Source organism: Gymnogyps californianus, chromosome 5, assembly GCF_018139145.2.
Source record: "Gymnogyps californianus isolate 813 chromosome 5, ASM1813914v2, whole genome shotgun sequence".
In the NCBI taxonomy this organism is placed as follows: domain Eukaryota; kingdom Metazoa; phylum Chordata; class Aves; order Accipitriformes; family Cathartidae; genus Gymnogyps; species Gymnogyps californianus.
The window spans coordinates 13,885,631-14,029,809 of record NC_059475.1 but is presented as its reverse complement, the minus strand read 5'-3'; the positions used below and the strand labels follow the sequence as shown (position 1 = coordinate 14,029,809).

At 40.5% G+C, this 144,179-nt stretch overlaps 1 protein-coding gene across 2 annotated transcripts; it reads left to right on the top strand.

Annotated features, from left to right (window-relative positions):
* The first annotated feature begins 64,824 nt into the window (after positions 1–64,824).
* On the top strand, positions 64,825–138,593 carry TUB (TUB bipartite transcription factor). Of its 2 annotated transcripts, XM_050897254.1 has the most exons (12): positions 64,825–64,908; positions 96,734–96,785; positions 98,210–98,372; positions 121,972–122,139; positions 125,757–125,828; positions 126,748–126,869; positions 127,764–127,955; positions 128,524–128,636; positions 129,742–129,856; positions 135,060–135,158; positions 135,569–135,740; positions 137,122–138,593. In XM_050897254.1, the coding sequence occupies exons 1-12, from the start codon at positions 64,871–64,873 to the stop codon at positions 137,253–137,255; spliced, it is 1,440 nt and encodes a 479-aa protein (XP_050753211.1). In that variant the 5' UTR covers positions 64,825–64,870; the 3' UTR covers positions 137,256–138,593. The 2 variants fall into 2 exon arrangements, with proteins under 2 accessions (XP_050753211.1, XP_050753212.1); XM_050897255.1 differs by lacking the exon at positions 125,757–125,828.
* The last annotated feature ends 5,586 nt before the right edge of the window (positions 138,594–144,179 follow it).

Sequence of the window (144,179 nt, the reverse complement as noted above, 5' to 3'; positions counted from 1 at the left end):
GTTGCTCATTCAGAATTACATGAAATTAACTCTGATTGGGAGCCTCATTGTGCACGCATTTGAGTGCACAGCTAGGCAGCTGCTAAATAGCGTGAACCAGGAGTACTGAACCTGGAAAATTTACAGGGAGTGCATGTGTGTATATATTGATCTTTGATAATTCTGGTTGGCTTTAAGCTATATACCAATGTGCTGAATTGACAAAGTAATTACTTCAGGAATTTATGTAAGTGATGAAAAACATTACTTCCCTCTCCTGAATCTATGGCTGTGGTGAGGGTGTCTTTTTCTAGACCTGTGCTTTACCTGTGAGGATGCAACTGTGGGGACTGCAGGTGGTCTGTACTGGGGAATTTAGGAGATGATGGTGTAAAACAGAGGTGCTGGGGCAGAGAAGATGGATGAAGCCAGCAGGCTAAGGAGTGAAATACAGGAGGACAGGTAAGTGAGAGCCAAAAAAACATATCCAGCATCCTCTGGTAATGGTTTAAAAACAGCTTCCTCCCTGGGTGAGCTCTGTGTATAGCCCATCTCCAGGGACTCAGCTGTTCACTTCTGCCCCTTGCGAGCATGGCTGGAAATAAAGGAAGTGCCATGTTTTAAGAAGCTGAGCTAGCTATTGAGTGAAACTTATAAGCTTCCATTATGTTTTTTCCCAGGAAGTATGAAGTATCTCTCTGTATTTATGAGAGCTGCCAAATGTCTGTCTTCTACATTTGTGTTGAAAATCTGTGTGGCCAGACAGACACTGTAGTATGAGCCTGAAAAGACAGTAATAAAAATTTAGAAAAGGGCAGTCTTTGGGAATAGAATATAATCAAAATGGTTTTGGTTTTGGTTTCTAGTAGAGCGAAGACCATTGCTTCTGTATAGTTTTCCTTGGAAGTCTGTGAAGTCTGCATATATGAGGGCTGCAGATGTTAATGTAACTACAAAAATTGTCTGAAGCTTCTTCCCTTACAATGGTGAATTTTACGAGCTGGTATATATAATATAAAATCTATCCACAGCTAACCACAGTAACAAATTACGTGTGTCAATACAGACAGATGAAGCACATTTTGTATAAACACGTAGAAACAGTCACCTGAGACCTCTCAGACAGAATAGCTTTTTGTTGCAGTGCTTCTACCAGAGCCATCAACAATCTTGACAGTTCTAGTTTTCTGCTGAAATTGAAATGTTTCGTGGGAATAGATTAATTATCGCTAATAATCTTGACAGAATGCCGTCAAAACATCTTGTTTTGATTTATATGGAATATAGAATGCAAGTCAAAACAAATCACTGGTGCTTGAAACAACATACTTCGGAGTTTTAAATTTAATGTTCTCAATTCTTCATTAAAATGAGTTCTTAGCAAAAAACTTGGAATTTCTGACATGGAAAATTGTTCCAAATCGATTCCAGCTCACAGTTTTCTTTCTTCTTTAGCTTATATTTTAACCAAATATATCCAAGGCCTATAAAAGAAAACTTATTCTTAAAATGGTGATTATTGATGTTTGTAAAATCTCCATATGAATGTACTATTGGCTCTAGATTTAAAGCCTTAAAATATATTTGGTATATTTTAATTGATGCTGAGGATCAATATAATATGTTTATCACATTTGGGGGAAAAAAAAAATCATCCTTTTGTTGATCACATCTACTGAAACTTTTGGAGGCCCTACCTAGGAAAGTGCTATGCCTGAGATGCTGAGAAAGACTTTCATTCTGCTTACCAGATACATCAAATTCTAACCGCATCATTTTTCTCTAGGAAAAGATGCTATGACAGACCTTCTTAAATGTGTTGCTGACTACTTTATCAGGAAAATATGTAACCTGTTGTGGCACAGGATCCCAGCAGAGATGTAGCTCCCTGCTGTATTGCAAGAGGATTCATGGGATCTGAAAGCAAAACAAATGGGGTCTCCTTTTTCATACAGCGTCATGTTTATTACATAATAAAATAGGTGCAGAGGAGTGGTGCAACTAATATTGGAAGAGGAGAGGAAGAATGGTAGAATCTAATAATGGATGGGAATGTGCGTGTAACGTGCTATAAAATAGCTCAGGACCTACATCCACAGTCACACTGTGTCTAGGTCTTTTCAGGCAAATACTGACAGTAAGATGCAGAGGTGTGTCTGGGCAGCACTGGCTTGCAAATCCAGCTTTTAAAAGTTTGGTTGACATGAAATGCTAATGAATGCTGGTTCAGGCTCCCTTTGCTGTTTTAGAAATTTCCTCTCCTGTTGGACTTGTGTGATAAATACTCCCCTGGCTTAAGCAGCCACGTTCAGTGCCAAATTTCAGTAAAGACCTGGAAGTGTAATACGGGGGTCTGTCTGTCAGAATCTCCTGTGTTTAACAAAAGATATTTCACATTTTGCAACAGTGCATGTGCTATACAGGCATGAACAATACTGGATTTTTAAAAAGAGAAAGTGAAAAAGCGAATGGTTTGGCTCATTCAATTGAGCCAATGTCCATGGAAGAATATTGTTTATTCCCCTGGGCTGAGGATGAGCCTTAGGTTTTTGTGATGATTTGCCTTAGGCGTCTGAACAAAAACCGCAGAAACACCTGGTTATTACTTTTTTTTTTTAAATCTCCATGAGAAATTATTATTATTATTATTATGAGAAAGACTTATTTATGGCAGCATTTAATTGTAACTATAAACAATATTTATTCAGCAGCTTTACAGCCATTTGCCTTTTTTAGACTTGCTTTATATGATACCTTTGCATCTGTAAATATCAGTCTGTTTCTGTGAACTGTGAAGCTCACATAGAGCTTCAAGAGTTCTCATCAGGGCAGCTAAAGAAGTCAAGCTAATAGCTGCACAGATATATTTAAAATATCACTGTGGCTCATACAGTAGATCTGCAAGCATGACAGGGCAGGCATTTTATCAACATGTTGCCTGATACTTAGCATGTAGGCGAATGCATGCAAAATCGCTTTCCTGCTGGCATTAAATGGATGAGGGAGCTATTTTGGACCACTTTTACACTCTGAAGCTGCACGTTGTACTAGGGATTACTGAAGCTAGTTGTTGTAATCATAGAAGCCATTATTATTTACATTCAGTAATTGATTTTCCCAGTTTCACTTCATTGCTTTACAGCTTTTTTTACTTTCTGCTTTTCTGTGTTGTTTTCTATAGATGTAATGAGCATTGTGGTTTTCTTAGTTAGTGTCAGTTCAAATTATTCTAGCAGAAAACTTTGTATGTAAAGAAAAGTTAGGTGTAGAAGCATAATTTGTTGGATGTAGTAGCCTATCAACTAAGTCAAGTTACAAGGTGAGATGTAAGGAATTTGCTGTATGTAAAATGGAAGGAGGAAATATTCTAAAATCCAGTCTACACTTCAAGGAAACTATCATTTGTGTTTTCTGCACATACGTAATGCAAGACAGTGTTTTAGCAACTAATGTAACATGGAATGTAATCTGCATTCCCTGCAAAATTAAGATGTTAACACCTCTGTTAACAGGGGAGAAAATGTGGTGCCAATTTTCTGTTTGAGGACTAGAGGTGCCATATTGAAATATATCGAATAATTAATATCCATATTTTGAATCTCCTGATGTCTTCAAGTCATCCCATAGTGCTCCAACTTAAAGCAGAAAAACTCATTTATTTTTCTAATTGAAATAAATAACACTTGTCATTATAGACAGAATGTGCTGCCAGAAAGTTTTTAGCTGGAGCATTTGCCACTCTTTCTAGCAAACTTTGGTTTCATGATGCAGTCAAGAGGTAGTTGAAGGTGCCAGTAAGTAAACAATCAGGCAGCTTAGTGCTTACAAATTTATGGCAGACCTATCTGTAAAGCCCATTGAACTGAAACCCACGCTTCTGGTGGGGGGGGAGGAGGAGGGAAGGAAAGGAAGGAAAGAAAAGCAAAGCTGCTGTGGGGTCAAGAAATGGCACTCTTCTTGTCAGCTGCAGTGAATCCATATCCTGGCATTTGGAAGGGGGTGTAAGGGGCTATTTGTTTTGTTTGGGATTCTGGGCAATTATTCTGAATATAAAAAAAACTCTCTCTGTCTGAGGCTGTTAAAAGCAACATTTTGTCCAAACTTCAGCTCAAGTAATTGAAGGGAGATTTCCCCCTCATTCTTCTCCCTTGGTATTTTAAGAAAGCATAATATTTGTATATAAATACTTGCTCTCAAAGGATTTGGGGAGTTTGCCAAGGTCTGTTTTCCTCTCTTATTTGGTAAAAGAAGAGAACACTACATATTATGAGCTTTTCTCTTTCCTCCCATTTTTAGTGTATCCTAAAGCATCAAACTATTTTCTAGTACAAGAACTAGGAGTCAGCAAATGAAGCTAGTGGGAGACACGATCAAAAAAAGGAAAAGGAAGTAGTTTTTTGCACAGCAGGCGACAGACATGTAGCTGCTTGCCAAAGAAAGCTGTGGATGCAAAAATTTTTTATACGGATTCAGGAGGAGATTTGACTCAGGAAATGCCCTGAACTGAAAATACTTGAAGGCTGGAAAAGGAAGTATCCTTTTTTTTTAAGGCATGTACTTGCCTTACTCTCTCTTTTCTCTGGGTGTCCACGTACTGCTTCTGCTGCAGACAGGATACTGAGCTAGGCAGCCCCTTGGTCTGAGCCTGCACAACTCTTCTGCTGTTCTCACTGGATTTCACACTTCGCACTGTCAGTGTTTCCATGGCTTTTATGGAAACAGAATAACACCCCAGAGGTAGCTGCATGTCAGCATTTCCTGATGTAATCTCTTTGAGATGAAAGGAGCTCTGTAAGTAAATATAAAGTCATGTTCAAACCTAGTACTTTGGATGAGACAGTGAAATGATTTAGAGACCAATAAATGTGAGTAACTCTCAGCAGTTTTCTTGCAGCTATCCACACTTCAAACAAACAAGTGCTGTTCTCTATAGCTCATAAAATTCCCACTGAAATAATAATTGAAACTGATAAGACTCTTACCTGCAAATCTCTGTGTAGACAATAAAAGGTGCCTATTCTCCAGACACAAACAAAGAGACATTGAACCTGTCAGAGTTGGGGAAGAAACACAAATGGTATGGACAGAGAGGGAATCTGCAGTGCTGGGTAATGCATCTCCTTTCTAGCTCCTTGCGTGTTTTTTAAGTGCCTCCATGCGCTCCTTCACTCCCAGTTGATTATTCCAGTGTCAGCAAGTAATGGTCATGAGGTGGAGGCAGAACTTGCTGTCCCAGAAAAGGAAAGATGGCTTTCCTTCTCTGCCTCTTTGGCAGCCTGGCTTCAGACCAGGAAGGCACTCACTTTATTGTTCAGGGCAATTCCAGAGGAATTTGATAGCCATGTATTTGGAGGGAAAGGAATTACAGCACTGCTCATAGCCCAGCAGGACCAAGTCTGCAAGACTATGCTCCCATCCATGGTTATTTCCCACTCACCCAAACAGGTGTCAAAGAAGTATTTTTGTCTTAAATCTCTTTGATTAATTGCATGTGCTTTATATAGATAAAACAAGTTAATGATTACATGTAGCCTGACCTTGCTTTCCTGTCTCTTGCATATAAATAGGGATGAATGTAAGCAGTCAAAAAATAAGAGTTGTTCCATCATCTTGATGGTACATTGTGGCCAAAAAGTACCCAGGCTCCCCTTTGAACACCATCTGCTCTTGACTTGAGTTCTTAGTGATATTTAATCAATAAGCGTGTTTGCCTGTCAAAGAACTAGCAAACTTTCTGCATAAACTGCTTTTCCATTAAGCAGCACATGCACTATTTTGCCCCTGCCAGTGGAAACCACACAGAGCATAACAGAAAAAAATAGGGGAATAAATCATGGTGTGGGTGGGTAGGCAGGAGGGTTGCTTGTTTTTGTCAGATGTAACTCTTAAAGGACTGGTCATGGAGGAGGACCAAATCCTGCCCTCTTCAAAGGAGCAGGTGGGATTTATGGCCTGTCACTGTTGCTTCCCTGGCATGGAAGGATGCACCCTGAGGAGATATTGGGATCTCCAATGTTAATCACTAGCTAAAAGGCTGAATACTGTGCATTAAAATAGAAAGCAGAATAGAGATATGTTTAAAACAGTGCACAGAAAGTGTATGAGTGCTGGAAGAGAAGCAGCTCAAAAAGGAAATAATACTTGGCAACTCTTCTGGAGACTGATGCATGGGGGACATCTCACTTACTTAATCCATCACAGGAGAGTTCTAACAACAGGCAGAGGGGTGGGAACCAAGCCCCAAAACAGCAAAAAGGTGAATTGTCTTGCTCTGTGTTTAAACGCCAAGAGGAAATTAGTATAATGTTTCCCCATCTCTTGCACTGGGATTGGAGTTCTTCAAAATGCTTCTCTTGCTTAGTAGGCAGGAAAATGCCAGGAAACATCTAATATTAACAAGTCTGCTATACCAAACTGTTCCTAGCCTAGACTTAGATGCATTAGTTTTAACAGTGCTCTTATCTATGCTTTCGTTATTTAACACTTTAATTCTTGTAGGGGCAAGAAACCTCAGCTGTGGGATTGGATTCTGTTGCCCTCCACACTGTAAGAGCAGCCACGCAAAAAGATTTCTGTAACAGATCCATGCTCTGGAGAGACGGACAGAAAATAAGAATTGCAAAGTCATGTGAGCACAGACTGCCTGTTTGCATGTTCTGATGGCCTTATGGGAATACAAGAAAAATATCTGCATTTACTTCTTTTGTTAGGGTCATGGCACAGCCCTTTTATCAGAGACCAGCAAATTAATGAACTGCTGAATCTCATCCCATATGTCTTTCATTTCTTGTCTCTGATACAAGGTGGCAGAAAGCTTGATCCAAAAATGTGAATACGCTCTTTGGTGCTTGCTACAGCTGTTGCAGGAGAGGTTCCTTCCTACAGGTGGGCAGTGGTGTGTCGGTGTGTTGTTGCAGAGTCTCTGGCAGCAATTACCTCATATGCTTCTCAGGAATAATAAGTAACGAAAAGCTGTGGGGTCAGTAGGATTGTGGGTCAAAAAATCTTGCCTTCTTTAGTACATGAGGGCATTTTGCTACTTGCTGTTAGGCTGACTAAATGAAAAAGTCTTATTTTTGGAAGGCCACCCAGTCACGTAAAGTTGCCTGATTTTGCTTTTATATTTCAACACAAATTTTTCTTTGGTAAGGGTTCATTTGCCGTTTTCAAACAGTACCTATACTTCAAATGCATCAGTGATTTGAGTAACTTACTTGAGAAATACCATAACATTTATCAAATTCATGATATATTAGTGTTGTAATTTGGTGCATTCAGTTATGGCTGGGAAGAAATTGAATACCTCCTATGTTATTAGTTGTAATAGTCTAGTCTTTCAGCATTAAAAAAAATTTAATTTCCGAACTGTCTTTACATGCTTTACCAGCCAGTCCTCCTTTAATGCTGTTATTGATTTTGTTCCTAGAGACTTGATTGTTTTTTCCTTAAGACTGGGGGAGGGGGATTTGTTATCCAAAACTGCTTTTGAAACTAAAATGTTGGACAGACGTCATTACATCAGCAGAGAGAGCTGAGAGTTATTTTAAAAGATACACTGAAAATTATGCTTTTTTAATTGAGTGATGTAGATATGTATGTATGTTCTCACGGAAGTAATCTTCCACTGTCTTGGTGCCATCCAATGAATCTTGATGTGAAATTTAGGCTCAGTTCTCAGCCACCTTAGAGCGAAGCTCTGATTCTCATGTGTTTTGAATCCTGGCTAGGCCTGGCAGCTGGGAGCACTGCACTCAGTGAGCAGGCAGGGGAGACTGGGAAGGCTCTTCCATCTGACGGGGAACCAGTGAAGTATGTGGATCCTGACAAAAAGATGTAATAAAATGCAATGTTTCCACAATGGCAAAGTGGGGAGGTACCCAGGACCAGCGTGTCCAACGAACACCTGTGGGTATGGACATAGTTGTGAGCAAAGAGGACTGGTTCCTAAACAGCCATCCCCGCTTCTTGTCTGATGGTAGTATGCCTTTGTGTCTCACAGTGTTTAGCTCAAATAACTACCCATATAAGCATGAACATTCATATGCTTGCATTCTCCTATCAGCTCTGCAAGCTTAAATAAACACTTAAACACGTTCAGGGTTAAAGCAATACTCTGCTGTGTTCTGTTAGTGACAGAGCAGTGTTTTTGTTTACCAGTGGATTGTTGGTTACTGTCTATCATCAGTGAAATTTAACTCATTTTCTCCATACAGCAACTTGTGTGTGCTACTTCATTTGCATTAAGCATTGCAGACAACCACGGAAATTACCTTTTTTAATTGAAAAGGAACCATTTGCTAGTCAGGTTCAATAAACCTTAGCTGGCAAAAACATCTGCTCTGATTTGATAGTAATGAGAATTTTACAAATTCAACAGTAAAGTTATCCCAGTGCTTTTTTTCCTTGGTTATAAACCACATGTATTTAGGCATTTGCTAGTAGAGAGAAGCATGAGGAACTGAAGCATATCTGTTCATGCTTGGTCTTGTTCATCAACTAGGGCATCAAAACAGAGACAACAATTTCTGAAATACAGCTGGCGTCACCAGGCAGGTGATTGAAATAGGCTTCAGTGTCATAGCAAGTAAAGAGCCTAGCTCACCACAGCAATCAAATGTGTTTCTGACCTGGTAGACGTTAAAGCATGTGATTTAGGGTGTTCCTAAATTGGGATCAAAAAACATAAAATGCCCAAATGTTATTGATCTTGATTAAGCAAACAACAATTAGATTTCCAGTATGTTGCAGCCCTGATTTCAACGTTTGCTAGACAAATGGCAATATATAGCAGCTGAGTATCTGCCTCTTCATATCGTTCTGCAGTAACACAGATGTTTATTGCAGGGCTATTCTCCAATCAAATGCTCTTAGAGCTGACCATGCTTTATCATGCTCCTTAAATTAATCACAGATGAACTGATCAAGGCCAATACTATTTCTTGGGAAGTAGCTGACTGATTGAGTCTTCCTTTAGATGAAGAGGAAGAAGAAAATACAAATCTGCTCTGCAAGTAAACGTTTATTTGAGCTTGAATTTTGGGATATAACTGTTCTGTTTGGGTTATGGCATGAACACAGTCACTTTGTATCACTGATCAGATAGACATGGGTGCTTAACAAGTAAAATTTCTGTAGGTGAGAAATGTTCATGAGAAATTATGGAAAGGAAACCTTTACAAGAAAATAGAGCTAGGTAACCCTTTTTTCCTGTGTCCTGTGAGGATATCATGAGAGGGGGATCGGCTGTAGGGATGAATGGCTTGTATATAAAAGCTCAGACTTTCAGAACAGCTGGACTGTTTGGCTGTATCCTACTTCAGAAATTGTAGGCAGTCTCTTGTGGAACACAACTCAAGAAACATTGTCCTATACCATACTATTCTTTGGAAAAATATTTTAGCAGTAAAAATTGTTGGAGAAAACAGATGATTTTGCCAGACCAGGTATTTCTGTACTTAGATGTTCTAGGTTTTCATGGACTTATTGCTTATGCCTTTTAGGAATTTATTTATCTAAAGAAGCTCTCCCCCCTCTATCTTGACTTAATTATGTGATATAAACTCAGTGAAGAGAAGCTATCTTTGTTTTACTGTGAAATAAACTTACTTGGTTCAGTACTGTATTTTTATCAAAGACTGGAGTTGGTAAACAAATGCAGGCAGCTTCAAAGCATTTTCTATTTCTGGTTATCTAACAGGTATTAATTAACTGAGGTGGAAAAACACTGCTAAGAGTGAGGTACTTCAGGCCGTGAAGATATGTCCTTATAACATGTGGTGTTAGCACAGATGTAAAAGAGTGTTTGGAGCTTATATCAGAGATTTGGTCATTTCTGCTGTCTGTGTTTCAGTACTTTCTATTTGTTGAAGCTGTACAAACTATAGAAAAATACTCTAGCTGTTGATTATTGCAATGTTGATGCTTATGAATCAGCAGTATATTTTTGTGCTGTGAGCTCATGAGGCAAAACCACTGCCTGTAGTGAGGTCTGCAAGAGCTGAATTTGTGCTTAATGGCTTTTGCAACTTGATCAGGAATGTGGATGAAATTACAAAAGCGTGGTAATACTGCACACAGATGCTTTAGTGTGGAGATCTGGTGTTAGAAGCCAGCATAACAAACAGCATTTTCTTGTTTAATATTGGCTGGAAGCACTGGAAAAGCAGCCCTTACCAGGAGGGTGGAAGGATGTGAATACATCCTGTGGTGTGGTGCTTTGCATCCCTGAGGCAGGAGAGAATTTTCAGGAAAAGTTGGCATGCCTTGATTTTTTGAAAAATGTACTTTCTTAAATTTTGTGACTTGCATATATTCATAATTGGAGTTTTCCAACACTTCAGTGTGTTTTTATAATTGCTCATCAGAGAAACATCTGTCTTTTAAGACATCCTCATTTTCTAGCTGTGGACCTTATTAAGTGGCACCTTACAGAGTCTGATGGTGACTCTGGAAGTTTCCTTGGAAGCTGTCACAGTCAGGGCTCTTGCAGGTTTCAGCCTTCTGTTACCTGCCCAACAGTGTGACTGCAGGAGGATCAAGCAGAATTCGTCCCCACTGTACCTGGTGGTGCAGTAAGACTGGAGGTGGCTGCTGCCTTGTGCAGGTTGCTAGTTGAATAGAGAGGATAGATGCAGGACAAGAAGACGCAGGAGAATGTATAGCCAACTGATGAGAAAATGAGAATGGGTATTTTGTATCTGTTTGAGTTTTTCTGGCATTAGACTTACAGTGGGTTACACAGAAGTACGGGGCAGGAATGGGAGTAAAGAGAACAGGAAGAAGAGGATGATAAATAGCTGAAGACAGGCAAGAAGGTTGACCTGAGGGAGACTGAAACAGATTTGGAGAGGCTGGAACAAACAGGGAGAGTTTCAGTCAAAACTACTTTCTTACAGGTATTCTCTGATATCTTTCTGGCCATGTTTTTTTCTGCAGAAGCTGAGTTGGCTTTGCTGCCTGTCTGGTCGATGGTGTCTCATGCACACATGCATCCCCAGGTGCAGACCCTGGCCTGCCCCTTCTCCAGTGTAGCAGCACTTGTTTAACTGCCTGTTATAGTGACACAACTGGTTATGCTTTCTGGCTGCAAAATTGTAACTGGGAATTAGGGTCCCATTTTAAAAAAAGGCATACGGGAGTCTGTCACTTTAATACATTTAAATGTTACTTAAAATTCTCATAACGAAGTAATCCATTGCAGGAGATGTTCAAAACAGCCTTCAGCTCTGTATATCTTCTGTAGGTTGATTTATTTATTTATTTTTTTAATAGTCAGTCTACAGTGAAAACCTGCCTAATCCAGGTAGATAGCCATTCTTTGGCTATCTTCTTAGAAATAGACCCTTATAAACATTATATTTTTGCTGAAGTTTTCTGATTTCTTGTCTTAAAAATCCAAATTCACTAATTATTTCCTCAGCTATCAGAGCCAAATTTCAGCATTAGAGGTTGACTCTGTTGGAGCTTAACCCGATATTATTAGCTCAATAAAGAATTTGTTCTTTTTATCTTTGCCATTTCATTTGGGATATAAATGTAACATAGGTTGTCAGGTTTTATTCAGATTATAGAATCTTTGGCTCTGATGAACCAAAAATACACTTTTGTAATATTGTACCTGTCTCAAAGGATTTGAGATTATACACTGAGGTCAGATTTCAGTACTTAGTGAAACTTCCATTTCATATTCTGTAAACATCAGTGGTGTTTTTCTTTGACTAGAGCTGCAACTTACATGTACTTACAGTAATTCACCTTCTAGTCCTTTTATGCCAAATAGGGTAATTGAAATTCTTCCTTCCTTCTTAAGTCTGAAATTTTTTTCATTAAAACAAATGTCTGCTCTGCTGAGATTTTTGTCATCACAAATGTGTTCAGAGGTACTGATTTGATCAGGATAAGCATCGCCAATTACAATCTTAATCTTACAATCTAGTGTCCTTAATAAACATAAGTAGTGTTATCTGTGTTGCTGTTTAGGAGACTTTATTTTCTCCCTGTGAGAGGAGAAATTTTTTTTCAAATTCAGATGTAGTTGGAGTGAGAATGTGAGCATGGAGTTACGTGGGGCACTACAAGTTGTTTTGATACATAGCATCCTTGCCCCTGGACTTACTTCCCTTTTCTTTTTGGTCTAGTTGCCTTACACTTTGTGTAACTAAATGCCATTTAGATTCTGACCCGTTTCTCAGGGTCTTCACAATGGTCTAAGTCATTGCAGAAGGTAAGAAACCATACAAATAACATCTTATGGTTCACAGTCATTTTCTGCATAAAGTTTCTGTGTGAACTACTCAGTCAACAGAAACGAGAATGCTCTACCAAACACATGGGGAAGCCACTTTATCCAAAATACATGTGCACATGCACAAAGGAAGCCAAGCATACTTGTGGGAGGAAAACAAACTTTATCCCTGGTGGAAACAACAAATGAAATGTTCTTGTAGGCAAATGGGACTTAGGGTGGCTGTGTACTTTTTAACTACCTCTGAAGGACCTTGGGAGCTTTAATGTCTGGAAAGAAACTGAAAGGTGTAATACAAAAAATGTTAATGATGAAAGGGGAGCAGGTGTTTTTTCTCTCTTGGTAATTCATAATTAATGTTTTCAAGGCTGGAGAAGGTAGGGGGTTTTGTTTGGTTTTTTTTCTCTCTTTATAACTTGGAATTTTAGAGCACGGTAAACAACGGGTTTTCCATTCCAGTGAACAAGCTGTTCTGGGCTCTCAAGCTGTAGCTTTTAGCCCATTAGATTGAATCCTGCTGGAGTGACGGATGCTGCAGCCACCATTCAATGTTGGCAGTCTAGTGTGTCTCCATGCTTAATTAGTCAGTGAAATCAGCTTGAAAGGCAGCAGTTGCCTTGACAGAAGCACTGGGAGAGGTTAGTTGTCATGTGTTGGGTTTTTTATGCAGTAAATGTTTGGCTCCCAGGGGATGACAGTTGGCTGGAGCCTGAAGCAAAGGAGGTGGAAGAAAGAGTGAGCATTTAGCCAAGAGGTGTGGGAAATGCCTCACAGTAAAGAGCAAACAGGATTTGGTCCTGTTGGCACAAGCCTACTACCTTCAATTTGGCAAATTGAACTCTGGCCTTGCTTTCTGAGCAGCTAAGTGCCTGCCTTTCCTCAGCATACAAAGTAGCTATTAGATAGCACTGTAATTACATAAGACGACGACGATTATAAATATTCTCAGTACAGCTCCTGGGCCAGACACCAACTGGTGCTGATGGCTGGGCTATGTGGGGAATGGATTCAAATGATGCATCATTTAGAGTAGGCCATATCCCATGCCCACCTACTCCTTGGCTGTTTTTCAGGAAAGACTGGTCTGTCCCAGTCTCTGTATGCTGAGTATCAGCTCTGATGACAAGAAGCTATGGTAACAGTTTGCTCTCATTGCAGCTAAGGCAAACTGTGTTCTGGGCTGCATTAGAAGGAGCTACCCAATCAGACCAGGGGAGTGTTTATCCCCACCTACTTGGCACTGGTGAGACAGCACCCAGAGTGCTGGATCCAGTTCTAAAGGAGGCAATTCCTCACCAGCTGCCTTTGGCTGTGACTGCAGGCTCTCTGCTTTTACATGCTTTGAAGTGGGCATTGTTGCTTGCACTGGGCTGGAGAAGCATGAGATTGTTTTACAGGTTATGTGAAGGGCTCTGTTTCCTGGCTAGCTGTTGTTTTTTGATCTTCATTCCTTACCTGTCTCCATTTCAAATGTTCCATAGAGACTTCCAGGTAGCCCCTCAGGGTTCAAGTTCAGATGATGCAAACTGTTGCACCTTTGTTTTGTTTTTAAAAAAAAAAAAAAAGACTCCCTGGGTCCAGTCCCTGTGTGGAGTCCTTGCTGTTAGATACTACGTGGCAGAAGGCACATCTGCAGTATAAGCATGGCAACAGATATAACAAACACACTAATTAAAGCAACTCTTCCAGTGATGTCTCTCTAAACTGCACTCTTGGGTAATTGACTCTTTATTGTTATTATACTTTTTCCATAGCATCTCTTCAAATAGAGGACTTCCTTCTGCCTACATTTTTCAAGAAGAATGGTTCTTTTGTGGATTAGCAGGCATTAAATTAGAAGCAGGTTTTGGTCCATGTTCTAATAGAAAGTCACCTATTACTAATAAAGTCCACTAAGGTGCCTGGTGTTTATAAGCCCACCAGACAGGGAGAAACATTTGGGAAGCAGCAAATGGGAGGGAAGGCAGTTACAGTTTCTTAAATGAAAGGACTTAAGAGATGCCTACAAGGAGAGTGAGAGAAACACTGCGTGATGCAAGGAGATGAGCATTACTAACCAGACATCCTCTACCCAGGAGAAATGCCTGCTACCCGTGTCTGAACAACATCGCTTCTTTTCTGTCATTCCCCATTGTCCTAGATGTGCGTTCTGTTCTGTTGAATATGAAAACACCGTATCCAATGGGGTTTTTGTTGTCTTGGGTCTTTTTGTGGTTTGGTTTTTTGTTTTTTTTTTTTTAGCTTAATGACATCTAAAGACGTTTAAACTTCATTAGAGTCTAAATTGGTAGCGGTAAGAATCAAACCAAGAGTATAAAGCTAAGGAACCAGGAAACTCAGGAGTTATTCTTATTTTGGTAAAGTTCAGGTCTAATTGTAGTGATTCAGGTGATATAATTATCTCCAGTGCCATGACCAGATCCATAGTGGAACATGTCAGAAGTAGTACTGAGTGCCTATGGGCTAAATGACTGCTCAGCACTGGGATGTTTTCCTTCTCACAAAGACTTTTGTCTCTTATTTTCAATGGGCTTATGCAGGTGAGGTGAGGAGCATCCTCAGTCTTCATCAATCTCACTAGGAGTCTGGAATGTTTGGCAGCTGTTGGACTTGTCTCCAACTGTAATACAGGATCTTTATACACCAGAGCATGACTACTTTGTACAGTAGTTTTGGAGCAGTCAGTAACTTGCACTGCAGTTAGGCTTGAGAAGCTTTGGAAACTGAGAAATACATATGATCAAGTCCAGGTCTGTCTTTATCCAAGTAAGAAAAGTAGTTCCCTTCAGCTTCATGTGTAGTTATGAGAGACATATAGCTCAAGGGCCAATTCAGTCCACCTAAGAACTGTCCCTCAACTCAGATCCCTTGAGCCACATAAACATAGGTGGGATGAATCCAGGTTGTAGCAAATAATCCTGAAGCAGCCCTTGATCCTTACCTTGCTTGATTTTTCTGAATCAACCTGTTGTGTTTATTGACCTACCTTTTGTATCTTCCTACTGCTATTATAAAAATATCGACTGTGTGAAGTTGGGATTACTGCCTTTCCCTCTGTTTTGCCCATAGCCCAACACAGTGGCAACATCACCTGAGTGAAGCTTGGCTGTGTGCTGTTGTGAGCGGCTCTGAAGAGACAAGTGGGTTATGATTGAACTAACAAAACTTCTGTCTTTTGTGTTCATCTTGATCCTGCTAAGTATTTTATAAGGTCCTTAAACAAGCTAAGTATTCCTCACATGGTGGTAGTCCCAAGTGTCCTTTTCCAACAGGGTTTTGCTACATTGCAAGCATACTTCAGCTGCTTGCTTTCTTCAAACAGTTCACAGACATGTTATTAAGAGCAACGTGCTGAAACCTTAAGCAAAAACCTCTTTAGCTAAGGCAAGCTCCTAAATCTCTTCAGGACTTGAAGGCAATATCACTAATTTGTACTAGAAACACTCAAGTAAAGGCAGAGAGCCTAATGCCTTACGCCAGAAAGCATTTGAATAACACCACATACATGAAAGCGCCTGAAAGCCTATATAATATAGCATACTGTTTTAAAACAAAGAAGATGGCCTGTGGCAATGCTAGCCTTGAGCTAAGAAAAGCTGTGAAACAGTCACAGGCAACAAAAGATGAGCAGGCAATACACTGCCTTGAATGTGTGCCTCGTAAGGCCAACTGGAAATGACAGCTATAAAGCCATACTGTTCAGTGGCAGCTTGAGTAAATTTTGTTTGCTTCTAACGCACAAGATGGCCTTCTCACGGTTATAAAGGTTAACACAGGCGGTTCACAGTGCATCAACAAGACAACTGCTAACAGAGGAACAGCAAAAATATCCAGAGAAGCGGGGCGGGGACAATTCTTTTAGAGGATATTTGATAGGGTGAGCCCTTGTACAGGGAACAGGAACAACCTGCAGACAGACACCAGGTTTACAAAGAGACCTTGGAAACTCCAAAATTATAAGTTTCCAGCAGTTGAGTTCTAGCTCAATCAGCTCCTGAAGAAAACTAGCTGTGTAACATTCATTGCTCACAGTAGGAGCTGCCTGAAAGTAAGGCTTTGAACTAAAACTAGCTCTTTCATATCTCTTTTGCACAAATTTGACTCATAATCTTATGGCTTATACATGGATGTTACAGGCCACAGCCTGTCAGTGTTGTCACCCCTTGTCAGTACAAACCTTTTGAGCACAAATAAAAACCCTCACTGTAAAGAACTCATCTTCCCTGCAAAACTCTTCAGGCCTGGCTTGCCTGTATCTTGGAGGGGTTTGCAGGAACAGTTCTCCTCCCCCAGATCTAATAATAATCTTTTTTCCGCAGTATCCAATAAATTTTGCAGCCCTGTGTGTTATAGAAATACTGAACTCCCACAAAGACTGCTTTCCTACAGAATCGGAGAAGTGCTTTGTTGCTCGCTAGTAATGTAGCCAAAGGTCATTGAGGGCTACCACCCTTCAGGGCAGTACAAAGGGCCAAAGGTTATAGAAGAAGCTGTGCAAAAGCTGTAGACACATCATATTATATTTTAGAGCATTCATTAATCTGTTTCCCTTTGCTATTATTTAATGAAAATTCAGGAATGGGACAGTATTTGTTTGACAGGTGTGTTTCTATTTGTGCTGTGCTCCTAAAGCATGGTAACAGGCAAAGACTTTCCAGCTTTCGTCTCTAGCTTTGGCAGAAAGTAATTTGAAGAGTGTGTTTTGATAGACGTGATGCCTAATGCTAGATGGAATTATAAAATCCAAGAAAAGTCTTGGACAGCATGATGGAGTGAGGAAAAGGAGATTTTGGTAAAAGTGTACATTTTGTTCATATGTGCCTTACGGGGGGCACAGAAGCCACCAAACACCTTTGATGCAGTGTTTATTCAAAAGCAAATCTGAAATGAACATTGGTAGTAGTTGTCCCATGGTTTGAAACGGTCACTTAGTATTCAGATATATATTAAGTTTTGGGATTTGTTTTGTTTTGTTTGGGCTTTTTTTTGTTTGTTTTTTAAATTTGAACAGAATGTCTATTTGCAGATTTTTGGGGTTTTACTCTAGATACTTGTCCTTACTTAGAAATATATCTGACTTGTTTTTTACTTTTGTTCTGTGAATCATTTTCAGTATGATAAACAAAGGCCTATGGATGAAATTGCAAAAAAAATAGATCGGCTTTTGGACTTCAGATTATGAAGAGAAAGCTCTCAATAATTGGAAATAATATGACTTTCTAGTTGAAGTTCACTTTTCTTCTACTGTAAGGTGCAAGACTTGATAATGGCAGTTAAGAACCTTTATCAGAGGGGTATGCAGAACTTTCTGGGGGGCAGCTACACAATAATGTGCTCAAAGATAAAGAAATTCCACTTTATTGCCTTCAGAATGAAGGACAATGCTTCAGTAATACCAGCTGTCAGCCCAGCCTCTAAAAAGGGAGAAATATCGCCATCTTGAGGTTACTATTCTGTATGGTGACTAAGATAAGGTAATGCGAGAAGTATTCAGCTACAACTAATTAAAAATAAAATATCTTAAGTTCTGCTTGAAAGGCTCTGATGGAATGCAAAAATAAAGTTACTGCAACAGGGAAAACTTGATTTTTCTTTAGCTGTACCATTTTCTTCTAAAGAAAAACATTGATGAATAGCATTTGTCAGGCTGTCAGAATCCTATTAAAATAGTAAGAGTTCTTTTGTTAAAAGGAAAAAAGTCCAAGTGATATTTAAACATATTTCTTAATTTTAAGACAGCCTAACTACCGCTTGTGCCTTCATATAAAAATTCGGCATTCATTTTTACAGGTATAACACCACAGTAGATTCAGGTTCTTAGTAATTGTTAAAATGTCATTTTGTGTGTTTTGACTGTACAAGTTGGTTCTTTTTTGAGAACTGTAACTGTGTGTAAATTCTACTATGCCAAGAGTCAAACACAAAAAAACTTGTTACAATTCTACTTTTTATCACCCTGACACTGATCTATGATATAAATAGGGATTGTTTTCTGAAGGTCTAAGCTGAGGGGACAGAGGAATGTAATCTGAAATATATGTCTATTCCTAATTCTTAAGGTTATTGAATTAAATGATCCAAGATTTACATGGACAAATTGAAAACAGATGTTGAATTTTACCCTTAAAATGCTTATAATTTCAGTACAATGTATGTGGGGTTGAAGTCCAACAGAATTTCACAATACTTCAAAGGCAAGCTTTTAGTGCTTGCTTCCAGACAAAACTAAAAGATCATCTGGGAGCAATTTTATAACTCTTTCTTACATTCTTGACCTGGTCACTGGCTTTCTGATTAACTTTGAACCTGTTGCTGAGTGCCTGTGTTCTGGGTTCTTTGCCCATAAAAGAGATGATTGGCTACCTGAAATGCATAAATGAGATGAGCACCATGGTTAATGCCAAATACTCTCAGAAAATGGTTTTGCTGTGTAGATACTAATAATGGTAATTGGCAGGCTGTTCAGAACAGCTGGGGAAGGCAAGGTGTATTAGCGTTGCTCTGCTGGTTCTCTGAGAGACTTCACTGCAAGTCTCTGAATGTTGAATACGTGCTGACTGCACACCTCTCAAAACCACCTCTGCTGTGCTAGTGAGCACCGCTTATGTTAGTTACAGCATGGTATCCTCTTACTTTTAGAGGAATTCTGTATTTCTGCAGTTATGGTTGTGTGCATACTTTGTACTATGTTTACAGTTTTGTATGGGCTAAACTACAAAAATAGTATCTCGGCTTTGAGACAGAGTCTACGGGAAAGAATTTGTGGAAATATAGGAACAGTAGTGGATTTTACAATGGCACAGCTTTTTCTCCGTCCCTCTGTTCTGCATCCCTCACACTTGTATATGTTAACTACAGTGATTTCATTTATTTTTTAATGGGAAATGAATTTCTTCAATATCCCATTTAGGACCTCCATTTCTGTTTAAAAAAAAAAAAAAACATAGGGCAAAGATAGTGCTCAAAATAGAAGCTTCAGGAGTCCTGATTTCTAAAGGTTTAGGGTTGTTTCAGGTCAGAGTAGAGATCTGACTAGTTCAGTAATTTTTCTGACAGCAGCTAGTAGAAGATGCAAAGGGAACAGTGTAAGAAGCAGCCAAGAATATTTCACCACCCATTTTTCCACTCAGATTATCAAGCCTAATATTAAAAGAGCAATTCAGACATATTCATGTATTTATCTAGATTCACATACACAAGACTTTGTTGTTGGGTTAAAGAAATAACTCAGCCATGCCAAGAATCAACCTCCTGGCAAGTAATTCAAAGAAAAACAGTTTTTACTGGATCGAGGCATTTGTGCAAAAAGCTACTATCAGATACGCTTGTGAAGGGTAGAAAACACACGTCCTCATTACCGGAACCATTACAGACCAAGGAGAGGAGGTTGTAACCCTTTCAAATGGGATCAAACTTAACATGAGAAAGAGGCAAACCATTTGTCTGATACCTTTCCTCTGCCATTGTTGGTCATGTGCTAGTCCTGGCCCCTGGAATGTACTGAATGGCAGGTGACTGTAAACATGAATATCCATCGTCCAAAAGAGCAGTGCTGGCTGGGCTGTAGCACTGAGTGGTTCTGGGGTGCACTGGAAATTGCCCATGGTCCATGGTGGAGCTCTCGTTATTTCAAAATACATGATGTGAGTGCCTGGAAACAGAATGGAGCAGCTTCTGAGTGACAGCTATGTCTTTTGAGCTTGTCACCCCAGATATGATGAAGACTCTGTGACTATTTGTCTTAGGGGATACACAGCTAAGACTAGAGTCACGCCTGTGCAGATGGGACTCAATTTTCCCTTCTAGTCCCCCCTTTTGCTCCTAGAAATCAGAGTGAAGCAGAACTGGCTCGTGGGAATGAAATAACAGAAATCTCTTGTCATTTGTAAGAAAATAAACTAAATGGATCTAGCCCTTTTGTTACTCCCATGTTCTTGCTTTCTTTCCTGTCGGGGAAATTGTGAGCCCATAACTGTTCTTGGACTGTGCCCTGTTGATGGCAAATATTGTGATTTAGTGCTGAACTGCAGTATTGGCAGGTCTGAGAATTTACACATCGACAGTAAGGATTTTTTTAAAAAAAACAAGTTTAAAAATTAGTTTAGATACTTTATTTTGTTCCAAGACTTTTGAACATTTCAGAGGTCGTGTTTTTCAAGCTTTCCTCCATAAACCTGGCAGCAGAATGCCTTTATAGGAAAGTGGATCTTCTTAACCAGAAGCCCTTCTTTAAGAAAAAAGGCTAAGTATCCTGAGAATCTGGATAAATGTCGTTGTCCATGCTTGTGACTTTTATGAGCTTCCCCTTTACTCTTTAAAGGAAATGACACATACTCCTCATGTATCAGACCAACTCTGCTCTAGTTAAAGCCGACTCTGCTCTTAGATGTGGAAACCCATGTTCTTGGTTCCCCTGGTCAGCAGGAAGACTGTGGGACCTTAAGGGGCTACACTGAGGATCAGAAGTTTGGCTTAAGCCTGTGGTCTGTTTCAGACTTCCCTGCTGCCTTGGTCAAGTCCTTTAAACACTTTGTCTGGGCTCAGTCGGGGACAACGATGATGCCCTAATGGTGCCCTGAGCAAAACTTCATTAGTGGGTAATGAGGTTTTTCTATACTATGGTAGCAGAAGGCATTTTGGTACCTCAGCTGCTTGTGCCTTGGTCTGAGACTCCTGTTCCTGACTTCTGGTAAACCAGGTAGTGCTAAGCTCTGCCTTTGTATTTGAAAAGATCTCTAGTGTGGCAGTGTTTTCCTCCTGATGAAAGATAGATGGAAATACAGCTTGTTTACAAAAGCGAGAAACTGGCCTCATGAGAGCATCGGCTGTGCAACAAAGGTAGGAGGGGAGGAAGAGAGCCAAGTGTGCAGTGCTATTGATACTCATTCCGGGCCACTGGTTTTACATTTTTCCTTTTTCTTGCCAAATTATAGATCAAAGTACAGGCCTGAATGTGTGCATGTTAGGAAAAAGCACTCAGATAACTTCTACTTAATTGTGTTACAGTCCGTTATTGCATTAAGACATAATTGTCAATTTCATTAGAGTTAATTGTTGCAATTTTAATGTCACTATCAAAGTGAAGTAAGAAGCAGCACATCATCTTCTATTGTATAATGGCCCACGTGTTACTACATGCCTGAGATCAAGACTTGGCTGTCTTTTTGAGAAAGACAGATTTGATTTTAACAACAACGATTGGGTTTGGCGCAGCAATTACTGGGTGATACTCCGAATCTCTTTAGGCAGGAGGTCAGAATGGCTCTCCAGGGCTAACGTGTCTGGTAAAGCTTAGATACCTGTGGTTCTTTTTTTATTGCATTTTTTTAAGGGAAGCTGCTCAGCTGTACTAACGTGGTATTAAGCAGTTAGGCAAGCAGCTCCCAAATCTTTTCATGGATATTGAATTGCCTTGGTTTTGTGTTCCCAGAGGATGCGTTGGGGCCGCTTTGCTTTTGGATAGTACCTCATGTGAGCAGGAGGTAGATTCTCTGAAGTAAGTGTCTTACACCAAAAGCTGCCTCTGGCTCATCATGTGGAATATGCAGTGGTTTGCTGCTTTGGATCAGCGTGGATTTTTGAATGGTTAAAAAAACCAAACATGGCAGAAATCAATGCATGTGTAATTTAGGCAGGTCAGTTTATTATATTATATAATCTTAATAATTATTTTTAGCATTGTTGACTCTCCACAAAAGACAGAATAACCTAGATGCTATCTTTGTTAAAGTATAGTGTACTACTACTACAGCGTCTTTACTGGGAGGGGAAAAGATGCTAAATATGATTTAGGAGGTACTTAAAATTGTATAGCAAAGCTGCTTTTAGGGAAAGCTGTGATAAGACAGTCACTTAAGGTTAAAATTAACTGTTTTATCTCAATAAAGGCCAGGATTTGCTCTTCTAATGGCTTTTAGTGTCCATTTCCTTCTCAACTAGGCATAGAGGCAATAGAGAGCAACTGGAAAATCCTTTTCTGAATTGAAAGAATTAGCAGATGTTCCTAGGAAGATGTAATTCGTTTTGTGACTGGTGTTTTGTTTTGTGTTTTTTTTTTTTTTCTTGTTAACTGCTTTGGGCACTCACTGCTAAGGTGTTTGCACTTCAGTGGGGTCCCTGTAAGGATGCCAGTGGGCAGAGCTTGTGTGAGAGGGAAGGGAGCACACCGCATGTTTGCATCCCATAATGGAGGGTCTCATAGGCTTTAACGGGCACCAAGCCAGTGAGTTCTCCTGCAATGCAATTTGTTTCTCTAGGAATTACAGTTTTTACTTACAGGCTTTAATAGAGCGTCCATTTAAAGGGCCCGCGGGTGGCACTGAACCAGTGCTCGCTGCTATGGAGAACGTCTGCGCTGACACCTCAGTGAAGCGGCGGCCGCTGAGGGTGGGCTCCGGGGCTGTCCCGGCTGGAAGGCACCGCCGCGGTGCTCGGCTCCAGCGCTAGCCGCGGCTCGTACCCCGCGGCCCTGGCAGGATTACGGCGGGTACCTGCCGCCTCTGGCAGCCGGCAGTAGCGCCTCGCCCGCCCTGCCGGCCCCGCCTCGCCGCCCAGCGGCCGTTAGCCGGTAACGGCCGACCGCGCGCTGCGTTGCCACGGGAACGCTGCGCCGTTGCCATGGGAACGGGAGCTGCGGCACGGCCCGGCCTCGTCGTGCGGGCCCGGGGTCCCCCCTGTGGGCCGGCCAGCAGCCGAGGCGAGGGGGCTCCCGCGGGAGCGGGACCGGGCCGGCGGAGGCCGGGCGGTGGCGGGGCTGCTCGGCCGGGCACTGCCCGCCTCCCCGCGGGTTTGTGGCAGACCCGGCCGCCCTCCTGCTGCCTCTCCGATTGCCGCGCGGTGCCCCGCTGGCAGCTCCCTCCTTCACCGCAGGGGAAAAGCAGCTGCTAAAATATTAAGTGAACTCTGGCTTGCTTCCTCCACCTGGCTTAGCCAGGAGGGAGAAGGAAGAACAGGCACCATGTAACTAGTCGGCTTTGAAGGGGGGTGGGCACCAGCTGTGCCATAGTATCACCCCCTCATAACGCTTTAGACGCACCGTGAGCATGAGGGGTTTGTGTTCAAAGGAAGCAGCAACACAGCGAGTCACGCCTCACACTGAGCCGCCGCTGGTGCTGAGGCCGGTTCAAGTAACGCCGTGAACAGATCCCGAGAACCGAGGCTTGGTTCATAAGATGCTCCTAAGTTCACAGTGTTTCCGGGTGTAATTCAATCAAAGGTCAATCGACTGTCTCTGTTAAGTGCCAGCTCTACTTGCTGTTTGCGAGTGGCATTTACGGCCACACGGAGATGCAGTTTCCTACAGCCTTGGCTAACAGGTCTGTGTTGTAAAAGCCATGCAGTGGCCAACAGCGGATGCTTAGGGAAGGATGCGAGAGCAAGGCAGCATCACTTAACCTGGGCAGTGAAGGCTTGTGTTTTGCAGTCCAGAAGTCTTAGGTTACCTGGGCTGTTAGTGACTGATTGTTTTGTTTTATTATTGCTTACAGTGGTGGACAATTGGGAGTAAAACCTTGTTATACTAGGCACAGTCTTTCCTTGAAATAACTAGTCTAAAGACAAGAGCTAAAAATAGGGAAAGAAATATAATATTGCCAACAAAATGCAGCTCCTGTGGGGCGGGATACCACTGGCTAACTAGCGAGCCTTGCAGATTCTTCCTGCAGGCCTGGGTGCTTGCTGCATTGCTTGCTTCAAATGAAACCAAGCACCAGACCAAGGGGTTTTTTATGTAATTCCTTTGTCAAAAGGCTGAATTAAGACAGTACAGTTTGGCAGAGGCAGGGAGGTGGCCTTTCAAATGGTGTCCTGGCTTGTAGCCAGCCAAACTCCTGATGTCTGTGTACAGCCCCAAGCTTCAGCAAGGCAGAGCAGAGAGAGGTGGTGCGTTGAGCCCTGGTGGGTTATCTCAGCAGGTCAGTGCTAGTTACAGGGAGGCAAAGTCGCCTCCTCTTGGGAAGCAGGGAAGTCTGTAAGTGCCTTCCAGGTCAGGAAGCAGCAGTGGAGTAACAAATCACCTCTGTAATTGGTAGCAATTGTTGTCATCCCAATCAGCCCTGACTTAACCTTCTGTACATTTTGCAGCACCTATTTGCATTCTGCAGTTTCCTTCAGTCGGGGTGTCACTCATTCCCGAGACTACTCTGCCAGCAGCTACGCGACGCCCGGGGATGCCAGTGCAAGAACGAAAATGACATTTTGAGAAGGATGTCATTTCTTTTTCAACACTACAAAACATCCACCCATCTGTCACAAATGCATGTCTTCTTTCCCGGCACTCCAGCATCTCCGTATCAGTCACACACCGAGTACAGCTCAGCACAGGGGAATTCATCAAGTTAATGTTATCAATCATATGCCAGTTCACATTACTTACAAGTGCCAGAACCACCTTCTTTTCACCACTTACTGCGAGGTTTGGGCTTTTATTTTAAGCTTATCCTAGAGAAAAGAGCTGGAGAAAACACTAGTGGGGAGATAGCACTGAAGTGTCTCTGGAAGACCAAGCTGGCTTGCAGACAAACTAAATGTCTGTATCCTGAAGGAAATCTGCTGTCAGATCGCAGAATCAGAGGCGGAACGCTTAAAGTTGCACATAGGCGATTGCTCCCCAGATCCTCCTGCTGCTCCCTTCTGTGTGAAACTCAGACCAGTACCTTGTGTCTGTATTAGAAGATGCTGACCCCTTACAGGGGAAGAGGCCATGTGACTTGCCTGACGAGCTGTTGTGCTAAGAGCAAACCAAATAATCTTCATGCTGTTGATTCTGGAAATCATGTTCAGCCTAGTAAAACACTAGTTGCAGTGTTACTTAACATCTTGGGATCTGATCTATGTTTTTCAGTGTCACTCTGTGCCATTTAGAAATGGTACTTTGAAAAGCATTCAGTTAACCATTGGTGAAATATGCTCTGCGACTGTAATGAAATGTCAGTTGCATGGTAATTAATTACATGCTGCAAAGTTCTTGCTGCGTGAATACAGTATCAGCTGTGCCTATATTACCAGAAATACTTTCAGTTCAGATTGACTTGAAACTTTGGTTCATTAAGCTGTCAGCAACTATAAGGAGAAAACATTGATTAGTAGCCTCAGAAACTGCAGGCATGTTTATAAGAAACTCTGATTTGGCTCTATGAACAGGAGCTGGCTGTAAATTTTAGGTTTGTTTTTAAATGTTTGTTTACTCATTACTGCCATATTGATCTTTTATAAAACTCAAAGACGTCCAGGTCACACTATTGCATCAAGCCATGTTAGAAGATGAAAATTAGAGCATCATTAAATACATGCGAGTCTGAAACAGCAAAGTCCAGAGAAAAGCCGATCTAATTGAACGTAGAATATTACACATTTTGTGTATAAATTGGTATTTGTAAAGTTACCTGGAGCAATTCCATTGTTATGCTATTTAAGAATAACTTTATTTAAAAAGGTATAAAGAATACATGGTGCACACACACCCTTACTGTAAAGATGATCAGACAATTTGCTGTTTTGTCTGTGAATTATTTAGTTTGCTCAGATGTTTCTACCGATGTCTTCCATCCAACCTCTTATTGACACCTTCAGAAATATCTCATTCTTTGAGAGAAGAATTTTATTTCCTTTATCGGACATTTATATATGTGTCTTGGGTATCCGCTGAGTTAGAAATCAGCCATAACAATACTGGAGAAAATGAATTCTCCTTGTGTCTCACTCAGTCACCTTGAATGCCAGCTTCTAGAAGTGAGATAGCATTTGTCATTCTGAGAGTGCTGCTATTTTGTCAGTGAGATAAGATGAAAACTGGGATTAGTAAAGCACGCACACGGCTTATCAGGCAGTTCGGTGGATGCATTTTAGGTTTGGAGGACTATGAAAGATGGGACCAAATCAGGAACTTTTATGCTTAAGCTTTTGCAAACTTGCAATTTTTTTGAAGCATCTGTATTTTCCTGTAAAAAAGGCACCTGGACTTTATCTGATCACTCTCTGAGAAGAGACAAAACCCAAACACCACCCCTCAACGGAGAAGTGGTTGACATAGGGAACACTTTTCCAGTTACTGGTGGCAAAAATGCTTTAAATGTAATAATTTTAAATGAAACTATTTATTTGACTACAGAAGATGGAGGCCCTTGCTGTAGGCTGCTGGCCAGAAGGTATGCTTGTGGGAAGGAGTGCAGAACACGAAAGGTATAGCAGCAAATACTGAATGGAGAAGTCAACCTGCATGTATTGCTCCATGTACCAGCGGTTGTCTAAGGGTGATGTGTGCTTACTAAGCAGGCCTATAAGGTGGCTCCAAAGGCCCTAAGAAATCACTTTTTTTTAAATCAGATTTTTGTCTCCTCCTCACATGGAGGGACCCAGTTCCTGCTACTACAAGCCCTGAGACTGAAGGCTCCCTTCCACAAGGCAAGGAAGAGGCAATGCTACCCCGAGGGTATGTCCATATGATATACTGTTGAGGCTCTTGTGGAGCACCGAAAGAACTAACTTAGATATGAGCATACAAGCTAGTAGTATTCATGGCTTTGCTGCCTGGACTCATTTGTCCTGATGAGCAACAGAGTGTTTAAGTCTGGAGGACCCTGTGGTACAGGACCGATACTGTTTTGGCAGCTCGTGTGCCTAAGTACCCTGGAATCATACTGAGCTTGCCTGTGATTTGTGACTAAGGAAGTTTTGCAGATGAATAAAGAAAAAACAGAGATGGGTCTAAATTTGTTTCATTCCCAGTTTGTTGATATGAAAACTTTGAAAAGGGGAAGTGTTCTTGCCTTTCTCCGTAATCAGTACTGCAACTGCCAAGGAATTCTGCAACTCTTGCTCCTTTCCATGGGGCATCACGATCAGCTGCCACCACCACCACCACCATCTCTCATATGACTCTTAGGAGACAACAGGCTTACTTCTGCTTTCCTTTTTGCAGCCTGCTAGTTCAGTGACCCATGTGTATGACTATGTCTGATTGCTTCTAATGGGAAAGGTTCTCTAGCTACCACAGAGCTGTAAGCTTTGCTTCTCCTTCAGGGCTGTTGGGGTTTAACCCCAGCCAGCAACTAAGCACCACGCAGCTGCTCGCTCACTCCTCCCCCTCTCCCAATGGGATGGGGAGAAGAATTGGGGGGAAAAAAAAAAAGTAAAACTTGTGGGTTGAGATAAGAACAGTTTAATAATTACAATAAAATATAATACTAATAATTGTAATGAAAAGGAATATAACAAAAAGAGAGACATAAAACCCAAGAAAAGACAAGTGATGCACAATGCAATTGCTCACCACCCGCTGACCGATGCCCCAGCAGTGATCTGCCCCTCCTGGCCAACTCCCCCCTGTTTATATACTGGGCATGACATTCTATGGTATGGAATATCCCTTTGGCTAGTTCAGGTCAGCTGCCCCGGCTATGCTCCCTCCCAGCTTCTTGCACACCTGCTTGCTGGCAGAGCATGGGAAACTGAAAAATCCTTGACTTAGGATAAGCGCTACTGAGCAACAGCTAAAACATCAGCGTGTTATCAATCAACATTATTCTCTCACTAAATCCAAAACACAGCACTGTACCAGCTACTAGGAAGAAAATTAACTCTATCCCAGATGAAACCACGACAAGGGCTCTGCCTTTCTTCTAGTCACCCATGAGGCCTTCACATTGGAAGAGGGATTAAAAAGAGATTCAGTCCTATTCCTCTGAGAAGAGGGGATTTTCCCCATGCTCCACAGATGTGAAGGACATGCATAAACAGAAGACAGAGATTTTTCTTGCTCCTGTAGAATAAATTCTGCTGGCTGAAAAAATAATTGCTTTTATCTCTGAAAATCTCTTCCAGCCAGACCAGCAGGGGACACGGAGACTGGCCAGAAAATTCAGACTGGATTGCCTAGAGCTTTATTCCCGGGATGATGGTCCAGCTGGACTGAAGAGATGGGCAGGCTGGGTTGAAGCTAACCAATATGTGGGGTCGGTGGGAGTGCTCTGCAGTTCATGCAGTGCTACCTCCAAATGTGTGGTTAGCTCGCAGTGTGATGAGTGTTGAACTATTTCAACCCATAAGCCCAGCCTCTTCTTAGTCATAACTGCAGATTTAAAACTAAGGGTGAATTATCAGACTATGTTGCAGCCAGAGAGCAATTATCAGCTGTTTGTAATTCAAAGACTGTCTGTGCCTTAAATTGTCTTCTCAGAGAAAAAAAAACACAAACAAACCACCCCAAAACCCCGTGATCATTTTATCTCCAGTATTGTAATTGGCATACCTGAGTTATGGCCAGAATGTGAAAATAGCATACTCAGGATTTGCTGCTTCTTCTGTGGTAACAGGTCTGTTAGCAAACTGTCAATCAAATACTATTTGTTTCAAAGAAAAGTGTGATGACAGCTTTTCTGCAATGGAAACTCCATTATCCATCACCTGAATATGCTACTTAAACAATGCAACATCCTTCAAATGTCCTGAATCCTTTTATATGTCTTATCTGGTTTTAGCTGCTTTGAAAATATTTTACTTTTGACTAAATCATTACAAAAAATTTCTAGTAATCTCTGCTAGCAAAGCATACTTAGTTTTAACTTGGAGAATAGGATGCAGCACTCGTACTGCCTGAGAATACCTTTAAAGATACAGCAAATGCTTTATGTCAGGTTATTGAGTGCACCTTTTAATGAACTGTCTGAGTGAGAAACAGAAAGATTGATTGTGGGGGTTGATGTTAGGTAAGTAAATACCTGTCAGGTGGAAAGCTGATGGGTTGGAGGGGGTGGTGGTTAGTTGTCTAGAACTGTTACAGGGTTCTGGAGTGGAAATATGTAGAAAATGCTGGTTGTTATAAAAACCAACAGCAAAGGAGGGAGGAGGCTGGTGCAGGGAAAGGACGTAACGCTAGGTGAGTTCCCATGCCCTCATCTCTAAGCCTGCACTCCAGGCAGGAGCAGACGTGTAGCCAGGCAGCGGGGACACCAGACCATCTGGCCTTTCTTGGCCATTAACCCACTTTATTTTTGGCACTGGACTGGTGGTAGTGGCTTTCCTACCCTCTCTTAGGCTAGATGAAGATGGACTATCATGGCTGCCGCAGTGGCAAGGTTCAGGAATTTGGTTTTGAACCTTTTTATAGCATCCTCAGAAAGGAGCTGGTGCTGTGCTGCGTGCTGAGAGAGGGCATGTGTTAGCAGGCAGGATCCCTGCAACAGGGTGTGCAAGGGCCATCCCGAAATGTTCCACTAGCAAACTTTTAGACCTCAAACCAGGGCCAAACGACAGTCCACAGAAGAATGTACTGGGTTATACAGTGGTGGGTCTTCTTGGGAAGGCAAGTGGAGAAGTCAGTCTCTCATCTCGTTGTCCTGCACAGTGTCCAAATGGACCAAGCCATTTTGGTATGCTGAAACCGCGATATAGGAGGAAATGGCCCTCTATTCATCACCCAGACACAATTAATGCATAGCTATGGATAAATAGTTGTTACAAATAAACCTGAAGCCTGATGTCTGGTCCTGTTTGATAAAATAAGCTTGCAGTTCTAGGATTTAAATACTTCTGAAAGCTGGTCACGCAGACTTCTTCTGATTTCCCCTTCCAGTTGGTCTGGACGTAAAATGCAAATCAGCTTTTGAACAAGCTGTGTGTTTTAGTTCCCTCATGTTTATCTAGAAGCAGGTAAAGAATGTTTTTGAATAGAAATAAGTTTTTAATTTGGATTTTGGAGGAAGGATGGACTTCTTTTGAGGACTTTAATTTACTCTTGCTTAAGAACTTGCCGGCTACTCCAAATGCTAAATGTACAACTTAATTCAATAATGACATCTCTCAGCTGAGTACTGAAGGAATCTTTTAAAAGTCCTAATTTGCTTTTCTAATTTAACAATGAACAATCTATGATTAAGGATTAAAAGAAATTCATCTGAAGCTTCAAATGGGATGGAGCTAGTGAGGGTACGTGAGACAGGAAGGCTGTCACAGACAGAAGGATCCCTATCAGTAGAAGAGGAGTGTGTGAAAAGAGATTCAGCCAGGCTAGAAAAAGGGAAGGTGTATCATGGGAATAAAGAGCTTTACGTGTTGATTCAGAAAGCAGTATGTGAGAAGGAAGACAGAAGATCTCTACAGACAGTCTGGAACTGGAAGAACTATGCCAGAGAGATAAGCAAGTCGCCAGGATCAAGTTGAGCTTGGTTATTAAGAAGTATCAGTAAAGAAGATGATTTGGCTAATGTCAGTTCAAATGTGGTGATTAAAGTTAATGGGAAGAATAATATGACCAGGAAAGAGAAAGGAGGAGAAGGAGATGAAATTTAGAGAGCCCTATTTCTGTTCAAGTTCAAATCGTGTCACTGAATCTGTTACTCGTTTTGCATAAACTGGAAAACAGTGGAAATTAATGATTCTCTTGGGTATTTATTTTTGTTACCACTGGCTTGAAAAGACTTTAAAAGTCAGAGAATACAGATAAAACTATTTATTCAATCTTATCTGAACTCAAAAGATCTATTCCCATTCAGTTTCTGTGCACCTCTCCAAAGTCGTCTCTATCTTTTCAAGCATATTAAAAATTGTTTTCTATAAACACTTTTCATTGGTTCTGGTGACAGCTCTTAGCATTTTCTCAAACACAACCTTAACTAAGTAATCCCAAAGCAATCTTAAATATGAATACACCAGGTGGGAATGTTTTTATTCAAAGAAATGAGGTAAATGCATTAGCTTCCTATGAAATACCATACCGCAGGTTCTTCTTTTAAATCTTCTACTGGAAATGCCTCTTTTAAATTTCCGCTCCTGCTGCCTGTATTTTTGTTTAACCTAATTATTTGATATTTAGCATAGCAAGCAGCTGTGCTGGTGCCAAGGGAATGGTGCCAAGAAGGCAGAACTGAGTGGCCCAGGGGTGCGAACGTGTGACTGCTCGCGTTGAGCCTCGGCGTCCAGCCTCCACCTCTGCCCCGCTCCCGCCGCGTGCCCCGGGCAGCGCTGCTGCTGCGCTCCCCCCGCCAGCCCAGCTCTCGGCACAGGCCAGGGCAGCCAGCGTGCGCGGCGCTGAGGGAGCCTCTCGGGTCTAGCCACCTCCGGGGTGTTTTGGGCCACATCCTTTGCCCTCGCCCATCAGGCTCGGTGGCCAGAGGTGGTGGAGAAGGCAAAGCTGTCCTCTGATGGGGTCAGGCTGTCTCCACAGCATCTGAGGTTTCAGATGGCACCAAGGCCACCAGAGCTTTTAGTGTACTGCTAAGATATTTTCTCACTTCTTACTGTACACCTAATATACAACTTGTAGTTCTGTCAATGCCAGTTAACTCATTGCAAATTAACTTGTTTTACCTAAGACAGTGGCAAATTCTGTGTCTGGACACCCCGCAGAGTTTTGCCCCAAGACAAGTTATTACATATGTGAGTAGAAACCAGCTGTAAATGCTAGTCTAGGCGTAGATGCTACAGTGATGGATAACATGATGGATAGGTGATGAAAATCTAAACATGTTTAAACACCGTAACTTAGGTTAAAACACTGTAGTCCATTTGAGTAGGGCTATGTTAACAGTTCCTTTAGTTCATTCTAACAGTGAAGAAAATTTGGAGAGATTTGATTGAGCTGATTTAGAAATGCAATGTGGTTAAAAGCAGTTAGTGAAATAGCTGAATTTTTGTATGCCAGGTTGCAAACTGCGTAGGCTACCAGCACTGAAATACTGGGAGGGAAAATCCTTATCTGGGACATTCTAATACTGTGTACTTGAGAAAAACAAGCTGTGTAGTTTCTATAGTTTTCTTCATCTAAGAATGTAACATAAAATGGTGCTGCATTGCAGATCAGAAAAAAATGTAATTTTTTTACTTCATTGATACAACTTCTTCAAGCAACATCTGATAATGTAGCCTCTAGATGTTTGGAAGGTAGGACAACAATAGGAATTTAGAGTGGAAGTTATTTTTTCTGATTTGATGGGTTTTTTCCTATAGATTACAGAAAAAGAAATGTGAAATACATACTAATTGGCTCTTCTTAGCTTTTATTTTTGAGTTTCATTCTTGCATGTAATTGTTTGAACAGACAAACTATAATCCTCCTGCTGAAAATTGTAACTGTGCAGAGAATTATACCACTTAGTTTATCTTAAAGAATATCCAAAATTACAGATCAATATCAACTGATTTATAACCAAAGGATGTAGACACTTATTTTCACTGTTGTCAATTGGGAAAATTAGCATCCTGAAAAAAAAATTTAATTACTTAATCTATGGAGAAATGTTTAAAAGAAAATATGTGAGGAAAACCCCAGAAGGTTTCTTATGAGACACAAATCAGAAATAGTCATTGTTATAAACCAGTAATAGCCAGTAGCACTACGTAGGAATGAAAGCAAAAATCACTTACGAAAGCCCGTGTCTGGTTTTTCAAGATGCCTCATGTTGTTTTCTTTCTTTTAGCATGCTATTTCCAAAATCATTTAAGCCTTTGGAGTTAAAAGCCATACTTTGGTTGATAACCAGGTTTTTCAAAATATTGTATGTTTATGAAAAAATTCAGTATTATCTGTGGCCAGTGACACTTCCTGTAAGATTGTCCGGATGAGGATCTTGCCACTTTAAATTGAAAGAGCATGAGAACAGCTTGGCAAAGTGATTCCTGATTTATGTATGCATGTCAGCATTTCACAAGTACTAAAATATAGCATTTGCTTATTTGCATGATGACGCCCGAGTTGAAAGATGTCAATTTAACTGGTACTGGTTTATTGGCTGTTGGATCATGCTTCTAGATATATTTTATAAATGTGCAATAGTTTTATCTGTCTGGTGCTTTTTTTTATTCACAGACACCAGCATATGGAAACTAATATGATTGTTTTCTTCAGTATAGTATATTATTGTGTGCATGAACATTGCCTGAAATACCATACATCTGAATTTTGCAGTTGTCCTTGGCAAATGGAGAACACCACGGCTCATGTTTGTGTCTGAATCTGTGCCCTTAACTAGCAGCCCTGCTGTTCACAGTCATGACTGCAAAGGCCACTAGAGCCAGCTGTGTAGATACATTGTCACAGACTACTCAGAAATGTAGGGTGAGGTTTTGTTGCTTGTTTGCTTGCTACAGAACCTCTGAATATTCCTGATAAGGTGGTGCTTTTGCTAAAGAAAGCAGAGCCCTGTGCAGCACTTGTGTAGCTTGAAGGTTGGGCACGTAATGCAAGGGAGTTCCTGTTTGCTGCTTTTCCAGAAGAAGCCTCAAGATTTGAAGTACTGTGTTGATTTCATTCAGGCACCAGAAATGCTTTTGTCTATTTGGCATTCAGACGGGTTTTTTTCTGATGGTGCTTCATCAGGCGAAGGGCTGAGCTGAAAGGATTGTGAAGGATGTGCAATTAAAAAATGCCACAGAAGTATTTATTCATTGGGCTTAAACCAAGACAGAGATTTAAAAAGAAACATCATCCAGGAGCTGGAGTGTTGCAAGAGCTGGTACGCCTTTCCATCTGAGGGAAAGGGCAGTATTGTGGTCACCAAAACAGTCTGAATTTCAAACTCCAGAGTTCAGTTGAGTGAATCACATGTTTAAAGGCTTTAAAAAATGTATGATAGAACAAACTATTCTGGGTGTTCCTTATTTAGAGCTAATTAGGCTACCTTGACCTGCAAAGAAATTAGACTAAGTGTTGCTGGGACCAGAGAAAGTATTTTTATTTCAGTTTTTGTCTGGAGGGACGGTTTTTGCATGGCACCCTTCTGTAACATTGATCTTGTCGCATATATTATTTTTATCATGCGTGTATCATTTTGATTTACTAATTAGATTACTATAGCTCTAGAAGGTAATCAGGCCACTTGATTATTCACTTTTTATAGCTGCAGTAGAGTTTGGGAAGAGGAAACAAAACCTGCAAGCAATCCTTAAATCTTCTGTGCAATACACTTTTTCTTTTGTTCCCATTCTTCTTTGCAGTCTGGCAGTGATAAATGGGGAGCACAGAAATTAATGAAACTGGATATTTTTGAAAGCTTGTTAGTCTCTAAACCACCCATCTGGATTGCTTAGTGTGGCAAAAATAGAAAATACTGAGCTTAAACTAGACAGATTTTAAAACTGGAATCTTTGTACAGGCCAATGAAAAACATTAGAGTGCATGCAAAGGAGAAATGTTTGCTGACCTATTTGTAAAAAAACAATTCAAACATTAATACACTACTAACAGTGTTGAAGACTTTGTAAACATACATTCGTAGTGATTCATTCCCATAATTAGTTGACCCATTTTTTAAACATGAAATCAGTAACTTTTTTTTCTGGCTTGGGGGAAGAAGTGAAAGCATTTGGGGTTTTGTTTTGGGTGGTTTTGTTTTTTTTTTTCTGTTTGTTTTTTACAAATGACAGTGAGGTAGGAGAAATTCTCCACTTTGCTTCCCTATGTCTTATTCTGAGAAGTTAAGGGCATGAATTTGCCCTTAAATATATTTATTTTTCACAGCTGTCTTTCATTATTTTCCAGGGCAAGTGAAGTCTTCATGATAAATATTAAAGTCTTTTTTCTTAATCAAATTTTCAGAGACAGAGATCAGAAACAAATTCTAGCATTTTTCAACTCAAACATTTTTCTTTTGTTGTGAGGGAGAAAACATCATCTGGTGTGGCTCTTTGGGGGGTAAGTGAGCATCTTGGAGTGATGGGCCAAAACGATCTCTTGTTACAGCACAGTGAACGTGCCGGTTGCTGAGTGTATACCTGCCTACTGCTCTCAGGGCATGTACAAGGGGGGAGATTGTATGCGCATGGGAATGAAATACTGGCTTTGCAAAGTCGGTGAGAGTTTGACTCATGGTCAATAACATGCTTTGAGGTCCTTCAGGAATTTCAAAACGCATTTCTTCACCTGAGTGACTAGTGGGAAATGGTCACAAGGAGGCTGTGCAGTGTCTGCCCGGGGATGCACTGAGTCCCCTGCTCTGTCGCCAGCAGCGCCCACAGCCGATGAGTAGGAAACGCACGCCTGCAGAAGGCGCATGCTGTACTGCTCATGTACGCTGTACTGCTCACGTAGACTGTACCGATCATGTATGCTGTACTGCTCTTCCCGCCTCCAGTAATTTGCCCCTTAGGCACTTCTGAACCAGAGGCAGCAGCTTTGTGACGCACAGTGGATTTTCCTGCCATCTCTCTAACCAGTTTTTGAACATGTGTAAGCTTTTAGCAATCATAGCATCCCAAGGCAAGCAATGCCACCAGTTAGCTGCTTCTAATGCCAGGGAGAGAAAACGCATCCTTCTCCGCTCATCTTCTCCACAGCAATCACAGTTAGTAAACCTTGTTCCTATTCCAGCCTCAGGTCTCCTTTTTCCATGCTATAGAAGCCACGGCATTTCCTTAGGAAACGTTCTATACTTTTCATAGAATCATAGAATGGTTTGGGTTGGAAGGGACATTTAAAGGTCATCTAGTCCAACCCCCCTGCTGTCAGTAGGGACATCTCCAACTAGATCAGGTTGCTCAAAGCCCTGTCCAACCTGACCTTGGATGTTTCCAGGGGTGGGGCATCTACAGCCTCTCTGGGTAAACCTGTTCCAGTGTTTCACCACCCTCATTGTAAAACATTTCTTCCTTATATCTAGTCTGAATCTACCCTCTTGCAGTTTAAAACCATTACCCCTTGTCCTATCACTACAGGCCCTACTAAAAAGCCTGTCCCCATCTTTCTTGGAAGTCCCCTTTAAGTATTGAAAGGCTGCAATAAAGTCTCCCTGGAGCCTTCTCTTCTCCAGGCTGAACAACCCCAACTCTCTCAGCCTGTCCTCAGAGGGGAGGTGTTCCAGCCCTCTGATCATTTTTGTGGCCCTCCTCTGGATCCGCTCCAACAGGTCCATGTCTTTCTTGTACTGAGGCCTCCAGAGCTGGACGCAGTACTCCAGGTGGGCTCTCACCAGAGCAGAGTAGAGGGGCAGAATCACCTCCCTCAACCTGCTGGCCACGCTTCTTTTGATGCAGCCCAGGATACGGTTGGCTTTCTGGGCTGTGAGTGCACATTGCTGGCTCATGTCCAGTTTTTCATTCACCAGTACCCCCAAGTCCTTCTCTGCAGGGCAGCTCTCAATCCCTTCATCCCCTAGCCTGTCTTGATACCAGGGGTTGCCCTGACCCAGGTGCAGGACCATGCACTTGGCCTTGTTGAACCTCATGAGGTTCACATGGGCCCACTTCTCAAGCTTGTCCAGGTCCCTCTGAATGGCATCCTGTCCCTCAGGTGTGTCAGCCACACCACTCAGCTTGGAGTCATCTGCAGATTTGCTGAGGGTGCACTTGATCCCATTGTCTGTATCACTGATGAAGATATTAAACAGTACTGGTCCCAATACAGACCCCTGAGGGACACCACTTGTCACTGATCTCCATCTGGACACTGAGCTGTTGACCACTACTCTCTGGATCTGACCATCCAGCCGAGTCCTCATCCACCGAACAGTCCATCCATCAAATCCATCTCTCTCCAATTTAGAGAGAGGGATGTTGTGGGGGACCGTGCCAAAGGCCTTACAGAAGTCCAGACAGATGACATCCATAGCTCTTCCCTTGTCCACTGATGTAGTCACTCCACCACAGAAGGCCACTAGGTTGGTCAGGCAAGACTTGCCCTTGGGGAAGCCATGCTGGCTGTCTCGAATCACCTCCCTGTCCTCCACATGCCATGGCTTCTAGGAGGATCTGTTCCAATGTCTTCCCAGGCACAGAGGCAAGGCTGACAGGTGTCTTTCACTAGATGAGGTTGCTCAAAGCCCCAGCCAACCTGACCTTGAACACTTCCAGGGATGGGGCATCCACAGCTTCGCTGGGCAACCTGCTCCGGTGTCTCACCACCCTCATGACCAGAGGCAGTTCCCTCAGCCTGCCCTTGTGTGCCGTGTGCCCCGGCCCCTCGCCATCTCGAAGGCCCTGGGCTGGGCCCACACCCCACACATCAGTGTCTTTCCTGGACTGGGGAGATGAGGAGGGGACAGAGGAGTCCAGATGCAGTCGTCAAAGTAGCAAACAAGAGAGGAGGAGAGCATTTTTACTGTTATTTTCTTGGTTTATTGGTTTTGTTTTGTTTTTTAAATAGGGAGAGGACATGGGGGATGGGAAAGAAGGGCTCACACCACCCGTGGCAATCAACACAATAACTGTTGATGCTGGGAGATGGGACGGGTGAGCCCACAGGATGGCCAGGCGTGGAGGCTGGGCCTCCCAGCTAATGGCAGGTGCGGAGGCTAGGCTGATGGCACGATGCTGGCTGGGCACTCCTGCAATGCTGTGTTTATGGCGTCATGGAAGGGAGCCCTGGCACGGTGTAGTGGTGCCAGGGGAGCCATGCTGGAGGTGGATCCACTTCCATCAGTTCGTCTTGATCTTCGGGTGGGCGCACCTCCATGGGCTCCACACCATCAGCCACATGTACCACATGGCTGATGGTGCCCCTCGTCTGACACCGCCTCCTCTTCCTCTGTGGTTCCTGCAGCCATGCATCTTCTCTCCCCCCATGCAAAGACGGGCAGCCACATGCTTTGCTCTTGGACCTCTTGTTTCCAGGCATCCTTGGAACCTGAGGGCCTCCAAGCTCAGCAAATTGTGGGCCAGCTGCTGGGGTCCCTGTATTTATAAGGCCCAGAACAAACAGCGGCAAGGTGGCTTGTGACATCAGGAGGCCACTGTGATGGGGATGCATGTGGCCAAATATGGCTCTTCTGGGAGTTGGGGGGCCTGTGGCCTGAAAGATGGCCTCATGTGGGAAGAGGAGGAACGTTCGGGGGACTGAGGGCCCCTTTCCTGGGGATCGCTCCCCTGTGCCCTTCTGCTGCCCCTTGGGCGCAGGGACTGCCCTCCACCTCCCCTTGTGTGCCTGGGCTCCAGCCCCCTCCTCATCCCGTGCCTGGGCTCCCCTGGACGAGATGGTGGCAAGGGTGTTGCACGAGGGTCAAGGGCCCTTGGTGACCCCCCACTGACCCGGCTCCCTGCAAGTGGTGCAGCCCCCCGTGCCTGACAGTGGCTGAGAGGGGGTGAAGAATCCAGACATCCCACCATCAGGAAAGGGAGGCGCAGGCGGCCTGCGCAAGGTCTCCCAGCGCTCCATAAAAGAATTGCTGATTGGTTCTGTTCCCCTTTCAGTATCTTTTCTAGTTTGCTCTGTCCTTTTGGAAATGGGAGGACTAGGACTGTGCACAGTACTTGAAATATGGGTGCAATATGTATTGAATTGTCTAGGTAAAGGTGTTTGTATTTTGTGTTCTATTTCTTTCCTTTTAGTTTCAAACCATCTATTCGCTCCCTCTTCCACAAAGTTTCTTTGAAACTTCACTAACTTACAATGATAAAAGTCTAATTGTTAGTGTAAGCAATGGAGTATTTCTCAAATATTAATTTTCATTAGGGCTCGCATTCGTGGCCTGAACAGGCTGTTCTGACACTGAAGAGACTGCTACATCTTATTTTGTGTTCACGTGAGATTTTTAATCTATGTCAAATTGATCTAAAAGTGTGGCTATGAACTTACTTATTTCTGAAAAGGTTTAGTCCATAAAACTTGTGTTCCTATGCTTGAGTTACATGAAGTGACTGTTTTTAAGCAAAAACAATTAAGTTTTTTCTAATGCTAATGCAAGCAGCAGAAACTCGTAATGAGTTTTTCACAGGAAATTAACAGACCAGGAATGAAATTCTTGGCTCTGTGAAGTAAGCAGTAATATTTCCATCAGTTTCAGGGATGTACTCCCTGTCAGCTGCTGAGTAATTTCAAAATACTGAATAGGTTTCAGAACATTGTGGCTATCTTCAAATGCAACTTTTGAACAAAGAAACAGCCAATAGCTTGACTAAATACCCAAGTTTATCTTTCTTCTTCATAGGCCTATAGTGAGCATACTGACAAAACCAAGCAAAAGGCCAGCAAGTGTAACAGATAACTTTGTCTAAGCACAATCAACAGCTTGTCACACTGCTACCTTCCTCTCTGTAAGCTCAGTATCTGGAAGCCTAATAGCTCAGCATTGTCAGACTGAGTCAAATTAACTGCAAATGACGGGGTGATATTTATTTAGGGCAACTCTTGGCATACTGTTAATTTACATGTTCTACTACTTAAGGATTTGCTCTTCAGTGGAAAGCAAACTCATTAGAACACTGAGGGAAGATTTTGTATTCTTTCTTGAAACATGTTGAGCATTTTGAATAAAAGAGTAATTATAGTTGTTATAGTCAGCAGAACAATGTGAAGTAGTTCTACTTAGAATGATATGTAAGCACTTGTCAGCTTGCCATTCACAGGAACCTTTTAAAATGCAACAGTAGTCACTTTCCCAATGCGTAAATACTAAGTCACTGGAACACAATTAAAACAATGATATTCAGGGAAAGATATTCTTGTGTTTGCATTTTGACCACACAATCCATGGCAGAAAATCTATGTGTTTCTAGAAAAGTACTAAAATAATATTCCATGCAAGTTAGATTTCTTGCTTAAATTAAATTAATATTAAAAAAAATTCCCACATGAATCACCCCCTCCAGTCTTGGTGTAATATTGTACTGTCCATAGTATTTAACAATAACCCGTTTAAAAATGTAAGTAAAGGAGAAAAGAAAATTCTTGTGGTAATGTATCAAGTACAGCCATTAGCACAATGTGTAGGAAAAGCTCTATTTTGCTCCAGTGATTTCGGGGTTCTCTATTTGCAGGAGCTTACTACCTTGCAAAGGATCTCTGCACCATACTGAATCAGCACGGGGAAGCACCAGGGTACTGAGCCATTTTGAATGCAATGTGCTAAATAGTTACCCTGGTTCTAAAATACTTAAATACCAAAATCACATATCTGGCATTGCTGAACCTCATTTTAACAAGTCAGGTATTTGTATATGACACTATCCATCTGGTCATTGCTGAAAGCATATACTATGGGAGGCCAAATTTTTAATCCCTGTTATCTCTGTGTAAATCTGGCAAAAGTTTATTGATTTCAGTAGGCTTCCTGGTGAGACCTTTTCTTGTGTAACAGGGCAGAATTTGCGTTATGTTCTCATTTCCAGGACCAGTGCTCCTGCGGACTTCTGCACTGCTCCATGCTGGCTGCAATAAAGGCACTGCACAGCTCAGATAACTGCGTCCTGAACGCAGAAGTGCTCCTTGACATTTGAGCTCCAGCTCATGGGGTTTTTGCTGCCTTTCTCCTCTCCAGCTTCTGCAGGCTGACTACGAACATTCATTAGGCTGCTGTATTATAAAAATACTAGTTACTAAGACATCAATAAGTCACTTAATTTAGAAACAATGCATGGATTTTTTTCATCGGTGATTTTGGGGGAGTGGATAAATTGCATGATGAAGACCCTGGGGCTGATTTGGTGGAGTATCAGCTGGGCTTTCAGCTCAGTCCCTTGTGAAACTGAGTATGTAAGAAAAGCTGCTGTGCTCCTTTTTCTGTCAAACATGCTCAAGGTCTTTGACTCTTAGAGGATCTTTGCCAAAACCCACTACCTTTGGATGTACCCTTGCCAAAACCACCCTGTTCTCAGCTACATGACATCATACATAGTCTTCACCTCAGTGAAAAAGGAAAATACATAGTTCAGACATCCAGACACCTTTGAGCAGACTGTCAAGGCATTGCTGTCAGCAAAGGTTAAACCAGCTCCATATCCAGAAGGAATATACCCTGAAAATAGCTTGCAACTGAACTTCTTCAGTGGCTAGCACTATTATTGTAGGTAGTACAATGTTGTTTTTATCTTGAATGGTGGTGCAAACTTACTGGTATGTATTTGTGTACAGATGTGAGAGTACTTTCTGAGGGACAGTATAGTCCGTGGGTCACTGCGGGTAGCTCGGACAGGATTGCCTGCAGGCATTAAAAGTTTTTTCTTAAATCATATAAACACCAATAAATGTTGACTGCAGGAATAAGGAGGTTCTTTGTGAAAACATGTTGGAAAACTGAAGATTGTCTTCACACTAGAGAGCCTACAGTAAATTACCCGACATTCAGGCTGTTACTTAAGAGTCTGAAGCAAGGCACTATGTTTAAAAATACTAGTCATGGTATTAGGGACCTAATCTTTTACACAAAAAGCTCAAGGAGCTTTGCTATTGACTGAATAGATGAATGAAAAACCATGCTGTTTGAGGTTTATGCTTATGGGTTTTTTGTATTAATTAGAAAGCCACTTTACACTTTTTGATAATTTTCACAAAATTGCCTGAAACCCAGCTTTAATGATTTAAAGTTAAACTAAAGCTTAGTTATAGTTTGTGCCTTTTTGGTTTCTGCAGAAATGGTGGGACTGATGGGAAAGGATATGAGAGCTCATTGACCAAAAGAAATGGAAAAATTGTCTGTGCAAGCAAGAAAATAATATATTAAAGAACAAAGCAAGGTCAGCTTATTGCAAGGTCAGAAAGGTTCTCTTTGAGGGATTTGTTTGACAATGACGTAAAGAACAAATACTTGTAAGGAATACTGAAAACTAAGTCTAGATGGTATGTACCACACAGCAATTTCTTACATCAAGACTGAAACCCGTGGTGTTTTTATCTTGGGTGAGGGTTTTTTGGTTCATTTTAATTTTTTTTTTGTTCACCGGGACATTATCTTTCCACATGGCAAAATTTGATTGTGTTACACAAAGCAGCAGGTGTGGCAGGGCACTGGGAGTAACCAACTGTACAAAAGCAAGGAAGATCTCTACTTTTAAACTGCGTTTTATAAGAGACAGCTATATGGGGGCAACAGTACAGCAAGTGTTTCTGGCTCTGAAAAGTATGTGAGACTCCATCATTTTTATTTTTTTTAAATGGAGAACGAATGGACAGTCCCACAGGTATGGTCTATGACTGCATTTAGGGACAAGAAATGTATCCTCCCACCTACTATTCACTCAGTGGTAGACTTATGCAGTGACATACTGCTGATCATAGTAATTGCTTTGAAAAATGTTGTATTTAATGCATTGCTTTCTCTGGTTCAGGGGCCAGAATATAATAAAACTCAAGACTTAAAAGGAATATGTCTTAGTATTTACCCATAGGCAACCCCTTGAGGTCTAGCTTCATCAGAAGCTTTCAGTAGCTGGAATATCAGTCAGGGCAGGAATGAATCTGCAGCAGAACATAAGTAAATGGGGAGTGTCTGAAATATTCAGGGTGTAGCTGGGAAAACAGTATCAATGCTGAATTCTGTGGCATTGTCATCTCTCCCTCCCCGCGGCCGCCCCCCCCCCCCCCCCCCCCTGCTTTTTATTACTATGTCTCCAGTTTGGGACATGGAATTTTTAAAAAAGAATTAAAAACTCGACCAAGTGTCTTAATGCTTAATTTGAATTCTTCCTTTAAACAAAATGTTGCACTTGATTTTCTTTACATTATTATTATGCATGGTAATTCTTTCTTCTCTAGCCTGTGGAAAGTTGTGCTACCCCTACGAACCTGTCTGAAAATGGTGTTAGCTCTTTAGGACCGTGACAAGTAAATTCGTAAGGCCCTGAATAAAGAGGAAATAGTCGGGTTTGAACATGACCTTCCACGCTGTATCTTTGCCACCAAGCTCCTCTTCCACTTGGTCTGAAGTGATAATACTGTAATTTGGCCAGAATACAGCTAGTGAATTGATTACCTGTCCTAGCTGTGGATGCAAGGCACAGCATCGCGGGGGGCTCTCAAACTGCTGAACTGCAGCAGCAGCTTACGAAGGAGGCACAAATTCTTCCCCCTGAGCTTGTATGGACGTTCCTCTCTGTTTGTAATGCACGTAGTATTGTTCCTCCTGCATATTTACGGCTTGTCTTAATGTGTTACATAAAGGCTGGGTTACATAAAGCGCTGGGCACCACATTAATAGCGGCAGAGACCAACCTGGTCCTGAATGAACAAAATGGACAAAATAAGGATTAGAAACTTGCTCAAGGTCAGTGTCAGCCAGTGGCCGAGCCAAGAGAAGAATCCAGGTGTCCTGATGCACAGTATGGTGCCTTTCCACTAGGCCGTGACATTGCTGTTGTGCAGATAATGCAGTAAAAAAAATGAAAAGGAAAAAAAGGATGACGTCATCTGGACTGTGAGCCACCTCCTTTTCAGCATTAAATGAATAGCAAAATCCTATAACAATGCAGTAAGACAGTTGCCCATGATGTAGGTGTTTGTGTTATGGCTGGTACTTTTAAAATACACCATAGAAAAGGCCATGCAGAATCATCTTGAAGCTTATGTTAATTTTTAATGTCAAGTGCATTTTTTGATCTGTTACAATTCAGTGTACATTTATTGATCTTGGTTTTCATACTTTCTCAAATATGTAAGACTTACCAGAATACCTGCTGTTGTTGTACAGCTTTTACCACAATTTTGCAATGGGGTCACACTACCACAACATATCTGGATAATACTCTAGAATCTGAATAAGAATGTAGTCTTTCTTCCACGTCTTTAAAGAACACAAAATTAAACAAAAGAGACTTTATAGCAGTGGCAACATTTAGTCAACACTTTCTAGGGCTATATTCCCATCAACTTGGCACTCATCGATTTGAGCGGAAATAGGACTTCTGCTTTGCTTTTCATTGAGAGGATTTGTTTGGGATTAAGCAAGACAGACAAAGGTCTCTAAAAATGATACTGTGGCAGCTGAGTCACCTGAGGATGTCTCCCTCTTTGATCATGTGCTTGCCACAAAGAGACATGTGAGGCCACGTTGTAGGTGTCCCTTATAGTTGTGAGGTTCAAAAACCTGTGTCCTGAGATAGTCTATGACTCACCTGTATCTGCAATGCTTGCCCTTGTGACCACAGGATTTTATTATTTTAATGTCCTTCTAACACAGCTGCCAGCAATTCTTCTTCAGAGCTTCTCATTTGTTCAAAATGCAGCAGTCTGCTTCCTCGCTGAAGTCAGCAACTGTGCCTGTTTTGCTATTACACTGACAGATTGCCTTTAAGTTGTCCCTTTGTTTTTCGCAGACCTTAATGGATATGCTACTTGTCTTTGTTTTTCTCTGAGCCTTGTACTTGACATTTGCATTCCAGCAATGTCAGAACAGTAAAGATCCTAAAGCTGTATTTTAGCACGGAAAAACTGTATTTTGTCTTCTGTTGCTTCTAGGAAATTAATTTCCCTTCAACAACGATCTTGGTGTATTCTCTCTACTCTCTGCCTTATGCTCTCTTTTCCATCTTTTGACATTGAGGATTGCTGCATAATGTCCTGCTGAATACCCATAAAGTTTAAATGTAAAACTTGTGTTTTGTTCACAACCTAAGCATTTGACAGGAGTTCTAAAAATACAGTCATTACATTTCATAATGGCAGTGTAAGCTGGAATAGTCCTTTAGGACAAGAGTACGGGTAACCAGTACTGTTGGTTTAGAAGATGGGGCCATGAGAGTCAACTTTGACTCGAGTTTCCAAGAGGCGAAGTCCAAATGTGATAATAGATGTGGATGTTGGCCTGGGAACTTGGTGAATTCTGGAAGGGTTTTGTTCTGAGAAAGATTTGAGGTAATTTTAGAACATGTAGCTCTTCAGGAGGAACAAAGTACTTCTGTAGTATTTTGGTTGATTTATTGGGTAACAGTCCGAGGCCTGGTTTAAAGAGGAATCTGAAATTTCTTATCTTAGATTGGGCAGGAAAGAATTCTGATTCAATGAATATTATCCTTGAATGTTCAGTAGATGAGCAGATGACAGGCACAGTCATTGTAGCCTTTTAAGTTTTCACACCATGTAAAGTGAATACCAGAAGTGCCCGCTGCCTTTCATGCTTCCTTTGTTTCCTGCATTCAGTTCAGCTCCTGCAGGCTTTTACTGAAGCTTGGAAGTGCCTCAGGCTCCTTAGTACCTAGACTGTGTTAGCATGAAAAGCATATGAATGCAATAAAGCATTTGAATAGGCTTGAATTCCAAGTTTAAAACAGGAATGCTGAATGCCACATTTGGCAACCTTTGGGAATTTGGAGGTAAACCCCTGAACTGAATTGCGTTTGGGGAGGTTGGCATCATCATATGGGTTTGACTAAAACCTATATCTAATGGCTGCTAGATGCCCATGTCCTGCAGAGCAGGAGCCCAGTCCACTCCTAATTAAAATTCTGGCTTTAATCTGAGTGAAGATGGGCCAGAACAATTTTCTTATTTCCTTTCTGCCCTTTTTTAGTGTCTGTGCTGTGTTTCTGTTTCATTTACTCTCACGGGGTCTGTTCAGAGGTGGAGCAGGCGGGTGGCAATTGTGGGAGCCCAGACATGCGTTGTGTTTGTAAATGTTTCCAAGTGAGCAGAATTGTTTCTTGCTTCATAGTTCTACTGCAGGAGTCCCTCCACTCAATTTTCTCTTTAGGAAGAGGAGGAACAAACTGCTTGATGCACAACTGAAAGATACTTGCTTTGGTGGTGAAACTGTACTCATTGAGAGGACCAGGGTAGGTTGAGAGACTGACCATACTTTGAACATGTTACCTATTTCTTAGAGCTGTGAGTAAGCTCCTGAGAGGTGACATATTTACAAAAGTAGCTCTCTGTCTTTTTGCTACAAGCATAGACTTGCTGAAAATAGAATCCTCAGAGAGGAAAAGTGAGAGACAGTGATTGCAACTGCTCAGAGCCACCTCACGCCGTACATGGAAAGTATAAAACCGAAACGTATGCTCAGCTGCTGGTACCAGCTGTTACATTCATTATAGTAATTGCTACCATTAGTGTGCTATTAATATTTCTCTTACAAATTTGTAAGAGAAATCAAATGAAAATGCAAAGTCTGCTCCATCTGCAACCATTTAGGTTCTTTGTGGGTCAAGTCACACAAGCAACAATTTCTAGCAACGCTGTTGTCCTCTAAGGAAATAGTTCTTACGAGAAGCTTCGTTTCTCTGAGTTACTTGTGAAATTTCCATTTTGTGCTGGAGGAGAAAGACAGCATTTAAATTTGGGAGGGCATAGGTATAGTTGCTACAGGATCTGCTTGCCTATTGCAGCAAAAGTCTAACAGCTTGCAACAAGCAGCAGGAAGCTTTCTGGGCCTGTTCAGCCTTTGGTGTAGCTTTGTACAACTTGGAGACCCTGGAGTTGACAGTGAATGCAGCCTTTTACCAAATGGGACGCACGTGACTAGGTCTGAATAGGTGGCTTAGCCTCTGGATTGGAGGCAGCATGCTAAACCACCCTCAGATGCTGGCATTGGTGTGAATCTGAGGTAATGTCATTCTGACGATTGCAAGGTGCTCCTATATCAGCTCTTCATGACGATTGCAAGGTGCTCCTATATCAGCTCTTCATCACCAGTGTTTTCCTAGAACAGCTTTATTGTGGGCCAGGATTTGGCGCTATGATGTGGGGTTTTTTTCTTCCCTATCACCTATTTTTCTCCATTTCTTTGGGGAAATTCTCATCTATGAAAGTGCTATTGAGTCAGCATCTTTCAGCTCAAGAGTGTCAACACTGTTCACAACAAGTAGCTTGAAAAAATGTTTTAATTTCAATTTTCTTTTTCACATAAACTATTAGAATGGAGAATGTTGTTGATATAAATGACACTGTATTCCGAATGATTAATACTGTAGCTTAAAAAAGACTAGTTAATTTATCTAGTTCATCTCACAAGAAAATGCAAAGTACTGGAAAAAGTTGCTATATTGATGGTTTGTGGTCTGATCCACTTTCAACTGTTATGGAAAAAATGATTAATAAAAGTGTATTGGTGGTAAAAGTTAATTATTTAGTGATCAGTAAATGACTCAGGACCATATTAGTACTGTTGTCTGCAACAGAATTAACATGCTAATGCTGCATACATACGGCTATAATGTGTACTATTTCATGGTGACCTGTGCACATGGTCACCACTGCATACTGAATACTTTCACTGAAATCTGCTGGACTTCTTGTATGTCTGCTCAACATTACTGCTTGCTTTTGCAGCACTTTCAGACTCTCGTGAGATGCAGCCTAAAGTCTCAGCACTTGTGATTTCTTAAGCCTGTCCATTTACAGAGAAAATACTTCCAGCACTCCCTGTTGTAGAGAAAATGTGAAAACTAGAATCATAAAGCTAAAATCCAAGAGAAAGCTCAAAATAGCCTCAATTTATTTGGGAACAGTACGATTTTTTAAAGCCAGTACTGCAGCATTGGAGAAGCACGGCATGATTTCTGGATGCACGGGATCCTCAGTGCAGATGCCATTTTCACAGGGCCACCCAAGCTCCTCTGAAAAAGGTAACCACTTCTGCATGATAGTCCATTCAGCCACGTGCAGGCCCAAAGTCTTGAAAAGGCTGTGGCTAAGCACAGCAGTGAGATGGGTTGGGCTTCTGCCTCAAGAGGCTGGAAGGCAGACTAAATATTGTCTTGCTTCCCGACATGCCTTCATGTAAGTGCATGGAAAATTGCAGATCTGCCCTAAAGGACAGTTTCACCACATGCCCTCCAAATGCCTTATCTGACTTCATGGAGAGCATGGGAGAAGGAGAGAAATTCGCTGTGTCTGAGGGGATGTGCTGCAGTTCTACTTCAAAACATTAAGAAGCAGTTAGCGTAGTTTTTTTTTTTACTTCCTAAGATGGTTGGTGCCCGCTTAAACAGCGGCTCCTTGCAAAAGCAGGTGCTGTGTTTCTTCCTGCACTGATAGGTGTCCATCCTTTATTAGCAGTACTGCGGGCAGAGCTGCTGTCTTGCTGAAGCGTGTGAAAGCGCTATTCTCACACTCTCTGCACACCCTTCTCCTCGCTGCCTGGAGGGTGAAGGACAGGAAAGCTGGTTCTGGGAGTTACCTTCTTCATTATTCTGGATTTCCCCTTCATGCTTATCTAGTGTAAGCTTGTTCACCCTCTGGGCTCAGTGGGAGGGAACTTGTTTGCCCATCAGATTACCAGACTCTCACACAAATTTCATGCATCCTCAGAAGCGGAGGAAGGCCGTACTCTCAAAGTGAACTCTAGCCCAGGACAAGCAAAGACCTGACTATAAAGTTTGTCCCAGCCAAAAATTCATCACTTCAAGGAGAGGCAAAATATAAAATTTGATGGATTTGGAATGAAAGAGCAGTTCATTCCAGAAGTGTCATATATAGCACTGATCGAAGCAGCAAGATTTGAGGGAGACCCTGGTTAAGTTTTAGCAGCTCATCATTAATACTGCATCTGTCATGTTTTATGAAGATTTATGTAGTATTACAGAAATAATGGACCAAGCTCTCAGCTGATGTAAATCTTCATCGCTCACTCCCTTTGGAATTTGGAGTTTGATTTGCAGTTTTTATTGTTACGTACAATATTTTCCCTGCTGCCACAGGGTTTGCAGTATATATTTCAAGTAACATAGACAATGTTGATAAATCCATCTGAATGCAGAGTTTTCTCTGCAGATTAATAACATGAAGTTGATCTCACAAAAGGACAAGTACCTGACCTCACATTGCTAATGCAATTAAAAACACTGAAGAGGTCTTGCTATGGTATTAGCTCTCAGCATTGCAGTTCTCCCAGCAAAAATGTAACTTGATGTTTATGCTGCCACAGCAAATTCAATTCTATTAATTCCCAAGTTGCATCCCTCGCATGTGAGAATACTCATCAATTTGTCTTTATGAGTTCTGCTTCCTACTAATATCTATGTGCAGCGTCTTATGATCTGAGAGACGTTGAACCAATCCGTTCATTTGCAAAATGATATTTGATGTGACCGCTGTTTCACTTCTGTCATTATCTTTTCATCCAACTTCTTCCTACAGTTCATTGAACTGAGCTAGGAATGTGGGACTTGATTTTTCAGGGCTCTCTGCTTCTGAAATGTGAGGGGACAGAGACACAGCCGGAGAGCCACCACTTGGTCTCCCTGGGGGGCAGGAGCCTGCCTTGGCAGAGGGCCAGGGCAGCAAACTACCTTCCTGGGAGGGTCTGGAGAAAAAAGGGCTATGGGCTGCTATGCTGGCCGGGCTATGGCAACTGAAGTTTAGGATATCATTTTGACTGGAAGTAAAAGCGGGAAAAATTCAGTAACGTTCACAAATCTGGCCTAAAGGAGAGGCCTGAACATGTAATGGTGTGACCTGCCAGCCACTCTTTCAAATAGATCACACAGGTCTTAAATCCAAACCTGTGTGCCAGCAATCTTAGACAAAGAAATTTAAAAGCTTTGGGCTTGAAATCTGATTTAAATTTAAATCATAATTGATTTTTTTTCTCATTTTGATTTTTATGAACAGATGGACTATAGCTAGCAGTTGCCCTTGAGGAGTCTTTAAAAATGTAGTTCTGTGAACTGTTTCCCTGAAGATTGATACAGCTGCTATTTCTTCAGCTATCTCTGAATCATCCTCAATTACTGTATGTCTTTATAAAATAATTATAGGTTTTATCCAGGAACTGAGCCCAGCTCTGTATTTTTCATAAAACACTTACGCAGGGTTGGTTAGCAAAAGAGATTATTTTACCCAACCAAGTTTTCAATTATTTAGCTTTGAACTTTTATTCTCTCATTCTATGTTTTGCTAGCATGCAGCAGCTATATTCCCTTGGAACTGAAATGGAAAAGATTTTGGCTGCTCTGTCCATCTCTTTACACTTACTAATTTGTCTGCCAGAGTAAATCACACACAGAACGAACTTAGGAGAGTTATTAGTTCAGACGAAGCTATTCAGACTTAAACCAATAAATAAATGATGATCTTGCCCTGGAACATCTCTGCTTGTGCAAAAGTCAGTCCGCTCTTTCTCTTTGCCTGTGTATGTATAATGGGGAAATACTTTGTAGAAAAAAAATCAGTTTTAAATGCAAGATGAAAATGGACTGAATGAAAGTACGTGGCATTAGCTCTGGATGACAGGGTGATGGAGGTTGGGTGGTAGCCACATGGAATTGTCATTCGATGATGCAAATACAATTTACAAGAGTTCTTTTAGTCCTTGCCCCTCTGTATCTCCAGATACATCTTGACAATGTCTTGGCCAATGACAGATATGTTGCAATAAGGAGGGCAATAGGTGAAACCACTGAGACAGGCAACTGTCCAGGCAAGACAGCTCCTCACACATTAAGGCTGGCAGGTCTCTTCCTTCAGGTACCCTAAGACATTTGGGGTAGGAAACATTTTGTAAAGGAAAGGTTTTGTTCCCTCTGCACCTTCCATTTTTGCTACCATTAAGGACACCTTTTACTCATGGCAGAGATTGGGCTAAAGTACAATCTTTCTTCTGGAGAAATGTGAGGAATTGGGGAGCCATATAGCTTCCATGTGCCTTTATATAATGGCACAGGAGGGGATTGTTCTTCTAAGACGAGTTAGCAAAGTTATAAATTATCAGAAGTGTTGTCAGTAAAATAGATTTTCAACTCTGTAGAAGTTATATCTCCATCTTTGTTTTCTGCATTATTTTGATGCACATAACCTGTAATTTATAAGCACTGCTATGGAGGATTGCATGCATTAATCTTTTGCCTGGAGGAATTTTCAGTATGTATGTCACTGAAATGAAGTATGGAAGGAGTCTGAACCCTAGCTTGTCTTCAGTCCAACATGCTCAGCAGCTGCTGCTGGAATTTTGCAAGGCTTCTTAACAGAAGTTGCCACTTCCAACTGGATGTGTTCCGGAATAACCTCTGAACTCTGGTGTTTTCAGTGCTGGTAAACTACGTAACAGTCAGCAGCCTGGCTGTTCTTTGGGGATATGATTAAAACCACTGCATTCCCTTTGGTTTAATGAAGTGAGTTTCATTCTTCCACCTCAGAGTGCACAGTCTGTTTTAAGTTGATTTAACTGACTCTCATTTTGGGCATAAAACTTTGGATTAGACCTCTGTGCTGTTTTCTTAAACTTCTCTGCTGAAGATGCTTATTATGAGGCAGTGAGAGAAATTCCTCATGCCCATGAGGACTGGCTGGTTAAGTGGGAAATGTTCCTGTGATGGCGAACAGTATGTTTAGTACCTCAAGACTGAGCACTCAGTAGGCACTTCATTGACCTGGCCTTCTTAAAAACCCTACAGATTTTAACTTACTTAAATTATGATGGTTTACAAGTTCAGCTTAGTGTAAACTGATTTAGATTTTTTTTCCATGTTTGCTTTTGGTTATTTTGGCAGAGCTCCTCATCCAGATAATGGCACTGCTAGGACAGACAAATACATTACTGTCCTGCATCACACTGACTGCCTTGCATGTTTACACTGTAAACATCGCATAAGGAAAGAGAGACCTAAGGGTGAAGTGACTTGTTCAAAATCAGGTAATGAGGCCCTGGACTGAGAATCTCATCCAGTTGAAATTCAATTTCATGTGCTCTTGTTAAATTGCAGTTTCCTAGTTTGCTGCCTCTTTTGATGCTTTGCTTTGATGCCCGGAGTTCTCTTGTTCTTCAGGGGCTACAGGTGTTCATAACACTACCTTTGTTCATGAATATTTTCTTTTAAATAAAGGGGTGATAGATTGCTTCAGGGATGCAGCTGATCACAAGATAGGTAACGTAACTCGAGCATCTCTGGAAATAAATTTGTGATGCTGAAAACCTGACATTTTTCAAGATAAATACATTTAATCAACTCTGCTCTTGAGATTGTAATTGGGACAGAGGTGCATCTCCCTTTGTACCTGCTTAGAATTCATTTCATGTCAGTGGGGAATTAAAATCATTTATATGCAGTGACACAAATCATTGATTGGTAGGTGTTAAAAGAGTCTCCATTTTATGTTTGGTCAATGTGTGCCTGTCATGTAAGCAGGCAGGACTACTCATACTAGTTGATATTTTTTACGACCGCTATACTGAAGGAGGAAAGTAGACTTATTTCAGGGTAGGGTCAATATGCACAGAGGCACTCTCTGTTTTACTGCCACCCTAAAGTCTCTCCGGTGGACAGTGAAGTTTTGTTAAGCAGGATGCCAACATGAAAGCCTAAAAATTTTCCAGTATTCTTTTCTGATTTACAGTTAAGTCAAAGGTTTCATTTTAAAGGAAATTATATTCACTGATTCTTGCAAATATTTGAATTAATGAACAATTTTCTCTAGATATCAGAGTTAGATTTCATTGCAAATAATTAAAAATTATATCAAGGAAAGCTGGCACTTATTGACATTAGGAGAGCATGGTATAATACATCTTGAGGCTGGCTAGTATAATTGTGTTTTACTCCTCTCAGAATCCCTACCTTGATCATATTAGGCTGACCATAGAATAAATGTGCATAAATACTTCCACCAATTCCGATGGACTTATGGAAATGTCTATCTATTGCCAATTATTTCCTTCCAGAACATAATTTGCATCTGAGCCACAGACTGCCCTACAATATCTTCTCTCAATGTAAGAATACATTTAGGTCTGTTGAAGTATCTGCACAAAGAGTGAGTAGTAAAGGAAAAAATAAGAACTCTTCAACTAGTATTTGACAGCTAGGGCAAACAGCAGGGAAACACATAATCTCCAAGAACAGCGCTCTGCGAGGCTGGGTACTTTCAGTAGAACTTACCATCACAATATATTTTTCTACAGACCGATCTGTTTTTAAAAGACGATTTGAAGTAACATCTGCCATTCAGAAAAATATGCAGTATGTTTCCTTTCAAGTGTTGCTCATTTACTGTATCGCTGGCATGTTTTGTGCAACAAAATTCATTGCCATCAAGTGGTAAGAAGTTGGGAAATAGAAAAGAAGTATCAATACCCACCATCTGCTTCTGTACCACTTCAGGTGCTGCATACCTTTGCGTATTTCATCTGTGACTCATTCTAATTGACCGACTTACTCCAATATCCTATTACAATATGCGGTATTTTTGGAGGCTTCTCATTGTTACAGGGTTGGTTGTTTTTTTTTTTTTTCCCCAGCCTGCTGATATATGGACCTTTTGTGTGTAGTTTCTCTGACTATTTAGTCTATTAAATCCAACTCTGTCTTCTAGACCTGAGTCTCCTGTTCTCTGGGTTTATTTTTAATATATTTTTTCCCCTCTGTCTTGTTCTCTCCTTTTCCACATGAATTTGCCTATTACCCCTTAGTGAACTTTTTCAATGTTTTCTGGATTGGCTGTGTTTTTTCTGTTTCTCCTTGACTTAATTTCCTTCACTGAGTCTTGGTTTTGCTTTGACATTTCTGTATAAAGGAAGGGTCCTATTGTTAACTGGGTCTGCTTGAGAGTCAAATTGGAAAACATGCTGAGAGGCACAGAACGGAATTTCTCTAGGTCTTTGAGTCAGTGTGTCTCAACACATCTCTCATACTACAGTACAATACAGCACTGGTTGTAAATGGGCTGTTACATTACCACCTTCCTAATGTAAGGGAAGACAGTGTAGAGGAGGATCAATAAATAGCAAATGTCAGAATGAGGAAACTGCTCAGCAGTTCCTGAGGAAGAGGCAGTGCTTTTTGCAGAGTGGATTCTCAAGGGCATTGTTACGGTTAGGGCTCCATGAGAGGGAGCAGAGTCACACAGCAGGTATAGCAGCAAAAAGTCTGTGCCAAATATCCAGCATGCACAATTGCTTCATTTATGGCTGCTAGAGGTACAACATGTATGTATATTATACATATATAGAACATATCTGAACATACTAGTATTCTCTGGGAAAAGGGCCATCAGTGGTTTTGGAAGACTTTTAGTAAATGCAGAAAATCTGGTATTTTTTTTTTTAATCTCCACTCCCATTTTGTAATACCCTCTTCCCCTCAGCTCTTTTCTACTTCTTCGCTGTCTCAGGTTTCCTTCTTGCTTATCTTCCAGTCAAAATGTGCTGACCCTCAGAGATTAACTGTGCTGTCCAGAGGCAGGTGGGGCAATACTGCAGAGACAGTAAAAATCCCTTCCTGAAGACCTGAACCTTGATCTTTCCTGAAGAATCTTAATAGATTCTTTAAATTCAAGAAAAGGAGACAGAGCTGTGAAAGGAAGAAAGGTAAACTGAGACACTGCCACATCATTCCTGCCCATTCATGAAGGAATGGGAATGATGGGTGGTACCAGCAGCAAGGCAGTAACAGACTCTGATGTCCTGAGTTGTCTCATGCCCTTTACTTTTTTCCTCTCCCCAGACCTCTCACTAAATCCAGGCCTGTGACTAAGCTTCCACAAAAATTTTTTTTTTTTAAGTGAATGCATCATATCTTTTACCAATTCAGATGATCTGCCTGGTTTCACATTCTCCATAGCATGCACTGTATCTGCAGATTCACTGAAGGAATGTTGCGTTGATCTCACAGTCTCCTTTTGATTTAGTCATAAATAATACATTTTGTGTGAACCTGGAATTCTCTCTGCTCTCAGTCAGTTTGTCTTTATAACTTGCTGCTCCTGAAGGGGGGTTGAAGGACGTGGTTACAATCGTATTACCAATGTTATGATCCAGACCTGAATAACTGTGTTTGGCACGTGAATGAACCAGGCATGTGAACCCAGCTGACCATGCAACTGGAAGGATAGAGGGGAAAATGTGGTATCAATACAAGGAAGGTGCAGCAGGATTTGGCTTAGAAGAACAGCATGGAACTGTCATTGATAAGGAGGTGTGAAGAAATCCCTAGGAGTCAAAGTAACAATTCCTGAGTTGGATATTAGAGAGAAGAACATCCAGATATATCTACCTACAGTAATTTATGAGAAAGTAGATGTTGTCTCAAAAGGGTCTGAGAGGCCAAAAAAGAAGATTGGTTTATGTAAAGCAAAATGAAGAAAAAGAAGATAGATTTCATACAGTCATCTCCCGTATGAAAATCTGCACAGGCTCAGAGAATTTTGTATCCATGTAATTTTTATACAATATTTACTACAGAGATGTAAACTATTTTTTTTTTCCTTTGTTTTTAATTCTTATCTCAAAATTACATAAGAAATATTGCTTTACCCTATCTTCTGCCATGCAAGAAAAGTCTCTTTGAATAATTTAATTTTTTAAAGTGGAAGTCTTATTTTAATGCATCCTTTGTGTTTTCTTTACAGTGCTCTTTGAAGGTATATGTTTTGCTTAGTAATTAATTGGTGCTTAAATACTTATCATTTTATGTCTAGAAGGGAAATTTTAAAAGCTTATCTTCCTGTCTGGCTGCCAGGAAATACATTTTGCAAACAATAGTTCCTCCAACTTTTTAAATAGAAAAATATCAAACAAAACTGCTTTGATTTGTACTTGCTGGTGAGGGGACTCTGCTCAAACCACCGATGACGTTAATGAGGAAAATGTGCTCATGGTCTGCCAGATGCAGCTGATACAGTTCTCACAGAAGAACTGTTAATAATTCAGCATTGGGTTCTCCCCCTCTGAATGAAAAGTGTTGTGCTGAGGGCTGCAGCACAGCAGGGTCTGGCCTGATGCAGGTGCCCTCCCCTCTGAGGTGGTGGGACCTCCCCTGCTTCGTGCCAGACCCTTCAGGTGTTGCTTTCAGAGGGGCTGGCAAACGCACAGTCAGATAGGACCACCTGGAGTGCCTGGGGGGCCTCTGCAAGCGAGCGCAGGAGAGCCCTGCCAAGCATGGGCGTGAAGTGTTGGTGGGAAGGTGTGCTGGAGGTGGGCACTGGGCTGCACGGTGAGCCCATGGAGACCCCCAGGCTCCGTAGGCAGGGAGTGCCCACGTGCCCACATGGGGAGCTACCTCTTCACCGGTCAAAAAGAAACTGCCCTGGCATTCTCCAGTGGAAGCTGGGAGCTGCCCAGCAAGTATCTGTTAAACTCTGACAGCCAAATCACTGAGAACCTGGTAAAGAGTAAACTAAAACATTTTATAAGAATATGCTAAAATATAACAAAAAAAAGTCTCTTTAGGCTGAACCAGGTTATTGAACATAGCGTCTCACATTTAGCTAATGTTGAAATATTTGGCCACGGCTTCAGTAATCTATCGAGGTAAAGTGAAAAAATGGTGTGGTGAAATCAATAACATTAATAGCTCTTGCAAACAGAAATTCTCAGCCAGCTGTTTAAGTTAATTTAGTGTATCTGTATATTTGAAATTATTACCAGTTGCATTAGATTGTAATTCAGGGAAACACTGAGTAAGCAATGCACTCTCATCCTGTCCTTGTACTGGCAAATACGGAGGACTCAGAAAGCGCTTGGCACATGATCCCCAGAATATAATTTGTAGGCACTGTAGATGGATGTTTCAGTGAAGATCAACTGATCAATTCCTAGCTTATCCAGAGACTTTCTATATAGCTGTAGGCAATCTAAATAATCTAGCTCTTGCCTCAGTTTATCATCTCTAATGTGAATGCGGCATTTTATTGCATTACAAGGATGATGTAAAGCAGTCATATTACAAATAGTGTCATATATTGGCCAGAAGTGCAGATGATTGCAGTAAGTCAAGCTAATAAGTTGCATAAATTCTGAAGGAAAATCAGGTGTTTCCATTGCAAGCTCAATGGGTATTTAACCCATTCTATTGGAAAGAGAGCAGAAAAACAATAATTTAAATACTTATTCCTGCTCCTTTTTAAAAGTTTTGCTAGCTAGACCATTTTAAAGCAAGCAAATGAAAATAATACCTTGATACTATTAAAACTTAAATATAATCTGAAGACTTTGAAGACTGTAGAATGTTTTCTAGTTATAAAAATTCTCAGCTATTCTAAAGCTAGTTTCCTATTTTTCTAGCTGCTTTGACTCCAAACAAAACCATTCAAATCTTTTTTCCTTGTACAGTGAACTCAACCTCATTTTAATTTGATTGCAACTCTGTGCTAAAGTGTAATGGAATGTTAATTCTTTCAAAACCTGTGGCTCCTTTTTTTTTTTTTAAATAAACTGACTTCTTTGAGTAATCATGTTAGATGGAAGAAGAAATCTAGAGGGTACAAAATGAGAAGGTCATTATCATGATGTTCCAAACGAACACCTATGGCAAAGCATTTCTGGTTCTACTCACAAGTTCTGCTGGGAGCATTTCAATTTTCTGGCTCATTGTCAGGTGACGTTAACGGCTTTTAAGGGCAGATAAGCCATGTCTGAGTTTGAAACATCCGTGAGTTGGAAACATCTCTGAGACTAGACAGGATTTTGTTTGGTTTTTTGTTTAGCTCCCCAATAGCTAAGCATGAACATTTAAAACTATATCCTTAGCTGGGGTAGGCAGTTTCAGATCTATAATTTCAATAGAATTTTTTTGATTTACATTAACTGGAAGTAATGCCTATGCATGCTTTTACAGAACAGTTATGAAGGATGTACTTAGCTTCAGACTAATCCTGAGGTTTTGCAGTATGAAGCACAGTTGCCTACTCACCATGCTGCAAAGGAAAGACTATTTAATATGAAGAAACAGTTTGGGGTTTATCCTTTCAGCAGGCTAAGACATGCTACTGTTTGCTAACAGCTTAGGAGAATTTCAGCATGGCTCTCCCAGTCTGAGTTGGAAGAGCCTGCTTTTGTCCTGAAAGAACACCTCAGGGTCCTCTGGACTTGCCATGAGGACAAAGGGAGATGCAATATGTTCCCCTCTTGCTGGTTGAGTGCAAAATGATGCATCTTAGCTCCGAGGAACAAAATGAGTAACAGGCACAAATTGAAATACAGGAAATTCCATTTAGCCATAAGACAACACCTTTTGACTGTGAGGCTGGTCAAACAGCAGCATGGGCTGCCCAGAGAAGTTGCAGAGTCTCCATTCTTTGAGATAATCAAAACTTGCCTGAACACAGCTCTGAGAAACCTGCTGTAGTTGGTGTGGCTCTAGGCAGAGGCGTTGGACAAGATGATCTCCAGAGATGCCTTCCATTGCCATCCATCCTGTGATTCCGTGAAAAAAAAGAGGAGTCAGAACTGAAGAGTACCCTTGATTTTTAGAAGGGGAAAACAAACAAAAAGTTACCTATAATTTTCATGGGCAGTAAACTGGCATTTGGTTTGCTGTGAATTTAGACCTGTCTTATAGGAGAGAGAGATGTACTTTGGGCAGGGGAGTCTTTTTGAAAATAGGTCTTTTTGATTTGGTATTCTAACTGCCTTGAGTGACATGTAAATAGTGTGAATGGTTCAGAAAAGTTGAAAAAGCATCAGTGCAAGAGATGAGAGCAAAATTACTGTGTAAAATTTGGCTTAATAATAACCTTCAAAGGGAAAAGAAACTTTTAAAAGCAAAACCTATGTGAAACAGTATGCTGAAATGGGATAGGATTATCCAATTTTGTATTTAAGCACTATCATAGGAAAATTCATCCTTCATGAACAATCATTCTAGGTATCAGGATGTTGGAATAATGTTAGAGGGCAGTAAAAAGGGGAGTCTGAAGGGAATATATAGCAGAATCCACTTCTAGCGGTCCCACTGGATTTAGATGAGTGTCCAATGGGACAGCAGCTCCAAAGATGACAGGAGCTCTAATTATGATCATACTAGTTTCTTACTCAAGTTTCAGTGACTTTATGTACAGCAGTCATGTAAATTAGTCTGTCTCTGTGCAAGAGACTGTTTTCACCTTAGTAACAGGGTTTATTACTTACAGTGGAGAATCAGAGCACTGGATATATCCAGTGCAAGATTTTGAGAGAGATGCTAAGTGTTGTTACAGGATCTGCTACCAGACTGAACTAAAAACTTATTTAGCAGGTGTTGAAAGCAGGTCACCAGTGGCAAACACCAGGACAGTGGTGTACAAGGTTTGATTTCTAGTGCTGGCAAAGTGAGCTTAAAAACCTTCACTCCTCAAAAGTTAACATTTTCTCATACTTACTTATTTTATACGAATATTTAGATGTAGGTGTCAGCTTGATATTAATTGTAAAATAACTGACATTAGACCTAGCTCTCAGTGGAGCTAGGCAAGTTCAGACTGAAGTGACTAAAGTGAAAAATCACTCTGGGTGGCAAGGGAACTCTATTCTGTTATTGCAGAATAGATTTTATTTCAGTGTGTTACTGATCAGTATTTATGCTTCACAGCCTCACAATAAAGAAACAGAAATGTACTTATTGGAATGAGAATAGATGAAGCACAGTAAGGAAAAGTGAGCTTTCATGGAGAGATGGAGAGGATCAACCATGCAAAGGCTGCAATAAATCCTTCATATACCAGTTTGTTTCCTTCCCAGAGTTTCATCTCCAAATCGTTCACCTTTACCACGAAATTTTCTTGTTATAGTTGAAATTGCGATATCAAAAATAATGCCTTTTTTTCTTACTAGGGAAACAAGATTTAACCTGGGCTTCTTTCTGTTTAAGGCACAAGGACAGTGAACTTGGTATAAGCCTCATCCAAAGCACACAATGAGCAGAATTATCTCTATCATGTCTTTGGTATTACTGAAGTGTTTACGGCTAAAATTACCATTCAGGGCTTTGATTTTATTCGCTTTTCGTGAGCATTTTCTTCTTTTTGATTTGTGAAAGTTTTAACGCCCTTACTATCATCCCTGGAGTTTATTCTGAATGTGTTTCAACACATTCCAGAACTCACTGCTTGGGAAGAAATCCACTGAACTTGCTGAATTTCAGCTCATTATACAAAACCTCAGCTTTTGCATCTGGTCCTGGTTAGTTGCACAGTTTGATTTTCAAACAAACAAACAAACAAAATATCCTAGATACGCTCACAACTGATCTGAGCTTTATACAGAAAAGTTCATGAACTTTGTTAGGAACTCTAGCTTTGTAATGAATGCAGATAAGTTTTATTTGGCATGGTTTTACTTCAAATACGATAGCTTGATTTTAGATATATTGGCATGGAAAAATCTAAACACAATCACTTCTGTAGTTATGCCAGCACAAACACATCTCTATTCCTCGTCATTTGGAGCTTAAAATTAGAAATGTCCAAGCCAATAAAGGAAAACCCAGTGTCCTGGTTTCAGCTAGGACAGAGTTAATTTTCTTCCTAGTAGCTGGTACAGTGCTATGTTTTGGATTTAGTAGGAAAAGAATGTTGATAACACACTGATGTTTTTAGTTGTTGCTAAGTAGTGTTTATACTAAGTCAAGGATTTTTCAGCTTCTCGTGCCCAGCCAGCAAGAAGGCTGGAGGGGCACAAGAAGCTGGGAGGGGACACCGCCAGGACAGCTGACCCAAACTGGCCAAAGAGCTATTCCATACCATATGACATCATGCCCAGTATATAAACTGGGGGGAGTTAACTGGGAGGGGGGATCGCGGCTCGGGAACTAACTGGGCATCGGTCAACGAGTGGTGAGCAATTGCATTGTGCACCACTTACTTTGTATAGTTTAATTCTTTTAGTATTGCTATTGTCATATTATTATTATTATCATTATCATTGTTTTTCATTCCTTTCTGTCCTATTAAACTGTCTTTATCTCAACTCACGAGTTTTTTTTCCTGATTCTCTCCCCCATCCCAGGGGTGGGGGGGCAGTGAGCGAGCGGCTGCGTGGTGTTTAGCTGCCGGCTGGGGTTAAACCACGACACCCAGAATCCTTACACGTTTATGCCAAATCTGTCCTGTTTGTGCTATTGTAAGATTTAAAATGCTGGATAGAAGTGTTTTCTGCACTATGCTTGAGCTGATCCAGAGACAACAAACTGTCAGCTTTTGCCCTTTTAAAAGACCTAAAAAGTAAAGATTGAATTAGCCTCTTGGATGTCTTATGAATGGGTTAGGAACTGTGAGTTAGGACGTGTGTTACACCACAGCATAAAACCAGGATGGGTCCACAAATAAAATCTACGGTGTTCATTACTATACTTTTTCTAAAATCAACCTTCTTTCAGGTCAGCTAAAAAGGCAAATGAGACAGGAATTTAATTTAATACATATCCCGAGCCTACTATAACAGCTCTGAGGTATAGGAAACCACCTAAGCCACACAACATGCAGACCTTTCTACCTGTAGCACACAAGCTCGGAACAGTACCGTGCTCACTAGTGCAGAAGCAACAGTGGCTCTAGAAAGAAGAACAATAGGAATATATACAGATAAAAACCTCTCTATAAAAGATACTCTGTGCACTTTTTCAAATCAGTATATACATTTACTACTTGATTTTTTTTCATGGGCTAAATTATAAGAAATTAATTCCCCCATCATGGGAAAATTAGACCTTTAAAAGTTATTAATCTGTACATTTAGGAAAGAGCTTACATCAGTTTCTTATTTTACTGCTTGCTTAGTTTCTCCCAAATCCCTTTCAACAGAGTCCTCCTGCTTTGATGTCTTGCTCTCTACCCAGATTGTCAGAAGGCTTTCAGTTGCAAATGCAGGTGTTTTCAACTGTAAGATATAGTTGTGTTGTATTATTCATCATATCAATCAAAAAATGTATTAGAAGGACACTTATTTTACATAGAGGACAAAATAGGAATAATTGGAAAGGTCGCAAGCTGTACATAGAGGAAGATGGTACTCAGTGAGACATTTGGCAGTGGAGGAGCTAGGTTTGCATCTACGTTGCTGCTTTCCATCTGTTTCATATATCCATCATTGAAGCTTTAAAGCACTGTTTTTCTAACAGACTACCTTGCCCATCAGGCTGCTACCTGAAACTAATTAAGCATGGCTTTTGAAAAGTACAATTCTCTTTACAGATAGCACCTAGAAATCATCATTGCATGTAAGGGTTATTTGTTACATGCTGGTATTTTTTTCCTAGTTTTTGTTGTAGTAGTACTTGGGGAAACTGGCACCTGCAAAAGCCAGGTCTCCCCTGAGCTGCTGAAAATTATTAGAAATGTCAGTGAATGGATCTGCACCTCAAGGCCAATCTTGAGGCTTGTTACACAGCAAAATGAACACCTTGATCATCTGCCCGGCAAGGAATTCTCTTTAACTCTTGCCCTGTCATTCAGAATTAGCTCTGTGTGCCATGCAGACAAAGCAGAGTGACATCCATAGGAGACTGGTGAGTTGGGACCTTGCTCAGAGTTAGAGATGTGCAGTGACCCTGGTCTTAACACTGCCAGCTGCAGAGGGCTGGTATTCACCTTTCTGCTCAGCTCACTTGCTTCAGAAATGGGGGCAGAGCATTGTCAGTGAGAATGAACCAAAGCTGGAGAGTGAGGCAGTATAAAAGCAAGTGACCCACGATGGTAAAGGGATGAGGGAGAATCAGGGTGGGGGAGGATGAAGAAGAGGTTGGAGGCATAAGTAAACCCTACAAAAGTAGGGAAAATATCAGAGAATTGTTTTTCCCTTCTTCCCATACAATTTTCCTGATCTTTCTTCTCCTCTGTGTCAGCTCTCCCTAGATTATGCTCTGTGCACCCCCATCTTCCAGGACACCCTGACTGTCTCCTATTTTGAACATCTAGTAACCCCGTATGCTTTCTATTTGTTAACACAAACATGGTCTTGAGCTGTTTAAATGACAGTAAAGCACTTGAATGTTTTATATCACTCAAAGGTTCAGAGGGATCTTTTTGATGTGTGTGCATTAGCTCATCTATCAGACTTTACACTTACGGCTTTTTGAAAATAGATATTCTGATCATAAGTCTTGAGAGCTTTTGAGTCTGAAGACATGAAACTCTTCTCGTTTTCATCTTTCCTTTCTTCTTTTCTACAGAAGCCTCCGTAAATGGGCATACTTAAAAAGCATGTAGCTTAGTACCGGGAGATGGGATCTCTCTCCTGCAGCCACCTCCTCACGCTAATAACACTGCCAGGTGGTGGGGAAGCCTGTTGTTTTACAGTTCCAGATTGTGCCTGACTGGAACCGAGGTCTGTCAAGTCCAGTGCCTGATGCTGGTCAAGAAAGCAGCAAATTATCTTATCCACATGGATGTGAGATAATTCTTCCTTAAAGGTAGATCTTATTTTGACTTCTGGAAAATGTTTAAATTCCGGTTTCTGGCTTTAAAACAAAATAGCCTCTCAAAAGTTTATGACAGTGAAGAATATGGTAGCATTTCTGTTATCTATTAAGCATGCCATTTTCTGTTGACTCCTGCTGGCTTCCTGAGCCCAGCCATGTTCTTTGGTAGTGAACTCTACCATACAGTCATGGTGCATGGAAAAGTATCTCCTTCAATCTGTTTTTAATTTGCTAAATTACAATATTGTCTCCTTGTTTTTTATGCTATAAAACCAGGAGAACAAAATTTCTTTTTCTACCGTTCTGCTCTACTATTTCTAAACACCTACTTTTAAACTCCCTGTCTCTATTTTCTTAGGTGAACATTTTTTTTCATTCTCTGCTCAGATATGCACCTTTCCACAGCCTTAATCATTCATCCTTCCTTCTAATTCTGCAATACCTTGCAATGGGATAAGCTGTACCGTACCCTTCTTCCGCATGAGTTCACACCACCAAGCAGAAGACCAACGTTGCAATTTGGGGATGGCTTGGCAGGTCAGAGCTTCACATCTTCATCACTTAGGTGCCCCTCTCCATCTTAGCGTTTCCAGGGTACAGTGCGTGCCACGCTTAACTCTTTGATGGTTTATTCCACAGTGCCTGTTCTGTGTGAAAAGGTGACTTCAGCTAACTCATAACAGTCTTTTCTTTAAATCTCCCCCCCCATACACAGCACAACTGTTGCCTACAACAAAACTTCTGAGATATTAGGGGCCAGACTGCCATTATTCAAAGCAAACAGACAGAGATTATACTTTTCATTAATCTCTTTCACTAATTTCTTCTCTCTTCAGATCATGTTTTTTCCATGAAGCCAGGAACTGTTTCTGTAAGCATATAGTCTGACACAGACTAAGACGAGAAGGGATTTACACGGTCAATAGTGTAAACGGGCTTCACTTCTGCTGTGGCTGCAGAGCTGGAGCGGAGCTGGTCTTGCTGGGATGAGCGCGTGGTGGCCTATAACATGCTTGTGTAGCAAAAGCTGGGCTCCTCAGGGAGCCATGACTGCGCTCTGCTCCCAGTCAGCCTTAGCCTTCCGCCATGGTTTCCCCGGGAGCGCTGCCGGTGCTCGTGGCCATGCCAGGGCCAGCAGAGGTGGGCTGCAGCCACCATGTCCCAGCAGCTCTGCGTCACCGTGAAGTGCCAGTCCAGTGCTGACAAACAGAAAACATGAATTTTCCCTTCAGGGCCGGGTTAAGCTTTTACTAACAGACCCCAGGCCTGGCTCCTCAGCCATTGTGGGTCGAGTTGCTGAAATTTATAGATTTCCCTGGTAGGGCTGGCCTGAGAAGAGCCTAAGCGCAGGCTGAGCTCTCCTCGCACCTCTCCCCCGTCTCAGCCGGCTGCGAGGGCTGCCCGGCCGTTACCCGCCGCGGGAGCAGCGCGAAGCATGCCACTCCGAACCGGGCCGAGCCGTGCCCGGCCCCCACCGGCCGCGGCGCCCCGCACATGCCCAGTGGCGGGGCGGCTGACGGGGCAGGGGCGGGCCCGGCGCGGAGGGCGGCTCGGCCCGGCGCGGCCCGCCTCGCCCGGGCGATGCCTCAGCGCGGCGGCGGCGGCGGCAGCGGGGGGGCGGGCGGGTAGCGGCAGTGGGGACGCGGCGCTGCTACCCTGCCTTTCCCTGCTCGCCGCTGGCCCTTCCTCCGCCCCCTCCCCCGCCCCGGTGCCCGACTCAGCCGCTGCTCCGGGCAGGGAGGAAGGGCTGGGAGCCGCCTCCTGCTGCCCCCGGCCGCCCCCCTCCCCATGCAGCCCGGCCCGCCGCTGGGAGCCCTCCCCGGGGGGATGTTTCTGCGGCCGCTGCCGGGATAACCGGCGCGCCGTCCGCCCCCGCCCCGGACGGAGGATGCTGCCCGCGCCGTGGCGGGTTCCGACTCGGGCAGCAGCGGCCGCGTCCTCCTCCTCGGCTCCGGGCAGCGTCGCCGGGGAGAGATGACTTCAAGGCACCAGGCGGACTGGATCCCTTACAGGTAGGGGGGACCCCCGCCGAGGGGCGGCGGGTAGAGCGGTGCGACGCGGCCGGAGGGACCGGGGCTGCTCCTGGGCTGGAGCCGCTGCCCCTCGGCGGGCTCGGAGGGTCGCCGCCGGAACCCGTGCCTCGGCAGCGGGGCCGGAGCGGCCGGACCCTGCCCGGGGCGCGGCGGGGAGGCGGTGGGTCCCGGCTGGGGTAGCGGGTCGCGGGCCGGCCCCGCGCCTGCCGGCTGGCGGGCGCTCTCGGAGGGGGGGCCCCGGTCCCGCCTCCCAACTTCGGGCCGGTCCCGCTCCGCGAAGTTCAGGGGCTGGTCTCTGGGGAGAGCTGTCAGGCCCGCGGAGAGCGGGAGCGCCGCTGGGAGAGCCGCGCTCGCTCCGTAGCGGGAGAGCTTTCCTCCCTGCCTCCGCCACAGGGCCCCCCCCGGCGGGCCGGGCGGCAGCAGTCAGAACGCTGCGCCGTCGGTGGCGGCCGTCGCCCCTCGGCCGCGGGGACCCCGGCCCCGCCGGGCGCTGGCGGGCACTCGCTGCCCCTTCCGCTGGGTGCCACCGAGAGCGGGCCGGGGGCCGGCGGGCCGGGCAGCGCGCGCGGGCGCGGCCGCCGCTTCCTCGCGGAGCGGCCGCGGCCGGTGGTGCCGCCATGGCGAGGAGCGGGATCGCCATGGCAGCGCCCGGCGGACGGCTGCCATTGGCTCCGCCGTTGCCATAAGCTACGGGAGCCGCCGCGCGGCGGCTGCTGCCCGAGAGCCCCGTGCGTCAGCGGGCGGCGGGCAGCGGCGGCTCCGCGCTGCGGGAGCCGGCCCCGGCCCCGGCCCCGGCCCCGGGGATGTGCGGAGCCCCGCTCGGCCTGCGGAGGGGGCCGCTCTGCTCGCCTTCGCCGTGCAGTGCTGGCGTCGGCTCGGCGGTGCTCTTCCCGTGCCTGCCCCGAGCGCCCGGTTTTGGAGCGGGAGCGTTTGCTGCTGGCATATGAGAATAGTTTGTTTCTGACTTGCCGGTACGAGGAGGAAGCGAGCCAAAGAAGATTTAGCTGCGGGCGGGATGGGCTGTGCCGTGGAACAATAATAAAGCCATTTCTGTATCTGCTATTCGGAGTGACATTAACGTTACGGGGTTTTTTAGTTTTACTTAAAGTCTCTTTTTCAAACTGAATTATTGCAGAAGGAAATCACGGGTATTTAAAAAGGTCTTCTGGATAAGACAGCAAAACATGTTTGTTTCATTTGTTTGGTTGTAAATAAAACAAGGTAGATACAGTAACATAAGCCTTTTTTTTGGTAGAGAATCATGAAATTAAAAATATTTACAGAGTGTATTTTAAAACAAAGACAGCTGTTTAAGCAGGTCAGTTGTATTTTGCCCCATTCTAAATGACAGTATTTGTAGCAACCATATGCCACAATGAGTGCAACATAAACACAAATAAATCACTGCTTAATACAGAGAAAAAAAAATTATAGATGCACAAGTGGAAGTCTGCTGTTTTAATCTGTGCGCATGATAGTTCTAATCAATAGAAGAATCAGAAAGAAAGAAATCTGATTACAATGAACCTGAGAATATTGCCACTCTCTCTCCAATAGCTCTTTCAGACCACGTGTTTTGAAAAGACGTAAGGAATTGGCACTAAGGCTTCAAAAATGACTAGCGGATGCATTCTGATGCAATTTGAAGCCTTGTAATGAAGGCAAAAATACCAGAAGAACAGCTGTTCATGGCTCTTCCCAGCAGCGGACGAACTGTTTCTCCGTTCTCTCACTGTACGCAAGGCTCTGCAGAGGCCAATGCCAAAAGTTTGCTGAGGGGTTTTGTAGCAGTGGCCTTGAAGAAGGAAATAAAACATCTCTTCTGTTTCTGCCCAGTGTAGTTCAGAGAAGCAAAGGGAGACAAAGCAGTAGATCTTGAGAGAAACACAGATCTGAATGTGCTCATGTCTTTTCTAATATAATATTATTCTTGAATGTTACCTGTATGTTTATGGCCAGAAACTGCTGAGGACTGCCCCAAACCAAAAGGCAAACAAACAAACCACGCTTCTGCTCTGCAGTGTCTTTGTTTAGGCTTCTAACATAGAGTTCTCTCAAGAATTTGACTTATTTTTCAGTTTTCAGAGCTAATTTCTCAGTTAGAGGTATATGATTGCAAATCTCATTGAACTTGCTCGTTTAAAGCGTCTTCCAGGATCCCCTAAACGTACTTACCCAGGAAAAAATAGTTTCTGAATGCATATGTGACTGAGATTACACATGAAAACACTGTATTTAGTAAATTAGGTCAAAGTACTCTTTTGCAGGAGTGAAATACACAAGGAGAGGGAGAGGCCTGATGTGCTCCCCTTGGAATAGTTCATCTGCTGTCTGAGAGCAAAATAACCCACACTTGTCTGCTCCATTGCTTCAGATTCTTGTTTACTGTAGTGAGTTCAATGGTTGCTGACCCTCAAAGCTTGGAGGCCTGTTCCCCACCTTCTTTATGGTCTGGGTGGCATGTGACAGCCAACAATGTCGCTGCTGCTAGCGTGGGGGACAGAGCACAGGCTGTTGGGCATGCTGAAGTCTGTAAAGAGGTATGCGACATAGCCTGAGCCTCGCTGATGTACAGTGTGCTAGAAAATGCTGCAAGCCCTTCTCTGAGCTTGGCAAAGCTGTTTCAACTTTGGCACGGTCTTTAAAATGGTAGCATGACTCCTAAACCTACATCGTTCCTCCTAGCAATCGAATGTACATGTAGCTATATACCTGAATTAATTCAAGCAGAGAAGTGGTTTTTTTCTTTAGCAAAACGTCATATTTTTCCTTACAAGTGAAATGAGCCAGAGGGAATCAGTTCTGCGTGTGTCGTGCACAACTCATTAAGCAATCCACCTGCATGTCCAAAACTCACAAAACAGATTATACTTCCACTTTTGAGACGCTGAGAACATTTTGGGTGAGTTAACAAAAAATAGTAGGCAATTCTTTCAGTGTCAGTGCTAGCTTTTTCATGCTGAGGTGGATAAAAGGTTCATATTATTTGTGAGTTTGTGATTTTGGCATTTTGCCCTTAATGTCTTTTCTTCTTTTCTTATGTATTCTGCTTTTGAAACACTAATAGTCATAGGATGAGGGGATTTGAGTTCATTAATGTTATGAAATACAGTTGAGAAATTGTTTTTTAAAAGTAAATATATTGCATTTATTTTCATGAAACCGTTTCATAGATAGAAATTCAAGCATATGATTAAACACTTATATGAAGCTACACACCAGGTACAACAAGCTAGGAATTCTTCTTTAAATTGAACCCATTTTTAACAATGTTTCTGTCCTTTATTATAAAGAATCAAAATAGTTTAGACTCAAGTAAAAAATCAGTTGCAGTTCATGTAGCTGCCCCCAGCCCCAAAGGTGGTTCCTGATGGCAGTTAAGAGTAAGATGTAGCTTCTTGAGGAATTAGCACAGTAGTGTTTTCCTTTGGTATCCTTCAGCAGTTTTCAGTAGAAAATACAAAGCAGAAGTATCTGGGAATCATTACAGATTCACAGGCGTTCAAGGTTTTTGTTCAAAAATATGTTTTGGTTTCATATCTTTTTCCTGAACTCATTTTTAATTTATAGAATTTCTGAAATTAACATATTCATTTTTATTTTATGTTGGTGTGTCTTGAATAAGCGAAGACATTCCTTGTACTACATAACTATACTTAAATGAAACTGTTGCTAGCTAAGATAAAAGTATCAATAAATTCAGTCACAGTAACGTCCCAGTCCCTATTATTATAATTATAATATTATTATTTGTTCTTATATTTTCACTTGCTTCTTTAACAATAAATCTTAATACTATAACTTAAAAAGCAGCATTGACAAAACCATCTAACCTGTTTAATGAGAGATATATAAACATTGTCAGCTGAAAAGCGCGGTCCACATAGGAATAAATTTGCCGCAAGTCCCCTGACTTCTCTGTAAAGCGTCTGTGTAATTCTACTGAGACTTGGTTTGTGCGGATGAACCTGCTGTAGCCCAAGGGGAACCCATGAACTATGCCACGGGGGGTCTGGCACTTTGCGCGGAGGGCGCTAGATGAAGCAGATTACACAGCATGCATTTGCAGTGGCATAATATGTGTTGATATGTACATGATAATGGTAATAATATACATTATTTGTGACTTTTTTATTATGCTCAATTTTTTGTAGCTTTTATGAATTTGCTCTGAAGTTTTAAGGCTGTGCTTAGATATTGCAGCTGTAAACAGTCACTAGTTATTTATTTGCAAAGTGAAGGATTACAGTTGGATGAAAATTGTGGAGCACAACTGTGTTGTAAATTCATGAATCATGGCAATTAGAGCAGATAAGAAGATTTCTGAAACTGTGATGTGTAAACAAGTCCTGGAACAGGAACGGGCTTGAAGACCAAGGGTGTCCCACACTCGTTTCTCTGCATTTATTTGAGGTATTGGGATATTATCTACACTTAAGCCTCAACATTCTAAAGGCAGCAGTGCAGGTAGAGTGCTTGCCCTGGTGCAAGGTGCAGTTTGTGACCAAGTGCATCGCAATGCAGGCGAGCTCGCTCTCAGCTACCTGCTGTGGGGAATGACATTGATCATTTGCGAGAGAGCTGCTTTTTCTAAGGAAAAGGGTACAAAGAATGTGTGTGTCCTCTGCTCTAAATCAGGCTGTCTTGTCTCAGGTTATTGCGATGTATAAAATTAGCCTAGTTGTGTGCTTTTAAAATGTTTAAGTTAGAGCTCTCCCTTAATGGGGGTCTGTGCTCTTAAACAGGGTGTTACTGCTGTAGTACATAGAGACTCCAGCTGAGATCAAAGTCCTGTTTTGCCCAGCATCAGTGTTAGGGAGCTGTACAAGCACATTGTCAGAGGCAATTGCTACCCTGAAGCTGATAGCCTAAATCAACCCGGCAGAAAAGAGAGGCGAGGAAAATAAAGTATCGCTTCAGTTTTACCAGTGAGGGAAATAGACACCTGTGGAAGTTGTGAGGAATTGGCTTAAATGGAAATGGGACAAGGCTCAAGGGAGATCAGCAGCAGAGCTGGGAGTGAAACCTAGTCGTCCTGTGCTTTGCAGTGTGCCAAAGGTGGATTTAAGCAAGGGGCTGGAGGGTCTTTGCTACCTCTTGCAGGGTGCGCTTTGGGCCTTCTGACAGATAAGCGGCTGCACCAACTGTCCTAGAGTATTGTCACCCCCGACCACCTTTGGAGTATCAACATTCTGATCGAAACTAAAACTCATTTCATAATACGCCAATGGGTTTCTGGTAGCGACAATAATTTGCAGTTTTCTGGCAGTGACAATCATCTACAAGCCATCTGTGCCAGATTTGGATCATGGCCGGAAAGTGGGTATGAAATGTTATGTCTCCTCTTGCAGTTCCCTGAGTCGGATAGTTTTGACTCTTATACCTGAGGGTTTTTGGACTTTCCTTAAAGCTGCATCCATTTAGACACGCAAGCAGCAGCTTTTCTGGAAGGTGGTGCTTTTTATCAGTAACTAAAAATTGCCATTCTAGAGAGCTGGATTCTTTTCACACTTCCTCCTCGTTCCTCTTCCCCTCATACTAATGACTTATTTTCTAATTCATGCTTTTCTGTTCTTTCTCTTTATGAACAGATTTCTTTTTGCCGTTTGTCCCTATATCTTGCTCTCCTTGCCTCTTTTTTTGCTTGCTTCTCTCTTTCCCACTTTGAGATTATTCATGAAAATAGGATTCTGTCTTGCCAGCTATATGGTGCCTGCAGAAGATACCCTTCTCTATAAATGTTTGCTCTTTAGTTTGTATTTTATTGTTTGTAACTTTTGAAAAAATCCATCCCAGCTTCTCATTGTATTACTTAAATAGTACTGTTTGCAGTTTTTTAGTTGAAATTATTTTTTTGCAGATTATTGAGAATGCATTTCAGTATTTGCGGCAGATTATTCCAAGATTATTGCTTTAAGCATGGATGTTAAAATTAGTGTTTATTTTATATCTCACTTATTGCTGAAGCTTTTGTTACTGCAGTATATGAAGGCCAGTAACTAGGATTAGGAGATGCCCTTCTCGGTGATAGTCTGTGTCACGCAAATGGGGGCTGGTGGGGAACTGAGGAACTGTTCTCTCACAGTTTTGCAATCTCTTTTATCGTAACGTGGTGGGAGGATGATACCGGCAAGTTCTGAGGACTCTCACCTGAGAATATAACACCTCTCTGGGCTCTGTTATCATTTGTATTATGCTAATAGTATGCAGGTATACAGCAAGACAGTCTTCAGCCTGAAGAATTTTCAGTTTAGAAGATAGGTACAAAAGAAGGGCACAAAATACAAGTGGAAAGATCAGGGTGATCGTTGGCATACTTCTTGTTGCTTTCATTTTTGTTACAGACATATGATCATCAGCTGCTTTTGACTATTCTGTTCTTAAGAAAATGGGAAGGAAGGGGATAGTGACTTAACTAGATAAGGAAATGTGCTCCCAGAGAAGGGTGTATAGAGCGTGCAAAGGTAACTACGGGAGAAGGTGGAAAGATTGGAGTAATTATTTTGGAACAGGGTGAGTACACGTGATAAAAGATGAAACCATTTTTTTTTTTCTGACATCATTGTTTTAGACCAGCTTGTTTTATCTAATACTTGATGGCAACGTAGCTTTTTTTGCTTTATACATGTTCAGTAACCATGGATGTATTGCAGGCCATCTACTGAATAATTTTAGTTTATGGCTACGTTGTGTGGCTTTGTGGCATTTAGGAAGGTCTTTAAATGCTCAGTTTTCTCTGTAATTAAATTATTTACTAGATGTATTTGTATTTTCTTCTTTTACATTAATAGGAAGCTAAAATATATCTTTACTTTCCCTTTCAGTGATTACAGCAGAGGTAGCTTTCATACTTTTCGATTGCTAATAAATTGGGAGATTACAGATTTATCTATTATTTATCCGTAAAGGAAAAAAGTGACCAAATTTAAAACACTTCCTTTGGGGAAATGTAGTAGGGTCTTACACAGCAGAGGATAGTAACTGCTTCTGCCAGTACAAGAACTTACCAGATCTTGGATGCTGATTCTGTGCAGTCAGACTACTATCCTTATTCCTGGAGGTAGGGATGCTGTAGTGCCTAACATCAGCCTCTGCCTTACATGTAGTTGTGTGATTGCTTGCAGGAAGCAGTCACAAAGAGGTGCCACAAGAGCCTTTCTATTGACTTAAAAGGGAATTGGATTGGTTCCACGACCTTCTCTGAGCTCATGTTTTAGCTGAGCAAATAATGGCAAGCGGTCTATAATACATTAATATGAATGTGCAAGTGCAGTTTGTTTGTGAGTGACATACTTATCTTGCTCTCTGACAACACAAGTGCCCGAGTCATTCTTTCATGAAGTTGAGTTTTAGCTTGAGTTCTCAGATGTTTACCAAAATTAAGACTTGAATTGCAGATTTCAGTGGAAACCTCACGGTTCCTGTTGAGATGCATGTTAACACAAGTCTGTGAATACCATAATTTGTAATTAATATAACTCATTTGACACAGGTAATGAAACCACAGCATGAAGTTTTTAATGGTAATTTTAATTGTAATCACAGTTCTAACTATCTGCAGGTGAGAAATTACAAGATGAAGAAATGCCTTGATTAACTTCAAATGATGACTAAGTTGGAAATTGTATCTGCAAGTGAAATACAGATACGTCAGTGTTTGATCCATGTTTAGGGAAGGGATCAAAACAGGGATCTTTCAAATTTGGTATCAGTTTGAAAGCAAAATGAATAGAGTTAAAGGCTAGGCATTTCCACTAATGGTGCCTGTGCCACAGCAAGAAACATAAGGAAAATTGGTCTCCTTTTTTTCCAGAGCAGGTTGTTGCTAACCAATACTACTACAGCAGCATTTTCAGCTGTCTACAGTAACAAAAAAACCCCACATTGCATCATGTTGCAATTCTCACTTCTGAAAATTTGAGGAAATTACTGGATGCATTGTAGAAATTCAAGAATAGATAAATTGTCTAGACAATGACTTAGACTAACTGCTCAGGTCAGGTTGAGTGGCAGCTGAAAGACTGAGACACTTACTGTACCTTGGAATGCATCCCACTATTTTTGGCAGATATAAACCCCAAGACTCGAGCCAGGAGTGTGAATTTCCATTAAACAATCTTTTGTAGACCTAGGGATTGCATGAACTCTTATATGCCTACCTAAAACTTGAGGTTAGTTATATGGGTAAATAATGCATCTTTGGGACACTGCATCTGTAGAGCAACGTTAAATAACATTAAAGATGTCTCTACACACCAGTGAGTCAGACCTTGATAATTGATTCTTCCAGGTTACTGAATTTTAAATCACTTCACTGGCTGTTGCTGCAGATTTAAAAAGTGAAGTACAAGGTTTTAGAGAAAGTTTTTGTGCTTGCCCTAGAATAACACTAGCTTTGTTTTATTGCCTGTCCTTAAGGCAGAGCTCAGGTGCCTCTGCATATTGCATATTGTTAAATCTATGCAATGATGGAGACATGGAGAACCCTGTAGCTTTGCTTGGTGTCAAATTGGTTAAATTCTTTCCTTCTGTATTTGATCTCTGTGGTATGTCCATGCTGCATACTGCAGTGCAGTAGAGAGACACTTGGGCAAGCTGCATATGAGCTAACACAGATACTGAAAGCCGTACAACAATATCAAAAATGTAGAAGTGATTTAGTCCTTTGAGGAGAAATGCCGTTCAGTCTGTGAGGAGCTAGGGACTACCATAGTTAAATTGTTTCCAGTATATGTGTTAGCTTTTTTACAGCTAGCTGGGTATCTATCATAGCACAGTTCACAATGTGAATGTAACTTTTAATTTAAAATTCATTATCTAGTCTAAACTAAGAATGTTAATTTTTGGCTGCTAAGAGGACTAGCCACCTATGAGCAACCTAATCTAGGCTCTGGCTTTTCAGAATACTAGGATAATTCTTCTTGGATATGCCAGATATATTAATTATGGAATACTATATTAATACCCAGAGAAACTGGGACATCATATCAGTGCAAAAAGATCATGACATTGCTAGAAGTTTGAGGCATCCTGGAAGATGCCTTTTAAATGTTAGCTATTTCAAATAATGATATAGTGTAGTATTCTGGCAGTATTGATGCAGCTTGAAAAATTGTTAATTACTTCCTTGGGTCTTGAGTCCCACTCACAGATTTTTAAAGATCAAGAAAAACCAGCACAGGAGAAATTTAAATGAAATGAAAGGTTCTCCCTTCCTTTCCTTCCTTCCCTCCCTCCCTTTTTCCTTCCTTCCTTCCCTCCCTCCCTTTTTCCTTCCTTCCTTCCCTCCCTCCCTTTTTCCTTCCTTCCTTCCCTCCCTCCCTTTTTCCTTCCTTCCTTCCCTCCCTCCCTTTTTCCTTCCTTCCTTCCCTCCCTCCCTTTTTCCTTCCTTCCTTCCTCCCTCCCTTCCCCTCTCCCTTCTCTCTTCCCCTCTCCCTTCCCCTCTCCATTCCCTTCCTCTCTCCCTCCCCTCCCCTCCCCATTTTCCTTCCTTCCCATTTCCCTTCCCGTTTTCCCTTCCCGTTTCCCTTCCCGTTTCCCTTCCCAGGCACCTTCTGTTATTTATTCATTTAATGCTCTATGCTTGAGTCTTTGCAAGATAGAGGTTGTTCTGAGTTGTATTGGAAGGAAAAAAAGTTTTCCAATCCTGTGCACCCTGTGTCAGAATGATTTCCAGATTATTCTATTGGAAAAAATGTGAAATTATGTTTGCATAGCCTGGAAAGTGGGATATGCAACTTCAAGCGTTCAAGTCTCTGCCCTGTGTGTTTCATTCCTTAGGAAGGTATTTCTAACACTGCAGATGAGTGCCTGGACTTTCAGGTTATTTGTTGGTGTGGGCTGGGCCTGTCCCCCCCTCTCCCCAAAATTTTCTCCTGAAACTCTGGAGGTCATTGAGTTTACAAGATTTGGATTTGATAAACTGGCATTCTCTTACAAAGGCTTCTGGCAAAAGAATCCAGTGAACTCTAGACTTGGAAGGAAAGATTTTAGGGCTTAGAAAATTAGTTTTACTTACAATACATTATAATTTCTGATAGCAATCATTTCACTGAAGTGGTAGCAGATAGTATAAGCCATAACAAAAATTGAAGGAGATGATAGTAAGGCAACTAGGAGCTCATTGGAAAGGACTATCCAGTTGCTAGACTTTCAGTTTATTGATTGTTGCATTCCATTAAAATATAAAGATTTTGAAACAGATGATTTAAGAACACGTGTAGAATAGCCGTATTTTAGCAGTAGACTGGTATAGGCCTTTCAAAGGATGGGATGTAACACTACACAGGGAGCCTTGAAGAGTCTATGGCTGGATTTTTAAGAGTGCTCAGGGTCACTCTGATTCTCTGCTCATGTTATTTCCTGATCATGAGCCTCTGAAAATCTGAAGTTTCTGTTGAAAATACTTAATGTGGTGGAGAGAGAAGGGAGGAGAATGACTATTGTGCTGCCTAGTCAAAATGACAGACAGCATATAACACATTGCAGTTTTTATGTGTTCTTTGGCAAGAACAACTCATTCTCATCTGAAAAAGCTTATTCTGAAGAAAAACGTAAGATATATTAGAGGCATAGAAGTTTTCACTGCATAGCATCATGAATGGTAAATACACCGAACTGACATTGCAAGATTGCGAGGAGTCCTCAAAGTAACTCTCTGTGCATTGGGATGAAAATTCAGCCCAAAGGGTTTTAGCTTACAGCCAGCTCTGCAATATTGCGTTTACTATGGACTTGGATTAATAATGCCAAACATGACTGCATATTGCAATAAATACTAAATAGAAAGATGGTGTTCTGTACGGTTTGCTTTTCACTTTGCACTTGATGACTTCTATCTTGTTGCTACTTTTTCATCAAAATGGCTATGATATTGTTTCTGTATTTTTTATTTTCTCTCCATTAGAATAGGTCTATAACTAACAATGATTGAGTCACTATTAATAATTCCCTAAGTTATTTACTTTGTGAAAGGAAAGACATTTCTTTTCTTTTTACATCACAAAATGCCTACCTCTGTATTCTAATGATACTCAATATTTAAGGAAACTTATTCAGCTTGTTTCTGTGGTTCTTTCCCTTTTCGTGTGAGTCCTATGTCTGGAAATTTGATCTGTAGTGCTCTGTCCAGTGCGCTGTCAAATGGCTGATGTTGGTTTTGGGGAGAAGAGTGTATGTGCTGCTGGGAGAGTGCCTGGACATAATATGAGTTGAGTTAAATTTGTCAGTAAGTCAGTGGCAGTATTTCCTTATAATCTTCCAGCTCTTCTTAAATTAAATCTTTTAATAATCATAAACCAGATAAATATTTGAGGAGGATTTCGGGTCTGTGCTTCCATCCAGGAACTGTCATGAAAGGTCTTTCTAGAGTAGATTTCAGATTCAAGCAGAGGTCCTTCTGTCAGCACATGGGAGCAGGGGAGAGCAGATGTGTGCCCGGGGGAGCAGCATGGTTTGCAAGCACACATAGCTTCAGCAATGTGGGTGAGCAGTCTCTGATCACCGCTGTGGCCACCATTGTGGGGCTGGCAGTCCAGGGAAGCACGCTGTGTGCTCCCAGTTTGCCACATATAGAGATAAGAGCATGTGCACTGGTAGCAGTACAACACTACCCCAGAGTGATAAACACTTTTGAAGGGTCACGTAGAAGAAGCTGTTGCTGTCTTATGCATTTCTAGCTTGCTTGTGCCAGCTGGCTTTCTTTCCATAATTCTTGGGCTGAACTCCTCCTCATCCTGTTCCAGTTTTGGCTAGGTCCTGAAAGAGCAAGAAAATGGAGCCCTCTGAACCTGACAGAATGAAGCTGAATGACATTCAGTGGATGATCCTGCAGGCTGAAATGGCTCACCTTGTAACCTTGTATCCTACAATAAACACAAACTCAGGGGTTGTGCATTGAAATATTAGGGCTATGAAAAATGTGCAAGTAACAGTGATCACATGCTACATCAATTAGACATTTTGTGCAGTGGGCAATTAGTGTTCCATAAAGAAACCAGAAGATACACAGTCATATGTATTTATCTGAGAGGAGTAGAAAAACATCTGCTGCTGTATGAGTGTTGATTAGACCCAAAGGGGGATCTTATTTTCACTCTTTTTTTAATGGTCCAATAGCTAAAATGATACTTTCTGCCTTACTCGAATGCATTTGGAAATAGCTTCCCACAGTGCCAGAAGTGGTTTAATTACATCTGATATGGTTAAAAGGGGTCTCCAGCTTTGTCTGATACAGCTTCCTCTATCTGAGAATATGTGTGCTCGCTTATTATTCCTACTGTTTTCTCCTTTTCCTGGCACGCAGCTGGTGATTTATGGTGTGGCCGTAGCTCGAGAGCTTAGTGTGAGAGGTCCCTCAGTGGTCTGGATGCACCTTGGCGTGGTGCTGTAGTGCACCGTCCGTCTTGTGTCTCACCCTCACATGCTGTGCTTTGTGTGCAGCTCTGGGAGATGTTGCAAAGGCAGAGGCGTATTACCCGTGTGTTACAGATGGGGACACTGCACATACAGCAGAAGCGTGGTTTTTCCAGGATAAAAACTCAGTAGTGAGATCAGGGAATGAATTATATTTGCTTTATCTTCCACTTCCACCCTTCTTGCCTCCAAAACAGATCATCTTTTTTATTTCTTTTGTATTTCTGTTTGTCTGTTTATAAGAAATCCAAATTCAGATAATAAGAACTATGCATATGTAGACAAGAAAAAATGAACCCAGTAAACTTTCTTCACAATGTGTTGGGGTTGGAAAGGATCTTCTGCATATACCTGTAAGAAGTGGTCCTAGGATCAATACAGCTTTTGATGCCAGAATTCCTATAGCTGTCATTCATAATGTTTCCCTATGTGGATTCTTATTACTTTAATAATATTATTGAGCTGAGCCTGAAACCTTCCTCTCCACAGAGAGGCTATTTAAGGTCTTTGCCTCTACCTAGCCACCACTTTCATTATGAAATCTGTTGGACTTAGAAAGATTTACCCCTCTTTAATTTTAGTTGAAATTAATCAACTGAAGAAAAAAAAATATAGACATTATGAATGCATAAATCTTTCTTCCTTAAGAAACCAGGCAAAACTGACTTGGGGGTGTTGGTTGACGGGGTGTTGGTTGACATTGCTCAACATGACCCGGCAATGTGCACTCGCAGCCCAGAATGCCAACTGTATCCTGGACCGCATCAAAAGAAGCGTGGCCAGCAGGTCGAGGGAGGTGATTCTCCCCCTCTACTCCGCTCTCGTGAGACCCCACCTGGAGTACTGCATTCAGCTCTGGGGCCCCCAGCATAAGAAGGGTATGAACCTGTTGGAGCGGGTCCAGAGGAGGGCCACAAAAATGATCAGAGGGCTGGAACACCTCCCCTCTGAGGACAGGCTGAGAGAGTTGGGGTTGTTCAGCCTGGAGAAGAGAAGGCTCCAGGGAGACCTTATTGCAGCCTTCCAGTACCTAAAGGGGGCCTACAAGAAAGCCGGAGGGACTTCTACAAGGGCATGTAGTGATAGGACAAGGGGTAACGGCTTTAAACTGAAAGAGGGTAGATTTAGATTAGATATATGGAAGAAGTTCTTTACTGTGAGGGTGGTGAGGCACTGGAACAGGTTGCCCAGAGAGGTTGTGGGTGCCCCCTCCCTGGAAGTGTTCAAGGCCAGGCTGGATGGGGCTTTGAGCAACCTGCTCTAGTGGAAGGTGTCCCTGCCCATGGCAGTGGGGTTGGAACTAGATGATCTTTAAGGTCCCTTCCAACCCAAACCATTCTATGATTATATGGATACTGAATTGTCAGTGAAGGATTTTGAAGTTTTAGTGCTCTGGTCAAATTTTATTACAGAACCCCTGTGGAAATGAGAATTCTTCCTGAAACTTCCAGAGATACACTTGTTCACTGCTTTCTGTCTTGTACTCTTATGCAAAATGTAGCATTAACATACATGTTTCATGTGCGACAGAGAACTTAAATACTTCTCTGACAAAGACCTAAATGTTTTGAATTTAATTTTACTTGCATGGTATGATTTGCTTCCTGTTCTAGAAAATCAGCAACCAGTCTGATAATCACATATTTCTATTCACATTTTACCTACATTTCAGTTGAAAATGTTTCATAGGAGGGAACTAGCAGGCTTAGAAGTGTGTCCACTGACAAGGCTGTATGTGGCGCTTCAGTCTCCAGTGCTTTTGCTATAATTGTTGCTAACAGTCATTCTAGCAGGTGAAGTGGAATAATTAAAATGGCAACCTCAGCCACATATTAAAAAAGATATGAAAAGGATGGTGAAAAGCCCTTTCCTGTAATGGTTTGCTACTGATGTCACGGCACCTGAACAGCTCTTTGTTCAATAAAAACCCTTTACATCTTATTCTTCCAGCCTTCGCTTTAAAACAAGTTGAACACAAGCTTAAGACAGCCTCCTGGCAAATAGATTTGTATATTTTACTGTCCTTTTTGTATCCACAAAAAGTGCTGATAAACTTTTCTGTACTGTTTGTCAACACAATCTTTCTTTAGCAGTTAATCTGATCTACTTCAGCTGTGATCTGTTTAGTTACACAAAACCAAAGATGGTTTATCTCTAGATTTTTTAAATGACACACTGGAGCAAATTAGATTATGCTTGTTTTCTTTGTTGAAAAATGGAAAGCACAAAATCCAAGACCTGTAGTCTCTTGAATTACCTCAGGACCTGTTTCTGTCAAACAAATCTGCTATAAAGAGCGTCGCTCTCATCAGTGATAGCTCTCTAAACCTGCACCGGTTTTGAAAATAGAAATGGAGGTGGTTTTATACAGACTTTTTAAAATTTTATTATTAAAATGTTTGGGATGGGAAACAATTTGCACTTTTTCTGAATATATGGAAAGTGACATTTACAAAAATCTAGATTCTGGTTGTTCTTTCTATCTTGAAGCTATTTTTGTCAAGTTGTAAACACATGGGAAGCAGTACTTCTCACAATATAATTGAGTATTGAAAATTTGTTTAAGCTCCACAGGTTGAATCCACAGGTTGAAATTCGATGTAGGACTATCATTCATCTTTCCTTTAAAAAACAAAGAAGGGAATAAAAAACCAAAAAACCCCAAACCCAGTGATACCCGATCTTCTGTACAACTGAATTATGTTTTAAAAAGGAGATTTTGTCTATTCTATGCAGTTAGTGTAGAGTCAGTAGATTTTTCCTATGTTATTTCTGGCCAATAAACTTATCTCTGTCTTTCTATGGGTTCATACTTGTCGTGGTTTAACCCCAGCCAGCAACTAAGCACCACGCAGCCGCTTGCTCACTCCTCCCCCCTCCCAGTGGGATGGGGAGGAGAATTGGGAAAAAAAGTAAAACTCGTGGTTTGAGATAAGAACAGTTTAATAACTAAAGTAAAATAAAATATAATACTAACAATAATAATAATAGTAATGAAAAGGAATATAACAAAAAAAAAGATGAAAAGAAAAGAAATAAAACCCAAGAAAAAAAACCGGTGATGCACAATGCAATTGCTCACCACCTGCTGACCAATGCCCCAGCAGCAATCCAGCCCTCCTGGCCAACTCCCCCCTGTTTATATACTGGGCATGACGTTCTATGGTATGGAATATCCCTTTGGCTAGTTCAGCTCAGCTGTCCTGGCTATGCTCCCTCCCAGCTTCTTGCGCACCTGCTTGCTGGCAGAGCATGGGAAACTGAAAAGTCCTTAACTTAGGATAAGCGCTACTGAGCAACAACTAAAACATCAGTGTGTTATCAACATCATTCTCTCACTAAATCCAAAACACAGCACTGTACCAGCTACTAGGAAGAAAATTAACTCTACCCCAGCTGAAACCAGGACAATATCCACCCCTTATTCTATACCGTTTACGTCATGCCCAGATCCCACACTTTCTGATACATTTCCAATTAATCACCACCACTTTTCCTGTCTTTTAATATGTACACACAGATATCATTCCTGCAGTCTATGGGCCATGCCTGAATCTTAGAGAAAAGAGAAGAAAAAGATAAGGGAAACAATTTTTGTCTTAATTGGTAAATGAACTGCAGTGTTCTCAGTATCTGTATTTAGCATGAAAACAGCCATTAGAATTGCAGATTTTGCTATCCATTTTGTTTCTAGGAACTGACAAACGTACAATTTGCAATCCTATATAATTATAATCTGATTCTAGAGAACTGTAATTTCTACCAATATCTAGAAATATATCATTTGAGCGTAAATTTTCAGTACACTCTGCAGGGATTAATGGCAGAACCTTAATGAGAATTACACTGCTTAATTCCTTGGATATCATGCTGGTATTGTATCCTTTATCTATTTTGAGAGGTCAAATTATACTGAAAATCTGTAGTAGTACATGACTGGCAAAGAATGCTTGTGGTTTGGTATGATAGCTCTTCTTTGGTTTATAAAACATGGTACCCTGTTTGCTTAGCAGTTGTCACATGGTGAAAGAGAAAAATAATGCTTAACTCAGGTAAGAACAGTTTAAAAAATAGTAGATTGGATAAATACTGAAATCTTTTTTTGATTTAATGCCTTTGGATATTTTGTTACAGTTACGGATGACAGCTGCTTGCCAATTTAAGAGAAAAAAACCCTAAAGTCGACACACCTTTTTAAATCAAATTATCTTATGCATGCTTTATTTTAAAGACAAGGTTACTTTTTTTGCATGTAAAATGTATGTGCAAATCCTAGGAGTTTTCAGAACAATCAGAAAAAGCATCTTATTCTTTTTGTTTTTTTTTTTCTTCTCCTTAGCTACTGTTTGATGGAACTGGTGAATATTTGACAAGCAGTTTAGAAAACAAAGAGAAAAATTAATGATTTGGTATCAGCCTTTTCTTTTGGTGTTCACCATTTCACACGCTATAAGCTTTTATTTTGCAAATACTGAGCCATTTGAGCAGGCTAAGATGGCAATATTTATGTCCAGCAATAACAAGTTTTATTAGTCTGTTCAGGATCAGAACCCTAAAAATGAGATGGTGTGCATGTATCAGACCCTATATTCAGTCTTCTTGAAATATAGTGAAAATGGTGTTCTAGAGTCTGAAATGTCTTGCATGGGGGACTGATGGAGGCTCTCAAACAGTACCATGCAGGCTGTACATGTGAAGATGTTTTCAAGCCTAGAACAGTAATTTGGAAAAGATAGTTGCAGTTAGACATATGAATTAGTTGGGTCATGATAATTAGTTCTTAATTTTCCACTAATTTGATAACTGTGTCAACTATAAGCTGTATACTGCAGAGGAGATTTTTAGCTGGAAATCCAAAGCTTTTTAGGGACACCAATTCCCAATTCTCTGAAACTGTGAGTCTGCATGCTAACTCCTCTGCTGCAGCCGTTCCCACAATTCCCATTTCTTGCTGGCAGCACACATTCTTGCATGTCTCATACGTGTTGTAGAGCAAAATTTTATGTCTTGAAAGGAAGGATTGCTATATCAATTAACTGCCCAATGCTGAAAGAATCCAGCATTTGAGTCATACCAGTTAATGACGATAGTTTTCCAAACTGTATTAAAAAAAAAAGTAGTAGTTTTCCAGATTTTCTGTCCCAGTTTTTTAATATATACATATATCTATGTATATATAGTTAAATATGAGGAAATAATGTCTTGCCCTGTTATCTGTTGAGAGGTCAAGCTGGACAGAGCAGATAATGTATTACTTTTATCAAGTCATCACAATTCTTAGCAATTAAACGCTTTTTTGTATTTTTCCATTTATGTATCACCACAGCAAGGCATTTCACATAGCTCTTTGTAGGTCCACACAATATATTATAAAGTGTTGAGAGAACAATCCAGGGTAATTATTAGACTAAATGGTAACTTCATTGGAGGCAGTTTGAGAGAACCAGATGAAGACAACTTGATAATCTTAATCAGTTAGAGGTCGCATTGCCAGGGTATTTTGGGTTTCTTAGTTGCTGAAATATTAATGGTATATACTATATCTGGAACAACACTGGGGAAAATCCTGAGGTGTAACCCCCTCTCTGTATTTTATATGCTCTGCCTTCTGTAGTTTCCCATAATTTTCAATTTGCGACGTACACGTGCTTTCTGGTACTGCCCTTGTGAACTAAGTGTTTTTCAAGTGGGCTGCGTTTGCCATGAGATTCTGATTGAAGATTTGATTAAAGACTTCCTGGCTTAACATATTAGCTTCATAGTTGATTTGAACTTTACACACCAGGTGGATTCGTGTGTGCTCACGATTCATATCAGGACAGATAATTCTAGCTGCTGAAATCTTTCTTACATCAAGAAAGACTGCCGCAACCCTGGAAACTAAAGCTTTGTGTGAGGAAGTATCAGAAATGGAGTCAAAAGGTCACAGGGTAGATTTCCATTAACTGTTGGAGTTTTCTGAGTGGACAGATATTGGTTTGGATTGTAGTTTTGTGGCAGAATTTTGATGATAGAAGTAGGAGACTTAAATAGCTGAAATCTTCCTGTTGTGTGGCACAAGAAAAGCCCAGGCTTCTTTGTATTTCCTAATATAATTTCCTCCCGTACACTTACTTAGGTAAAAGGTGCCTCATGATTGTCAGATGTAACGAAAATGGTCACAGAGTAGTCAAGAAGTATAGTTGGGACTCTGATGATTCATAATGAAGATGGAAATAAAAATATTTCAATAACAAATATTTGATCTGTTTTAAATTTGACTAATTTATTTGAAATACTTAAAGCTGATATGCTAAACTAGATATATAAATTCAAATTGGTGAGCACAGTTAATATTTATGAAAATCAAAGGTGATTAAAATTTATGCAATGTACATATCTTAGTATGCAACAAAAAGAGGCATGTTGCATAACAATGTTGAGAGTGTTACTTGATGTGACATTTCCAAGTACTTGTAAATGTAGTGAACACATTGTACTATTAAAAGGACTATTTTTTTCTCAATTTGAAACACAAAAATGCATGCCAGCATATTTGGGGTTAAACAAAGTATGGTCAGAATACAGAAATACGGGTTTAAGGGACAAGTTAGGTTTTTTCCTAAAATGTGTGAAAAAGTAGTATTTGTTCCTTTTCCATATATGTCCTATGACATGAGATTCTATATAGTAGTATTCCTTGTTATGCTTTTCCCTCCTCCTATTTATTTTCTCTCCACAATTTTTTTTTACTAGAGAAAGTTGGAAACTGACACAGCCTGAAATTTGCATGTGGTAGTTCAGCTTCCTTGGCTGGGAATTACACACAGATGTGGAGAAAATGACTTAATGTAAAAAAAAGAAAAAAAGCTAATATGCCTTATAATAATGCATACTTTTCTCCTCCACCCATACAGAACAATTTATAACGGAGATAATTTTACCGACTGTGTGCTAGAGCCATTGCGCTTTGCCTGACAGTAGTCTGACTTCTGTTGCCTTCATTGCAACGCTACCTTCTTCCAACACAGCGCCTGGACTTAATAGTATCTTTGAAAGGGATTTACTTGCCATGGAGAAAGGTGAAAGGTGTATCATAGAATGATAGAATGGTTTGGGTTGGAAGGGACCTTTAAAGGTCATCTAGTCCAACCCCCCTGCAGTGAGCAGGGACATCTTCAACTAGATCAGGTTGCTCAAAGCCCCGTCCAACCTGACCTTGACTGTTTCCAGGGGTGGGGCATCTACAGCCTCTCTGGGCAACCTGTTCCAGTGCCTCACCACCCTCATTGTAAAACATTTCCTCCTTATATCCAGTCTGAATCTACCCTCTTTCAGTTTAAAGCCATTACCCCTTGTCCTATCACTACATGCCCTTGCAGAAAGTCCCTCTCCGGCTTTCTTGTAGGCCCCCTTTAGGTACTGGAAGGCTTCAATAAGGTCTCCCTGGAGCCTTCTCTTCTCCAGGCTGAACAACCCCAACTCTCTCAGCCTGTCCTCAGAGGGGAGGTGTTCCAGCCCTCTGATCATTTTTGTGGCCCTCCTCTGGACCCGCTCCAACAGGTCCATGTCTTTCTTGTACTGAGGACTCCAGAGCTGGACATAGTACTCCAGGTGGGGTCTCACCAGAGCAGAGTAGAGGGGCAGAATCACCTCCCTCGGCCTGCTGGCCACGCTTCTTTTGATGCAGCCCAGGATACGGTTGGCTTTCTGAGCTGATGGCTAAAGTTGTGGAACGTGATTTCTTAATAATCTTAAACACCCAGAAAATCTAATGAGCGACAGAGACTTCGTTGTCTGTACTGTAGTTTCAACAGTTTTCAACAGTTTCCTATAATAATATGTAATAATATAGTATTAATATAATAATAATGTAATAGTATCAACTGGTTATTTTGCATACTAATATGTGCTGGGGAGGGAAGAGCTTTCCTCAGAATTTGCTGATTTATTGCTTTAAAATGATTCACGGAGAAAGCCTGATCCTGGAAAAGTTTTACTGGGCAAAATTCCTTTAGGAATTTCTTTGGTTGCTTGCCCGCCTACCCCCTCAGCAGCCTCCACGATACACGACCCATCTCTTGTGCTTCTCATTCAGTACTCTGTAGCTTCTGGGGCCTTCCATGTTGCTTATTTTGGCAGTCTGGCAGGTGGACAGGCATAGGATTAGAGATCCCAGGGCTGCCAGGGGCTCAATTCTGTAGGTGTTTTATCTGTTCTATAGAAAATTTGAATGCTTTTGGTTTTCTTTCTGATTTAGAGCAGATGTGAATTTCAGGATTTCAGATTTCTAAATCTGGAGGTGATAAATGTAATGGAATGATTTTTCTCTAACCAGCCCTGCCGTCAGCAGGAGCCTGTGGTGGTGGTCCGCCACAGCCTTGTGGGGTAGAGCCCCCTCCAGTTCTCCAAGGAGCAGAATTCTTGAGCGGAGGCCAAGAACATAGGGTCGGCTCACAGGTCTCATTTATGTCTGCTGCACTGGGAAGCCTTCGTGTATGAATGTCAGTCCTTAAGTGGTTTCCTACATACTGGATAATGTACCGTAAAGGAGTCATTCACTGTGCAACGCCATCCAGGTGGCCACCATGTTTACCTTTGCTGTAAACTCCCAGAAGAATGACTGACTTAGGTAATTAGAGGGACCAGCATTCACAGAACAGTCGTTAATACTGTTGTTGTGAGTAAAGCTCCCATGTTGGTTATCTGCCACTGCTTCTCAGTAGCTGTCTGCTTCACAGCTGCAGAAAACTCTCTGACCATGTTGAACAGTTTTCCTGCCGCTTCCTAAGTCTGGAGAGTGGATTCCACTTACCCACCTTTGGTTGCACACAGAAGCAAAGGAAAGAGATTGGCTTAGTTCTGAAATGGAGAATACTACTCTTCAGGTTGTTTACTCACAAGATCATCTTTTCAGAGGGAACTGATAAATTAGAAAAGATGAAATGTGTAAGTTCTTTTGAAATTGTCTTTGAATACTGTAGACATTACCATGTTTTAGAAAGGAGTGAATACCTCTGTCTCATTTAAAAAAAAAAAAAGGAAAAAAGTCACCATCCCAACCTTATTATTACTATGCTCTTCTAACATTGTATTAATACCTAGAAGACTCCATCAGAACCAGAGTCTCTTTTGTGCAGGCACTGTACATGCACATTGTGAAAACAATTCTCTGTCTCCAGGAGTTTATCATTAAAAATCCCAGCCTGAAAGGGTTTATACACATGCATCTTTTTATGCCATGTGAAATTAGTGGGAACATTTTCATGAGACTGAATTAACATTGTTTGGGATCAGGGCCCAAGTATGCGGATCAGACTGTATGGAATACCTCATCTGCATAGAGTGCTGTTAGTTAGAAATAATGACTTAATTTTCATTATTGGGTACAAAATCTAGGCCAAATGGTTTTTGTCACTTTTGCCAGCCATCAACATCTTACCAATCTTGAAATCGTATCATGTACTCAGGCACCAGGATCTGACAAACTCATTTTTCCACTGAAAATGTTGTCCAGGATTGTCAGAATTTGCTGCTTGTATAGAAGGTAGCTACAGAGAATGAGCTCAAACCAAAATGAAAAATCTGCTTTCTTCAGTTCCAGCAAAAGAGTACTAGATTGGATTATAATGATAGTATGTGTGGGGGGGGAAAGTGACAAAATATTTTGTTTCAGGGTTAGTATTTATCATGAAGTGACATGTCTTCCCTTAGAAACTGTATTCCGTAGAAACTCTAAAACCTCCTGTAAAAAGGAAAAAGGAGCTTGGCTGTTTCACTTCACTAATATCTCCTATCAGAGTTGTAATTCTTACTGTATTTTTCTTCAGTTTTGATTGTTAAAGCAGCTAAGGGAGACTAGGTAGTCTCTTTTGCCTTCACATTTTCAATAAATTGATAGCTTAATTTTACTATTCCTTTAAAAATCCAATAAATACAACTGTATCTTTTTCCTGTCCTGTCCTAAACACCTAGGTAGGCAGCGGGATTTGTTAATAAGTTGCTACAATAGTGAATTACCTCAGATATCATCTCTTTCAGCAGCAGCGTATTTGATCTACATATTTGTGCCTGTGTTTGCATGCCTACTGCAGGGGGAAGCCTCACTGAACACCTGAAGCATTGACTCTATCATTGGGGTCAGTGTTTTGTTTGTTAAACACTTCATAATTATACTATTATTTTAAAGGCCAGCATTGTTTTTAGGTTAGTTACTGTACCTGTAATGCTTCATTCTTTCATCATGAAGGTGTTTCCAAGAGGAGTTAATCTTTGTTTGTTAATCTCATTTTACAGGTGTCTTGGAAGGTTATACTGTTTGATGTAAAAGAGGTCCAGTATGCTGCCAAGTGGACAAAACCATGTTTCATAGAACAGGTATAAGAGAGGGAGGGAAAGGAGCCAGCAGTCATCTTATGCAGGTTTTCTCTTGATCACAGTGGTTCACAGTCTTTTCCCTATCAGAATTGCAGAGGTCTGTCCTAGGTGACATCTTTTACCAGTGCAGCAGTAGTGGAATGGGAGAGTTGTCGTGGTCCTCTGAGGTCCAGACAGAGAACTCTTATTCTGCAGTGTATGTGTAAGTGCAGTCTGCTTATCTAGACAATACTTTTCTCTAGTTTCTGCTCATTTAATTTACTGTTTGTTGTGGTTGGATGCTTTGTACATTAATGGGTTGGTTTCGTTTGTGCATATATTTTACTGTTTTAATGACTAAGATTGGTTGAATTTTGGTACTGAAAGAGAAATCAGACTGACTGTTAGGGCTGGATCTTTCCTGTGGCTGGCAGCGATGCGTTTTCAATAAACGCACTTCCTGAAAGTCATGTCATTTGTCGTCTGGATCCATCTGCATTGCAGGTAGAGTATCTCCAGGTCAGGTTTTTTTTTTTTTCCTTCCCAATGTGCTCCTATTCAGGCACTTCTCATCGATCTACTTTAAATACAATTTTAGTATAGCTCACATAATACCCAAAGGCTATTGTGTGTTTGTGCTCCATCATTCATGTTTATTAAATTCACCTCTCTCTTTTGGGATGTAGATTTTCTTTCTAACAACGCATTCAGAGTTTGTGTGTGTTGTGCGAGGGCAAGAAATAGCTCAGCCATCCACTCTTCCCTTAGGTGTTATTTTCATTACCTGCAATTTACTGCTGTGTGCTATCTTAGTCACCTCTGTGTAATTGCAGAGAATGAATCTGTACAAATATTAGTTCAACTGATCTTTCCAGGGCAATAGTGGGTTATTTAAAACATGCAGTGTGCTTTAGGGAATAGTTTTGCTTTTCCTCTCATTAGATCTTTTCCTGGCTTCTTACCATCCTCACTGAAGGCTGTCAGCCTAGACATTTCAGATCCTAAACTGTAGTTTCTTTTTCCCAGTGACTTCAGTTTTGTTCTTGGAAGGTGAGTAGCAGTTTTCTGATTGAACTGAAAGCTGCATCTCATTGATACAAACCATATCTACAGTATCTGTAGAGCTCCTGTTGTTCGCTTCAGCACTGAGAGTCTGTTGGGCTGTTTGCTCTTGGTCAGTGCTTGGTTGTATATATCCTGTAATACACCCATCTTCCAATAGATTTTTACCTGACTCTGATGATTTTTTTTTTTTAACTTATTCTGAGTGAAGCATTTAGAAGACTTGATTTCTACAATTTCTGTTGGTTTCATATACCCCTGAAGTCGTAACAATTGGAGATCTATTTTGATGAACTGTGCTAATTAAAACAGAGCAAAAATACAATTGTGTGGTCATGCTGAGGATTTGGCTGGAGTTTAGCTTAACAATTATCTACGTGGAATTAAGAAAAAATTATGAATGTGTGTTCCTGTTGCTACCTTTTCTTTCAGTTAATCTGCTTGTGTAATCTGCCATGTAGCTCAGATGGGACACTGATGTTTTAGTTCTGTGTCACATCCAAAATGAGGGCACTATTCACAGAATCTGGAAGGGACTTCTGGAGGCTGGAAGGGACCTCTGGAGTTCTCCAGTCCAATGTCCTGCTCACAGCACAGTCAGCTGTGAGGTCAGACCAGGTTGCTCAGGGCTTTATTCATTTAGGTCTTGGAAATGCCAAGGATGGAGACTGCACAACCTTTCCGGACTGCCTGGTATTAGACGGCTGTGATTAGGTCTCTCCAAAGCCATCCCTTTTCCAGGCTGAACAAGACCAGCTCCCTCAACCTCTCCTCATGGGACAAATGCTCCAGCCCAGCTCCCAGACCTCCTTGGTTACCCTCCTTTGGGCTTGCTCCAGTTCATCAACATCTTTCTTGTACCAGAGGGCTCAAAACTGGATGCAGTTTTCTATATGGGGTCTCACAAGTGCAGAGAAAAGGAAGGATGTTAATCAATTCCCTTGATCTAATGGCCATGCTCCTGTCGGTACAGCCCAGGGTGCTGTTGGCTGCCTTTGCTGCCAGGGCATACTGCTGGCTCATGTCCAGCTCACTGTCCACCAAGAACCCAAGTCCTATTTGGCCAGACGATCCCCAGCCTGTATTGTTGCCGGGGAGTCTTCCTTCCCAGGTGCAGGGTTCTGCATTGAGTTACTCGAAAAATATAAAGTGCTAAAAAGTTTTTTGCTGTTCTTAAATCCCCAAAACAGAACTGTTGGACAGACATAATGAGTGTTATAGATCTTAATGTACAATGGACATTTAGATAAACCTTGCTGAAGCAAATAGGACCAACAATGCAGGAAGGTCTCGTTCATTTACTGATTTTTAAGCTAGTTTGCCAGCCAGGATTTGAAAAGAAAATAAAGCATTTGGTTCTGTAATTATTTGTGCAACTACAAATTCAGTCTCTGCTTTCAGCCATCTGCCCTGCTGCAGGCATTACTTTTAGTGCCATTTGCATCATTGGCACAGTGTAAGATCTTCTGCATCTTCTTGTGTTTTGTGGCTGACTTGGTGCTGATAATTTTGATACAAATATCTGTGTTCATATTCCTGCCTTTTTTTCCCTATCCTTTTGCTTTATCTTTTTTAGTCTTTTTAAGGGTCTTCAGAACAGCTGCACGGGCAGGGGAAGCAATGCTGTATTCCTGGACAAGCACGCTTTTATTTACTCTGTGAGATTCGCAGTGAAACAACTCTATTCCTCTGAAGCTTCGCATAAAGAAATGCAATCTTCGTTCCTGTAGGAGTTCCTAGTATCTGTACTTTACTGGTCATTCAGTGGTAACTGATAGGTGTACCAGTAATGGTAGGCTGTTGCCCTCTCTGCTGTATGAATATGGCATGGGAGAAATCCAACAGCTTCTGCTGTTGCTGCTGTTGGCAGTAGTAGGGCAAACTAAGATTGAATGTCCTTGGGCTGCGCCTCAATGAAGAAGATGGCCAGACTTTTGCTTGCTTAGATGGCCCACGAAAGAAGTTACTCATTTTACCATAGAGATAGTAGCTGCAGGTTTTACTCAGATGACTGAGCAACTGCTTTGGGGTCAGAAAACCTTGATGATTCCTAGCATGAGGGGAGCCCTTGCAGTCTTTCAGAGTGATTTGTTTCATTTAAAAGTCTTTGGTTATGGTGTGTGTCTGATATAATAATGTTTTCCCAAGTGGCTTCTGGTGAACTCAGCATATGGCATACATGGGGGAGCAGACCTTATTTTATGTGGGGACTTGCAGGTGTGGGGCTTTGCAGGTGTTGGCACTTTATAGAGATTGCTGGCTTCACTGGTTAGGAATTCATTGAATTTCACTTGTTTGAAGAACCTAACTGTATGCTGTTCCCTCTGGAGCATGACTTCAGCCTGCAGGTCCCTGACCCTGTTAATGGGCTTTCACAGTAGCATTTCATCAGTGCTGCTGGAAAGCTTGTTCCTAAAGGCTTAACAGTAACATTATCCAGAGCAGTTGGGTTTTATGGAACTACAGAGACTTTATGGAAGTATAGAGATTATAGAGAAGTGTAATTGGGTGAATATGACAGATTGTATCCAATAAGCCAAGTGCTATCTCTTTGCAGGAATTTTATTTCATATGTTTTAAGAGACTTTGTAATGTTCAAATGGCACATCACACCCATTCTTGTCCTTTTGAGTCAGCCGTGCTCTAAAAGATCCCATAACCTGCTTCTCTTGACACAGCAACATACCAGCTTTCTTCACAGCAAGAGTGCATGGAAAAGATCTGAGTGATCTTGAAGATTAGTCTGGTATTGTGTATTTTTTCTTCTTTTCTTTCCATCTGGTTTGATCATCCATTGTTTTTGAATTGCAGTTGACAATATGGCAGAAGAAACTCGAGATGAAAATATCTCCTAATTTTCCATTGCTTCTGGTTTAGTGTTGTAAATGGGAGTAGTATTTTCTTATCCAATTCCTTATCTTTTTATAATGTGAACTGTTTGTTTCAGGAATTTTCCCTGACTGTATATTCATTTTTCTTGTGCAAAGGTCCCTCATTTCACATAGAGTTCTTGGATGCTGCTGTTAGTAATGTATTATCATGAAGCAGCAGAAAGAAAATGCAAGGGTGACCCTTTTAAACAGTGTATGAAAGTTTAGTGGTAGTATATGTCTTTACTTGTTTGACCACTGCAATTAGTGCTGGGCTGCAGAAGAGATGTGGTAGATATGATTTTGGACCTTTGTCCTGGTAAAAAAAGTTATTGTCATGGAAAATGTTCCTTTATGAAGCAGTGTCAGGAAGGAACAACAACATTGCCTCATTTGTCAGGCAGAAACAATAGAGCTGCTTTACTGTCAGACTTTTTCTTTTAAAAAAATAAATAAAATCAGTGACTACATGCATCTTGTACATTCTAATTGAAAACATTTCTTCTTAATTCTTTTTTCTTGCAATGGCTTACTGAAATGTGAGCAGTTTGCATGTTCAAAGAGTAAGGGTGAAGTACTTGCTGTAAAATGTAAGGCTTTTCTGATTTTACTTAAATTGAAATCAGCCCATGTGGAATTGCACTGAATCTAGCAAGATGTTGATTTACAGAATCTTCTGCCTTCATTTCAGAAGTAAATTGTGGAGCTTCATGTAATCATGAAGCTTCATCCTTAAAACCTGATTGGTCTTGGGTTTCTCTAAATGATTTTTAAGGAATACGGATTATGAAGGGCTTAGAATACTAAAATTCTTGCTTATATTGTTGTCTTCATTATGACATGCAGCAGTATAGAAAGCCTGGTTATTTTTGTGTAAATTGAATTTAGTGTTGAAACTGTCTCTGTAAAATAGATTTTCTGTCTTAAAAAGGTGGTATGACAAGTAATACTTTGACAAAAAGGTGTTTGTCATTAATGTATTTTCCTTTAGAAAATAGGAGGTGGGGATATTTGAATCAAATGCCATGTTTAAAATTTTAAAACAATGCTATCTAAATTTAATACTTAAGTCTCTGTGGACCTTGGTCCAGGCTGCTAATATGAATCTTTACAGTAATTAGCTATAGGCTTGACTTACTTAAGCCCAACAGCCAGTAAGCTCTAATGGGTGGGTTGTTCAAGTTGTGTGTAGATGGATGGGTCTTCCCTGGATAATTATCTGCAAGGAAATACATACAAGCTCTGATTTGTTAACTGAATTTGGACTAAACTATTGCTGCAGACCTGAAGTACTGTTTACAATATTACATATAGTGTAAAATTGCTTGTTGTTTTAAATGGGTCAAAGCCATAGACAAGATGCCAGTTGGATATGTCATACTAGATCAAATACTAAAAATGAACCTTAGTGGATCTTCAGGATGCTTCAGCATGCTCAGCAGATTGCTAATATGTATGCATTATCTTCCATAATTCAATTTTCATGAATTATAAAGTTATATTTCTCTGTTAAGACTGACTGAGTTTCATTCTGCTGCTGGGATTTTCTGGTATTACATCAAACATGTAGGCAGCATTGTTCTAACAGCCTCGCTCTGTATGAGATTATTTTCTGTAGTGGTCCTGCCAGGTTACAGCCATAGTTTTTCCACCGTACTGGGCTGTTAGTCTGTGACCATCCCAGTTATTTGGACCACTGAGCAACAAAATCATGGCCACTTCTGAAACTGGGCAGGACAGGTTGGGTCCTCACCATGTGCACAACTCCTCCAGAAGAAAGAACAATTAATTTCTGTTCTTTTCAAAGACCAGGAAGGACAAAGGCTGTGCTTCTGCTCCTAGACTTTTATGTTTTCCAAAGAAAGAAGAGGGTAGGTTCTCTGGATTTCAGCTCTTGGACCCTGGAGCATCTGTCAGAGCGCATGGACTGCCAGATGCTGTGGCAAGATCATCTGCTAAGTCTTTCTGCAAGGCTTCACTGACGTGTGAGAAAAAGGGTCAGTGGTGGTTACACACTTGCATCTCAGAGTCTGCTGCAGATGTTTTGCAAGGCAGCAAGAGTGAGGGCCTGATGGAATTGCTATGGAAACAGAGCTTATTTAATTTATTTATTTATGTATTTATTAAAACCCTGATGTCACTTAATGACAAATCTTGGGAGTCACCCAGTCTCAGGAGAGTTCTTCCATTGAAAATCAGGGAATGTGAAATATTGGCCGCTAATCGGCAACTCCAAGGTCCACTGGTCCTGTAGAAAATATTAACAAAGTACACAGTCTCAAACTGGAGTGCTCTGCTATTATAGCAGAAGAATATATGGGCTTTTTATTTGGACTTGCATAAGCATTATTTAGGCATCAAGAAAGGACAGAACTGCAGCTTTTCACTGATGCTGGCATTGAGTAACTGTTAAAATAGACAGAGGTGGTGGTAATGAGGCCTTTTTTACACCTCGGGGTTCAGAAGAGTGGTGCGGCTGTCTGGTGGGAGTAAGGCATTCTCGTACAAGTCCAGTAATCTGGAGGGGGAGAGAACAGTTGAAGTAACTGTGTTCTACTGAACCTTGGTATCAGTGAAGAAAGCTGGAGTTCAATTTTAGTTGTTGAATGTTATAGCTTAAATAATGCAAGGCTTGTAGTTAATGCATATTTACAAATGGATTGTGGAAAACTACCCAGAACTTTATAAAATATGAAGTGAGAGAATGAAGGACCTGGAAGTTCCAGACAAGTTTGTCAGCTGGTTTTCAAGGCATGCTGCTCTTGGTGTCAGCTTTGATTGCATATATTCAGAGGCTTTAAAAACAACATCTTGCAGTAGAAGGGCAATATGGAGAGGTGTTTTACTGTTACAGCATCCATAGTTTTTGGATGGAGTTTCATTTTTTTGGCAGTCCTCTGGTGTGTCTGATAGTTGCTTTGCATTCATGGAATGCTGAATCAATGCAAATCACACCCTTCCTCTGACTGGAGTTTGCTGTGGTGCTACTTAAACTGCTATGTTTACCGTGGTAAGGTTGGGCATAAAGAGACCTGAGGGAGCTGTGCTTGTTTACCTGAACCTGAGTTTAGCTTGTTGTGGCTTCCTAGGGATTCACAGGTAAGGTTTAGAACCTGACAGAGGACATTTCCCTGCTCCATTGTTCTTTGCAGTGTGTTATACCAGGATATGGTGTGATGGGAAAGCAGAGGAAACTAGAGTCATCCAGAGCGCTCAGACACCTTGTCTGTGACAGAGAATTTAGAATTATAGCCGATCTAGCATAATACTGGAAAACATTATATTCACATAAAGGTAATTACTGAAGTGGTGGTTTATGGGAATGTCTGATAAGTGTATGTATAGCTCATTTAACCTACGTGAGGGAGTCAGCATAGTCTGATTTATAAAGCAGAAGATGAGAGGAGAGAAGAGATCAGAGTTTTCTCCTTAGCTCTGCAAATGACTGGTGGAGTGGAGCAATATTAGCTCTTGACCTCTCTGAGTATTACAGCTGCGTATGCATTGCTGCCTCTGCAGTTCTTATGGTCTGTATTGGCATCATTACATGGTTTTGGCTTTTTTCAAGCATTGTCTTAAATGAGGAGGATTTGTTCAGGCCATTAATCCTGAAACTTTATACTTAGGCATCTTTTATTCAATTGTTTGCCCAAAGATAGCCATTAGGGTAGTTTTACTTTCCAGCAGTGCAGCTAATATGTATTGCACTAGTAGTGAAGCACTCTTGAAAAAAAACCTGATTGTACGCCATGGAGGAATGTGTGTCTTCTTTTTATAGCTTGTTTTGGTAATTTATCAAATGAAGAATGCTTGGTGTAAAGCAGAACATTTTTGTGAGTGTGAGGGGTTTCTTCTTTAATTTTTTTCTGGACTATGAGTAATGCATTACCTCTACAAGACACTCTGTAATTTCATACTGGAGGTACTTGTACAGCATAGTTTCATTCTGTGGAACATCAGCCTTTTGTAACATATAAACTGAGTATAAATTGTAAAAGGCTGATGCTACCAGTAATGCTTAATTATAGGTCTTTGATAATGCTGGCATTGGAAAGGTGGCATTCTGCATGCCTTTATTAGCTGTCCTATCTAACTCTACTATAATGTTACTGTCTCCTAAAGAGTATATATTAATACATGGGAAGTCACATTTTTTATGAAATTTCCATTGCAATAGAATTTGGTTGTATGTAGGTCAGAATCCAGGTTTGTTTGTCCTGGATTTTTTCTTTTTTTCTTTTTGATTGTTAAGAGTGATTATTAAAAAAGGGGCTAATCTATAATAAAAATGAATGCTACTTGTAAGAGGCTGTTTTTTTGGTTCTATAGCACTGTTTTCCTTGTAGATTATATATTACAGTTTAAAAGATTTAATTATCTATATTCAATGTTTAACCATAATGTTCTTACAATAGAGACTTTTATTCTCCAGAAAAATAAAGTGTAGTCAGTAGTTCGATAAAATACTTCACAAAAATAATTTTCTGATTTCAATGCCATTAGAACATCTAATTAATGAAAATGATTGAATGTGCAGGAGCTAATCTCCCAACTAGCAACAATTAGCAGAAAAAAATATGGCAATGTGCAATACTGTTTGTCTTGCCAGTCTCTAAAAGTTGAAGTGCATGGCAATAAGTGTGACTTTTCAGATATTCAGGAATAAATTCTGGCTTTCAGTGTGCGAAAGATTAGACAGTTAATTTTCCTAACATAATTTTAAAAACTGCTGAGTTGCTAAGCAGCTCGCTTACACTCCTCACTTTTTATATGCTTTATATGCAAATTTTCCATCAAACCCCGTTGCTGTATACATTGACATTTTGCATTAGAAGACAGTGGAGAAGAAAACAAGCTGTAGACTGTGGATTTTGCATTTCTTTGTGAACTGGCTGAATATATATTTTTGTTGAAGTTTATGTGAGCCAGAGTTTTTCAGGTTTTCATGGACTGCATTTAAATTCTCTTGAGCCAACTTTTGCAGTTTAGGGCAGGCCAACTTCCATGGAACATCGTGGGAGTTTTATATGGATAACTCCTGCAAGAGTTTGCTCCAGTGATTGCTGTTAGGTGTTGTTTTAGGTGATAAATTTTTTCCAATTACGTACTCTTTGTCTTTGCAGTGTTCTGGATGATGAGGGGAGCAGCCTGCGTCAGCAGAAGCTTGACAGGCAGGTAAGATTTTTGGAGGGGGACCTTCTTGCTCTCTGAAGTCTAGATCTTGGAGTAACAAAATCACTGACACGTGTATCTGGTAATTGATAGAAAATTGCATCCTCTGATTAGGGAATGCAAAAGAGAGGTTTGTGGAGGTTATAGCTTACTTAGAAGTCTAACTTCCATTAAAATTTTTCTTGTGACTGTGGTTTCAGTGATTCTCATTTCCACTGCCTTGGACTTGTTTTAAGCTGACTTACAAAGTATTTGTTACCCCTTTGATGGACCAGAAAGGACGCGAGGTTCTGGCAGACATGCCAGCCAACAGAGGTTTACCACGAAGTTTTTACAACTTTTTCTTTTCATTCCATGGATTTAGCCCTTGTGGCTGTAAACTAGTGGCACTATGTGCTATGTTGCCTATTTTGCTACTGTATTCATACATGACTTGTACAAGTGATTCAGAATCTCTCCCATGAAATCTCAGGGAATTTTGCAATCAAGTTTTAATGGGGTTTGAGGTTTCCACTTTTCCTTTGATTTTTCTGTGGTCCCCTTTTCACAAAACTTTGTCATGTTTATAGTTAAACCTTGTGAGTTTAATTTTATGTGTTTCTATACATTTCTTTCCCATTGTTTTATCAGCTTGCATGTCTACCAGCATCTCATTTTCAAATTCAAATACTTTCTATTTATGCCATAATCCTGTACTAGATTCTGATTGTTTTGAAGTCATGTTGAGATGTTCCGCACAACTTATGGAGCTGAAAGAGTCCACTCTCCATTCTTATTCTTCAGTTTTAGTGCATCTCCTTTCTAGAAGCAAAAAATCACTGTATAGGAGCAGGAAAATGGTAAGGTAATGGATAAGTAAAATTAACAGTTCAGTTCTCTGATGTTGTGGAAGAGGGCTCAAAGAAAGAGGTGCCTATGGTGCCATTGGATGCTGAAGGTTTTGGTTTTCAGCAGGTCTAGCTGAGAAATTAAAGTGTTTAATTAACATTCATCTTGTATAGTTGTTAAATTAGGCTCATGTCCAGCATTTTCACTTGATTCTAGTTTGCAGATTACCTGCTTTTAATTTACAGAAACTTAAATTGGCATCTCTGCCTCATGCCCTTGCTTACCCTCCCATTGCTTCACAGCCAGTACTCTCACACTGTTGTTTTCCCAAGGGTTATTTCCAAGCAAGCTCTGACAGCTGGTAGACTGCTCAGAAAGATCTATTTTAATTATTTGCTGTTTTCAGCAGAAGGTGTTTTAGCAGTGGGTTTGTTGTGGTTTTTTGGAAAGATTTCCTATAATCCGATATCCCAATATCCCACTTGTCAACTGCTGCCACTGGAAAACTGGAGAAGGTGTAAAGATATCCATTGTTTTTCATCATAGGTTGCTACTGTTTGGAGTCCAGTAACAGATGCTTTTCTGTGTGTTTTCCTCAGCGAGCACTGCTAGAACAGAAGCAGAAAAAAAAGCGCCAGGAGCCATTAATGGTTCAGTCCAATGTGGACAGTCGCACAAGAACACGCAGAATGAAACATTCGGAAGAACAAGCACCATTGGTTGAATCGTATCTTAACAGCAACAGCAGCACCATATATCATGGTATACAAATATGATCTATTGCATGTATATTTACTGCAAATCATAGTATGATGCTCTCCATGTTAAATTTATGCTAATGAGAACAAAGGTGGTTGTTTTGGATTTTTTAGTAAATAATTGATATCCTTCACTTGTGTTGGGGCATAAAAACTTCAGAACTTGCAATGCTAGCCTAACGGGAGGGAGCAAGGTAACTAGCTGCCATTTCAGTGCTGTGGGGAAGAGAGAGTGGCTTGTCCCTTCTGCCATGAATATTTAAGTGTCTTCAGCCTTGGTTCCTACTGACGTAAAGCTTATACTGTTCCACTCTATGTATCCCTCTGTACATAATTTTGCTTAAGCCTGACAGTGTTAATGATAAATTTGAAACCTGTTAGCTAATTTTAGCTAAGCTTGAATATAATAATTTCAAAGATACTGTGTTTCTGCCAGGTTCATTAAAATAGGTGAGTAGGTAGACAAGAACATTTCAAGCCTCTACAATGTGGTCTACACTTTCTTATTAAAGATTACAGAATCCAGAAGGGACAGAGGCACTTCAGGTATCACAGCCATAGGGAAAAAATTATAATGCCATTTCTGTATTGTTAGACTTCAGATTTATTTCTGATGATTAAATTCTTTGAAGGAAACCAGTCATTATTTAGTTCTGTGCTCATATGGCCCATGCTTGTTGGCCCCCTAATGAGAGTAGGTGCATACTTTTCCTCAGGATTTCCTAGACAGAAGCTTGGGTAACCCTTGTTCAGTATTGTGTCTCTTGTAGATCTCATTCCAGGTTGCGAACACCTCCAAGAGTTATAGAGGACAGTAATTTTCAAATTTTCTTGTTTTGCAGATCGTTAAGTTGAATTTGATTCATAAGGGATTCATAAGCCTCAATAGCAAAAGGCTTCCTTCCCTGAGTATTGACAGGTGTGTGGGACAGGAGCTGAAATCTACTGGTACTGGGAATGCAGTTGGCTGTTTTCAGGTTGGGAATGCTACTAGGTGGCAGACTACTTAAGTTTTAATGTCTGAAACCCAAAACCTAAGATGCCTTTGTGAATCTACCTCTGGAAAAAACCCCAAACCAACCAATATCCTACTCTTAAACAAACAAACAAAAACTTAATCTATCATTCAATTCAGATCTCTATCAAGTATACTGCACGTGCTGTACTTTTCATCTGCCCTGTCATTTCGTTTTCAGTTGGTGGTCACATCTTTCAACAAGGAGATGGCAGGTATTTACTGGACTAACTAATCGTGCTGTGAGAAGTGCAGGTTTCAGAGTCTCTACCCCTGGTTTGCAATTGGTGGAATTTTTTGGTGTGGTTACAGCTACAGAATTTATTGTTAGAAACTGGAAATTGCGTTGATTAAACGTTAAGGTTTCATTAATAATGGGCCTTTTTTATCTTGCTTCTGCAAGCAGATAGGCTACCATAAGTGATTTCAGATGGAGAATTATTTTTTCTTTTAGTATTATTTTAATTATGTTTTTCTAATAAATATTAAAAGCATTAGTAATATTTCTCTTTCTTTACTGTCTTTTTCTCAGGGTCTGGGAGGAAAATTTTTAAGACTAAACTAAATTTCTTTCCAGTCTGACCTAAGAATTTGATTTAGCACAGAATTTTAGTTTTTTTTCTTTATTTTTTAATTGGAGAAAACAGAAATTTTCTCTCTTTCCTCTTTTACTCAATAGCTTATCAAAGGTACAGAACTGTTCTAAGAAATAATATCTTATGGTACAGAGGTGCCATCATATACTAAATGTTCTGTATTGTCAGTTGAACAAGGTTTTAATTTTCACAGATCAGAGAAACAGACGTATCGTCCCATGAACGGTAGCAAATTTCATATCTGCACTAACTAAGCTAAATTTTGCAACAGTTTGCACCAGAGTGGACTTTCTGACTTAAGTGAGATTAACTGTGCTCTTAAGGTAAAAGTGACCCTTCCTGTAATATTATACCACACCATTTACTGGAATACTTACTAATTTATTCTCCTTAAATCAGTTTGTTCTAAATTTGTCTCTCAAACCCTTTCAATATTTCACAAGGTTTCAGAGAAGCAAAAAAATATAGTAATGTTTCTCATATTCAACGCGGAGTTTGTTAATCCCCAGGGACAGCTGTCCTTGTAATAAACTGTACAGTCAGCAAAAGCCAACTTAGGAGAATTTAATTACCTAGTAAAGTGTTTTATTGCCTTGTAAAATCCTTTGTTAGGAATGTTGCTTTTGAAAATATTGTATGAACTCCAGAAGTGTCCTTTTTTGGTGTGGTCTTCTCTGGGAATGTGCTTAGTGTCTTAGGGTACACTGTTTGCATGGTACGTAGTTAGGTTTTGATGGCCATTTTAACTATGGTATTCAGCTTCAGGGTTGGCACTTTTTCCCCCTTCAATGAAAACATTTGTATGTGGGAGTGTCGGATGCATGAGACAGCTGGGCTGTTTCTAAAGAACTATTCTGCTCTTTTCCGTTCATTTGTTTCTGTTATGGGCATGCTGATTTTAATGTAAGAATGACTCTTTGATGGGAGTTGACGGTCTACTGAATGAACTACATTGCTTGGATGAGCATGTTTGTGAAATCAATTCCTGTACTGCAAATGCTACAAAAAGAACACTTCTTTCCACCTATCATCCTCCTCTACTCTCTTTTTTTAGCCTGTACTAATTCTGTGTAGCACAAAAGTACTTGTTGATTTCAACAAATAATTGGATGCCTGTGTGGAGATATCTCTATGGTACTTCGAGCAAAGTAGGTCAGTGATAACATCTCAGCAATTCTGAGATGTTAGGCTTTCTGTGCTGGGAAATTTTCTTTCATACACTGCCATAGCTTATTCTGATGCAGTTATCTGTGCTGCAATGGTTCCCTGATGGGCAACTCTACTCTGGAATAAAAACTCATTTCATTCCATAATAATTATCAGAGTGTGGAGTAAAAAGTCAGTCACTTTTGTTCTGGAATAGAACATCGGCCTGGTGAGCTGTTTGTAGGCAGATATAGTGGAACAGCATATTTCGCTAGTTAAGCTGGTCATAAGTTTTTCCATATAAAGGAGCCCTTGGCTGCTTTTGAAGCTCTGCAGGGAGTTGCAGGGTGATTGCCGCCAGTCCTCTGGCTGCACATGTATTTTGCTTCATCTAGCTTGGAGCCAAAGGGAAGTGCAAATGTACCTAAGATGCAATAGGATGGAGGGATGTTAATTAAGGGCTGTGACTGAGCTCAGCTGGGGCAGCTCACAAAGGGGATAATACAGATGTAGCTTTCCTACGCTTGTGTTGCTCAAGATTGAAGATGCTGGGACCAGTTTAATTCAGTATGAAACTGAGCAGGTACAGGGCTCTTTTGAGTTTCTTTTTTGTTAGTTTCATAAATAACAAAATGGCTTTGCTGAAAGCGTGTCTCCACAGAGTAAGGAGGAGTATTGCCAGGATCACCGTAATTTTTTCTTAGATACCTTCAAAGCAGCAAGCTGCCACATTGATAGGATGAAATGGTAGCTCTGTTCCCTGCCAAGTGTTACTAGCAATTCCTCTGGGTGCCGTGAGACTTTTAAGGAGGTGGGTGCCCTTCCACTGAGGAAGCGGCTCTGCAGAATTCACCATGCACAAGTCTCCAGACAGATCATTTCTTCTCAGTTCCTGCCCATATTTCACCCACAGGTAAGAGTTTTCAGATCCTGTAGCTTGTAGGTGGCTTGCATGTAGTATATCTTTTTAAAACGTTTTGGTTGTTGGCATAGTGCCTAATTAACTAATAACAACAAAAGTATTTGAGTTATCTGCAGGAACTGACATGAATTAAGTTGAACAGGCCAACTCGAGATAAAATGAATCCTTGGCACTCCGGTCCCTGAGTGGGTAGTTTGAGCTGGGGTATTAGCCAGTGGTAACGCAGTGCTTGCCTGTAGCAGCATCTGTAGATGAGGTAGGACCAAGCGTGCAGGAAATTGCTTTTGTTACTTGGAAAGGATTATAGAGATATATTTCATGGGAACAGAACCTCTTGTTTTATAATCTCTGCATCTAGGAACATAGGCACACTAGTAGGAGAAATAGTTTCATGGCAGCATTTCTAGATAAGTCCAGGACAAAGCTGAGTATATGGAGGTAACAGAAAGTGTTAATGTAAAATGATGAATGCAGTGTTTGGTTTTTGTGGTTTTTTTTTTCCTTTTTTCCCACTGAAATGAAGGTATTAATATAGTTTTGGGACCACACTTGTAGGTTAGACCCTAAATTATCTGCCTGCCATTTCAAGCAATAGGTGTCTTTCCATTAACTTCCATGATGTTTGGCTCCAGTTGTTACTATTACAAATAATGCCTCTCTCTCTTTCAGTACCAAATACTTCATCACTATTTCATCATTGTAAATAGCGAAATAAGAATCAATAACAACATTTTGTATTGCAATTAAGTTTGCATTGTATATAAAAGACAACAAAGTCATTTATTCACTGGAATAAATTTAATCCCTCTGTGTAGGAGAGATCACTTACAAATTGCTGTTTCTTCTCTTTCTTGTGTTGTTTATTTTCGATTCAGTGTCCTTCATAAGGACATATTGCTACCTGTTGTTTAAAGTTTTTATTAAAGTTTTTATTAAATTTTACTTGCCATTCTGTAATGCCTCACAGTCACATCTGCTCATCTGTTTTCATGCATCTCTACACCACTGATTTTGTGAAGTTTGTTGAAAACCTGAACAAACATTTTAGCCTGATATGACATTGCAAAATTCTGCTATGAGTACAGTTCTTTTCAGTCTGGATTGCAAATACATACTGAGCATTCCTGGAGCCAAGTAGCATGCAGAGATACACTAGTTACTGCAACAATTTAATTACATTATTTAATTACATTTGATGCAAATGATGAAAGCCCATTTTTACAGAGAAGAGTAATTTTACTTCTGTGAAAATGCTAAATTTCCATTGGGGAGCTATTTTTCTTTTCACAGCACTGAGGAAGGCAGAGATTTGAATGAGTGCCAGAAATGCTTTCATTAATATTACCATACTTTGTTGCAGCTGTGGCTTTTTTTTGTTTTTAAAAAGACTTGAAATTAAAAATGTTTTCAATTAGATACTCTCAGAGTAATTTTCATGGCAACTTCCAATTTAGACATTTAGATTAACCATGTGTAAAAAGGCAAAATTACTTTCTTACTTTCCTTCTTTGACATTTGGCAGCATGTCTAGATGTAGTGGTTGTGTGGTGTGTTGAACAGACTTCTGATGACAAGTCATAGCTCTGGATTGTTAAATTTGATGTGTCATTCTGCTCCTTTACCATGAATGATGAGAGAGAATTTTCTGATGCGTATCAAGCTGTCAGCTTTATAAGATGACATCAGTTAACCATTCATTTAAAAAAACATATTTGCGTGTTCATCAAAACAGTATCTCGCCATCCCTGTTTTCCACTGACCTTGAAATGAGAAGTTATTAGTTTATTTTTTGAAGATAGCAAGGAAAGTTCTGTGTGCAAGACTATTAATACTGAGAGATCAAGCAGCACTCCAGGTATCATGTGGGCAAAATACTTAACTTCCAATAAGCATATATTCTGAAATCTCCCTTTCAGCTGCAGTCTCTTCACCTTCATCCTTTAAAGCATCTTTTTGATTTATCAGCAGTCCTTACTGCGCTAGTACATTTCCAAAATAAACAAACTAACCCAGCAGCAACCATCAGAGAGCAGCGGGTAGCAAGTGGTTTAGAGGTCTTTTTGTGGTTCTTGGTACTGAAAGATTTGAGAAGTTGAGAGGCAATTGCTCAAAATTGCTCGAAAAACTCCCTTCTCTTTGCTTTAAAGTTCCACTTAAAGTATATTTACTTTCAGTTACTACTTCACAACTAGCCGTTATTTTCTGTCCTTGACACTCTCAGTGTCTGGGAGCAGCGGGGGCCAGGAGGTGAGGGTGACCCCAGCACGGGCAATGCCCTCGCAGACGGAGCACCATCCCACAGGCTTCGAACACGGCGGGCAGAGCTGGCCGCCGCTAACAGGATTCTCAGCAGTCCCAGACACGACAAGGGATGAACCAGGGCCAGGGCCAGGGCCCTCCAGGGTGCCAGTCAGGGCAGAAGGGAGACAGGGCCAGGAGACAAGGCTCCAGCGTACATATGAGGGGTCCATCAAGCAGATGAGCTACCTACAGCATAGCACCAGGGTCCTCCCAGGAGACACAGCTGGGAAGCCGCACACCTACAGCATAGCCCTGGGCTGAGCTGAAGTAGAGCCCATGGCTCGTGGGCAGGGTGTGGATGGAAGCCCCCAGGGAGGCTCGTCGGGGCAATTAAAGCCTACTTGTGCCCTCGGGGCCCCAATACACAAAATAATTATGTAATTTCTTACTGTTCTTAATCTTCCTGGCATAGGTTTTTCATGGATAATTTTAGCTTTCCTTATTAGTTGTCTGCTTTCCCAAAGAGTCTAATTCATTGCTATTAACTCTCCATTTCACATGCTCCCTTTTCTTTCCCCCTCCCCAGGGTCAGATAGCAGATATGTAGGGGTTAAGAAGAATCTTTTGTTTAATTCCTTCCTTTGTTCTTTCTGAGGAAATCGCCTTATAACAATGAGCTTTTGATAATGTCCTTAAGCAGCACCAGGTTCTCATGTACACTTGTTCCTTTTTTTCAGCCCGTTCACATTCAGTTTCACGTACGAGTATTTTCACCTGTGTAAAATCAGCCTGGTCAACACATCAGTGTTAGATACATAAACTGCAAGGAGCCATAGGGAATTTATGGGCAATATAAATTTTTGGGAATCTGGAATTTGACTGTAAGTTACTAGCTGCAGGGGTAATGCCTTTGATTATAAGCATTTTGAAGCAGAAATCAAATCTTTGCCTGTGATTAAATAGTAACTAACATACCAGACTCCTTGCCCTAATTCAGGCCCTTGTATTTAACTATTTTTATTGTCTATATAAAATTAATAAAAATATTTCATTGCATTGTAAAATATAGTGGGTTTGCCCATCTTCAGAATATTTCTGATAGAATCCAGTGTCTTTTAGATGATTGTAGAAATGCTAGACCAGTTCAGAATCTAAGCTGATTAAATAAAGTAATAATGAATGACAGCCCAAATAAGGAGCAAGATTCACTAAGGCTAGAACTTCACAAAGTAAAATAGCAAGCCATTCTTACAGTGAAACGCAAGAGCATCTCAGGCAACAGTAAGAAAAGGACAACCAATTTGCATTGATTTGTTAAGGTACATCCTGACTGAGCTGTAGTTTATCTTTCTTTGCATGGTACTCATCCTGGATTTCACTTTTACTGTTGCGAGGATGTTGGTAAACAGAATGAATATTTGCCTTATACAGTTGAGCCAATGATTTGCCTCACGTACCTCATCATCTGGTTCAGCCTCTTTCTACTTAAGGTGTTTTCCAGACAGACGGCACAAATTTTTAATGTATTCATTTAATTCTTTTTTTCTTTTTGTGATTTTTCACTCACTTTGTTCTTTGCATACTGATCAAAACCACTTTTTTTTTAGCACATGGCATTTTTATGTGATAGAGATTGGTAAGTTATGATTCATAGATTTTGTTTGTTTGTTTGTTTCTTCCTCTAAGATCATAAGAGTGTGCAAACACTCATATCAAGAATAATGGTCATGCAAATGGAAAAAAAAAAATCTGCATTTTCATTGCATGCTACTTTGAAACTGATTTCCTGTGTGAACTTCTCATCGTGAAGGCCAGATGGAAAAACATGCTTTTCATTTTCATTCACTCATATAAATTTGTGTGGATAACTATCTTTCAATATTTTTTTTCAATTCTCTGTTATCTGCATCACAGATTATTCACTTACTTACAAATTGCATCCTTTTGTTTGATTGTGCATTGTAGCTTTATCCCTGTAACATGCAGTGTTGTCCAACACAGAACTGGTTTGTGGGAGAGGCTTCTTTTTCCCACTTTTAGCAGTTAGGCCATTGGTGATGCAAGGCAAAGCCAGGACACTGCCCTTCTCTGCTTTGATGCAAGCCCTTCTACACTCAGGTTGTGGTTGTTCCTCTTTTCTTTTCAGCTCAGATCCTGAATTAATATCCCAATCTGTGCTCTTTTCTGTCTCCCCAAAACTATTTTTTTCTAATACTGTATTGAGGTTAGTAGTCAGTACTTGATTTAATGAACATGGATGAATAACACTAAAATTAAAATCATGTCATTGTTTTATTTGAAAGTTTGCCATTTATCTCAAAACTATTTCTTACAATTTATGAGTCCAAATGAGAATGAAACACGAGATCTGAGGATCCAGCGTTATTTGCTGTTTGGAATTCTGTCCCACCACAACACATGCTCCTCCATTTTTGTCTTGTCTAAATGCAAATTCTAGTACAAACAAATAATTCTAATAGAAAAGGAAAACCTGTGGGTTGTTTTTTTTTTTAAGTGAAGATTTTAATAATTTGAGGTGGGGCTTGGGGAGTATCGGGCTAGATTTTCAAATGTAGTCTCCTATTGTTTAAGATAACTATCAATAGGGATTTTTAAACTTGCCTAAATTTCTTTTTGTGCTGAAATTAATGCATTTTTGAGTGACAGTCTTTGAAACTCCATCCCTGTATAGCTGCATTTAAGGTTCTTAATTTATTTATCCTGTGGTACTGCCTATCATTGTTTTTAACTTTTTAACATCCAACTAAGGACATAATCATATTGTCATATCGGTGAATATTATCTAGGGAGGCCAGTTTATCTCATTTTCCTTATTCAGGCGTTCTTGCGGGGAACTGTAGATTGTTTTATGGGGCTATCTAGAGCTTGTGGAGAATGCAGGTTAGAGTTTGCCTCAAGGTTCCCATTCTGCTGAGAAGGGAAATTCTTGTCAGACTGTTACTTAGTGATCCAAAGATGTAGTAGAGGCCAGAGGGGAAGACGTTTGATCCCCTGACAACATGGTTGGGGATAAACATTGCTTCTACGAATTGCTTCATCTCCACAAAGACAGACTAGAAGGAGTGCTGGTTCGATAAGTTCAAAGCTCCACATGCTAATGATCAGCTGCAGAGTCATTACGGAGGGTATTAGAAATGGTCATTCTTACAACTCTCCAGGGCAGGAGAAAGCACTGGAAACAGAAAACAGAATTTTTTACGTTGCTCCACATCTAAATCTGTTGGACCCACAGAGCAAGGTAGGTCCACAAACCTCTCTCTCTAGGTCGGCAGGCTTCAGAAGATAGCCCGTCACCCACTCCTCTGCAAGGATCAAAGTATTGACTGGCCCTGTTGACAGGAACTGCTGTGCTGCCTAAACTTCACTTCCTACTGCACTGCAGTGGGCAGCACTTACACGTGAGGTATTTGGGGAGGTTAGCACTTACACACAGGGGAGACCAGTGCTTACCCTGTGCTTAAATGCAAGTGTGTAGCCAAGTCCCCTGGAACTCAGTGCTGTCCTGAACTGAATTTGTACGGTCAGTAGCAAAACTGCATAATTTGTTTGATATCTGCAGTCACAAGAGAAAACAGTAGTGAGTGGATGAGCCTTAGCCGAGGTCTGTTATTTGCCGAATAGTTAATAGCTAAGAAAAAGATGGTTTTGTGGTGGAGATGGTATTTTGGGACTACATTTGGATTTATTTTAGAGGTAGTGCTTTAAATGTAATGGTAAAGCTCAGAAAAGCATCCTTTAGAAACGGAAAATTCTGTGCCAATTCCTTTCATGAACCCAGCTGCAGTATCTGCACATTTATCTTTAAATCTTATTTTGCAGCCTCCATCACTTATGTCTGAAAGTCCTGTTACCATAGACAGCAGTGATGGTATATACTCAAAATGGCTACTGGACTGATATCTTGTTCTCTGCCTTATAGAGTAAAGCAATGGAAATATTTCCTTCTCTGTCCTTTGGAGCTCCATCACTGTACTTATAATTAGATATCTCTTGCTGAAAGTTATGAGACAAAAGTAATTCAAAAAGCTTCAGGCTTTTACTTGTTAGATCAACGGATGGCTGACAAGATAGTGAAGATAAGTCTTTAACTTTTCAATTAACAATGTCAGAATGTTTCATCCTTTGCTGATTAATCATTGCTTTGGACCAAGTAAATGATGCTTCATCTGAGTGAATGAATATGGCCATATTTAAAATGATTTAGAGAACTGTCTGGTCATTTAATGTAGGTCATTTGTAAAGTACTGAATTTAATTATAATGTGGATTATCATCTTTAAAACAATTAAAAGAACACACCCTAGTCTTTAAAGAGAGACTGAGCTACAAATACAGCATAGATTGCTGGGTTGGCAAATGACACCTATTTAAAGACTGTGGAGTGGAGACTCTTTGGTTCCCTGCTTAGTCCGAGCCTGCCATGGCCGTGGAAATAGGACCCAGTGTATTGCCTTTTATGTGCTATTTTCCCTGGCGTCCTGTGCACTCACTCCTTTGGTTATGTCTTACTCATTTCCAGTGCTCCTTTACACTCAGCAAAGGGACTGCAATCTTGTAATTAGTGTATGATAAAGACAGGAATGAGGAGTTGGGCAGTGACAAGCCGTTTCTTTGGGCTTTTAGTCACTCCTCTACTAATGTAATGTATATTCTCTATAAAACTTGAACTCTGCCTCTGTGTAATGAGAAAAGGAGCATGTGTTTATTGAGTGCCTTAGATGCTCATTGTGTCGTGAATGTAATGCTTTTCATAACAGATCGCTGTGCTGGGGAGGGTAGCTGTGGGTTTGTAAGCTACAGTCTACACAGACATGGCTAAATCCGTTTCATCGTACTCGTCTGAGAATCTCCTTGGTGTTTCCATTGCTATTCATGTGCATGAAGGAAAGTTGCCTCACAGACCAGAAGCCTAGGGAGACTTTCCCCCTTCAAAGAGAGATTACTGGCAGTCCATATGTCATTGAGCATCATTTGGTCTTTTGGGGGTTTATGAAGTTTGTCAGGATATTTTTAAAGTAATGTTATGGGCAACCAGTTCTTTCCAGTAAGGTTCTTCAGTGGACTTTTTTTATCCTTTTAAAGAAAGCACTTTAGTTCTTGGGAAAAAGAAAAGGATGGTGGGAAGCCCCAGGTGCCAGGGTGATATTCCTGTGAGATTAACCACAGCCACCACATGAAGCCAGTGGGGCTTAGCAGTTAACAGTGATCAACAGCTGGCACCAAAATCTCTTAGTGCCCACCTACAGGTTGTTTTGTTTGGGGTGTGAAGTTTGATGATTCCTTTATGTATTTCACAAAGGTAATTGCTTTTATGCCTTTGTAAACTCAATATTATTTCACTTCGAGGCTTGGACTGGCCAGAAGAAAGAGTTATTGTTTGTGTTACTTTCACAGATTCAAATATTGACCTCAAAGCGTGTCATGCTTTTAGAAAATGATAAAGCCTCTTTTTACTTTGAAAACAACTAGCATTGCATGAATTATGCTGACATTCACAGTTTATGCCATGCATATTATGTTGAGATTTCTAAGGAATTAATTTGTGTATGTTACAAAGTAAGAGGAGTTTTTAATTTCAGCTTGGGTATAGTTTCACTGTAAAATGCATGGCCGTTCTACTCATCATACTGTGATATATACAATTGTGCAAGATGTGTTTTGAAAATAACCTTCTGATGATTCCTTGTTTATGGGGCTAGGATGTAGCTTTAAGCATAGGCACTACAAAGTCTAAAGAAAATTTTTCTGCCTTCATGCTGCCACTGTTGATGATCAGTCTGGCAGAGCTTTACTATGAGGAAAAGTGCTTCCTACAATAGCTCAGCAACACATTAATATTCTGGTGTCACTTTTGGCCTGAAAGTTAGGAGCTGATATATTATTGGAAGGAGGAAGGAAGTTAGGAAATACATCCCAGCTAACCTAACACTTTCAGGTTTTTACTTTGTTTTTTTACTTTCAGTGTTATTAGCTTTGCAAATTCTGGTTTATTTGACTCTCCTCTCTGTGTGGATTGTCTGAAATACCAAACAAACTCTGCTATGTCTGCTTACTCTTTTATACCTTCACAGAGTTCTCAATTCATCCTCTCCTCTCTCTCTCTCTCTCTCTCTCTTTTTTCTCTCTTCTCTCTCTTTTTGGTGGGGTACCCTGGATCTCTCAAGCAGTGCAGGAGGCTGAACAGGAAGATGTAAAGGTGGTAGTGGATGCCCAAGCTCCGAAACCAACTAAAAAAACCAAGGCAGCAGCTGCGAGCTGTCAGACTGGCAGCACCAGAAAGGAGAAAAAAGGGAAACACAAAGGTTAGCTGCATGTGGCTGAATGTCAGATGTTGAATTGACTGCAAAATACTTTTTTTTTTTTAATTTCTTTGAATTTCTGAAAATTGCCTAAAAGTAATTTCTTGAAATTTTTATGAGATTGGAAAATGTGAGTGACTTGGTCTTGTCTCAGCATGTACAACCTGGGAGTGAAGAAGGGCTAAAATTTGTAATCTGAGTCTTTTCCAAAGGAGAGTGTCTGTTCAAATTGCAGAGGAGGAAAAAAGTACTGATGGAAAGATGCTGGTGTTTTCCTGCAGTGTTGAAGAAATGAGAACCATCTTACACCAATGTGGTTTTTTAGACTATCTGCATGTAATGTAATTTGGAGAAACAACCTTAAATTGCAGTCATTTCTGTCCAGACTCTTACTGAGGTTTAAACTATACAAATTAGAGGTTAAGTGGGCATTTTGAAAATCAGTTCAACAAAACCAAGATTACGTTCTCAAAAGGGTTCTTCAAGTTGTTACTTCAGTGTTACTCTGTCCCACCTGGTCATGTGGGAGGTGTTTGTATGAAAAATTTTCTGCAATGACTTCGGGTAAGATTAAGTAGACAAAAAAAGTACACTATTGATAATGACAAAAGGGTAGGTAGAAATGACATTGCCATTATCAGATTTACTATTTGAGCTACATAGACTAGATGGAAGAAGTAACATGAGCTACTTTAGAGGTATTCAATTTTTATATATATATGCACACTCACAGAGAGAGAGAGAGGTTTTTGTACCACATACAGTTTCTTTTTATTTGATGGCGAATGACTAATGAAATTAAAAAATAGCTTTCCAATAATTTGCAGTTCTTGGATAAGGCCACTGTAACACTATCCTGTCTGGACTGTACTGTGTTCCTGTCTTGTGTATGTCCAATAGTCTCTCCATTATTGCTTAAGTAAGAAAATAGTGTGTATCCTTGACAAGTCTATTTAAAGATAGCAATGACTAATAAAGGTAAGTATTGAGGTCAGAGTATTGGGGCTTATCTATAGGGATTTTGCAGGACTTGAGCCTACCTTATCAAAATCCTTTATACATCCTTTACATATTACAGCTTAATTCTTGAGATCTGAATCTATAGCGTCTCTATGTCTGTAGTCCCTCTGGCTGCAAAGGAAGTCCTAGGTTAGACAGGCTTTAGATTCTGGCCCTGAGGTAAAGATTTTATTCATATATTTGAAAAAAAGATGGTGTGTGTCAATACCTAGGCTTAAAATAAGTGAAAGTCAAAGGTAAAATTAACTGAATGTAAAAATTGTTGGCAAAATAAGTGAACAGAAAGCTAATGTTTCTCAGTTTAATGTAAAAAGTAATGCCACTCCAGCGTAGTAATACAGATGCCATATTTTATTTTGAAGTACATCTTGCTGAAGAGTAAAAATTCTTTTACTTGTTTAAAAGAAAACCTGTCTTAGGCTGTAACTGAGCATTGTGCAGGGTAATACTTAAATCATGGTTACTGCATAACCTTGAGCCTCTGTTTCATCTCATATAATGCCTGTTTTGCCTTTATGGGGTGTCTATGTCTGTACTATGTTCAGAACATAAGATACTGTGCTGGTCAGTTGCAGTAGGTTTGATTTGACAAATTTGCATTGTATAACACCAGCGTGTGTATACATTCACATGTTTTCTAGGCAGTTTTCTGATGAGCTCTTGGCTAAAATATTCCATGAACAAAATCCTAGCCGCAGGCCTAGTGAGGCACATAGCAAGAAACAGTAATCATTTGAGCGTGTGATTTCCAGGGCTGTTCTGCAGCCGCTGGTCACGTGCATGCTGGGCCTGCCTTTGCTGGATAGCTCTCTTCGAACTTAACTGCTAGATATAGGCAAGTTAGTCTATGAGCAGTGTGTGCTTACTGTGAAGGAGTTGCACATTTTTTTGTTATCTCACAGCAGGTAACACCTCGTATTTTTCTCATATGCCAATAATGGTTTTATTCATTTTCTGAAAAATTCTCCAACCAGGCAGAAGTTGGCATATTTTAATAGAAGCAAGTTGTGTCAGTAAAAGTAATGTCACTTTATGTAGACTGAGAACTTTTGCATGCTGATATTGCTCTATGTGTTGGAAACTAATATTGTTAGCTATAGAAACCCCTGCTTCTGCTGCAATTCTTATTGCTTCACCTGCTATGCTATGCATGGTCTTCCCTGGCCTTCAGCATTTGCCTATCAATTGCATCTTATGTATGTTTCCATAGAGTGGCGGTGTTATTCATCAATTATACTAAAGAAAATTTTGAGTACCTCCTCTCCTGAAGTTTATGTTGATGGTTAGTAACAAATCTCAAGTAACAAATATCCCTGTCAGTTAAAGTATGTTCAGAGCGTACACGTAGCACCTTGTCATCCAGCTCATCTAGTTTTTCCGCACACTGGTATTTAACTGTTCATGTATAATTTCACCCTTGGAATCATATCTAGTTTACCTTTGATAGTGTTGTAAACTTGGAGTGTTTGCAGGGGATTATAACTGGATTTCCAGTCTTGCATCCTTATCGAAGCTGCAAAATATTTTGTTATTGAATGAAAAAGTAAAACCGAATGCAACTTTAAAATGCCGGAAGGGTTTTACTTATCAATCCACTACAGACATAGCTAATTTGTGTTACTTAGGAATGAAGAAAATGCAAGTGGTAGCAGAACCCTGTAGTGGAACTTGTATCAATTTTTCAGTTACTTTTAAAAGTAAGTGTGAGTCTTAAGATTTTATAATAATATTGAATGGATTTGCTAATAACTTCAGATCTAACTAATGAAAATGGATGAAAGTTAAATGGTTTTATACCATTTTGTGGCACCAGAGATTTTGTTGGAGGAAGTTCATTGGTAATTAGACCAAATCTTGGAAGTTTTAGGTTCTGCTTTTAGCTTTGCAATTGCTTCAGGTTTTGTCTTCACTCTGACTACTCTGACTGTAACCTTTGTATGTCCTGTAGACGAGCAGGATGAATGCTGAGGGGTGAATGCACTTTACATGCTAATATAGCATTTTAAAGGTTTCTGTTAGTATTTGACTATAGTGAGCATTACCTTTCTAAGCATAGCCAAGCTTTTTGTGCTTTAAGAAAAAAGAACCTTTAGACCAGATCCTATGAATAATAAGCTAATTCAGAGCAAAAATCATTGAATTATACATGAATAGCTCTTGAAGCTGTAGTGTAATGATTGTAGTCTGGTCTTAGATGTGTAATGCTTTTTTAAGTGGCACGAAGAATGATGAAACTATGATCAGAACAATGTACTAAAGACAAACGCGAGGGAAATATTAGGTTTAATGAGCTTACGCTGACATAAGGCAAGAAAAGGAATGTGGCTAATTGCTCATGTAGAGCTGATTGTGCCTCTCAAGTTAGAGGTCAGTGCATTTTGTAATTCTGTGATGGGTAGTACGGTATTTAGCATTTTTTTTCTATATGTCTGATTATTACTGGTATTTCATTCTTAATGGCAGTATCCAGTATACACTGTGCCTATTTTTAAAAAGAAACATCATTTTTGTGGGACAGAGCCTGCAAATGCAGTAAATTGATGACATTTTGTAGTAGCTTCACTCATTAAACTGGTATTTCTGAAAGCTTTGGTCTCCTAGTTTATTGTTTGACATAATATTCAGTGCTGGGAAAAAACCCCAAATGTAACAAATTAATACGTAAAATGGTTGTCTTTCCAGTGGAGATAGTGGATCAAATTCTGGCTTGATTTGTGACGCTAGTAAGGGGTGATTAAGGATATTAGTGAACCTGGTGTACAGCATCACTAGACGATTCAACAGAAAAATAATGCAAACAAGTGAAAATAGTTGCAGCAGGAACCTATGAAAAGTATGCACCCTGCATAGTAATACAAATACAAAACGAGAGCATCTTTAGATATCAAATGCCTTGATGATTCTTTAAAAATTGAGATTCCTGAAAGTATTACAGGTACATAGTGGTGTGGGGGTTCTGTTTGGTTGGGTTTTTTCCGCCAATATAAGTTTGTGAAGAAATTAATAAATATACCGGATAAAGTGCTTTCTTGGCTATGTGCAATAAATGGGGCAAAAACAAATCAGGAAGATAAAATGGAACCTTTAAAAAAAACAACCAGAAAACCATGCAAGGCCAGGAGTTATTTCAAAGTGAAATCTGATATGAAAATTCAGGAATCATTCTGTGAAAAATTATTGTTGTTTGTTTGTTTGTTTTTGTTTTTTTTTCCTAGCACTCTTGCACTTATAGCACGTAAGTACATTCTAGGAAAACCCTGCTCTGAACTGCACTGGTTCACTCACTGCTGTGGGCAATATAAACGAGGATTTTTCTGTCACAGGAATCTGGATGTGTTTAAAATGTTCAAATAAACAATACCTTCCCAGCAATTTTCCTCTTATGTTGTACATTAAATGTATATAGTATGTTGGGTATTCCCTGCTGTATTTATGAGTCAGAAAGCAAACAAGCTGCTCTGACACACAGCACTTTTTCTGCCAGGATGGCTATTTCATATTTTGATTTGGTTTGCTTCTTCCGTGTTTCTTCTCTCTCTTTCACGCCTGTCTGTCTGTTTTGATTTGTGCATCCTGTCCCATTTTTATATGTAACAAGCAACTACATTAACACTGGCAGACTAAGAAAGCAGCACCATTTGTTGGATAAGAAGCATCATTTCTCACTATAACACTTCCTTTCTGATGGGGGGAGGGAAGTTCATGCAGCGTAGATTTATCTTGGCTTCCCTGTGCATTAGAGAGAAAGGGTAGGAGGAACAATAAGTGAGTTTCCACCAAGAAAGTCCTGTTATTTCTAGATCTGACAACCCTTTCAGACTGTGCTTTGGCAACACATGAACTTGATTGTGAAGAAGTCATTTTGGCCTCCTCAAGACAGAGATTTATGAAAGTACAGTTCCTGCTATAGTTGTCTAGATCTCATCAAAGTGAATGTAGAGCTTGGTGCTCAAGCACATGCTTTTAGTCACCTGATCTGCTGTTATCAATAGTCCTTCTCTTGATGGAAGTTTGGAGTCAATCACCTCCAGAGGTCCTTTCCTAAAAAAAATGCTATTTGCCCCCTTTCCCTATAAACAAATCCTTTTGTGATTTTGTAGTTGCTTGAACCCCATGTCAGTGGATGCGCAGCCCCTATGAGAACAGGCATGTACTGGGAAATTACTTACAAAATATTGACAGCTACAATATACTTAAGGTTATTCAGTCCTAAAAAATAGACCAAAAAAATGCTTTTCCCCCCTTTAAACATCCTGCTTTTTCAGTAAATTCCTTTTGAGGAGAGTTTCACCCAACAGTGAGATATATAGAGAGATATACAGAGAGAGGTTTTGTTTTTTTTTTTTAAAGCAATGGGGTTCTGAATTTCTAGAAGATGTAATTTCATGTTTCATTCTAGCCATTTTATTAGAGCTTCCTAAGCAATCATTCTGAGAAAGAACCTTTTTCACTTATTGATTTGTGCAATACTACTTTCTTGTATCACTGTTCTGGAAGTAAATGTTATTATACTCAGTGGTCACACTTCTTGATAAATGCAGATTTTAAATCAACTGTTGTTTTGTCTTTTTAATTTAAAATGTAGATCACTTGAGACAATAAGAGCAGAAGCAGGGTTTGCTTTAAGCCAAGTTCTTTAAAGGACAGAAACTCTGTTTATTCTGGTGTCAATCTAATATGAACAGATTTCTCTGAGGACAGACTCGCTGTCTTTGACCTTGGAGTAGGCCAGCTGGCCTTTGAAAGGTTATGCTGCCATGCCTAAGTTGGAGGAAGAGCTGCTCTGCAGTGTTCTTGAAGAGCAGTTGCAATTGCAGGTTGCTGCTGGCCACAGCCTTGAGTGTTATCCATGTGGATATCACTTCTGTGTCAGACCAGTGGCTAATCTAACCTGGTATCTTGCCTTTGAAGGCACATTTAAAAAAAAAAAAAAAAAAAAGAGAGAAAATTTTCTAGGGTGCCTGCATTTGCTGTCAGCATGTTTGTAGAGGAAGGACATACTTGTTGTAGAACCCTTGTTGTATGTAACTGAGGTGAGAAATCGTGGCTTGAGATTTTCTCTTCCAGAGACCTCCTGCCTGACCTCAGTCAGCTCTTCAGATCTGATCTGCAAAGGGCTTAAGCATATTCTTAAAACTTAGTCTGTAAGCAGTATGCCTGACTTCATATTTTGAATTTGTGTCTTAAATACTTTATAAAATGACAACAAGAATTTTTGTATCCTGCAGTTCCTCATTTGTAAAGTAGGGAGAGAAATAGTTTTCTGTGCTATGTTCCTTTCCTGATACATAATCTCATTTGCCATTCAGTCACTGAGTTCAATTAGTTCTCTCTGATGTACGATACTTTTTAGTTTCTTTCTTAGTTTGCAAATGTCCTATGAAGAAATTCTTAATTTATTATAACAGTTATTTTCAAGTAATTTAGAAATCTGTCTTTTCATGATGTCCTGGGTGCAGTAAAGACTCTCTGTAAATAATCAGTTAATCATTCTTTCCTGTACTTATAAGTTCATGTAAAAGAACCAAGAGGAAATAACATTTGCTGAAAATCTTTTCACAGCAAAATGTTTGCATGTATAAATACATACAGAGAGGAACATGATGTGTATAAATACAATTAGATTCTTTTCCTGCAAGATCCAATTACTGGGGATTCATGTAGTATATAGTCAAATACTTAAATAATGTTTTGGAGAGCTGACTCACTATGCTTATGCCTGTAATTTGCTGCTGGGTAGTTTGTCTCTCATTTAATCTGTAACTAATTTTTTCAAGACTACCATTGTGCATCGTGCACTATTGTCAGACAGCAAAATCTTTCCTCATGTTTGGTCTTGTGCTCATCTGTGAGTGGTGGCCACATATATCAACTGCCTCTCTGAACTTTCCCTGGTCATACATAGCTTGGTAGTATGTGGTCTTCTCCTCCCGTTTGACCTTCTCCCCCTACCTCTCCACCCCCTAAAAATTTTAAATACTCTTTCTTTATTATCTCTTGAGCAATAAAATAATCAAAATTGTGGTTCTAGCCTATCCTCTTTAATTTTCTTATTCTGCTGTAATATTATAGTGTCATTAGACTGTGATGACTTTGAGAATTTCTCTGATGGGGTGTCTAGAAATACTTGATTTCTATCCAGTTTTGACAGGAAGTTCCACCCAGACTTATTCTGTTACAGATTCTGGGTTTAGACAGGACTATTCAACAGTTTGATCTAAGCCTTGTGTTCAGCATGACTATACCCTTAGTTTCCCACTTGCAAATAGGGTTAGGTAGTGTATTTCTTTTCTGCAAAATAATTTTGAAGATTGTGAAGTTGAAATAAAAATGCATAAGGCTCAAATGGATACCCAGAACGGCACTTGTAATGCTCTACTAGTGCTATTGTGGGGGAAAAAAACCCCACCCCAAAACAACCTCTAGATCTGTAGAGCCAAGGAGGAGGGATATACTTCAGGATCTATAGCCTCCATCCCATGTAGTCTATACTTGCTTAGTCTATCAGAAAGAAATTTGATAACTACATCTAGTAGAACTGAGATGGCTCATCTATATTCATTCTAGCGTCTATCTATAGGACATATCAAAATGGTTGGAAACTGTTCAGCAGAAAGCTGCTGGGGATGTAGGATAGAGAAATGTATGCCTGGTGACCCTCCCATAAAGAGATTTCCTTTAATTGCTGGATTGGAACAATAAAACAAGGTCTCGACTTCATATCCGTGAAATGTATTGTCATTACTAAATCCAGTGAAACTGAATGGATTTTGGATTGTTGGTCCATCCTTTAGAAGCTGAAGTTTCAAACAGGCATAATGTGGTATCATAAAATGCACGAAAACTTAGATTTGTTTCTCATACATCATAAACACTAAGCAAAATTTTGCCACTTTATTCCTTTCCCAAGGCTTTCAGTAGCAGTTCTCCTCTTTATTTTTCCCATACCTTCTCTCTCCCCTCATTCCAGACCTGGATCTTGTGGGGTTTTTTTTTTTTTTTGTGTAGATAGTTAACATTTTGTGTGTTTAAAGCAAAAGGAAAAAAAATCCTGTCTAAAAATGCCATACCTGAGATCAAAGTTAAGTGCATGTCCACCTAATGTATTTTGAATTTCTTAGAATGTAGAAGAATTCAGGGTATGAAAACATTCTACGTGGTAGTTTAGATTACCAGCTTTTAAGAGCATGGTGCTGTCTATTTATAAATATTGTCTAGAAGATTTTAGGTGCTAACAGAATACAGGCATTGATAAATAGTAGTTTATAGGATGGAAATGCCCATGATTGCCAATTTTCTGTCGCATTTTTAAAATTATCTCTTTGTTTTGATTTCTGGTACCTCTGGGTTTCATCTGAGACATGACCATGTCAAAGTTTACCAGAAGGCCTTTACTGAAGGGACTGGTATTGTGGGGCTTGTTTCAGTCTTCCTCTTTCCTCCCTGCCCTCCTTCACAGTTGTCTCTCAAAAATTCCCTTTTCTTCTTAGCAGGTATTCAAGGACATCTCTATGAGGTTTTTTTCTACCTGATTTTTGGGAAAAGCTGTAGAAAACGCTGACTGTAGCAATAAAGACTTTCTTTTTGGCACAGCCCGCTCAGCTTCTTTGCCTCTTTTAACCCTGTCCTTAAACTGGGAAACTTACAACTATAGACATGAATGGTTTGTTTTATTGCACAGTGAACCATCCTTCCAGTAAGTGGGTGAAAAGGAGTCAGCGAGGCAAAGGAAGTGAGAACATAGGGAGAGATCCAGCTTGAGTATCACGATTACGCAAGCTTGGAAGTGTTTTCAGACATTAGGTAGGTGATGGTAAAGCTGCCTTTTGAGCTGACTTACAAAGATACACTCACATCTCATGATATAGAAAAACGAAATGTGTGTGTATGCTTGCATTTAATACTATTTTACACATGCATATATAGCTACAAAGATGTGTGCACAAACACAAACATTAAATAGTTAATGCTGCATTTGCTACGAACCATCTACAGTATTCTAATGCAGCAGAGGTTCTTCTTTTTTTTCCTCTCTGTCTGGCTACATCTTCCGTTCCCTTAAATGGGGTCACCAGTGGAACCATTCATAATGCTTAATAACACACACTACCAGTGATGCACTCTTCAGAATACTGAAATTGATTTTTCTTCTCTAAAAGTGTGACCTGCCAGTGTAGCCTTTGTCCTAATGCCTAATAAAACGTGATGTTCCTGACAGCACGGGATGTTAGCGCAGATGTTCTGCAGGCATCAGAAAAAAGCAGCCTCAGTGCAATGTCTAATGCTGTCGAAGGCATTTCATTTGCTGCAGATCAATGTCTGCTTTGAAGAAGAATAATTAAGGTGTTTTGTTCCTTTTGAAATGGGTTCTCAAAATTAGGTTTGTATCGTCCAAAGCTTAATAAGAGGCTAGATAGATATGCATGAGGTATGAGCGTCTTGTTAAACTCATGGATGCTTAACACTTTTGAAATTCAGAGTATTAAGGTAAGAACTTAACTTTAGGCAGCCACTTTAATGATAATGGTTAATATGGTTAAAGCTGTTAAAAATACCACAGTGGATCTGAGCAGCTACCTGTCTTTTCTAGAGCACCTTTGCTGCAGTGCTTATCCTGAGATAACTTTTAAGAAAAATGCTATTCTGTTCACTGCCATATTATACCTGCAACAGAGGAAATTATACTGTTCATTCTGCATCACACAGAGCTTCTGTCTGAAATTGTCATCCTACCAAGAGGAGAGAAACATTTCCATGGACTTTATTTAGTCCTTCAAGGTTGGATGGACAGATTGTTTATTTGTTGTTTGTTGTTGTTGTTAGTTTTACCATAAGTAAATCAGAATTTACAGGGTCAGTGCAGAAATTGCCAGATAAGAGTCTGTGTGATGCAGATGAGTCAATAATTCCTTGTGGTCTTGAACTCTGTGAATTTAATACTTCTGCAGTGTCGGACTGCATCTTGTTAGGTAGTTGCACAGCCAGTGCTGTTTCTGTTCCTGAGGGTGTGGACCACTCTTTTCTACTTCCACTTCGTATTGCAGTGGCAGTGACAGTGAGTATAGCAAAGTACAGTTAAGCATGCTAAATGTATAATCCAGTTGTCTTTTAATGCAAGTTGACAGCTGCTGGCAAAGCGGGTTGAAATGGTATTCTTGGAAACTTCTGCTACAGATCCCAGTCTGAAAAAATCCCAATCCCTACAGCTCCTTCTTACAGGATTTATTCAGCTCTGTTTGTTGTGAGAAGCATCATATTCTTTTACTGAACTAGCTCTTTGTAATGCTTGCTAATTCTCCACAATGTTGCTTGCTCATTAACAAGAATTTCAGAATAGCAACAGTATACAGGCTTATGTTATTTACTATATCTGTACATGATAATATTACCATTTTTATTGGTGCAAAAGTGCATTTTTATATAGCTAATTCAGTAATATATACCAGCACTTAACTAAGAGCTGAAGTACATTTGCAATCTGATGTTTAACTTGCTGTCCTGAAGAAAAAAATGAAGTTAGCTTGTGATAAGAACACACCCCACCCCATATTTTCATTATTCTGTCTTCAGAGGTGATTTACAGCCGTAAGGAGGTAAATAGTTTCTTTCTGGCTGTCATCAGAAGCCACAGAATCACAGCATGGCTGAGGCTGGAAGGCACCTCTGGGGACTGTGTAGTCTTTCACCCCTGCTCAGAGCAGGGTGCCCAGGACCGTGCCCGGTCGGGATTTGAGCATCTCAGAGGATGGAGGTTCCAAGGAATACGTATTATCTTCTTTATAGTTTCACTCTGATGTTTTAACTGTATAGCAATTTACTAACTCAGTAGGCATACTTAGGCTTGTTAACGTGCTGCTCTTCCTGTTGTACACACTGCTAGATCTACCTGTGAATTTTCCAGGTTTCTGAAACTTTGAAGCATCGTTTCGTAATAGCAGTGTTGTTTATTAGGGGATATGGCATAATCTGGGACTCAGGCTTACCAGTTTCTGGACCAGTTGTGTGTCGTGATGAAAGCTGCATCTGTTTGCTTTGTCGGTCCTCTCCAGTGAATTTCTTTTCTGTTTAGTTTTCATGTTTCTGGTGCATGGATGGGTGTGCTTTGGGGGTGAGGAGGGCAACAGTGAAATCCTGGTCACTTCTTGGAGATTCTTTAATGCAGTATGTGGGAAGTAAGGCGTTTGCCTTGGAGGCTAGTTTAGTCTTGTTTAAGCCTAGAAGTATTATTGAATGTGAACCTCTGATCTCTGATTCTTAGAAAAGATGCTTTTCATGAGTGAGCAATTCTCTTTTCAGTAACTTCTTGACACAAAGACAACTAAGGCTTTTGCTGTTGCCTGACAGGGATTGATGGCCCAGCTGCTTTTCAAGATGATGTTCAGAAGATAGGAAGTCAAGTGCAGATTCTCACTGTTGGACAGTCTAGCCATGATGAAGATGATGGAGAGAAGATGGCTAGTGGCCAACAACAGCAAAGCAAACAAGATCTTAGAACAGCAATGCAGAAAAAAGGTAAGTAGCCAAAGCTTCCTTCATGTTCTCATTGCTTGCTTTATGTACATTGACTCCTTTTCCTATTCTCACTCTCAACCCTAGGCTAAGCAGAGATTGTTACTCTATGTTTCTTCTCCTCAGAGCCTGTTAGGCTCTATTCTAGTATCTCAAAAAAAAAAAAAAAAAAAAAAAAATTCTCTCTTGTCCCAAGGAAGAAGAGCTCTCCATGCTCTCAGGGATGTGACTTTCCTATCTGCAGTGCAGTGCCTCCATTAAGGTACCAGGCAGATGCTAATGCTCATATCCATCTGTTCACATTTTTATATTGTACAACTCTGGAAATCACTTACTTGAGGGTTAAAAAAAGAGTATGGAATAGCAACACTCAAACTAGAATATTAATTTTAGTTGTGTTGTCAGTTAAATATTGTTCATGATTTCATAATGTGTGTTCATGCTTGCAGAGGTGAAGATTACAGCACTGCGTATTCTGCAGCATTTCCCATGCATAGTCCTCAAATGTTCTGGAATGTTTTTTTTTTCTAGAGGCATGCATGATTTGGGAGATAGATTGTGTGTGTACACATTCATGCATCCGTCTCTTCCTTCCTGCACTGTTATTATCTCTCATTAGACATTAACTGTAGGAAGGAAAAAAAGTCCTAAAATCCTCACAAAGCTTTTTCTGAAGGCATTTGCTTTGGAGTTGTTCTTCTTCAGTGTACAGCTTTTGAAGCAAAGATGGCTCAAGCCAAGAGTGCTCTGATGCTTTAAGAATAAACTCTTTGTGTATAAAGAGCAAAATGTAAGTGCAAACTTGACTCATCTAGAATAGACTATTCATATCTAAATGCCCGCCTCTTGTCTGCAGAGCAGTTCTCACTAAGGTTCATTTTTTCTGGGACGTTACTCTGCAGATGTGAGCAACTTCATCTGAAATGGGCAGATTTTCTCCAAGTGTGGTATTTCCTGGGCATTTGAGTTGGAGGGATGTTGGCATGACTAACAAGTTCTGATCTGTGTGGTGATTGTGTTGCCTTAGACCATGGCTCAGAATATTTAATCATCAGGCACACTACTTACTAAAGCTGATTGACTTAAAAACTATCAACAGACTTCTCAAATTAGGTCAGAGCACTCAGATTTTTACTCTGGGGGACATTCCTATTTTTGATGTTTTTTCCAGGTTAAGATATATTTTTATTCTCCCCAATTTTTTGTTTATTTTTTAATAGAAGCAGTGGGTGGGGTTTTTTTGTTTTGATTTGGTTTTGGTTTGCTTTGTTGCTTAATATTCTTAAATATATGATACAACCTTTTTTTACCAGGTCTGAGTATACTCCTGATCAAAACAGACACTGCTAAGAGTGGACCACTAGTATGCTTCAAGTCGGCGGGGGGGGCCCCTGCTTTTTTAAAATGGGAATGCTGAGGTTTACTCATTTTTATTAACAATGGAGCTATGCTCTGTGACACACAAAGAAAGGTATTAAGACAAGACTGCAACTAGCAGCATCTCCATAAAATATTTTTACTATGCGTGTATGGTTTGCCACTTGATACCAGCAGAGGAGGCTTGTTAGAAAGTTTTGAGTATCCCAGTATTCATGGGGAACTTCATGTAGAGTTAGGGCTTTTCATGTGGATTCCCACTGCCACTTCACTGCTTGTGGCATGTCCTTATTGGCATGTCCCCGTTGGTCTGAAAAGCATTTAGAATTGCTGTCTCCCATCAGTCCTTCTTTTACGTGGAATAGGAGCAAAAGGAGAAGAACACAGAGGCAAATGCTAACTGGCCTGATGGGAAAGGCTGAGTCCCATCAGATTGGTGTAGCCCTGATTTGTGCCCATTCTGCTCTTTGACGCTAACTTTGTGGAGAGAAGCCTCTCTCAGCACGTGTCTCTGCTTCCCCAGCGAGTCAAGTTCTGTTACGAGACAAGAGGTTATAGGCTACCTGAGTGTGAAAAGAATACGCCACTTGCAAGAAAATGCCAAATGTTTTATTTGATTTCTCCATCTGTTGGAAATTGCCATACTAGACTAATTTTCTTCTTGAAGGAAATACTCGTCCTTTTGATTTCAGAAGTCTTAATATGTAGAGTTCCTCTCTGGCAAATGAGTCATTAGGACAGAGCCAGACTTCCCTATGTTTTAACACTGAATAACTAACATTTAGCCTTCACATTTATCAGTTTCCTATGTGTCTCTGTAAAGACTTGGAATGAGCAATTTGGTCTTAGTTCTTCTTTGCCACCTGAAGTTACAACTGTTTTGAGATTTAGGGAAGGAACAGGTTTGATTTCTGAGTTCAAAAACAAAACAGGAGCTCTCTGAAGCATTCTTCCCCACAGGTCATGAGTGCAGACTTTTCTAAGGCTGGCACGGAATTTTCACCACCAAAATATTGGTGTTGAAATAGTGAGCATGGATGTTAGAAATAAACTGATTACGTCTGTGCCTATGAAGTATGGCTTTATTGCACAGCTGCCAGCTGAGGAGATGGACTGTCTCTATTACCCATGCATAGCTGACTAGAACGTGGTTGTCATTATTAAGAAATAATGCTTGTGATTAATGAGTGTGTGATTAATAATGAGTGAGTTCTACAGGCTTTGAAAATATCTGTTGAGCTGTGAACTCAGGCCTCCCTTGCATAACCAGATCCTATTGAAACTTTTTGCTGTTGTGCTGTTTGGTGCATGTCCAGACTGGGGGAACTGAAGAAGTGGATAACGAGACCATTCATGGTGCAGCTGAATGGAATACAAGCATTGCATATGCTTCTGTTTTACTTTTATACACTCGCTCTTATTACTCTGGTGTTGTTTCATTATCCAGTGTTCATCTGATGTCAAAAGCTATTTTAAAGGGATATGCATTGAAGTTACTGGAAGCAGCAATAACATAAAGTATTTAAATGCCTTTTTTGGTGTCTTTTTTTTCTCATTCCATTCCAAAATTTGAACTGAAGAAAACCATTACTGATACTATCTCTAATGTTTATATTTCTGTACATTAGTTTGGTTCGGTCTCTGCTTGTTACAGATCGAGCTCATATTCCAAAAGACTAAGCTACTTGCAAGTCTCTGTGCGTATCCCTGGAAGTCCTGGAAGAACACTTTAGAGAGCCTGAGAAAGATGATGAGGACACACTAGGCACAGGGATTTAGGTAGAATTTAGGCCATCTGAATATGAGTCTGAATACTTTTTCAATGTTACTGAATGAATATTTGTGTAGAATCTATGTATATCACTTGTGTTGATCAGTTTTATTTTTTTGTGTGTTAGAATTCAAAAGTAGGCCAAAAACCTACCATGCAGGGCACGTCGTGCACAGAAGGGTTTGTGGCACAACTGTTTAGCATGGATGATGTTTTCTGAAGCTTCAGCTCTGTGATCCTTTTTGACTTTATTCAAAGTACTCAAAAAGGAGGTGACAGCAGGTATAAGCAGGTAGAAGGTGAATCTGATTGTGCAGAAAGATAAAATGTCCATAATTGAGAATTCAGGCAGCAGCATTATGGCCTCATCCAGTAAGCCTTTAGCCCTGTGCAGCGTCCTGTTGGCAAGTTAGGCTTGTTCACTCAATTAAGGGTTTGCAGAATCAAGCCCATGGATTTTTTCCTTTCCCAGATCCCCATGCAAATACATCCTGGTCCTCTTCCACCTCCCAATCCAGTCTTGTCGCCCTGGATCATGTTCCTGGTAAGTACAGAAGGAAAAAGTTAATTATGCCCATGCTGCTTGGCTCTCAAAATCTTTGCATTTCTTTTATCCTTCTGCATTGGACTTACCAGTAGTGGAAATTCTGGACCAAGTGTTTTTGTTGGTTTTTTTTTGTTTTTAGGAAAAAATATTGTGTAGTTAGTCTCTAATATGTGGCGCTTAGATTTGAACCTGAATACAGGGTGGCTTCATCTGCATGATACTCCTTGAAAAACTAGGTGTGGCAAATGTCCCACCATTGATGCTTTCTGCTGCTAAGTCCTATTTGATGTTCCAAGTTGTGTTTCCCTTTGAAATGTCTGAGGTTTTGAATTCTTGTAAAGTCAAATTTTTAAGTGCTGTAAGGCAGTTCCTTTGGCCTGGGCTGATACTGTTTTTTAGATGAAAGAAATATGCATGAGAACATTTCCTTGATGTGAATGTTTCTTCTCAGTCTAAGATCTGCTCTTCATCAGATCACATAGGAACAGTTAAAAGTGTGCTGTAGAAGGGCTCGTATTTTAATTGTTAAGGTTTCCAAGTGGCTGTGATAGGTTGTCCGCTCAGCTCCAATTTCAGGTTTAAGATTTTGTGTTGTAAGTACTTGATTGGATGAAGAAGATCTGAATTTAATTCCTAACTGGATATTGCTCCTGTATCACTGGGTAACTTGATCCTCTCTGTGGAATGGAAACCGTGATATTTCCTTTCTCATTTGCTGAAATGTTTTGGCTTCTCAGGGCAGGTACTGTCTCACCCACGTATTTGTATGCTGCCTCACACGGTGAACCCCCCTCACACACACCCTCTCTCACCTGTGAGCCTAAGGGTGCAACAGTATAAGAAGTGATGTTTTACAGCAAGTATGGACAGCTCTAATGTATTAATATTTCATATAAGTGCGCTGCTTTCTCCTCAGGCATTTCAAGCAGCATGAATTTTGATGAGGAAGAAGATGAGGAAGATGAAGACAGCTCCAGTTCTTCACAGTTAAACAGTAACACCCGGCCTGGTTCTGCCACGAGCAAGAAATCTAATAAGGTAAGGGGTGAGTACCGAAGGAGGAGCATGCAGGCTGCTATGTGCTGCATGATTTCAGAGTGCAGTCAGGATAGGCCTGGCTTTCTTGTTGTGATTTTAATATGCACTAGAGTATCTCCAAGGTGATTTACTGCGATAGCTCTCCGGGTTCACAGGAGCAAGCAATGAAAATAATGACTTGGAGAAAAGAATAGCAAATATTGTCTGAACTTGAATGAAGGGAAGGGTAAACAGTAAATATTTACCTTTCTACCTCTTGCAGGTGCTCAGAAGGATCTTTTGTTTCTATTGCCTTTTTCTGAGCATTTTCCCCACCCTGTTCTCGCTGCTACCATCCAAACATAAAATAAGACTTTGGCTTGTTCAAATATTCTAAATCACAAGCTCTTGCTAAACCAGTTGATGGTGCCCCACTCTTTTATATACTGCACTGACTTCTCATCTCTGTTATATCTCTGTCTAGCTTAATCTGTCTCTCCCTATCCTGTTTCTTCCTTTCATCAAAGGCCATCACTGTCCTTGGGTATGGCCTTTCTGAAAAAGGAAGTGTGGTGAGATGGGAAGGTGAGAGCCAGGGTTTGCTTTGTAACATTACAGCACTCTACCTGTGCAGCCACCCCGGTCTGCTTTGCCAGATGTGTCTGTACGCTGAGCATCAGCGGCACAGAGAACTGCTCCCTGGGCCTTTGGTAGCCAAGAGCTTAACCGATTGGATGGGAAGAGATCCTTAGCTTGATAAGCTGCCTTCAAGGCTGCTGAGGAATCAGAACGGGAAGACAATATGTCCATTGTTTTTATTTTTTTAAAGTGCAGGTTCTATCAAATGTCATTCCCTTGTACTTACAACCTCGTAAATCAAAGTTGAGGAAACCTGAGTTTTGCTTACTGTTTTAGGAAGCGGCCTCAGCCCCCAGTCCTTCCACAAATGAGCCTCTCATAGATGTCGATGACCTGGAGGAATTTGCCGTAAGACCTGCTCCACAGGGTGTCACTGTCAAATGCAGAATCACAAGAGACAAGAAGGGAATGGACCGAGGGATGTACCCTACTTATTACCTCCACTTGGAAAGGGAGCATGGTAAAAAGGTCATAAAATAACTTGAATGGCATACCAGTTGCATCTGAATATAAAAAAATTATGAAAAGTCTGAAGAAGTCTTACAAAGAAAATATAATCTTATATTTTAAATATATTTTCACTTTCACTGAGATCTGCCCTACAGTTTTCCAAAAGCGAAACAATAGTATTACTTTGTTCTACTGCCTTTCTTCATATGTCTGATCTTTGGCCTTAAATAATCCATGCATGGCACCTTTATGTGACAGTCAGCAGTTGCGGCTCTCTGCATTCTGTGGCCTGAAAAGCATCTATTTTCAATTCAACTGGAAGAGCCAGAGCAACTTAAAATGAAACATTTAACAAAATAGATCGAATTTAATTATTTAAACCATAAATAATGGACTGAGTGGTTGAGAAGTTACTTTCCCTTTCCAGATTTTTATCTGGTTTTGCTGAGTCCCAGGAGACCTTCTGTTACTTTGCTAATGATGCTGGAAGACAGAAAAATTGCTTATGGTTTCCTTATATCAAAGCAGGAAGTGGTGTGTGCTAACCCCTTTGGCATTCTAGAATATGTTTTTTTGCACTGCTTAGGTGTTTCTGTTAGCTGGACGGAAACGAAAGAAGAGTAAAACCTCTAATTACCTCATCTCCATAGACCCAACTGACCTGTCTCGGGGTGGAGAGAGTTTTATTGGAAAACTGAGGTAAACACTGATACATCTAAGAAATTTCTTTATATAAGATAAAGTTCATTTGAAATTAAGAAGCCTGTAAGCCACTATGACTTCTTAATTAGAGGCTTGACTACATCATATGATAATGGTCTTAAAGTTCACCAGTATCCAAGGCATGTTTTCAAAACGTCTCAAGTACTTAAAAGATCACATTTTATTAAAAGTCAGCAGGACTGAAGCTCTTACATGCTCAAAGGCCAGATTCTCAAGGGTGTACAAGCACAACTTATCTTAGTGGGATTTTCAGAAGTGCATGAGTAGCTTGTGTCTAGCCCCTATTGATATAAATACCTTGGCATGGAAGTTCTGTCTGTTACACAATCTGAAAACCCTTTGGTTTTGCCTGTTTCCTAAGATCCTAATTAGAGTTATTTACAACTAATGGAATTCTTTCAGAACCACATGTTCCTTTTCTGTCTGTCACCCCATCATACATCAGTCTGTTGTTGATACCTACGTGGAGCCTCTCAATGTATGTCTAGATTGTCTGTGCCTGAGGAAAGGGACTGTGCTGCTAATTGCCGTTTGCCTGTGTGGATCTTGGAACTTCATGCGCTATTTATTGCTGTGCAGACACAGAATGAGGATAATGTGGTTTTAGTATGTTCTAAGTTGTATTTTGCGCTCCTTGGTGTGATTTCCATTTAAATAGGAAAGACTGATCTTATTTATAACTTTATGAAAATCACTCTCTGTATTCTAATAGAGTTAGTAGTCAGGTAAGAAAGCAGATAGTTTTGTAGAGAGTAAGCATATTTTAAAAACCAAGCAAACAAACAAAATAACCCCACTTGAGTGTTTCCTTATTGCTTTCTTGAATTTACTAGTTTGCAAGATGTCATGAGAAGTCTCCAGTGTAATGATAAGGGACCTTTAGTATACTGCGCTGTACTGTACCTTTACATTTTTGTTATGGCCTTTAATCCAGGAGTTGCCATTTAGTTGGGATTAGAATTAACAACTGTTTGTACTCGGTATTATCTGTCTTTCCTTTGGGGCTACAATGCAGTAAAGGATAGGTTTCTTGGGCAGCATTACTGACAAATGGTGATTGGATTTTCCATTTTTTTGATAGATCAAATCTTATGGGAACTAAGTTTACAGTTTATGACAATGGAGTAAATCCAATGAAAACAACATCAAGCCTGGAGGCGAGTATCCTGCGTCAGGAGCTAGCTGCTATTTGTTATGTAAGTACTGCTCACAGGCAAAATACGCAAGAAAGGGCAGTTCAGTTTCTGAAATAGCACGCTGAATTTCCTTCTTACTTATGATTATGTAAATCAGCATTCATACTTTGATGTAATCAAACAGCTGATCTTCACTAGAGAAACCAGGAAATTCAGTGGAAGGTAGAGGTGAAAAACGTTGTGCACAGAACCACGTTGCCCAGTTCTCACTTTTGGTCAGAAGGTGTTGGAGCTTTTACGTAACCCTCTGGAAGGGGTAGGGTGCTTCACGGACTGCACGCACCATCCGAGGGAGCCTCCTGAACTGGAAAGAGTTGTGCACATGGAATTACTGCACTAAAGTATGATCATTTGTAATGGCATTTTGGAGGAGGCCTCTCTGATCCAAAACACAGGTAGCTGGACAGCTAGATCTGCAGCAGTAGCTGAGAGACTGAGATAAAAACTCTAAAACTCCTTTTTACCAGGGAAAAAACCAAACGAACCCCAAGCAAAATCCAACATTCAGTTGAATGAGAGAAACCAGCCTGTTGTAGGACAGTAAATAGCGTTTGTCAGGGCCAATGCAGACAATCAAGACTTGAAACACAGTTGCTGTTGTTTTGTGATAACTGGATGACTAACTGTTTTGGTGAGAGTATTCTTTCTGTCCAGAAATCTCTGGGCCCAAGAAACTCTTCAGAGAACACTGGTACGTAACACTGCTACAGAAAGTCTTCTGTTTTCACAAATCAACAACTTCTGACAAAAATACCCAAGAACCACTTTTCTGACAAGTTCCTGCCCCGCTCTAATCAAGGATGCCTAGAAATCTGTCAGATCGAGGTCCAGCCATCCCAGCATATACCCTGCGTACGCACAGAGTGTGTTCCTGGAAAGGTCAGCTTCAGGTTGTGGGGAGCAATGCATCTGGAAGATTTCGGCACATGAAAAGGAAAGCAGAGTGCCATCCTTTCTGTGCAAAGTGCTGAGAGCACTGAAGGGTGGCAGTATTAGCTGCTAACGTGTTCTTTTCCTGCTGCTTAGGATGCAGTTTTTCTGTGAATATAGTATAAATAGTGTTTGTTCACGTGTGCTGTTATTCAGGCACGTAGCCTACGGTTGCAGACAGACAGACAGACACACACACATATGCATATCCCTTCATTCCTGTTGGATTTGAAACTCTCTGAGAATTTCAGAAAATCCAGCTAACAGGATTTAACGAGAGATTCCAGGATTTGATGTCAGTTTAGAGTTTGACTGAAGTTTCAGTAGGAACGTAGGAGAACGTACATGTTTAATAAAGGTATTTTTACTGGTTTATATAGGAGGGCGTTCCCTGGAGCCAGGCAGCTAATCTTCTGGTGCAAACTGGAAATACAAGGAGAAAACAAAAAAACAGTTAAAAAGTTATATATTGAAAAATTTAGGCATTGCTTGTTTAAGTCAACAACAACAGCATTTGAACCATTAACATTGCCAAATAAAAAACTCAGTTGCGGTCAGCAGAGGTAATTAGAAGTGTGAGTGTTGGAAAGAACAGAACCATGGCCACTGTTTGGAGAATGTGGCTAAGATAAGCTGCTTTTGTATGTCTATTTTGAGATCAGCAGTTTAAAACTTGTACATTTGTATAAGAAAATGACTCGTTCCATTGATATTTTGATACTCATGGAGAAAGGCAGCAGGCTTGCAGGTGTGCTGTGGCCAGAGGACAAAAGGAAATTGGAATGATATTTCATTACTAGCCAGGTTTGCTGAAGTGAGATTATTGTTCCTGGCTGCAGCAGAACCACAGCAAAGAATGCCAGAAAGAGCACTCCCGAAACACCCTTGTCCTAAGGTAACCTTTTAATTCCTGCCTTGAGATTTTTCCTGCAGCAAAAACTACAATAAACAATACTTTGAAAGCACCACTATGCCTCTCTCTGTCTCTCAGCTCATCCGATCAAGTACCCACCTGGAGAGCAAGCTGTATCCACTTCCACTAACTTACTGAGCCTGACCTGCTGAATCATCTCAGCAGGTCTAGTTTATACAGGCAGAAGCTGGTGATGCATCTATTGTTAACTGTGGGGTAAATGTGGTGAGAACTCTCATTGTGGAGCTCAACCTTAGGGCATGTTTCAAGCAACAGGAATAAAGTTAGTGCAAGGACCGCGCTTTATCAGGTGCTGTTAACCATTTTTACTCTCCCTGCTGATGGCAGGCTAGCATATTAATGAACCTGCAGCAGCACCTAATGGCTGATTTCAGAATCGCTTGGCAAAATCTATCAAGAAGCAGTGAGGTGTAACTACCATTTGTACCAGGATTTTCTGTGCTGGATTCCTTTATATCCATAGTATCTCACAATTCAGTTTGCGTGAGATTCTGCAGGCAGGGAGCTCAGCTGATATTCTGAGATGTGACTCAGGTTTCAGTAAAGCAGTAAAACGACGTGTTTCTACTCAGGCCTCAGTCACTTGCATTGTGCTCCAATGTAGGGGCTGCTGTGGTTTGGGCTTTCTATGAAATGATAGTTTCTACAGAAGATACTAAGGACAAGGCACAGCTGTGTGAATCAAGTCCAGAAAGGGAAGTGGCTGAAAGAAAATTGGGGTAATTAAATTATGAATCTCCTGGGAGCTGCTGGGATATACACCTTGCTGCTTTGATCGTGGCAGCTATTGCCACCATAGCGAAATGCTTACATAATTTTAGGACAGTGTGTAAGATTTTAAAAGCAACCCTTCGGAGAGGCTCTGTGTTCTTTCAGTCCAGTTTATTGTGACACGTGCTCACAGAACAGCTTGCTGGTTGGGTTAAGGCAGAGAGTGCAGCTTCTAAGCAATGCTGGGCCAAGTCCTTAGCTGATTTAAATCATTGGCATGCTGGTTGAGTCAACAAGACTCTGCCAGCTAACAACCCTTATTTTGACTTCCTATGTAAACCAAGACTGTCAGTGGCATTAAAATGGTGTGAAATCAGAATTTGGCCTATGTTGCCCTAATAATGCCATTTGTACTCTTGAATTTACACACACAAAATAGTGGAGGCGGGAAATAAAAGAGAAGCAGGGAATGAGACAGGAGATAAGGGGAATTAATTTTATTTGGATGCAGGTAGATTGGAAAGATCTGCTTTTAATTAAAGCTCCTCTTTTGTCCCTACTGTTTTCCTCATATATTCCGTGTTTGTAGAATTTCAGTTCTGTACCTTGATTTTAGCAAAAGGATAGCATTTGCCAATAAAACGTTTGATATAATTGGTGATTGATGTAATGTGCAACTAGAAACCATGCCCTTATCATGGGGCAGAAGTATTGATTTTAGTGTTTCTGAGTAAATCCAAAGAATATAGTCCTGTTTTTTCCGAGTGGTAATACTGCTTGTTGGGAGGAAAGTGATTTAGGGCTATTAGTTAATTTTACCTTGAACAATGTCTTCAACCAGTCAGCATTTAAATTAGTTGTATATAGCATAACTGCATCTTGATGAGAAGAAAAGCTTGTAAGGCATTGCAGAGAAGACCAAAATTGTCAGTAGTTAGTGGAAAATAACGTAAGCATGAATCTTTTCTTAGAAATTGTCCTCTGCTGTGCTGAGTCTCTCCTGCTTATAAAATCTGCTGGCAATCATTTTAGTTTGAGTCTTGCCATGATGCAGAACCAAGTACACGCTTCCAGCTGAACTGATAACATTGGTTTACTCTGCCAAAGGCCATGACATAAACGATTCAGAAAAGAGGTAGAATCTTCCCGTTAATGTACAGAGTTATGAAGATACATTAATATACCTGGATTGCTTCAAGAATATTCAATAAAATAACTCAGTGGAATTTTTCTTGCACGCATAAAAATCTTTAATGAGTTGTGTAAAATCTCCAGATGGTTTGCTGAAACAACCAAAGTTATTTCAAAGGTCTGATGGATGACAAAACTTCTCCATGAGTCAATTTTAGGCGGGTATTTTCAGATGTTTCCAGTGAGTTGAGATGCATGGATTTTTACTTGCAAAAGTAGAGATGTTTTAAAAAGTTTAGTGTTCCTTAACATCAGGACACTTTATTTAAGTATATAAAAGCAGAAACATCTGAATATGTCACTTCTAAATGTCCCAGTGGTAGGGCCACACCAGCTGGAGCCCAGGGGTGTCCAGTTCTTGGCATCTTGTGGTATGTTGCTGGGAATAGCGCCAATGAGAATTTCCTTCCTGAGATTCCTTAGTGTGTGTCCACAGCCCTTCACTTGGGAAAGGTAAAGAGGAAAAAATGCATGTGACTGAAAAAAAAAAAAAAAAAAGCACAAAACATGAGGAGATGGACTTTCAGAGGTGTCACTGTTTCATTTACTGGAGTTAATGCTAAAATAAGCAATCAAGTTTTACTGAGTGGATTGGAAAATACTGCCCTTCACTTTTTCAAAAGTAGATGATGACTTACTGAAATACTTGGCCCTAGTTGCTTCTGTGGAAAAAGAAAGCAAGCCTCAGATAAAAATAATACTTTAGGCCTATTTAGATGTTAGTGGTTGTGTTTTGAGAGGATAGTGCAATACTGGAGCGCTTTTGTGAAAAGCTGGTCAGAAAGGCATCAAATCATGTTTAATGGAAGAACTTGTATTTTCCATGGATTTATTTTTGCTGCCCATGTTATTTCTTTACTTTCCCTGCCTTCATAGCTCGAAAATTTGCATTCATGCTAATGTGTTTGGTTTTTACCATGCTCATCTCTAAGCATAACATATCTGAAGACTTTGAAAACCACAGCACTGCTAACAGATGCTCTTACTGGCAGCTTCTTCTTGTTTGCTTTTGTGTTGGCTCTGGAATAAATGAAGTTGGTCCCATATATTTAATTTTGTCTCTCATCAAAATGTGTGACTGTATTTTATAATTTTTAAATTACAACTACTTTATTTTGGGATCTAGCAGTAGCCAAGCAATCTGGTTAGTTCATATCCTTTTTTAACAAAAGGATTTTTTTTTTTTAAATTGTATTAAGGTTGCTGGCAGGCAATGCTAGGAGTGTTTTTGGAAACCTCTCTATTTCCATTTTTCCTGTTGTTGGAGCGTCTAAGACAAAGCTAGAATGTTTGGCAGTGCCAGTGAGGGTAGGATTTTCAAGATGTTTTTTGAGTTGACTAACAAATAAGTTCCCTGAGCTGCCACTGTGTCTCTCTGTTGAAGAAATTAACTTTAAAAATACAGAACATGATGAACTCTTTTCTAAACCTTTTTAGGAAACAAATGTCTTGGGGTTTAAAGGACCTCGTAAAATGAGTGTGATCATACCAGGAATGAATATGGACCATGAAAGAGTTTCCATCAGACCACGAAATGTAAGTCATGCCATCAGCCAACAATAAAAATTACTTGAATTCTTTTTCAGTTACAGTTGTTGTTTTGCATTTCTGAAGGTTTAGAGGTTAAAAAAAACGCAGTATTTGAACAATTGCAGAACAATGGGATGTGTGACTAGTTCTGTGACTCACAAAAGCACTACAAATAATAATGTATTTTGATAACAAAAGATACAACCAACCTTTTCCAAGCTGTGGAAAGGACTCGAATACACATTAGCATTAAGATACTCAGAGTTCTCTGTTTCATTTGATGATGCTGTTCAGAGGGTTGAGGGTGACAGTTTAGTCTTTCGGCTAGGATTTATGAATGGTTTTTTTGTGCGTGTGAATTTATTTTTTGCCTTGTGAGAGTGTTAAACTGAAGTGTGTATCTGTGGTGTGTGCAGGAACATGAGACGCTTCTTGCAAGATGGCAGAACAAAAATACAGAGAGTGTCATTGAGCTGCATAACAAAACGCCAGTCTGGAATGATGACACCCAGTCCTATGTTTTAAATTTCCATGGTCGAGTCACACAGGCCTCAGTGAAAAACTTCCAAATTATTCATGATAATGATCGTAAGTATAGCTCGCTCTCTGTAATGTGTAGAAACAGTACTGCATACAGAGCCTGACAGTGATTCTGCCCTTACTGTTACCTGAGCAAGTTTAATTTAGTTATGTGGATCCAACTTAATGCTGTTCTGCCTTGTAGCCGTGATATTGATGCAAGTTGGGTGTTTAAATGCTTATGCTTGAAACAGGGGATTCTGCTACGTGCTATCTTAGTTTTCTCCCTTGGCTGCCCAGCTTGTGAACTGAGCAACAGTTTAGAGTTGTTTCTGCTCTCAGAGCTGTGGTACTTCCAGTCAGCAGGACAGCAGGGCAGTATCAGTCCGCTCAAGCACCTGTATCACACAATCCTTCCTTGGTTTTTGTTCACTCTGGTCCCCATACACTGCCCAGCTGGAGATAGTGGCAGTCTGACTGGTCCCACTGCACATCCACTTTGCCATTACTAATCTTTGTAGCGTTAGCCCTACAGAACACCCTGAAAATGTCAGGACTGCCTTTCACACCATCACTAGGACCTTACCGACGTGCTGCTTTCTGCCAGCAATGTACAGCCCCCTTTTTTCTTAAGCTTAGGTACAGTTGTTGGAGCAGGGGTAAAGACAAGTGCTCGAGTGGAGTGATACTGCACCACTTTATGGGCGCTTCAGGCAGGCATAGTCACTAGGTGCTGGAGCACACTGGGCTACACCAGTGCCATGCTTAGACTGCAGGAGAATATTGGAAATTGGTAAAAGTGTCTGTGCCAGTCTCCGAGAGCAACACTAGATTTGCAACGTTGGTGTATGCATTTGCTGCATTTTATAAGGTGAAACAATTACACCTGCTTCTGCAATTAAACTTTTCAAACTGTGAATGAGGCTGAGATTTCCTCTTGCTGACAAAGAGTACAAAAGGGAAAAAAAGTTGAGGAAGCATTTCTGACTATGATACAACAGAGAGACATGATTAGGTCTAGATCACAGTCATGCCTTCTCTTCCTCCATTATCCTTGCTTGTCCACTTGCCTGAAGTTAAGTGGGAATAGAATTAATTAGTTCTTGGTACATGTGAAACTCAGCACTAGGTCTGAGGTTTGAGCATTCTACACAGAAGCAATTTTCTCTCTGTGCTTGCAAAACCCACTTTTTATCTGTGTAATTTTTTTGACAGTAACAAGTCTTGCAATCCTTTATCACTCAACTGTTCCTCACTCAAGCTATCCTTGCTTCTCCCTCCGATATCAGCACACCCACTTGCATGAATAAGTGTTGCGAAGTTTGATGAGTGCGCGTGGGTTTTTTGTATTTTGTTGAACTGGGCCAGACGATGATATTGAATGCATACTTATTAGTAAGGGCTGCAAACAAAAATAATGCTTTGTCACCTTTTATGACCTTTCTTGCAGCTGACTATATAGTGATGCAGTTTGGCCGCGTAGCTGAGGATGTGTTCACCATGGACTACAACTACCCAATGTGCGCACTACAAGCCTTTGCTATTGCCCTTTCAAGTTTTGACAGCAAGCTGGCTTGTGAGTAAAGGGGCATGGGTGAGCATCCTCTCAAAGGAAGCAGTTTGCCATATTCCTGCTGGTGTCACTTACGGTCCATACTAAACAGGTCAGGGAAAATGCAGTTGTGGAGGACCACTCTTGCTGAAGAGAAAGTAAACGGAATCTTCTAAAAATTCAGGACATTCAGGAAATAATATTTTCCTTTTTTTTCTGTCATATTTTTCTGGAAGTGGCATCAGGTTTGTGTAAATAGAAGTTCTATCTCATGTCCTTGATTATGTTATGGAGATGTGCCATGATATACTGTACCGTGGCTCTAGTAGCACCATTATAACGGTGTCTTTTTTAAATCCAGAAAGGGCGTGCACACTCGAAAAATTTCTTTTTACATTTAAGAATTATTCCGAGGCTGCAATCATACCTCAAGGTTGCATTCCTACATCGACTAATCAGAGCTTCACATCATCCAACGTAAAAGAAAGATGACAAAGAAGATGCACTTTTTTGAATGTGCAAGGATCTTGTGTAGTATAAAGCCAAGTCTGAAGGCTGAAAACCTATACTGGACTGAACTTGATGCATTGCTATTGTATATGTAGTAGGGCATGATGAATTTTAATTGCAGTAGGAGGAAATGGAGAAGTAGAAAGCACAAAACAATGTTGCACAAGTCACTTGCATTCTAAGCTGTCATTATGTTTTAACATCTACATGCTTTTTTATTTGTTTCAAATGAAAATGTATTTGGAGTACAGAAAAGGAAAAGGAAAACATCTAGATGCCAAGAAAGCATAACTTATGTTGAATTTGGCATGTCGCGTGTTGGGAATTTATATCCTTGTATTGCTGTGGTAATTCAAACACATATTTTGTATGAAGTGATATAAACAGTTGGATAAAGGCTCTCTGCAGAGAATCTTATTATTTTGAACAGACTGTGTAAAGCTGAGGAAGGTAAATGGAAATATTTTATTAAATTTGTCTGGCCTTTTGCGATTTTACAATTTGTTGATTGCATTTTTTGAACTTTCAGCAACAACCACTGTTCAGATTTATTTCCCATTGTAAGAACGCTTAATATCGATTGCAACTGTGTATGTTCTCTAATGTAAACGTGCCAGCTACTGAGCTAAATCCTTCTAGGCAAATCTAGTGTATGCTGCATACAAATGAGACACTGGCAGGACACAGAATAGCTTAAAATAGTGTGGATTTTTTGTTTCTTCTTTTCTGATTTATCTGGAATATATAAACAAATACCATTTCAAAACACAAGCAAAGAACAAGCCATTCTCTTCTCTTCTCTTCTGAACATCTCAAAAGCCAAGAGCTGCAACTGAAAGCACACTGTAAAACACCTTTAAAAATAACGACTCTTTCTGCCATTGTTCTGTCCAATGTTATCCTAAACGGCACACAAAGTAATAGAATTTATATGTAGTTCACCAGAAGGGTATTGAAATGTGAGTGAAGTGAAGAAGTAATTGCGTTTTATACTGTGTGTATTCAGATCCTCCTTTTTACTCTTTACAGACTCTTGCATTGCACAACCAAAGTTTATGTAATGAGAAAATGAGATCAAATCTGCTTGTCTCATAGCTGTCAGTCCCTTTTTGACTATAGGGGACAGGCCGTAAGGAGAGGTTGTGCCATTTGGACTGTATAATTTCAAATAATAAAAGAAATATGCTCTCTTCTTCACATTTGCCTTCAGGTCTCCTTCCCAGTATACAGACAAGGAAATTTCAGATAAGAGATGGAAATAAGTAATTGCCAGCCTTTTTTCTAATCTTTTTTAATATCTATGGAAAAAAGTCTGCTGGCTTTGAACAGTGCTTTGTTGATGGACTCAGCCTGTCAAATGTCATCTTTAAATAACACAAGGCTCTGTCATTTTTTTCAAATTTTTTTGCAAGAAGCCTTTACACGCAATGGTATAAAATGGAAAGACACCTTCTGTTTGAGAGAAATGAGCAGTCAGTTCCCTCAATGAATGATCAAAATGTTGAGTCATGAGCTGCAGTGTGATACTTAGGCTTTGCACATGGATGCTTTGTTTTCCCCTGTAGTTGATGGTTTCCCACCACTTCACATCCCCATCTGTGATCTCGCTTTGGATTTTGACAGAGAAGGCCCTTAGGCCTTTGGTTACCTCATGTCAGTCTTTAAAAACTAGCTCCCGTCATAACCAGAATTTTTTGTTTAGACTCCTGCAAAAACAGACAGGAGCTCCCACTGCTGGTATTTAGGTGTGACGTGGATTTCAAGAACTCTGCAGCGTGGGAACGGTTGAATCTGCATGGCTTCAATTCTGTGGCTCGCCAGTCATACGTTTTCTTTAAAGCGTGAGAAAGTGGCACCTGACATAGTTTTCTGCCTCTGTCTGTGCACAACACTGTTGCCAAAGGAACTAAGTGTCTTACAGTGCAAATATACAATCTGTTGGCTTTAGTAGTGGAGTTGGTTTAGGAAGGGTTATTTTTAACGCGGATCGTAACAATGGTCTGACATGCATCATGGCCCCACAGGGAATTGGCCCGAAAAGGGATCTCATGTGCAGTGAACTCCTGCACAACGGTGAGAAGGAGGGGCTGGGGAAAGGCAGAGAGTTCAGCTTCTTGGAACAGTTTTGCTGCCAGCACATTGTGTAACTTCACTCTCACTGCATGTTCTTCCCAGCCAGGTATTTTTTTAACCTGTAAGCATGCCAGGAGGAAAGTGGTGACTCAAATTCCCATCATCTTAACAGACTCATACAGGGACGTGAGCCAACAAGCTGCTGAGGAAAAAATTCCCCAGCATAAATTGAGGTCACTAGAGGGGGATGTTAACCTGGGACTAAGAGGAATGAGGAGCTCTCATTAAATCTGGTTCCGTTACAATAGGATTTGCGCCTAGTGGGCTTTGCCAAAACCCTCATTCCTCACTGTTGTTGAGCAAGGTACTGCGTTCTTTTGATTCACTTGATCATCGCCATCTGGTCCGGAAGCAGTTGCTTTTAATTTAGCATCTGTATAATTTCTGATGGACATTTTCTGGTGAAGGTCACTACTGCATGTCAATGCAAGGTGATATCACAAGTTTTCCAGCACATCTCCAAATTTTGTTTTCCTAACTTGTTAAAGTCACAGCAGGTTCTGTCTTAACATACAGTCATATCTGAGATTACACCGTCCTCACAAAGTTCGATTTTCCTCCACACCAGCAATAAAATCTTGGCACCAGTATTTATTTTCAGAGATATATGCATACAAAAGTAACCGAGGAGTAGTTAGTGGCACACTCATATTGGTAGTAGCTTCTGCAGGGCCTGTATGTCAATGTGCAACAGGGCATAACCTTGTTTACTTAGCGTGACAAAGACTATAACGGCACCGAGCTGTGTATTTCCTTCACATAGTCCTAGTGAGTGTTTGGATACAGTAGATTTAATATTATTTAAAATCCCAGTATTGATGATTTTTTGCATCTGCTGTTGATTTTGGCAGAGAGTTGTAAACAAATTCCTTGCCTGAATTGCTTATAGGCAAATACTGCATGCTTTAATGAGAGTTCTTAATCTAACTTGTCACTCTGTTTACATCAAACAGTTTCTTCCTGGCCCTTTATCTAATTTTCCTATCTCTGATGTTCTGTTCCTTCTCATTCTCTTCACAATCTCTTTATCTTTTCTTCAAGGATGTGCAACTCAAAAGTGTTTATTTTGACGACATTACTCAGTGATCTCTCCACAGATGAATAATGCCTTCGGTGCACATCCAGTGATGCTCCTACAATAGAAGCCTTATCAGAGGGGTGAATTTGGCCCTTTGGCTTTTCAGTAGAGTAAATTAACACATTAAAAGGTAGCAGATAAAAAAGCTTGCCTAAAATATAATCAGAATTTTTCTCAGTAAACATTCCGGAGTTTTCAAACCATTGATTGCTAAATCAATGAGCAGAACTGTCCACAAGCCTGGAGGCAGACTGTTAGACAGACTCCCTTTGTAGTGCTGCCTTATTTTTCCTTTTTCAAAAGGTTGAAAGTGATTTTGTGAGCTGAAGTGTGTTGGTGCCCTAAAATAGAGTTTATTTTTTAGAAGCTAGACATCACTCCACTCCTTTTATAGGATAATATATGACACAGAAAATAATAATGTCGTAGGCCATTGTTACAAACTCTGATGCTAAGAAGTCTGTGAGAATGGTTTTGTAATAATTACTGGGCAAATCTCTCACTATTCAAGTTGCCTTACAATTGTGCTGGAGTTCCCAGCTGGCTGTCCTCATGGGGTACTAGAACTGAAGGAACTTTAGGGAAAAGGGCTCTGTAATAAAATCTGGTAGCTGCACGATCAAAAAACATTACTGTGGAGTCAAATGACACCACTGAGTTTTCTCGGTCATGGTGAACCAATGCCATCAATTCGAACTTTCTGGGTTTTTTCTCCCTTTTGATGAACAAAAGGAGGGACTTTCAACAAGCAGAGACGTCAGTGAGGTCTCTAGAAATATTGAGCATTAGACCTACTTTTCTACCTGTAAAAATCTTACCCCTACCTGAGTGCTGCCCATTAAAAAAGAAGGAAATCAACCCAGTCCTTAGTATAGAAAATCACTCCCAGTTCTTGTATCTTAGCTTTTTACAAATTTTATTATTAATTTATTAGTGAGTTCACATAAGGATACAACAAGGACTGGATGTCACATGGCAAACGAGTTCTTGCCCTGAAAAGATGATGACTCGAGACCAGTATCAGAATATTTTGTCTTTGATTATTTTAGTAGGATAGGACAGGGGGTTGCCTGGTGTTTTGGGCAGAGAGTTTCTCCTGATGTGAGGCAGGTGTCAGAGGGAAGAATTTGGGTTTGATCCTGTGGCGTTCTAACTACTTCCTCCATACTATCCCGTTGCTCTCCTAAAACATCATTTGCAAGATTTTTCCTGGTTCTAGAGAAGCATGTGCTCACCAATAAAATATCTTTGCTTGGCAAATAAGGACAGCACATGTGATAAAGCAGCAGTCACCTTTATTAGAATTATGGGCTGATGACTCTCAGATTTCTCACAAGGCCTTATTTTGATTACTAGAAGAAAGTAGTTTTATACATATAAATTTTGCGCTAGAATTAATCTAACTGTAGATGCAGGCTTCTCTTGTATGTGCTACTTAATGAAAACGGTTTCTGTTGTTCGTCATGTACAAAATGTACCTTCCAGGGTTCTGCTCTGTAAGTGTTTGAAATTAATTATGTAGATCCTTTTCCAGTTCTTTCTGTTGCTCGCCAAGGAACTAAGAAAAGGATCTGCACAACTATCTCAATGTTTTGGTATTTTGCTATGAACTATAGCTCAGTAGCTGATACTCACAAATGCCTGTATATTGGATGAAAATGCATTAAAACTTAATTTATATGTTGTATTTTATTTAACTGCCTAGAAATTTTAGATTCCTCTTTTTCAGTAAGGGTATGTTTATCCATACCTTCACTGAGAAGACTTGGATTAACTGGCTTTCTTGAAACTGTTTAATGGAACCAGTACAGTGGTTTGCTGAATTGCTTTAGGAAGAGGACACAGTTCAGAAAAATTATGCTTACATTTTTGAGAAAAAAACCCTTCCTATTCACTTTATAATTGGATTACTCAATAACACTGAAAGCTTATCATGGTTTTATTTAAGTCTACAATGGCAGTTTGAAAATTACTCCGACAAAAGCTTGCTAGCACATGAACTGGAATGAAGTCCTACTTGAGGGTCAGAACCTAGCAAGTACCAGTGAATACTCATGCATCTATTCTGTGCTTAGGTACTGCTTGCATGCAAAAAAAGTTCTGAAGAGTTACAAATCTGTGTTAAAATCAGCCTAGTCTTTTAGGCTGTCCAACAGCTGTTAGAACACAGGCCTGGGGATCAGGGCACCGGGGTTTTAATCCCAACTGACTGTGTGACTTCGTGCAAATCTTGTAACCTCTTTGTGCCTCAGTTCCAACGAGTTGAATGGAAATAATAGTTTTCAGGCCTGCCTACGTCTGTCCCCGTTCTGCTGAGAGGCTTCTCAGGAGCGTTGTGAGGCTGGTGGATGGCAGGTGGTGTTGGTGTGCTAAGTACCCTATGTAATTCTCACTGAAGGAACCGCAGTAAAATAAGAACAGTTTTCTGCCGCCTATGTAGAAACTGAATAGATAACCAATCTCTTAGGATAAAATCTTGACACTGTTGAATTCTATTCTTGTCAGTGATTGCAGTGAGGCTTGAATTTTTTACCTTGTGTCATTTTTGGTCACTAAATGTGCAGAAAAACCAGTAAGGACTAACCATCTGATACACTTTTCCTTCTCACAGTGATGTGTTGTTGGTTTAGTTTGCACCATCAGTTGTTTTAAAACTGTTATTCCTGAACATGTTGCAGAGGTTCAGTTAATGCAACTGCCTATTTATGCTTTTATGTGGCAAACTGAGACACTTTGCGATTGTGCTGCAAATTGCCTTTTTGTACTTTTGGGATTTTTTTCCCTTGGATGTGACTCAACTGTTCAAAACTGTTGTTACTGCAGACTTTGACTCTGTCACACACATCTGATTTAAAAACAATGAGTCTCATGATTTATGACTACCTTTATACTCACATGGGATGTTTACAATGCAATCTGTTTCTCACATTTGACCCTTTATGTGTGGCTTCTTACTGAGGTCATCCCAGTTGGCACAATGCCATTAGAAGTATCAGTAATGTATAAAGTGAACTCTCTCAAAGTAACAGAATGTAATTTATAAACATTTTAATAAATTTTAACATTAAAATCTAGCTGATTTTAATGCTTACAGATTGGGTGAAATTACAAGGAAATTATTTTTTCAAAATTTTCTTTCCTTAAGCTTGTCTTGAAGTTTGAGCTCTCATTTAAGCAGTAAGCTCCTGATCCTGCAGCTGCATCTGTGCAAGCAGAATACAGTTTGGCCTATGCA

Coding starts and splice junctions, on each gene's coding strand:
- TUB (XM_050897254.1), top strand. CDS start 64,871: ATGACTTCAAGGCACCAGGCGGACTGGATCCCTTACAG. Junction 122,140..125,756: donor AACAGCAATGCAGAAAAAAG/GTAAGTAGCCAA, acceptor TTCCTTTCCCAG/ATCCCCATGCAAATACATCC. Junction 126,870..127,763: donor CGAGCAAGAAATCTAATAAG/GTAAGGGGTGAG, acceptor TTACTGTTTTAG/GAAGCGGCCTCAGCCCCCAG.